The sequence below is a fragment of the Zonotrichia leucophrys genome, chromosome 28, assembly GCF_028769735.1.
Source record: "Zonotrichia leucophrys gambelii isolate GWCS_2022_RI chromosome 28, RI_Zleu_2.0, whole genome shotgun sequence".
Lineage (NCBI taxonomy): Eukaryota > Metazoa > Chordata > Aves > Passeriformes > Passerellidae > Zonotrichia > Zonotrichia leucophrys.
In genome coordinates, this window is record NC_088197.1 from 5204102 (window position 1) to 5342328 (window position 138227).

General features: G+C 52.5%; 6 protein-coding genes and 1 non-coding gene across 13 annotated transcripts; 3 read left to right on the forward strand and 4 right to left on the reverse strand.

The window, feature by feature from the left end:
* Positions 1-10220: 10220 nt before the first annotated feature.
* On the reverse strand, positions 10221-28679 carry PIAS4 (protein inhibitor of activated STAT 4). 2 transcript variants are annotated; one of them, XM_064734244.1, is made up of 11 exons: positions 28575-28679; positions 24600-25029; positions 18526-18610; positions 17206-17247; positions 16828-16918; positions 16421-16549; positions 16232-16337; positions 13593-13666; positions 13013-13173; positions 11300-11430; positions 10221-10865 (listed from the first exon to the last, which is right to left on the reverse strand). In XM_064734244.1, the coding sequence occupies exons 1-11, from the start codon at positions 28599-28601 to the stop codon at positions 10660-10662; spliced, it is 1482 nt and encodes a 493-aa protein (XP_064590314.1). In that variant the 5' UTR covers positions 28602-28679; the 3' UTR covers positions 10221-10659. The 2 variants fall into 2 exon arrangements, with proteins under 2 accessions (XP_064590314.1, XP_064590315.1); XM_064734245.1 differs by lacking the exon at positions 28575-28679 and adding an exon at positions 28238-28380.
* Positions 28680-30810: 2131 nt separating this feature from the next.
* EEF2 (eukaryotic translation elongation factor 2) lies at positions 30811-40904 on the forward strand. Its single transcript, XM_064734045.1, has 15 exons — positions 30811-30935; positions 31548-31762; positions 32441-32622; positions 32718-32929; positions 33547-33725; positions 33999-34104; positions 34347-34460; positions 34614-34752; positions 35332-35527; positions 35669-35927; positions 36129-36236; positions 36935-37288; positions 38632-38814; positions 39464-39596; positions 40267-40904. The coding sequence occupies exons 1-15, from the start codon at positions 30933-30935 to the stop codon at positions 40458-40460; spliced, it is 2577 nt and encodes an 858-aa protein (XP_064590115.1). The 5' UTR covers positions 30811-30932; the 3' UTR covers positions 40461-40904.
* LOC135459024 (small nucleolar RNA SNORD37) lies at positions 34161-34229 on the forward strand. Its single transcript, XR_010442959.1, has one exon. It is a non-coding gene; the product is annotated as a small nucleolar RNA SNORD37 (small nucleolar RNA).
* Positions 40905-41102: 198 nt separating the features above from the next.
* Positions 41103-49577, forward strand: DAPK3 (death associated protein kinase 3). Of its 2 annotated transcripts, none has more exons than XM_064734377.1 (9): positions 41103-41161; positions 42355-42498; positions 44889-45249; positions 46863-46992; positions 47139-47187; positions 47330-47356; positions 47455-47607; positions 48801-48846; positions 48972-49577. In XM_064734377.1, exons 2-9 carry the CDS (start codon positions 42437-42439, stop codon positions 49512-49514), a joined length of 1371 nt encoding a protein of 456 aa, XP_064590447.1. In that variant the 5' UTR covers positions 41103-41161; positions 42355-42436; the 3' UTR covers positions 49515-49577. The 2 variants fall into 2 exon arrangements, with proteins under 2 accessions (XP_064590447.1, XP_064590448.1); XM_064734378.1 differs by having other exon boundaries at positions 41122-41191.
* A 5300-nt stretch (positions 49578-54877) lies between these two features.
* On the reverse strand, positions 54878-61310 carry NMRK2 (nicotinamide riboside kinase 2). Its single transcript, XM_064734160.1, has 8 exons — positions 61010-61310; positions 59387-59477; positions 58220-58268; positions 57829-58000; positions 56963-57034; positions 55867-55973; positions 55394-55479; positions 54878-55305 (listed from the first exon to the last, which is right to left on the reverse strand). The coding sequence occupies exons 1-7, from the start codon at positions 61033-61035 to the stop codon at positions 55394-55396; spliced, it is 603 nt and encodes a 200-aa protein (XP_064590230.1). The 5' UTR covers positions 61036-61310; the 3' UTR covers positions 54878-55305.
* A 13487-nt stretch (positions 61311-74797) lies between these two features.
* On the reverse strand, positions 74798-94159 carry ATCAY (ATCAY kinesin light chain interacting caytaxin). 3 transcript variants are annotated; one of them, XM_064734136.1, is made up of 13 exons: positions 93664-94159; positions 92304-92427; positions 87175-87239; positions 86086-86307; positions 84979-85164; positions 84418-84520; positions 82727-82858; positions 81917-82003; positions 80367-80465; positions 80114-80149; positions 79952-79987; positions 77206-77241; positions 74798-76493 (listed from the first exon to the last, which is right to left on the reverse strand). In XM_064734136.1, the coding sequence occupies exons 2-13, from the start codon at positions 92378-92380 to the stop codon at positions 76484-76486; spliced, it is 1089 nt and encodes a 362-aa protein (XP_064590206.1). In that variant the 5' UTR covers positions 92381-92427; positions 93664-94159; the 3' UTR covers positions 74798-76483. The 3 variants fall into 3 exon arrangements, with proteins under 3 accessions (XP_064590206.1, XP_064590207.1, XP_064590209.1); XM_064734137.1 differs by lacking the exon at positions 92304-92427 and having other exon boundaries at positions 93664-94158; XM_064734139.1 differs by lacking the exons at positions 92304-92427; positions 93664-94159 and adding an exon at positions 88907-89664.
* Positions 94160-109986: 15827 nt separating this feature from the next.
* On the reverse strand, positions 109987-129484 carry NRTN (neurturin). Of its 3 annotated transcripts, none has more exons than XM_064734144.1 (3): positions 129298-129484; positions 114716-114977; positions 109987-113243 (listed from the first exon to the last, which is right to left on the reverse strand). In XM_064734144.1, the coding sequence occupies exons 2-3, from the start codon at positions 114948-114950 to the stop codon at positions 112795-112797; spliced, it is 684 nt and encodes a 227-aa protein (XP_064590214.1). In that variant the 5' UTR covers positions 114951-114977; positions 129298-129484; the 3' UTR covers positions 109987-112794. The 3 variants fall into 3 exon arrangements, with proteins under 3 accessions (XP_064590214.1, XP_064590212.1, XP_064590213.1); XM_064734142.1 differs by lacking the exon at positions 129298-129484 and adding an exon at positions 119914-120224 and having other exon boundaries at positions 114716-114886; XM_064734143.1 differs by lacking the exon at positions 129298-129484 and adding an exon at positions 119914-120032.
* Between the last annotated feature and the right edge of the window lie 8743 nt (positions 129485-138227).

A 138227-nucleotide genomic window follows, 5' to 3' on the forward strand; every position in this document is an offset into this window, starting at 1 on the left:
GAAGGGAGAAATAAAAGAGGGAAAATAAAGAAAAGAAAGGGGGGGAGAAGGAAAAATGAGGAATGAAAGAAGGAAAAAAAGGGGGTGGAAAATGAGAAAAGAAGGAATAAATTGGGGAGGGCAAGGGGAGAAAAATAGGGAAAGGAAGAAGGAAAAAAGGAAAAATGCAAAGGAAAAAGAGCACAAAGGAGGAGGAGGAGCAGACTCAGGATTCCCCCAGCCACGTCCCCCCCACTGGCAACACTTTAGCACAAGGTGAAGTTTGCACTAAAAATCAATTTTAAAAAATCAAAAAATAATAAAAAAAAAAGCTCCAAATCCCCCAGGATTGTCCCTGTCCCGTTGCCTTAAATTCCCACCCCAAAATCCCCCCCCGTAGCTCAGCATCCAGATTTTTGTCTTTATTCTGATTCATTTAAATTTCATTTGAGTTGTTTATTATTATTATTTTATTTTTTTTTCGTTTTTTTTTGAATCCAGGTTGGGATGAAAGTGTTGCCAAAGAAAGTGCTGAGTTACGGTGGGAAGAGAGAGAGAGGAATAATAATCAAAGTTATTCTCAATAATAATAATAATAATAATAAAGGATGAAATAATAAAATTCGGATCGAAGCCAAGCAGGGGCAAAGGGGAAATAGGGAGGAAAAAAAAAAAAGATTTGTTGATTTTAAATTAAGAAATTTGTGTGTCCCCCCCTTTCCTTCCCCCATCCCACCTCCCCCATGGGGGTCAGCCCAATTTTGGGGGGTTAATCTGAATTTTGGGGGTCTCAGCCCCATTTTGGGGGATAAATTTGGGATTTTGGGGTCTCAGCCCCATTTTGGGGGATAAATTTGGATTTTGGGGTCTCAGCCCCATTTTGGGGGATAAATTTGGGATTTTGGGGTCTCAGCCCCATTTTGGAGGATTAATCTGAATTTTGGGGTCTCAGCCCCATTTTGGGGGATAAATTTGGATTTTGGGGTCTCAGCCCCATTTTGGGGGTTAATTTGGGTTTTGGGGTCTCAGCCCCATTTTGGGGGATAAATTTGGATTTTGGGGTCTCAGCCCCATTTTGGGGGATAAATTTGGGTTTTGGGGTCTCAGCCCCATTTTGGGGTCTCAGCCCCATTTTGGGGGATAAATTTGGATTTTGGGGGCTCAGCCCCATTTTGGGGGTTAATCTGAATTTTGGGGGCTCAGCCCAGGTTCAATCCTGGCTTTGGGTTTTGGGGTGCCCAGGGTGGGGCTGCACCGCAAAAAGGTCTGGAAGGGCCAAATTTGGGATTTTTTCCCCCAAAATGGGCTGGAAGGGCCAAATTTGGGATTTTTTTCCCCCAAAATGGGCTGGGAAGGGCCAAATTTGGGATTTTTTCCCCCAAAATGGGCTGGGAAGGGCCAAATTTGGGATTTTTTCCCCCAAAATGGGCTCTGGGGGGGGGTCCTGCCCCCCCAAACTGAACAGGAGGGTTCCAATTCTCATTTAATTCTCATTTAATTCTCATTTAATTCTCATTTCCACAGGAAAGGGCTGATTCCCCCTCCCCACCCCAAAATTCTCCTTCATCCTCCCCCTTTAGGGCCCCCCAACCCTTTAGAGCCTCCCCAGCCCCAATCCCCCCCCCAAATTAAATAATTTAATAATAAATCAAGACAAAACCCCCTGAATTTCTCTCTCTAAAAATTTTCTAATTTTTTTCATTCACGACAACAAAAAAAAAATTTAATTTCAATCAAGAGAAACAAAAAAGAGCAAAACAGGATGGAAATTTTGGGGCGGGGAGGGGGCAAAAATGCTGCATTAAATTGTGTTTTATATAATAAAAATGATCTATATCTATCTTTATATATATATATATATATATATATATACACAGCAAGAGCTGAAATGTCCCCAGGGACGGGGGGGACACCGAGCTCGGCCCGGGGACCCCAAAGGATGCTCGAGGTGGGGCCACTTTATTATAAATATTAATTTTATTTTCATTTTTTTTTCCCTTTTTTTTTGGTTTTTTTTTTTTGGTTTTTTTTTTCTGCGTCTTTCTATATAATCTATTAAAGAGATTCTTTATCTTCAAGCACTCGCAAAGGTTGCAGCGGTTTTTATGTGTTTTTTCCAATTTTTTTTTTGGTTTATTTTGGTGAGGATTTTCTTAAGGGTGGGGTGGGGGGGGAGGAAAAGGAGCGAGGAAAGGAAGAGAGAAAGAGAGAGAAATATAAAGAAATATATGAAAAAAAATAAAATAAATAAATAAAGCACAGAAAAGACATTCCATAGATTGTAACTTTGATAGTTCTTTATAAAGTGGGGGGGGGAGATGAGGAAAAAAAAAAATAAAAACTATGACAAAAAACGACAAAAAAAAAAAATTTAAAATAATAAAAATTGCACTTTGGGGGGGGCTTTAAAATAAAAAAAAAAAAAAAGAGAGAAATAAACTATATATTAAAAATACACCTGGAGCCCATTGGATTTCTTGGGGGAGGAGAGGATGGAGGGCACTGGCTCTTTTTGGGGTGGCCCCATTAATTTTTGGGGGGAATTTTAATGATTTTTAGGGTTTTTTGGAGTGGGATTTTAATGATTTTGAGGGTTTTTTTGAGTGGGATTTTAATGATTTTGAGGGTTTTTTTGAGTGGTATTTTAATGATTTTGAGGAGTTTTTTTGGGTGGGATTTTAATGATTTTGGGGGATTTTTTGGGGTGGGATTTTAATGATTTTGAGGGATTTTTTGAGTGGGATTTTCATGATTTTAAGGGGGTTTTTTGAGTGGGATTTTAACGATTTTTGAGGGGTTTTTGGGTGGGATTTTAATGATTTTGAAGGGTTTTTTGGGTGAGATTTTAATGATTTTGAGGGGGTTTTTTTGGGTGGGATTTTAATGATTTTTGAGGGTTTTTTTGAGTGGGATTTTAATGATTTTAAGGGATTTTTTGGGTGGGATTTAAATTATTTTGAGGGTTTTTTTTGAGTGGGATTTTAATGATTTTGGGGAATTTTTTGGGTGAGATTTTAATGATTTTTAGGGTTTTTTGGAGTGGGATTTTAATGATTTTTGAGGGTTTTTTTGAGTGGGATTTTAATGATTTTGAGAGGTTTTTTTTGGGTGGGATTTTCATGATTTTGAGGGATTTTTTGAGTGGGATTTAAATGATTTTAAGGGTTTTTTTGGGTGGGATTTTAATGATTTTGAGGGTTTTTTTTGAGTGGGATTTTAATGATTTTGAGGGGTTTTTTTGGGTGGGATTTAAATGATTTTGAGGGTTTTTTTTGAGTGGGATTTTAATGATTTTGAGGGGTTTTTTGGGTGGGATTTTAATGATTTTGAGGGATTTTTTGAGTGGGATTTTAATGATTTTTGAGGGATTTTTTGGGTGGGATTTTAATGATTTTGAGGGTTTTTTTGAGTGGGATTTTAATGATTTTGAGGGTTTTTTTGAGTGGGATTTTAATGATTTTGAGGGATTTTTTGAGTGGGATTTTAATGATTTTGAGGGGTTTTTTTGGGTGGGATTTTAATGATTTTGAGGGATTTTTTGGGTGGGATTTTAATGATTTTGAGGGGTTTTTTTGGGTGGGATTTTAATGATTTTTAGGGATTTTTTGAGTGGGATTTTAATGATTTTGAGGGGTTTTTTTGCTGATTTTGGGGAGCAGAGCAGGGACTGGGGGTTCCCTGGGGTTTTGGGGGTCCAGGGCTATGGATGGGGAGAATTTTGGGGAGATTTCCTCTATTTTGGGGGGAATTTCCTCCATTTTGGAGATGTCCAGGGCTGCTTAGGGTATTTTTGAGGGGGAGCTCCCCCTGTTTTGGAATTTTCCAGGATTCTGGGGGTTATTTTGGGGTTATTTCCCCTATTTTGGGAGCTCCAGAATTGTAGGGTTTTTTTTTTGGGGGGGGGGCAGGGCCTTCCCATATTTTGGGGTCTCCAGAATTTGGAGTGGATTTTTGGGGGGGATGTTCCCCTCATTTTGGGGGTGTGGGGAGGGGATTGTCCCAGATTGAGATGGGGCTCAAGGTGTGGCCGTGCCTCAGTTTCCCCAAATGGAACAAAGCCCCCCCTCAATTACAGAATAACACCAAAGGGGGGGTCCCACCCACCCCACCCCCCCCCAGTCTGCCCAGTGCCCCCCCCCCCCAGCACCCCCAGCCCCATTAAGCCCCTCAGGGGGGGCTGGGGACCCTTAATCGCGTTTGGGGACAGATGGCCGCGGTTTAAGGAGCCTCAGGGGACACGTTTGGGGTGTCCCCCCCCTCCCCAAAGCCCCCCCGACCCCATGGGGCCACCATTGCAGTGCACAGGTGATCCCACACACCCCAAAAATCCCACAAAAATGCCCCAAAACGCCCCAAATTCTGATGTGGCCGCGGGGGGCAGGAGCAGCCCGGCCCCCCCAGAGGGCACGGCCGAGGGGAGGGGATTAATTTGTGTCATAATCTGCCTTGTTCGGGGCTTTGGGGCTTTATCCCGGGATTTATGGCCGAGTCGTCTTTCTTAGCGAGACGCCCTAATGCCACTTAACACCTGGGAGCCGCGATTTTCATTAGGGGCGTCAGGGACAATTAGTACGGGAATAATTAGGGCAGGAGCAGCCGCTGCAGGGTTTAAGCCCCATATGTGCCTGAGTGTGCAGGGGGGGGGGGATTGGGGGACCCCCGGTTTGGGGGTGTCCAGGGGGGTTTGAGGGGGGAACAGCCCAAATTTGGGCCGTGCCTCAGTTTCCCTCCATGGGAAAGGTCTGGTAGGTAGAGAAGGCAAAGGGTCCCCAGTGGGGAGACAGTGGTGCCATCCTGGGGTGTCCTGTGGGGTGACAGCATGGAGGGGACACGGGATGGGGATGTGGTGACATCCTGGTGACACAGGGGACACACACAGGGATGACCTTGGGGTGGCAGGGAAGGAGGGGACACGGGATGGGGACATGGAGACCCCAGGAATGAGCGCCATCCTGGGGCACTGGGGACAGGGGACACACACAGGGGTGACCCAGGGAAGGAGGGGACACCTGGAGCAGGTGCCACACGCAGAGCTGTCCCCAGGGGTGTCACAGGAAGGGGCCCCGGGGCAGGACGGGCACGGAGCCCCGGGGCAGCGCTGGCAGCCGCCCCCAGCCCCAGCGCGGCCGCTCGGGCAGGGGGCACCGGGGGGCACCGGGGGGGCCCGGGGGGCAGCAGGGGCAGCAGCAGCCGAGGCCGTACAGGGCGTAGGGGTGGAAGTAGCCGACGTTCACCCTGCCAGGGGAGACAGTGGGGTCAGTGCTGAGACACAAACCCATCCTTGGGGTCCCCAGAGCTCCCCGGGCCCCTCAGAGCCCGCCGGAGCCCCTCAGACCCCCAGAGCCCCCAGAGCCCCTCAGAGCCCCTGGGCCCCCAGAGCCCCTCAGAGCCCCAGAGCCTCCAGAGCCCCTCAGAGCCCTCAGAATCCCCTGGGCCTTCCAAGCCCCCAGAGCTCCCTGGGCCCCTCAGAGCTCCCAGAGCCCCTCAGAGCCCCTGGGCCTTCTGAATCCCCTGGGCCCCTCAGAGCACCCCAAACGCCCAGAGACCGCCAGGCCCCTCAGAGCCCTCAGAACCCCCTGGAGCCCCCCAAACCCCCAGAGCCCCCTGGGCTCCTCAGAGCCCCCAGAAGCCCAGAGCTCCCCAGGCCCCCAGAGACCCCTGGGCCCCTCAGGCCCCCAGAGCTCCCCAGGCCCCCAGAGCCCCCCAGAGCCCCCAGAGCCCCCTGGGCCCCTCAGGCCCCCAGAGCCCCCCGGCTCCCTGACCTGCGGACGCGGCGCCGGGCCCGCCGCCGGTGGTAGTCGCCCTTGGCGAAGTCCTCCAGGTTGGCCGGGTGGATGGCCCAGAAATGGCCTTTGCCGTTGTCGCTGCGGCCGGCCTTGACGAAGCACTCGTTAAGGGACAGGTTGTGGCGGACGCTGTTGCGCCAGCTCTTCTCCTGGGTGCAGAGGGGTCAGTCAGGGTTGGAAGGGTCAGCCAGGCCCACAGGGGTCACTCGGGCCCGTAGGGGTCAGTCGGGCAGCACAGAGGGGTCACTCAGGCCCTGAGGGCTCAGTCAGACCCATAGGGGTCACTCAGGCCGAGTCCCCGGCCTCTCCTCAGCCCTGTAGAAGCCGGCCCGGGCTCGGCCAGCGGCCCCGGTGCTCTCCCGGAGGATCGGGGGCAGCCGACACCGGCAGGCTCCGGAACGAGCCCGGAGGCACCGGCCTGGGCAGGGCCGAGCTCTGGGCACCCCCGATGGATCTCCCGAGGATCGGGCCCAGCGGAGCCGGCTCAGCTCCCCAGTCCCCACCGCTCACCCCAAACCCTGGAAATCGGGGAAAATCCCAGAAAACGCTCCCGGCCCCACAACGCTCACCTTGTTCTTGAAGTAGGGGTAGTTATCCATGATCCACTGGTAGATGTCGGACAGCAGCAGCTTCTTCTCGGGGGACGAGAGGATGGCGGTGGAGATGAGGGCGATGTAGGACTGGGCCGGTTTGTCCGCGGGCTCCGGCGGGGCGCGGGGGGCGCCCGGGGGGCTCGGCCCGGGGGGCTCCGGGCTGGGGGCGGCCCCGGTGCCCCGGCCCGACAGGAGGTACTCGATGGTGAAGGAGGCTCCGGGCGGGCGCCGGGGCGCAGCTGCCGCGTCCCCAGCCGTGTCCCCCGTGTCCCCCATGGTGCAGGTGCTGCCGGCGAGTGCCGGCGCTCATGGCCCGGTAATTAGTGCAGATTACAGGGTTTGCTAATTGTGTTTTCACAAACGCGCTGCCCCCAAAGCGGGCTGTTTATCTGGCAAAGCCCCGGCTTTAACGGGATTTGGGCCCTTAAGCCTCATAAATAAAATGATTAATCCGCTGGAGGTGGAGGAATTCAAAGTGGCACCGAGGAGGTGCCCGGGGGTCCGGCTGCCCCCCAAAACCCGGGGGAGAAGGTGGAGAGGGTGAGGGTTGAACCAGAACCATCCAGGCTCCGTTTGGGGTGATCCTGGAGATCCTGGGATGGCCAGGGAAATGCTGGGGTTGCCCCAGGAGCCTCCTGCCATGCATGGAAAGCCCCAGGTCTCATTTTGGGGTGAGCTGGGAGTGATGCTGGGGACCCTCGGAGAGCTCAGGAGATCCTGGGAAGCTCCTGGTGAGCCCAGGAAGGTTGGGGAGGCCCTGTGGGAAGATTTTCCCTGTAAAGATCCTGGGGATGTTGGGTGAGATCCTTGGGATGCCCTGGGAGAAGATCCTGGAGACCCTGGGATGAGAAATCCCAACAAGCCGACACAGAATTAAATGTAAATCTTTCATTTTATTTAACAAACACTATAATTTGAAGAATGTGTACTGAGGGAAAGAAAAATAATTTTCTTTTTTTTTTGTTTTTTTTTTTTTTTTTTTCTCTTCTCTTTACAAAACAAAGAAGAAAAAAAAACAGGATATAAGAAAAAAAAAAAACAAAAACACAACATATGTACAGGAAGAGCTGGCCAACTCCAACAGAAAGCACTAAAACAAGCATGGTGTTTCCAAACAGTTGCTTGGCCTGGAAAATGTAAAAGCAATTAAATTAGAATAAAAAATATTAGGAAAACAACTGGACTCTAAAGCTACTGTGCAGCCAGGGCCGCGAGCGCAGAACTTTGCACAGTAAAATTAATCTGGGAGCTCTACCCGGGTTTTTGTCAGTTGTTTTCATCCCCCTTTTCCCACCCCCACCCCCGTTTCAACCTGAAAACATATTGCTTACAGCCAGGGAAGAGAAGGAAAGCAAAGCCTGGGGCCGAGGGTGCCGGGTCCCTGTGGGAGAGGGAGCAGGAGCTGCCCCGGCTCCCCCTGCCAGGCCTGGGCAAAGGAAAGGGGGGTTTGAGCCCCAGCCCTTCCCCATCCTGCAGCCAAACCCAGCCGGGCAGGAGGGCAGAATCCCCCTCCCACAGGGGCTCAGGGACCCCCACCCCGCTGGGAGATGGGGGCTGGGGAGAGGAGCCCCCTCCTCACTGTGGAGAGGGGTCTTTGCTTTTGGGCAATGAGGATTTAGGGCAGCTCTGGCCGGACCTCGGGGGCTTTTCCCTCCGGGTGGGATTGGGCACGTGTGGAACTCTCTGGAGTGAGGGGGAAGGGCTGGGAAAGGCACCAAGACCCCCCCTCTCTGTGCCCCCCTGGCTGCTGGGGTGAGGGATGGAGGCTTTGGGGAAGGATAAAGGGAGGGTTTGGGGTACCCTGAGGGGAGGATGGAGGGAGGATGGAGGATTTGGGGTGCCCAGAGCTGGGGAAGGATAAAGGGAGGATTTGGGGTACCCTGAAGGGAGGGATAAAGGGAGGATGGAGGATTTGGGGTACCCCGAGGGGAGGATGGAAGGTTTGGGGTACCCTGAGGGGAGATAAAGGGAGGATGGAGGGTTTGGTACCTGAGGGGAGATAAAGGACAGGAGATTTGGGTACCCTGGGGGATAGGTGAGGATGGAGGTTTGGGGTAACCTGAGGTTTGGGGATAAAGGAGGATGGAGGTTTGGGGTCCCAAGGGGAAAGGATGGAAGGTTTGGGGTACCCGAGGGGGAGGATGGAAGGTTTGGGGTACCCTGAGGGGAGGATGGAAGGTTTGGGGTACCCCGAGGGGAGGATGGAGGATTTGGGGTACCCCGAGGGGAGATAAAGGGAGGATGGAGGGTTTGGGGTACCCTGAGGGGAGGATGGAGGGTTTGGGGTACCCTGAGGGGAGATAAAGGGAGGATGGAAGGTTTGGGGTACCTGAAGGGAGGATGGAAGGTTTGGGGTACCTGAAGGGAGGGATAAAGGGAGGATGGAAGGTTTGGGGTACCCGAGGGGAGATAAGGAAGGATAAGGTTTGGGGTACCCTGAGGGGAGGATGGAGGGTTTGGGGTACCCCGAGGGGAGATAAAGGAAGGATAAAGGGTTTGGGGTACCCCGAGGGGAGGATGGAAGGTTTGGGGTACCCCGAGGGGAGATAAAGGAGGATAAAGGGTTTGGGGTCTGGCAGTGCCCAGCAATACCAAGCCCCTCGGGGGTCTCAGGGCACACGGCCCCTGCTCCTCACCCAGCCCGGGGCAGCCCCAGCTCCCTGAGGGCTCTCCCGAGCTCCAGGGGGAAAAGCCAGCGAGGTCCAGAGCAAACCAGAGCCGGGAGGAGCCCGCGGGAACAGCAGAGCTGGCGCAGAGGCCGGGACAGAAACTCTCCAAGACAAAGTCAAAAAGGTGACGCTTCGCAAACTCAAAAGCAACAACGTTTTGCCACCAAAGAGCACAGGAGGAGCTTTGGCTCTGCGGCCAAAGGCTGGGACAGAGAAGTGGAGGGGCCGGAGCGGCGGCAGCGCCCGGGCCCCGCCCTCGCACCGCCCGCGACGGGCTCGGGACTCAAAGAAACCTGAATTGGAGTTACCGAGGTAGTTGGCTAAAAACTGAGATTCCCCCACCCGGCATCTTCTGCAAGGACCCCCCTGCCCTGCAACTGCTCATGGTGCCAGGTGTGCCCAGGCCTGGGGGTGGCCTGCAGGTCACTGTCCCCATCCCCAGGCCTGGGGGTGTCCCTGCAGGTCAGTGGGGGTGTCCCTGCAGGTCAGTGGGGGTGTCCCTGCAGGTCACAGCCACTGTCCCCAGGCCTGGGGGTGTCCCTGCAGGTCACTGTCCCCAGGCCTGGGGGTGTCCCTGCAGGTCACTGTCCCCATCCCTGGGTCTGGGGGTGTCCCTGCAGGTCAGTGGGGGTGTCCCTGCAGGTCACTGTCCCCACCCCGGGTCTGGGGGTGTCCCTGCAGGTCACTGTCCCCATCCCTGGGTCTGGGGGTGTCCCTGCAGGTCACTGTCCCCATCCCCGGGTCTGGGGCTGTCCCTGCAGGTCACGGCCGCCGCCTCCAGAACCAACCTCAACGAAAAGGGAATGCGCAGCCCTTGTCAGTCTTCAAAAACACCAAAGTTATTGCACTTCAAAAATACAACAGATCTGTGGTTCGAGCCCCCCCCCCTCCCACCCCCCGCCCCCCCCATGGCTTCTGCTCAACTAAAACGAGTCACTACTGCACAAACCTCTACACTTCCCTTGGGATTAGGTCAAAATTCCAAACGTGTCTCTTTACATGAGGTGCAGAGCTGCTGGAGCTCCGAGCTAGACCAGTGCCACTGCCAAGCGGGCATCTCCCCCCTGGCACCCCATGCCCCCAGTCCCACCCCTACAAACCCCCCTCTATCCTCTCTGGGCCATCCAACCCCCCCAGAGCCCTCCCCGCTCCCCCCTCCCGCCCCGCCCCGGACTCACACGTCCAGCAAAACCTTTAGATTAATTAAGGAATGATTAATTAACAAGAGGATCAAACTGCACACGGCTTTGGAGATGCAGGGTGGGTGTCCTGGAGGTGTGCAGGGAGCTCCCCCGATCCCGGGATCCAGGTGAGGGAGGATCCTGCCTGGCTTAAGACACTTTCTTTACTTCAGGCTCCAGTTCAGGGTCAGGCTCTGAGTGGGGTCGTTTTCCAACCAAGAAGCAGCTCAATGACTTTTGTTTTTTGTTTTGTTTGTGTCGTTTTTTGTTTTTTTTTTTTTTTTTTTTTCTTTTTTTCTCTCGTTTTAATGATTAATTTGGAATAGGAAAGTCACAGGAGATGAGGGAGGGAGGGAGATGAGGTGGGAGAGGACGTTCTCCCCCTCCTCCAGTTTAATAAGCACCAGAGTATTCAAGTCTGTCCGTTGGGAATTCCGAGCCGTGGCTGCAGTCAGCAGGCAGAGACTAAACCTTTCTCATAAGAGCAGCGTCGTTTGGGCTGGGGTCCCTCATCATCATCATCCTCCTCCTCATCCTCCTCCTCGTCCTCCTCCGAGGATGAGCTGTCCAGTGTTAAATCCACAACATCCGCCGGGGCTTTGCCGTTCTCGCCGGTGCCGTTGGCCGTGGCCAGGAGCCCGTTCACCTCCGAGGAACCTGGCACCAGGAGGAGGAGGAGGAGCTGAAACCAGCCCTGGCCAGCTCAGGGAGGGATCCAGCACCCCTGGCTGCTCAAGGGACAAGGGAAGGCTGCAGGGAGAGCTCAGAGCCTAAAGGGGCTGCAGGAGAGCTGGAGAGGGACTGGGGACAAGGCATGGAGGGACAGGACACAGGGAAGAGGGAATATTGGGGAGAAATTCCTCCTTGTGATGCCCTGGCACAGGTGCCCAGAGCAGCTGTGGCTGCCCCTGGATCCCTGGCAGTGCCCAAGGCCAGCCTGGACAGCGCTTGGGCAGTAGAAGGTGCAACCTGGGACCATGGAAGGTGTCCCTGCCATAGCAGGGGTGGCACTGGATGGTCCTGCAGGTCCCCTCCAACCCCAGCCATGCTGGAATTGTGTGATTTCCCCCAGGGTTTCCAGCCCTGCTCACCTAGAACCAGGATGGGACACTGGGGGCTGCAGCTCCGCTCCTTCTCGGCTCGGATGGGGCACCAGGAGCCATCCACCAGGTACTCGATCTCATCTGCATCTTCACATTCTGTCAGGATCTTGGACAGGAGCCTGCAGAGGGGACACAGGAGCTGTCACAGCCCTGGCAATCAGCAGGGTGTGTGCAGTGACCAAAGGAACCTGCTGCTGAGAGCCTTGGAGCCACGGACTTTATTCCCCATAAAACCAGTGCAGGTTCTGACTGTGCAAATCCATCCCAGCCCTTCCTGTCCATGCACCCAAATCATCAACTACCAGCTTAATTAGCTGCAATTAAAGACAGCTTTGCCTCTTCACCCAGGCTCCCAGGCACTGCTTCCAGGCAGGCCCTGCTGCCCCATCCCATGGGACATTCCCAGCAAGGCTTTAGCAAAAGGTGAGAGATCCTTTGGCATTGGGAACTCAGCAATCCAACCAGCAGCACTTCCCTTCCTTCCTAGTTTTATTTCCCAAATCTCCACAAGAGCCACCAGAACAACATTCCTGCATCAGGAACACCATGAAAATCCACCTGGAATGAGGTGTATTTTGTATTTCTCTGATTGCAGAGAAACTGGGCACTTGCTTCATTCCCTGTGTCCCAGCGTTTGCCTGGGATGTTTATTTGGAAATCCCTCCTGGACTTGAGCACTTCCCTTCAGGAGGAAGGAGAACTCTTTCCACTAAGAGTTCCAAGGTCAGGAGAACTTTGTGGCACCCCAGTGGGAGTTTCAGCTTTCCCCAGCTCCTGCAGGAATTGCTCCCACAGCCAATCCCATCATTAGCACAGCAACCACCAAACTGCAGCTCCCAAAAAGCTGAACAGGCCCTGAGGATGCCAGACCTGACCGAGCACCTCCCACCCTGCTCGGGAGCCTCGGGCTCTTTCAGCTTCCCTCCCTCACTCCCAGGCAATCTGGGAAGGACTTCACCCAACAGAACTGGCATCAAACCAGCCCTGAGCAGGGACCAAGGTCTGCTGAGCCCTCCCCAGGGCCATCCTGCTGCTCCTGGTGCAGGACACGGGCATGGCTGACCCGTGTGGGTCCCACAGTCCCACCCCTCACAGCTTCCCCTTCATCTCCCCCTGCCAGAGATCTCCAAGAACTGGATTTTCCTGTCAGGGCTGGCCAGGGGACAAAGCAAACAGGTTATCAGTGCTGAGGCTGCTCCAGGCTGCCTGCAAAGCCACAGCTCCTGGATCTGCCCAGGGCCCACACGGCAGCGACGCTGCAGGAGCCCTCGGTGAGGCTGGGACAGACTGGTCTGCTCACTGCCCTGTGCCAGGGCAGCTCAGCCACCCCAAACATCACCCCAAACTCTCCCTGCTCTTGAGGGAACCTGCAGTGGGGGCCAATCACACAGCCATGAGGGTGGAGACCATTTCCCAGCAGGCAGGAACCACGTGTGCTGTTCCACCAGCCCTGGTCAGTCTACAGAAGGCTCCCAGCATTTGGGGGCACAAAGGTGCTCCCAAACTCACCCCAAAAATGCTGCACCACAAGCCTGTTACCCCCCAGCACATTCCCACTTGCTCTAACACACCAAAACACTGAAACCAGAATATTATCCAGCAGCAGAATAAACTTTGAACAGTTTCAAAGTGAACTTCAACCAAGAGCTGGATGCTGCACCCAGCGGGGAAGGGCAAAGGGCAGAGAGGTGCAAAGCTCACCCATCAATGATGAGCTGGTCGTAGGGGGCAGGTTTGTCACACACAGGGCACATCCATGTGGGCTTTTTCTCATTCATCTGTAGGTAGAAGACGGCATCAAAGCACTGCAGGTGTGCACAGGTCTCGGCCCGGCACGGCACCGACAGGCGCATCTTCACCAGCTGTGGGGGCAGAGAGCAGAGCATCAGCCAGGACAGCGGGGAGGAACCCCAGATCCCCTCAGCAGGAAAAACATTTCATTTGGGAGTTGGTAAAGCTGCTCTGGGAGTATGGATTGGGTTCTTGACAAAAGCAGGCTAAAACAGAGCTGGAGCTGTTTGGTTCTGGATTAAACTGGGAGAGCTGGAGAGAGACTGGGGACACAGGATGGAGGGACAGGACACAGGGAGGGGTTCCCCACACCCTAGAGGGGATATTGGGAAGGTGCTGAGGCCCTGGCACAGAGTGGATCCCTGGCAGTGCCCAAGGCCAGGCTGGAGCAGCCTGGCACAGTGGGAGGTGTCCCTCTCTGTGTCACTGCATGGTTTAAGCTCCCTTCCAAGCCAAACCCCAAGCGCAGGAGGAGCCTGCAGGGTCTCACCGGACAGATGAGGGACACTCGGACCCCGGTGGTGGCGATTTCACTGTCAGGGTCCAGGCGTAGCTTCTCCTTCACTGCAGGGAGAGCAGAGGACACAGCATTGAACCAAAGGCAGCCTCAGCAGGACTGTGCAGCACAGGGGGAGCAGCTCAGCCAGCCCTGGGCTGTGTGTGGGGAGCACTTTCCCTGTCAGGCAGGGAATGTACCCTCTGGTACCTGGGGTTTAAGTTCCCTCCAGAGCAACCCCAAGCAGGGGAATAGTGTCTCACCACAAGGGACACGGACCCGGGGGGATAGTCAGCAGCTACTCTCTTCCTGCGACAAAACAGCATTACCAAAGGCAGCCTCCAGACTGTGGGCCCGGGGGAGCAGCTCAGCCAGCCCTGGGCTGTGTGTGGGGAGCACTTTCCCTGTCAGGCAGGGAATGAACACATGGACCTGGGGTTAATTCCCTCCTGAGCAGCAGCATTTGGGGAAATGTCTCCCCACAAGTGAGCAATCAGAGAGGGAAAGCACATCCCATCCTTCTGCCATCAGGTTATCAAGCCTCCTCCCAGCACTGCTGGGCTGCCACTCCTTGCCCTCACCACTGGCACCTCCCTTATTCCAGAACGTTCCACAGGAAGCACAAGCAGGCCCAGAGGTAGCCAGGCAGACAGCTCAGAGCGAGGCAGCCATGCAAGACCGGGCACAGCAGCCATCCAGCACAGGTCTGGCAAGAATCAGCCGTCAGCAAAGGAGGAATCCTGCCCCTGCTGCTGCAGCCTGAAAGCAAAACCCAGAGGAGCAGCAGGGAAATCAAAGCAAGCAGCAGATGGGCAGGTCCCACGTGTGCAGGTCCCACACCAAGGTGCAAAAATCAACAAAACCAGCTTTGAACTGCTCCCCAAGTCCTGAGGAGGAGCTGCTGCTCCCACTGCTGTCTGCAACTGCCTCTGACACTTCCATCACCGTTTTTCTTTGGAGCAAGTCAAGCATTTCTTTTGACCTTTTCAGATCATAACAAGATGTCTCCAGACAATGAGGCTGCATGCAGCTCCGCAACACCCAGCTTTAATTAGAGAGTGACTTCTCAGATGTGAAATTCCCAGGAGATTACAAGATTTGGGCTTGTTTTCCTCACATTAGGAGCCTTTTCATCCAAGCTTAATTTTTTATGAAGTTCTTTGTAAGAGCTCTCTCTGTGCATCAATTACTGGGAGACCTGGGAAGGAGAATTTTCTAGGATCTCCAGATCAGGATTTTGGATCCAAAGCCGTGATCTGTTCTCAGACACTGTTCCTGTATTAAGTTCTGCAGAATTTTATGCAAAGCAAGATGAGTCAGCAGTGAGATGTGACTGAAGCCAAAGGGCAGCTTCAGTGACAGAGAATTATTTGCAGAGCAGACCAGAGCTAGAAAAGCAAAGTTTAGGATCTCCTCAGGCTGGCCAGTTTGGGATATCCAAACAACTTCCAAGCATGAAAACATGAAGGAGCTGAAGTAAGACACTGCTCTTATTTGGTTTTCTCTAAAGTCACCAAATACAACTGATCCTGCCTGAAATGCAGGTGCCTGCAGGCTGGACACACCTGGAGCCATCACCTTCCCTGGGAGCTGCCACCCACCCCCAAGGCTGGCAGGCTGAGGAAGCTCAGCCTGGAGAAGAGAAGGTTGAGTGGAGACCTCCCAGAACATTCCAGTCCCTGGAGGGGCTCCAGGGATGCTGGAAAGGGGCTCTGCATTGGGAGCTGTACTGACAGCACAAGGGGGAATGGCTTGAAGAGAGGAAATTGGGGTTAAGATGTGCAGGAGAAATTCCTCCCTGTGGGCAGGCCCTGGCACAGGTGCCCAGAGCAGCCCCTGGATCCCTGGCAGTGCCCAGGGCCAGGCTGGACACTGGGGACAGTGGGAGTGTCCCTGCCATGGCAGGGGTGGCACTGGATGAGCTTTAAGGTCCTTCCAACCCAAACTATGCTGGGATTCCCTGGCATTTCTTGTCCTTGGGAGGAGTTCTCCAGGATCTGGGCAGTTTTAAAGACCATCAGGATCACGGGGTCAGCTCTCCCACGCAGAATGAAACAGTGAGAAGGTTTTGTCCAGCAACATGAGAAACTGGGGATCTTCCACACTCATGAGCTCCAAGTCAGAGTCCACCTTGGAAAAGCACCTTCCCCTCATTTCCAGTAATTTTTACATGAGCCTCATACCAGGAGGATTTACCTGAGTGGTTTGGGATAAGCATCTCTGGGGACCATCTCTTCTCTGAAGCTCTCAAGGCAAATCAAAGTGCTGCTGGTGACATCCCAGTGCCACCCCAAGGAGTGCCAGGGCCTGGGGCAGCAGGACATTGTCACCAGGATCCCTCGCTCCAGCAATGTCCTTTGGGAATCCCGAGGTCAGTGCTGCTCAGACTGACTCAGCTGAAGGCATGAAGCCCTTCCAGTGACACCGACAGCGGCACAAATCCTACATCCACCTACAGGGAGAGCCACCAGAACCACGGCTTTGGGGTGACCTCCCACGGCTCACACACAGCTCTGCAAGTCTGTTCAGATAAAAAGTGGGGGTTTACACAGCTGGAGGGGAGCACGGGTGTGCAAGGTGGTGGTTGCTCCCCAGCAGGCTGCAGACAGGCAGGCCCCTCCTCAGCCACTCACCCAGCGCTTTGCAGAGCTCCGGGTGCTTGATGCCGATGGTTTTCAACCTCTGCAGCAGCTCTGCTGAGGTCATCTGCCGCACCAGGTACAGCCCCACCGAGTAGCTCTGGGGAGACAGAGGGAGGAGAGGATGAGGAGGCTGCTCTGCAGGGCTGCCTGGGCGGCCCTGGGCGCTCCCTGGGCTCTCACCTTGCCGTAGTTGCCCCAGGTGACCGTGATGCGGTTGGTGGCCGCTGACAGGTACATGAGGTGGGTGAGGTTGATGGGCCTGCAGGGCCTCTTGGGTTCCACCCCGGGTTTGTTTGAGGGGTAGTAGCCCTAGAGCAGGAAGATGAAATAATAGTTATTATTTTACTCAAGGTACATTTGTTGATCAGCTCCATTAAAGTGCACTCTCAGGGATGGGGGGAAGGAGCTGAGTACAGCTGCAGCACAATTAAACAGCATCGAGCCTTTATACAGAACAGCTCGTTAACAACATGGCTAATCCATGAAAAAATTAGCTTTAACCTCAGCAGTGCACTTCTATAGTGTGGCAGAGCCATTTCCTTCCCCACTCCCCGAATCTCCCCCAGCTTTCCCTCGGCAGCGCTCACCGGCACGGAGCAGTAGCTGTGGTTCACCTTGACGGCGATGTTGGGAGGGTACTGATCCTCCTGGGGGGAACTGGTGTCTGTGTAGCAGATTCTGGGCAGAAACAACACATCCCATAATATCCCACCACTCTGCACAGCCCCATCCCAATCCCATCCCAATCCCATCCCAATCCCAACCCACGCTCCCTCAGCAGAGCCCATCCAGGGGCGACTCTGCTGTTTCTGCTCCAGGTTCAAAAGTGGAATTTAAGAGGCCCAAGAACAAAAAGTTCATTGGAAATTCTCTCTGGAGCCATGAAATCCATGTTGGAACTTGCTGGAACATTCCCTCCTCCCCTGCTCTGCCCCTGATGTTCAATGAGCCCAGCCCAGACCTACCTGAGCACCACCTGAACCGATTTCACGCCAGGTTGCAACTCCCTGATAAATGAAAGAACAGAAAACTTCAAATTAATTATGTAAAAAAAAAATCCCCACCCCCAAAAGAATCACCCAAAGCAGCTGCCAGACTCAAGAACTTCAGTTGTTCCTAATTTTTTTAAATAGAACTTCAAAAAATTACCTCCCAGAACTTTATTTAAATTGTACAATTCCCCTTGCAAATATCAGTGGTTCTGTAATTATTATTTTTTTTTTCCTGATGCACCAACTCACAGCTTTTCTCTGGGTTTTTAAAACTGCTCAGGAGCCTTCTGGTGATTTGTGAGAATTTATAAAAACTGGGTTTTAAGGTCAGGTTTACCTGACTGTGTTCAAGACTCTCTGTGTTTAATTATTCAGCTGAAGCTGCTCATGCAAACCAAGGGACTGAATATTAAGGCCCCACTGTGAATATTGCAGCCTCCATCAGGGGCTGTTCCTGACAGGATTTTAACTGCAATCAGGAAAGAAAAGGAAGACACAACAAGGATGTTTTACCAGGAGGCAAAATAACCAAGATATTCTTCCTCCAGCTCTTTAATTGATGAGAAAGACGAATAGTCAAAGGTTTTGTTAATTTGGAGAATTCTTGCATAAGGAGTCAGCTAGAAACCTCGTGCACTGCCACTCTGAGGGACCTTGTTGCCTCAAAGTTCATACATTCTGCACGGGCACCAACTGGCATCAGGACATCAGTGCACTTGACAACTGGATCAGGACATCGGGCACTTGACATGTGATCTGGACATTCAGTGCACCTGGACCAAATGGATATTTGGCACTCATGCCCTGGCACACCTGGTTCAGCGAGTGCTCTTCTGCTCTGTGCTTCCACTCCTGGAAATTGTTCCTCAGAATCCAGTTTGATTACATCTGACAGAGGTCAGGGTAAATCCTGATCCCAGCTGGTTCCTCCCCACCAAGGAAGTTCCTTTCAGATGCAAAGAGCTGCACACTCTGCCTTCTGAACCCGGCCCCAGGAAAGGCTGCACACACTCACAGCAGCAGCTCAGCAGAGAATTCAGCTCATCCAGGAGCTCATCCCCATTTTCCTGCCCAAATGCACCATTCCAGAGGGAGATTAGAGCAGCACAAGTGCAACTTAAGGAGCTGCATGGGGAATTTGCAGCTCCCACTGCCCCCAGAGCTTTTGCTGTACACGAGGAGCAGCCTGGTGTCCTCACCCAGAGAACAAAAGCTTCCCCAGCAGGGAGCACTGGGAGTGATGGAATGGTGCAGCTGCATTTTCTGCAGCTGTTAATGCCCAGTGAGGAGTACCTGGAATTTCTGATCAGCTCCACTTGTCTTGGTGTTAACGCAAAAATGCACGGGCTTTCCTGAAGCTTCTCATTATTCTGTGGGACTGAGGAGGGAAGAAAAGAGCGTCCATCAAACTGAGACCACGAGGTGATTGCTATGCTCTGTTTGTCTCCAAGTCTTGTTTTCTCCCACACCCCAGAACTGCAGTTTTCACCTGTTTTGGTAATTCTGCTTTGATTAAAGCTTTGCTCATTTATTCTCACTGTTCAGTGATCAGCACAGGCTTTGGATTTGATTTTTCTCCTTTTTAAATTATTTTTTCAAGAGCCATCAGCTCAGCACATCAGTGGTGTCACAGTGTGACCACATCCTCAAGAAGCCCAAGAGGAGACCTGAGCCTGACCCAAAAGCCCAAAACCAACCCAGCCAGAGCAGGAGGCTTCTGGAAAAGAAAGAAAACAAGCCCAGCAACACAAACGATTAGCTCAGATAATGAAAAAGCAACACAAAAAGCAGCTGGAAGAGACAAAACACGACTTCAAACCCCCTGACCTTGAGGGTGGGACAGCAGCTCACCCTCAGAGGGGCTGGAGAGAGCCCAGCATGAACTGGGGCCTTCTGCACACTGAGAATTTGAACATCAAATTTAATGCATTTAATGTGGGGAAGATGAAGTTTGAGACCTGGGAAACTTTTGGTGCAAGCTGTGCTTCAACCCAAACACGTTTTATATTTTTATTTTCAGTTTTGTGTCTCTAAGCAAAGTTCAGAGCCTGAGCTGCTGAAAGGCACGGGAGGAACACAAAGAGGAAGTGCTAAAACAGCTTTTTAAAAATCATTTAGCAGGAATTGGGTGTTTTGCTTTGTCTCACTTCCATTGCATGGTTACTCAAAGCCACCAGGAGTTCAGAAGGAGGAAAATGCACTTTTGTATGAAAAAGAGGAGATGAAGGAAGGATAAAACCTCAGCAGCTCTTGGAAGACCTGGTGACAACTTGAGTCACTCCAGGTGCTTCCCCTCTGGTCCCTTTTCTGCTTTAAAAATGCAAATGGAACCTACAAAAATACATTTCAGAAGTAAGAATTAAGATATCTTTGTGGAACTTTCTGTTTAATTCCAGTTTCCGCCCAAATATCTCCTGACAAAAACAACCAGCAGAAAGTAAAACATTTCACGAGGTATTTTCAGCAAAGTGATGACTGACAAGGACAACAACAAAAAGTAATTTTAACGTTTCTGATTAAGAAACTGCCAACAAACTGAGCCCTGCTGATTGTTCAGCCACACAAAGACAAAGCAAAGCTGATTAGGAAAAGCGAGAAGCTGCTCACGGTTTGTTTTGCATTTTTGTCAGCTCGCTCTTTATACAGAAACCAAACTGCTGCTGGAATGGAAACCCAGAATGGGAGGTGCAGCCTGCTCAGGTGGGAGAGCTGAAGCTCCCAGGCTGCACAGAAAGCCAGGCAGGGAAATCAGGGAGAGCCCTGCAGGGCCTGCCTGGCCCAGGGGAGCAGGGCCCAGGCTGCGATTAATGAGCAGGGCAGGGACATCCAGCGGCACCTGGAACCAAATGGGATAATCTGGGGACATTCAGTGGCACCTGGAACCAAATGGGATAATCTGGGGACATCCAGTGGCACCTGGAACCAAACCTGAGAATCTGGGGACATTCAGCGGCACCTGGAACCAAATGGGATAACCTGGGGACATCCAGTGGCACCTTGGAACCAAATCTGGTGATTAGGGGACATCCAGTGGCACCCTGGCAATCAGGGGACATCCAGTGGCACCCTGGAACTAAATGTGATAATCTGGGGACATTCAGTGGCACCTGGAACCAAATCTGGTGATCAGGGGACATTCAGTGGCACCTGGAACCAAACCTGGCAATCAGGGGACATTCAGTGGCACCTGGAACCAAACCTGAGAACCAGGGGACATTCAGTGGCACCCTGGAACCAAATGGGATAATCTGGGGACATCCAGCGGCACCTGGAACCAAACCTGGTGATCTGGGGACATTCAGTGGCACCCTGGCACCAAACCTGGCAATCAGGGACATTCAGTGGCACCTTGGACCAAACCTGGTGATCAGGGACATTCAGTGGCACTTTGGAACCAAATGTGATAATCTGGGGACATTCAGTGGCACCTGGAACCAAACCTGATAATCAGGGACATTCAGTGGCACCTTGGACCAAACCTGTGACCAGGGGACATTCAGTGGCACCTGGAACCAAATGGGATAACCTGGGGACATCCAGTGGCACCCTGGTGATCAGGGGACATTCAGTGGCACCTTGGAAACAAACCTGGTGATCAGGGAACATTCAGTGGCACCTGGAACCAAACCTGGGAATGAGGGGACATCCAGGGGCACCTGGAACCAAATGTGATAATCTGGGGACATTCAGTGGCACCCTGGAACCAAATGTGATAATCTGGGGACATTCAGTGGCACCTTGGAACCAAATGTGATAATCTGGGGACATTCAGTGGCACCTGGAACCAAACCTGAGAACCAGGGGACATTCAGTGGCACCTTGGAACAAACCTGGTGATCAGGGGACATTCAGTGGCTCCCTGGAACCAAACCTGAGAATCTGGGGATATTCAGTGGCACCCTGGAACCAAATGTGATAATCTGGGGACATTCAGTGGCACCTTGGAAACAAACCTGGTGATCAGGGAACATTCAGTGGCACCTGGAACCAAATGTGATAACCTGGGGACATCCAGTGGCACCTGGAACCAAACCTGGCGATCAGGGGACATTCAGTGGCACCCTGGTGATCTGGGGACATTCAGTGGCACCCTGGTACCAAACCTGAGAACCAGGGGACATTCAGTGGCACCTTGGAACAAACCTGGTGATCAGGGGACATTCAGTGGCTCCCTGGAACCAAACCTGAGAATCTGGGGATATTCAGTGGCACCCTGGAACCAAATGTGATAACCTGGGGACATCCAGTGGCACCTGGAACCAAACCTGGTGATCAGGGGACATTCAGTGGCACCTGGAACCAAATGTGAGAATCTGGGGACATTCAGTGGCACCTGGAACCAAATGGGATAATCTGGGGACATTCAGTGGCACCTGGAACCAAATGTGATAACCTGGGGACATTCAGTGGCACCTTGGAACCAAATGTGATAATCTGGGGACATTCAGTGGCACCTGGAACCAAACCTGGGGGATCAGGGGACATCCAATGGCACCTTGGGACCAAATGTGATAATCTGGGGACATCCAGTGGCACCTTGGAACAAACCTGGTGATCAAGGAACATCCAGTGGCACCTTGGAACCAAACCTGAGAATCTGGGGACATTCAGTGGCACCTGGTACCAAACCTGGTGATCGGGGGACATACAGTGGCACCTGGAACCAAATGTGATAATCTGGGGACATCCAGTGGCACCTGGAACAAACCTGAGAACCAGGGGACATTCAGTGGCACCTTGGAACCAAATGTGATAATCTGGGGACATTCAGTGGCACCTTGGAACCAAATGTGATAATCTGGGGACATTCAGTGGCACCCTGGCAATCTGGGGACTTTCAGTGGCACCTGGAACCAAATGGGATAATCTGGGGACATTCAGTGGCACCTGGAACCAAATGGGATAATCTGGGGACATTCAGTGGCACCTGGAACCAAACCTGGTGATCTGGGGACATTCAGTGGCACCCTGGCAATCAGGGGACATTCAGTGGCACCCTGGAACTAAATGTGATAATCTGGGGACATCCAGTGGCACCTGGAACCAAACCTGGCGATCAGGGGACATTCAGTGGCACCCTGGTGATCTGGGGACATTCAGTGGCACCCTGGTACCAAACCTGGTGATCAGGGGACATTCAGTGGCACCTGGCACCAAACCTGGTATTCCCAGCGAGTGCATCTTCTGCCCCTGGGTGCTTCCACCTCCTGGAAATTTGTTTTCCTTCAGAATCCCAGATTGGAATTGCTGCCTAACACACATTTAACACCGAGCAAACCATTCCCCACACAATTATCAGGTTTGAGCTTGACTCTGTCACCACTCAGCTGCTTTGTCACAGCATTAACGCCTTCAAACGAAGAAGAAATTATATAAAATCTGACTAATTAGACCTTTATCTTTTTGTTTCTGCACAATCAAATCTTTATCTATTTTTTCCCCAAGCCACAACAAATATATTTTCAGCAAAGCCAGACCAGCTCAAGTTGTAGAATCATTGGTGGAGAATTCTGACATTACCACACGAATTTGTGAGACACTCAGCAGAACTCAACTTCTCTGGACACGCTGAATTTGCCACCAGAACATTCTATTTACCATCAGTTAACAACATTCTTTGTTTCTCCAAATTCAATAATGAAAAATCAGTCTCCACATCCCAAATTAAATAATGAGAAATCAGTCTCCACATCCCAAATTACATAATGAGAAATCAGTCTCCACATCCCAAATTACATAATGAGAAATCAGTCTCCACATCCCAAATTAAATAATGAGAAATCAGTTTCCACACCCCAGGGAAAAAGCTCTTCCAGTTTTACTGGTTACCCCTCAAAACACACAGCACCACACACAAATAACTGTGACAAGCACACAAAATAAAGGTCAAAAATACAGTTTGAAGTGTTGCCACCCTCCTTTACCCATAGGATGCCTCAGGTCAGGGGTTTTTAGTGCTGGAAACATTCCAGCATTAGTGTGGAATATGGCTCCACAGGCCACAGGAAGCAAACAAGGTGGGATTCCAAAGTGAGCACGTTCCAGGTCTGAGGAAAATCCCAGGGTTTGGATTGGGAAGGACCTGAAGGATCCTCCCCATGCCAGCCCACAGGCCCCAGGCTGGCCTTGGGCACTGCCAGGGCAGCCACAGCCTCCCCTGCCCACCCTCACAGGGAGGAACTGCTCCCCAATATCCCAGCTCAATCTTTCCTCTTTTAGTTTGGAACCATTCCCCCTTTCCCAGCACTCTGTAAAAAGCTGCTCGCCCTCTTTTATCAACCTTTAAGCCCAGAGATCAACATTTCTCTGTAAATTCTGAGTATGTGGGGAGAGAGAGGGGGGAAAGAGAAGAGAGAGAGAGAGAAAGAGGAAAAGGGGGGAAAGAAAAGGAAAGAGAAAGAGGAGAAAGATGAAGGGGGAAGAAAGAAGAGAAAGGGGGGAAGGAAAGAGAAAGAGGAAAGGAGAAGAAGAGAAGGGGGAAAGAGAAAGAAGAAGAAAGGGGAAGAAGAGAGAGAGAAAAGGGGGAAAAGAGAAGACAGAGAAAAGGGGGGAAAGAGAAGACAGAGAAAAGGGGGGAAAAGAGAAGACAGAGAAAAGGGGGAAAAAGAAAAGAAAGAGAAAAGGGGGGAAAGACAAGACAGAGAAAAGGGGGGAAAGAGAAGACAGAGAAAAGGGGGAAAAGAGAAGACAGAGAAAAGGGGGGAAAGAGAAGACAGAGAAAAGGGGGAAAAGAAAAGAGAGAAAAGGGGGGAAAGAGAAGACAGAGAAAAGGGGGAAAAAGAAAAGAAAGAGAAAAGGGGGAAAGACAGAGAAAAGGGGGGAAAAGAGAAGACAGAAAAGGGGGGAAAGAAGAGAAAAGGAAAGGGACAAGAAAAGGGGGGAAAAGAGAAGACAGAGAAAGGAAAAGAAAAGAAAGAAAAGGGGAAAGAAGAGAAAAGAAAAGAAAGAGAGAAAAGGGGGGAAAAGAGAGAAAGAAAAGGGGGGAAAAGAGGAAGAGAAAGGGGAAAAGAAAGAAGAGAAAAGGGGAAAGACAGAGAAAAGGGGGAAAGAGGACAGAAAAGGGGGAAAAGAGAAGACAAGAAAAGGGGGAAAAGAGAAGACAGAAAAAGGGGGAAAAGAAGAGAAGAAAAAAAGAGAAGAAAAGGGGGGAAAAGAGAGAAAGCAGGGAAAAAGAGAGAGAAAGCAGGGAAAGAGAAAGAGAAGGAAGGAGAGAAGGCTCCCACCACCCCATCCATCAGCCTCTCCTGCCACAAAACTTTAGAAACTCCTTAAAAACACAACTTATTCATCAACTTTATTCAACTTCTACCTCACTTATCACCTTTATTCAACTTACACCCTATTCACCAACACCCCCCCAGACTCACCTAACTCTGTGGGCTTCAACAGCTCGTCCAGCGTGGTATAAAAGGGCAGCTTGACCAAGCGAACCTCGGGCTTGGCCACTTTGGGGGGCAACCTGCCCAGTCCGTTCAGGTATTTGCCGTAGAGGGCAGGGTAGTCGATGCTGGCGGCGGGCAGGCTGCGGGCCACGGCGCCGCCGCGCTCGTACGAGGAGTGCAGCGGCAGCGCCTCGGCACGGGGCGGCGCCGGCGGCGGCGGAGCCACCTCCGAGCCCTTCTTGTTGTAGCGAGTCTCGTAGAGCTCCTTGATCTTCTTGAACACCTCGGGGCTGCAGTCAAACTGGACCAGCTGCAAAGCTCGGGTCACTAGTTCGTGTTTTAGTCCGCTTTTACTCCTGCCAACAAAACCCAGCAACATCTGAAGATCTGAGACTCGGAAACTCATCACCATGTTCTGGGGGATAAAAAATTAAAAGATGTTCTCATAGTTATAAAAGGCAAAGGTTTAGTTGTCACTTTAGAACTACAAGGCAAGATATTTAAAATTTCCCCCTCAAAGAAAGACCCCAAACGTGTCTGAACCCGCTGCTGTCGCCTGGTTTTGGTGCCCATTTCTTGGTTGAACACAGAGATCACCCACGGATGGACAAAACCACAAGCACAGGCACCAAATGACTCCAAAATCACTTGGATAGGGGCTAAGCATCCTCAGGACAGCTCAGCTCAAAGGCCTAAAGCAGAGAAGAGCTCACGGACTCCTGCAGCAGCCTGAGCATCCAGAATTCCCAGAGAAATGTGGAAAACTTCATCCCAAATGGTGCCAGGGCAAGGCACAGGGAGGAAATCAAAATAACACAAACTGGGGCCACCAATCCTGGATTTCTGGATGGGAAAAGCCCTCCAGGATCCTCCCTACATCCACAGGATCTTTAAAAGCCCCCACGTGTTGTGGAGTGTGATTACTGAAGGGAGCAGTGTGTTCCCAGGAGAACAATGCTGAGATCCCAGCCTTGCAATTATCAAATTCAGTGTCTGATAAGCAGCAAAACCCAGCTCAGGGCTGGAACCGTCAGCAAAGGCCACAAGGCAAGTTCCCATCAGGAACCAGGAATTCTTCCACAGCTCCAGGCTGGCATTTCAGATCCCCAAACAGCCTGAAAATTGCAAAGAAGCAGCTAATAAAGTCCATGGGCTGGAAAATTCAAATAAACTCCACACATATTCACTCCACATCCTTCCTGTTTGTGGGGAAATTCAACAAGAAACCCCACAAAAAAAAAAAAAAAAATCCAGCAGATCTTCCCCAACCTCTACCCAACTCTTGAATCAATAATTAAAAAGAAAGCATAAAAGATAATCTAACAGTCTTATAATTTCCTGGAATAAAGCAGCTACAGATTTTTTATTTCTTTTTTAATTAAGAAATCTACAACTGTTTCCAGAAACATTTCACAGCCACTTTTGGATGTGTGGGAATTAGATGAGAGAGAAAAATGCCATTTGATTTTCTCCTTTTCCCTCACATATGTCATTTCATCTGAAACCCCAAAAGCTGTTATGTCACTGTCTGCAGTTAGAACTTTGGGAGTCGTGATGAGTCCCAAAATATCCCTGATGAGGGGAAAAAAGACTGATGACTAAAGAGGAGAGAAAAGATGTTTAATTGCCAGAAAGTCAGAATTTCAGAGGCCTGCATTCATGGTGCTGCTCCAGCACACACCACCTGTGAAATCCTGGAGAAATCTACTTTGTGCCTCACTTTTGTTCAACTCAAAAATAGAATCGGGATCATTAAGGGTGGAAAAGACCTCCAAGATCATCAAGTCTGATGAAATCCCACCAGGATCATTAAAGTGTGCTAGGAAATGGAGAGAACCTTGCTGTCCCCGAGGGATTCGGGGATAAAAGGTGCATTTGGAAAGATAAATTCATCAAGACACAGCAGCAGGAGGTGCCAGGGCATCCCAGGAGCTCCCTGTGGGAATTGCTCCTGGAGCCTCACCCAGGACTCTCGGCCTGCAAAGCGGAGCTGGAGCCCAGAATTTCCATTTTGAACAGGAATTACAGAGGCGAATGAGATTCCGTGCGAGCAAACACAACAATCAATGCGCCCTCAGAATCGGACGCTAAGCCCACACCGGGCCACGCTGCGAGCCACGGGGCACACGGAGTCGACACCCCGGCAGGGGTTGCCCCGAGCCCCACACCGGGACGGCTCTGAGCCCCCACACCGGGCACCCGGCTCCCCACACCGGGCACGCCCCGGCCTCCCACACCGGGCACGGCTCGAGCCCCACACCGGGCACGGCCCCGCCCGCCACCCACACCGGGCACGGCCCCGAGCCCCCCACACCGGGCACGCCTGAGCCCCCACACGGGCACCGAGCCACCGGGCACGGCCCCGGCGCCACCACACCGGGCACCAGCCCCACACCGGGCACGGCTCTGAGCCCCACACCACCGGGCCAACCGGGCACGGCCTGGCCCACACCGGGCACGGCATGCCCACACACGGGCACGGTCCCGGGCCCCACACCCCGGGGCACGGCTCTGAGCCCACACCGGGCACGGCTGAGCCTACACCGGGCACGGCCCCGGGCACGGCTCTGAGCCCACACCGGGCACGGCTCTGAGCCCACACCGGGCACGGCTGAGCCCACACCGGGCACGGCCCCGAGCCCCCCACACCGGGCACGGCTCTGAGCCCACACCGGGCACGGCTCCGAGCCCCCCACGCCCGAGCAGGCACGGCTGAGCCCACACCGGGCACGGCTCCGAGCCCCACACAGCACCGGGCACGGCTCGAGCCCAACACCGGGCCCCGAGCCCAACCCCGGGCCCGGCCCACGGCACCCCGAGCCCCACACACCGGGCACGGCCCCGGCCCCCACACCGGGCACGGCTCCGGGCCCCCCACACAGGGCACGGCTCTGAGCCCCCCACACCGGGCACGGCCCCGAGCCCACACCGGGCACGGCCCTGAGCCCCACACACCGGGCACGGCCCCGAGCCCCACACCGGGCACGGCCCCGAGCCCCACACCGGGCACGGCTCCGAGCCCCACACCGGGCACGGCTCTGAGCCCACACCGGGCACGGCCCCGAGCCCCACACCGGGCACGGCCCCGGGCCCCCCACACCGGGCACGGCTCCGAGCCCCCCACACCGGGCACGGCCCCAGGCCCCCCAGGGACGGCACAGACCCCACCGGGGACGGCTCCGGGCCCCCAAAGCCTCTGCGGCCACCGCGGTGCTCGGGGAGCGCTCCGGGACCGCACGGGCAGGGCAGAGCCCCCCAAAACTCCGCTCCCGCCATGACGGCCATGCAGCCCCATCCCCGCCGAGGGGCTGCTCGGGGAGCGCTGCCCGGGAACACTCCAGGGAACACTCCAGGGAACCCTTCCAGAGAACGCTCCCCGGCCACTGCCGTTGCTCCGTAACCGCCCTCAGCACCGGCTGCCCCCGGCCGCTGCCCCGGCTCCCTCAGAACCGGGATCCCGAGGGGACCGGGAAAGCTCCCGGTGCTTCCCGCGGCACGAAGCGCCTTGGAAACACAACTCCGAGCGTGGATTCGCTTCACCCATCCCAGAGGAGCCCTGCGGCCGCCTCCAGCCCCGGCAGTGCCGGTCCCAGCGGTGCCCCGAGCCCCGGACAGCTCCGCACCGAGCGCTCAGCCCCGGGAGGGCAGCGGGACCGGCCCGGGGGGCGCGGGCGCAGCAACAGCGCTCCTGGATCCCGGCAGTGAGCGGGGCAGGCCCGCGGCGGGGGCAGCCCCGAGGAGGGCGGGCAGCACCACGGCCCGGTTCGGCCCCGGGAGGTCCGGCGGGGGCTGCGGCCCTGAGGCCGGGGCGGGGCAGTCTCTGAGGTAAAAAGGCGAGGGGAAGGCCCCAGAGTGCCGCCCCCGCGGTTCGCAGCGCCGCCTCCCGCCTTCCCTCCGCGCCGGGAGCCGCCCGGTGCCTGCCGGGCCCCGCGGGCGGGGCGGCGGCGCCGCTTCCCTCACCTTCGCCTCCACCAGCTCCGCCGCCATCTTGGGCCTCCAGCGTCCACCGCGCCGGCCGCCGCCGCCGCCGGGTCACGTGACGCCCTCGCGCCGGCGGGAGGGCGGGGCCGCGCCGCCAGCGCCGCCCAATCGGCGCGCGCGCTCCTCGCTCCCCGGCCACGCCCAGCGAACCACGCCCTGCCAGGCCACGCCTCCCCGGGAGTCTTAAAGGGGCCGCGCTCCGCTAAACCGGGGGAACGGCGGCGGGAGCGGGGCTGGGAGCGGTGGACGCTGGGATGGAGGCGGCCCCGCAGGCACTGCGGGAGGGGGTGGGCAGGCGGTAGGGGGCTGCCCCCAAGATGGCGGCAGGTGGGTGCCCCAGGGTACGACAAGGCCCGGTGGGCCCGGCCCGAGGTTCCGCTCTCCTCCCCGGTGAGGAGAGAAGGGGATGGGGAAAGGTCCTGGTGCTACGGTTACCGGGGAAGGGAGGGCAGGGCAGGGGACTCTCCTGGCCAAAATTTGCTCCATGGCAGACACGTCCCAGAGACCCCTGAGCCTTCCTTCTCCCTTCCCCAGTAAGTGTTTGTGCCCCTTTCTGCAGCTTAACCCAGCGCTAATTAACAATACCTTCCATATAATAATAATAGTAAATACTATCAATAATAATATTATTAATAATAATAACAATAATAATTATATATATGTATATTATACTTGGCATCTTTTTCCCAATAGGCAGCTGCAGTCTCTGCTCTGAGACAGGGACAGGAGCCCAGGAACATCTGGAGCTGTGCCAGGGGTTTGGGATGGAGCTCAGGGAAAGGTTCTGCCTCTGAGGGTGCTGGGCACTGCCCAGGTTCCCCAGGGAATGGGCACATTCCCACCCTGTCAGAGCTCCAGGAGCCTTTGGGACATGCTCTGGGACAGGGTGGGGTTGTTGGGGTGTCTGTGCAGGGCCAGGAGTTGGACTGGACGATTTCAGGGTAACTGCAGTGTTTGGGGTGAATTGCTGCACTGGGTGAGGTTTTCCAGCACTTTCCTCTCCGTGCCATCGACCCCACATACTAATTAAAGAAAAACGCAATTAACAGTTTCTCAGGAAGAGCAGGATGTTAATCAGGTTTCCCAGTTTTCCCTTCTAGGCTGGCAAAAGCCAGGGTCGGTGCTAAAACCCACCAGATTGCTATGGAAACCCCAAAGGCCGATAATTCATCCTGTCACGGTGGCAGAGCCGGGCCCAAAGCCATCCTGGGTGTCCCTCCCTGGCCGTCCTGCCTGTCCCTGCCTCCCATGGGCAGCCTGGGGCTGTGCTGGGGGCTTGGGAGCTGCCGGAGACAGAATTGGGACTGTCCAGCCTGGAGAGGAGCAGCTTTGGGGTGAGCTCATTGTGGCCTCCAGGACCTGGAGGGACCCAACAAGAAACACAGAGAGAGACGAGGGACTGAGGGACAGCACACAGGGAACGGCTTCCACTGCCAGGGGACAGGGCCGGATGGGATATTGGGATGGAATTCCTGGCTGGGATGGAATTCACGGAGCAGCTGTGGGCACCCCTGGATCCCTGGCAGTGCCCAAGGCCAGGCTGGAGCCCCCTGGGATGGTGGAACATCCCTGCCATGGCACTGGCTGTTCCTCCGTGTCCCTTCCGACCCAAACCATTCACTCCGTGATTCCTGCCGGCTCTAAGGCGGATGAGGGCGCACAGGGATGGTTTGGAGCCCGGGCCCTGAGCTCCGTTCCAGCCCGGTGTCCCCGGGCCCGGTGGGGGCTCCGGCCGGTGCTGCCCCCGCGCTCCTCCCCGCCCGCAGGGGGCGCTGCAGCACCGGCCCGCCCCGAGCATGCGCACTGCGGGCATCCTGCGGGACAGGGGCGGGGCGGGCCGGACCGGACCCGACCCACCGGAGCCCGGGACCGCTGCCTGCCACCGGACTCGGCCGTACCGCCTTCTGCTAGTGCCGAGCCCCCGTGCCCGGCTCTGAGGGCGGCCTCACCGACCCCGGTGCCCTGGGCCGGTTCTTCACCCCTCCCGCTGCCGGTGTGACTTTCAACCCGCTGCAGCCCGGGCGGGGCGGGGCTGTCCCTGCCGGTCGCTGTTCCCCCGGTGTCGCCTCGCTGCGGTCCCGGTGCAGGCGCGGGGACACTCACGTGGTGCCGGCGAGGCGGAACAGCCTCCCGACCATAGAGTCCGCGCGATAGAGCGGCGCGGCCGCGCACGCGCTCTGCGCAGGCCCCGCCCCTCGGCGGCGCCGCCCTATAAGAGGGCTCCGGCTGACGTCAGCGCTCTCTTCCGCCCGCTCTGCGCTCGCCAGCGAGACAGGGCCGAGCCGCCGCCATTGCCGTGACCCCCCCGCCCCGCAGCATCCGCCGCCATCCGCCACCATGGTGAGCCCCCACCGCCCCCCGCCGCTCCCGGCGGGATCAGCGGCCGCCGCGCTTCCCGTATCGCTGCGGATGGCGATTCCGCGAGCGCCCCGGGTCACACGGTGGCGGCTGCGGCCTGTGCTGCCGGACTGGGCCGCAGCTGCGGGGCGAGGGTGGGGCGGTGAGGGGAGGCCGGTCCGGGCGGCCGTGACACCCCCGGAGCCGGCAGGAGCCGCCGGTGTCGGTGCCGGGGCTGCCGTTGGCCCGCGGGGCTCGGGAGCGGCCGCGCTGATGTGGCAGCGCGGTGGCGGCGCCGGGGACGGGGCGCTGCGGTGCCGGTCGTGCCTTATGTAACGCTGCGGTCTGGGCTGTCACCGGCACCCGCACCGGCCCGGGCTCGGCTTTGGGGGCGATTTGTGCCCCGTACCCGCTGACACCGCGGCTTGAGGGACACGGGCTGGGAGGGGTTGGTGCCGCAGCCCCGCTGCGGTGCCCTTGCAGCGGGTTGTGTTGTCAGCCAGGCAGAGGTGGTGTCACCGCGGTTATGGCAGGTATTTATGGGCGATTCGGCTTCCTTGGAATCGCCAAAGCTGGTTTTGTACACGCTGAGTCCCCCTTCTCCCCTCCCTCAAGGTGAACTTCACAGTAGACCAGATACGGGCCATCATGGACAAAAAGGCCAACATCAGGAACATGTCCGTGATCGCCCACGTGGACCACGGCAAGTCCACGCTGACGGATTCCCTGGTGTGCAAGGCCGGGATCATCGCCTCGGCTCGGGCCGGCGAGACCCGATTCACCGACACCCGCAAGGACGAGCAGGAGCGGTGCATCACCATCAAATCCACGTGAGTGCCCTCCCTCGGGCTCCTGCTGCTCCCTGGGCTGGGCTCCTCCAGGAAGTGGAAGAAAACTTGGTCTAGTCCAGAAGTTCATCTCTGCTCATGAGGGTCTTGAATGGTGGAGCAAACTTGTGCTCAGTCATTGAGCAGTTTTTTGCTGGGTGCTGGGGAAGCAGGAGCTTCATCCTCCCAGTTGAGCACCAAGATTGTTGGATGAACTGTGGATGCAGTGTGGAGACCCTTAGGAGCACATCTGGGGATGTTCCTGGTGGCTGTGCTGCCACAGGCAGTGTGAGGACTCTGGGGCTGGAAAAGGGTTTGGATTAGTAAGAAAACCTGAAATCCATGATTTGGGAATGGAACCCTTTATGGGTGCTGGAGGACTGCAGGGAGTTGGAGGAGGTTGGGATTCTGGAGGATGTTGTGGTTTAGGAAGGACAGGTTGTAGCCTGTGCTCCTGTTATCTCACACCCTGACCTCCCTGGAATACACTTCAGGAAATCCTGGAGCCCAGCATTCAGGTGGGAAAAGATCTCCAAGGTCACCAACTCCATCCCTGTCGAGCAGAGCAGAGCACTGGGTGCCACCTCCAGTGGTGGCAGCAGTTTGTGTGGGGCAAAACACTTCTAAACTTCAGAGAAGAACAACACAGATCATCATTTTAATGATTTCTTTTTCTTTCAGAGCCATTTCTCTCTTCTATGAGCTCTCTGAGAACGACTTGGCCTTCATCAAGCAGAGCAAGGATGGTTCTGGTTTCTTGATCAACCTCATTGACTCCCCTGGGCACGTGGACTTCTCCTCAGAGGTCACTGCAGCTCTGCGAGTCACTGACGGTGCCCTGGTCGTCGTGGACTGTGTCTCTGGTGAGGTTTCCTGCAGCTGGAGAGGATTTTGGGGGATTTGTGCTGGGATTTGGAGCTGGGGATAGCTCAGTGCTGACTGCTGCTGTGTTTGGCAGGCGTGTGCGTGCAGACAGAGACCGTGCTGCGTCAGGCCATCGCCGAGAGGATCAAGCCCGTGCTGATGATGAACAAGATGGACAGAGCGCTGCTGGAGCTGCAGCTGGAGCCAGAGGAGCTGTACCAGACCTTCCAGCGCATCGTGGAGAACGTCAACGTCATCATCTCCACCTACGGAGAGGGAGAGAGCGGCCCCATGGGCAACATCATGGTGAGGGAGGCTCTGAGCATGGGAGGGAGCAGCTCCCTCCTCAGGGAGAGTTCCCTGTCCCAGGTGGAGAATGGGGCATTGTGAGGGTGCCTCAACTCCAAGGCTTGGGGCTCCTGCTGGCTCCCCTCCCAAATTTCCTGTTCAAGGCCTGAGCAAATAAAGGCTGGGATTGATGCCCAGAGCAGCTGTGGCTGCCCAGTCCCTAAAGAGTCCAAGGCCAGGCTGGATGGGGCTTGGAGCACCCTGGGATCATGGAAGGTGTCCATCCCCATGGCAGGGGTGGAATGGAATGGTCTTAATGGTGCCTTCCCACCTTAATGTTCCTGGGAAGGGAGCAGGGCTGTGGGTGACGGGTTCTGAGGACAAGCTGGAGGTGTCCAAACCTTGCTGCTCCTCCTGGGAAGAATGGGAATCCTGCCTGCCTGTGAACCTGAGCACACACCTGCTGGGAGTGGAGGAAAACCAACCCAGCTCTGTGGTGCAAAGCTAAACTGGTGCCTGTCCCAGCCCTCAGAGTGGGACAGAACTATTCACAATCTCAGTGTCCCATTTTGTGCTGGGCTGTTTTGGGGTGGGCTGAGCTGCTCCCCTGACCCAGCTCTGCTGTTCCCCCTCAGATTGACCCGGTGCTCGGGACCGTGGGCTTCGGCTCGGGCCTGCACGGCTGGGCCTTCACCCTGAAGCAGTTTGCTGAGATGTACGTGGCAAAGTTTGCTGCCAAGGGAGATGCCCAGCTCAGCCCAGCTGAGCGTGCCAAGAAGGTCGAGGACATGATGAAGAAGCTGTGGGGAGACAGGTGAGGAGGGGATGGGGGTGATTGAATTCCAGATCAGCTCTGCATGGCTGCAGCCTGGCACTGCAGAGGGTGGGTAAAGGGGCAGGGCGTGGTTGTGCCTGGTCTAACAGGAGTTAATTACATTTGGGTGAGTGCTGGAAGGCTGAAGGAGGGGGAAGGCAGGAAATGGCTCTTCCTCAGCAGCCCTGGGCTCTGCCCTGAGCAGGCAGGACAAGCTGTGAGTCTGGAGCTGACCTGAGCATGGACAATTGTCTGATTTCCTTCTCCCTGCAGGTACTTTGACCCTGCTACTGGCAAATTCAGCAAATCTGCCACCAGCCCTGATGGAAAGAAACTGCCCAGGACCTTCTGCCAGCTCATCCTTGACCCCATCTTCAAGGTGAGTTCCTCAGGTTCCTCCTTGGCCGGCACCTCCTGCTCTGCGCTTCTCTTCCGTGCGTGATGATGGAAAATTTCTTCACTTTGACCTGACGTGTTTGATTGAAGAAATTCAGCTGTCTGACACACCTGGGGGCACAAGGGCTGTGTCTCCTGGGGGCAGGCTGGGTGCTGAGGAGGAGCAGGAGTTCTCTGCAGCTGCTCCAGGCTGGGTCAGTGCTCCAATGGCTGCTCTTGTCACAGGTTTTTGATGCAATCATGAACTTCAAGAAGGAAGAGGCTGCTAAACTGATTGAGAAACTGGACATCAAGCTGGACAGTGAGGACAAGGACAAGGAGGGCAAACCCCTGCTGAAGGTGAGGCTGGTTTGAGTTCTCTGGGGAGCAGCTGAGCAGTTGTGCTGCTCCAGCTGTGTCAACATCAACCTACTTGGGAGATTGGGAGGTGGGAAAGGAGGAGGAGGTGAACCATGTTGGGAACCCTCTGACTGGGTGCTGCTGCTCTGCCAGGCCGTGATGAGGCGGTGGCTGCCAGCTGGAGATGCCCTGCTGCAGATGATCACCATCCACCTGCCTTCCCCCGTCACAGCCCAGAAGTATCGCTGCGAGCTGCTCTACGAGGGCCCCCCTGACGATGAGGCTGCCATAGGTAGGATGGGAGTAGAGCTGCTTTCAGCTCTAGCACACCTCTAACCAGCTTGTTCTCCCTGTGCACAGCTCAGGAGTGTCTGGGATTGAGTCTGTATCTTTTCTAGCATGGCTCAAACAGTTTAGTGGCTCACAGCTCGGTTCTAGAGCACTGAGCTGGTTTAGTAATCTCAGTAGCCAGAGGATCTATCTAAACCTAGATTTGTTGAAGACATTCCTTGGTGATGTGATCTTCCATGAAATCTCAGAATAGATTGGGTTGGAAGAGATCTTGGAGGTCAGCCCCATCTCCTGCCATGGCAGGGACACCTCCCACTGTCCCAGGCTGCTCCCAGCCCCATCCAGCCTGGCCTTGGGCACTTCCAGGGATCCAGGAGCAGCTACATCCTTCCAGGGAACAATCCCTTCCCAGTATCCCATTTATCTCTGCCCTCTGGTAGTAGGAAGCCATTCTCCATTTCCTCTTGTCCAGACAAAAGCCCTTGGGCTGGGACAGTGGGTGCAGGTCTTGAGTTGGGGTTTGGGCTGGGTACCAGATCCTCAATTCCTCTGGGCTAAGCTGGTCTCTCTCACCTTGCAGGCATTAAGAACTGTGACCCCAAAGGCCCCCTGATGATGTACATCTCCAAAATGGTGCCAACCTCTGACAAGGGACGATTCTACGCTTTTGGCCGTGTCTTCTCTGGTCTCGTCTCTACTGGCTTGAAAGTCAGAATCATGGGACCAAACTACACCCCTGGCAAGAAGGAGGATCTGTACCTGAAGCCAATTCAAAGGTGGGTCCTGGCTGGGGTGCTGAGGGGTTCTGGTGCTGTCTCAGGTCTCTTCTCGTGTCTGAGGCCTGTCAAGGTGCTTGGCTATGGGCTGAGTGGGATCTCCTCCCCTTCCCAACCTCACTAAGCCACCTTTCCCTTCAGGACCATTCTCATGATGGGCCGCTACGTGGAGCCCATCGAGGACGTGCCTTGTGGAAACATCGTGGGGCTGGTTGGTGTGGACCAGTTCCTGGTGAAGACTGGAACCATCACCACCTTCGAGCACGCCCACAACATGAGGGTGATGAAGTTCAGCGTCAGCCCCGTGGTGCGCGTGGCCGTGGAGGCCAAGAACCCGGCCGACCTGCCCAAGCTGGTGGAGGGGCTGAAGCGCCTGGCCAAGTCTGACCCCATGGTGCAGGTGAGTGGGTAATGCAGGCATGGATCTAAGGATGCTGCCTCCACTCCTGGGAAAGCATTGAGTTGGGTGTTGGTCCCTGGCTTGGTGCTGTGACACCACCAGATTGGTGGGGAGAACATCTAGAGGTCAAAAACAAAAACCACAGAGAGTTGCTGGTGTTTGTGGCTGTGGCTCATTCTGAGCTTCCCCTGCTGTTGCCAGTGCATCATTGAGGAGTCTGGGGAGCACATCATCGCTGGCGCTGGGGAGCTGCACCTGGAGATCTGCCTGAAGGACCTGGAGGAGGACCACGCCTGCATCCCCATTAAGGTAGAGAGGCTGAGTGCTGGCTGAGCTCAGGGTTGGGGGTGTGGGATCTCAGGATCTGAGTCCTGAGGTGCCGAGCCACCGAGAGCACCCTTGGGGGGCTCGGGAGTCCTGGAATGTTCCAGAAGTGTCTGGTGGCTGGACTTTGATCCTACACAGGAGACGACACCTGTATGAGGACAGGAGGATTCCACGGGGTGAATGGTGAAGGGATTGGTTAATTAGAGGGTGAGACACAGGGTTTAGGATTTCTGTACAGGGGGGTTTAGAGAAGTAAGATGGAGGAATTGGGGCGTGTCCTGTCCTTCTTCTTCTTCTTCTTCTCCTCCATCTTCTGTGGTGATGGTGGCACTTTGGGATTGGTTATTACTGAAAGTGCACCGGGCAATAAGAATAAATGGTATTGGGGAAAAATGATAAATATTGTACACGTAACTATGGGTATAAAGATAGGTGACTGTCCGGAGGGGGGAAGTGTGCTCATGGCTGGCTGCTGAGCAGAGCTCTGTCGGGCTGAAAGAAAATCTTTTAGATAAACAATTAATAAACATAAAAACCGAAAGAAGAACTGAAGCCTCTTCTCGTCCTTCGATACGCGGCTGCCCCAAGGCCACCCCGGGCCTTTCCAGGCCCTCCAAACAGCCGAAAACCCGACAGGGGGTTTGTCCAGCTGTGGTGCCTCACACCCTCCTGTCCCGCAGAAATCGGATCCCGTGGTGTCGTACCGCGAGACGGTGAGCGAGGAGTCCAACGTGATGTGCCTTTCCAAGTCCCCCAACAAACACAACCGGCTGTACATGAAGGCGCGGCCCTTCCCCGACGGGCTGGCCGAGGACATCGACAAGGGCGAGGTGTCGGCGCGCCAGGAGCTGAAGCAGCGGGCGCGGTACCTGGCCGAGAAATACGAGTGGGACGTCACCGAGGCCAGGAAGATCTGGTGCTTCGGGCCCGACGGCACCGGCCCCAACATCCTCACCGACATCACCAAGGGAGTGCAGTACCTCAACGAGATCAAGGACAGCGTGGTGGCCGGCTTCCAGTGGGCCACCAAGGAGGTGAGCGCTGCTGGCTTGGTCTGGGTGGCATCCAGGGTTCAACACATCCTTACTTTTGTAATGCTTCTCATGGAGCAAAATGTAATATCTGAACAGACCAGTGAATAACACAGCTGGCTTCGTGAGGAAAGGTGCTCTGAGGGTATTGGCTTTATCTAGCAATTATTTTAAGGATTAGACAGGACTGCAAGGTAAATTGACAAACTGGCAACAGCAACAGGAAGGATTCATTTTCCTGTTTACCATTCAGTTTCAGTCTGAGGGAAATTTCAGGTCAGCAACCTCTGTGACATTACTGAGACCAAAAAACCCATTTCCCTTGGCCAAATACTTGGGTTTCAGCACCATAAATGTGTGACAGCTCTTGTGGCTTCCACCTCAGTGCTGATCATGAGGATGCTGCAGTGCTGGCACAGGGCTGGGAGCTGGTGCCCCTTAAGTTGGGAAAGATCTCTCAGAGTCCAACCTTTGTAGGTTTGAAGGTTCATCCCTCAGCAGGGAGATCAGGTGACTCCTGGGTGGGCTTGCTGCTCAAGGAGCTGCTTCCTACAAAGGTTTGAAGGTTCATCCCTCACCATGGAGGTCAGGTGGCTCCTGGGTGGGCTTGCTGCTCAAGTGCGCGGGGGCGTCCACGGCCCTGGAATCCGGCTGTCTGGTGAGGGGTGAGGGCCAGGGCCCCTGTGCATCAGAAAGCAGCCTCTCTCAGCATCTTGGCCTCGGGCTGAGCTGGGGGATAGCTCGGAGCAGCGCGGTGTGAGACGAATTAGGAGGCGACCACTTGCTGGGGGTAAACTGTCGGTTTATTGCAGAAGGACCAACAAGGAGAGGAAACACCCAGCAAATGGCCCTGAACAAGGGGCAGGAGAGGGTTTTAAGGGAAAAGGGGGGAAGAAGGCAGGGAAACCCGGCTAACCAATAGAAATACATATTTGGAGGTACGAAACATAACTGATATACCAAAGTAACTAACTGTTATAAATCATAGGAGGGGCTCCGGGGCTACAGCCAACCATAACTCCCAGAGAAAAGAAAATTCTCGAAACCTGGGAGGAGAAAAGGAGTGATTGACTGAGCCCAAGGAGGAAACAACTTTTACTTTATAAGAGAAACCAAGGGAGGAGCAGTTTCATTTTTATAGCAACTTAACTGGCAGGGTAGCAGCAGGAAGTCTTGGGAAAGGGAGAAACCATTTAATACAGAAAATGGGGGGAGCAAACTAACAAACTTAAGAACACACTACAGCACTCAAGGAGCTGCTTCCACAGAGCCCCTGTGAGCCAGGGCAGCAGTGCCCACATGGCTGTGCCCCAGGTGGTGATGTTGCCCCCGTTGTGCCCTGGCAGGGGGTGCTGTGTGAGGAGAACATGCGCGCCGTGCGTTTCGACGTGCACGACGTGACCCTGCACGCCGACGCCATCCACCGCGGCGGCGGCCAGATCATCCCCACGGCGCGGCGCTGCCTCTACGCGTGCGTGCTGACCGCCCAGCCCCGCCTCATGGAGCCCATCTACCTGGTGGAGATCCAGGTGAGCAGCCCTAGGGGGATATCTACCAATATCACAGGTGGGATGTGCCTCGGCTTGGCTGGCCCTTGGTGCACTGTGGTGTTTGACCCCACAGACACTTTTGGCTGGTTGGGTGCTGTAATGGGCACTTGGAGACAAGTGCAGGCTTTCAGGAGCTCTGGTGGTGGTGGGATGGAGCCTCCTCCATGGAGGTTCTGCTCCTCAGGTTTCCCTCTGTGGAGAAGCTTTAAGGGGATGGTGAAGGAAAGGAGTCAGTTCTGATGGAGGGTTTGGATCCAGAGCTTTATTCTGGCCTCTGAATGCAGCACCAGCTCCACAGAACTCCCTGAGCCTGTGGTTTTTGTTCCTTTAAGCCCCAGGAGAGGGGCAGGGAGCCACCAAGCAGGGACAGGAGGGGAGGGACAAAGGGACAAAGGACACCTGGATGGCCCAGTGCCCCCCAGGGATAGAGGGCATCCTTTGAATCTGCCCATCCCTTCTGGAATTCCAGGACTGACAGCACTGGGAGGGGTCAGGGTGGGGAATGGAGATGTGACTGACAAACCTGGGAGGGAATTTTCAGGGGAGGGACCCAAGTTCTGAGGTAAACCCTGAAATCACAACACAACCCAGCAGCTGGGTGCAGTCCTGACCCTGGTCTCTCGTGCAGTGCCCGGAGCAGGTGGTGGGAGGCATCTATGGAGTGCTGAACAGGAAACGTGGCCACGTGTTTGAGGAGACCCAGGTGGCCGGGACCCCCATGTTCGTGGTCAAGGCCTACCTGCCTGTCAACGAGTCCTTCGGTGAGTGCTGGGGCCAGGCTGGGAGGGACAGCCCTGGCAGGGCCTCAGGAGATCCTTGGGCTGAGCTGTTCACCCAGCACTGAGCCACAGCCACACACATGGGGACACCAGCACTGCTTGACCATCCTTCTGGGGAAAAAGCTTTCCTAGAAATCTCCAACCCTCCCTTGGTACGGCTTGGGGGTGTTCCCTCTCATCCTGTCACTTGTTGTTCGGGAGAAGAGACCAAGGCTGCAGAACATTCTGGGTTGGAAGGGACATTTCAATGTCTTCAGTGCCACCCCTGCCATGGGCAGGGACACCTTCCACTGTCCCTGGCCTTGGACATTTCCAGGGATCCAAGGGCAGCCACAGCTGCTCTGGGAATTCCATCCCAACCCTTCCCAGCATCCCATCTATCCCTGCCCACTGGCAGTGGGAATCCATTCCCCATGTCCTGTCCTTCCATATGTTTGTCCAAAGTCCCTCTCCAGTTTTAGGCATTGGAATGGTCTCTAAGTTCTTCCTGGAGCCTTTTTTCCATTCCCACCTCCCATTGGTTGGGATCTCAGGAGGCTTTTGAGAGCTGCTCTGGGTTCCTCCAAGGGCAGGAGGAAAGATCTCTCCATGGACGCAACATTGAACTGCAACCACTCCTGTCCCAGCTCACCTTTTCTCTTGTCCCTCGCAGGTTTCACAGCAGATCTGAGGTCCAACACGGGTGGCCAGGCCTTCCCCCAGTGTGTCTTTGACCACTGGCAGATCCTGCCCGGGGACCCCTTCGACAGCGCCACCAGACCAGCCCAGGTGGTGGCCGAGACCCGCAAGCGCAAAGGGCTCAAGGAAGGAATCCCTGCCCTCGACAACTTCCTGGACAAACTCTAATGACACTCATGGAACTCTGGGAGAGCAGGAAAAATTTAATTAATTAGCGTTATCACCCATGCCGCCAGGGGCTAGACGCCTGTGACCACCATCTTGTTAATTAAATGGGTTTCATAGCGATTTTGAGAACTTCAAATGAGGAAAACAAACAAAAAGAAAAAAAAAAGCCTTATAGGTTTCTGTGTTGCACATGACTCATCTTTGCCATTGTAACTAAAACATTTCCACTAGATCTGCCCAATTCTGTATTTATTTGACTCAAAAAAAAAAAAAATACTGCTGCAGAATGGCCTGGAAGGGAGTGGGGCGTGCTTAAAGAGGACAAGGAAAATGGGGGGAAAGAGAGAGGGGGTGAGGATGCCTTATCTGCAGCCTGACTGTCCGTCGTGCCCATCGCCGCCTGTATTAGTGCCACTGGAATTAATAAAATTGGATAAATGGTGACGAAAAGTGAATTTTTTGGGGTTTTTAAGGGTGAGGGTGGCGCCCTCTGGTGGGAGTGAAGGGGTGGTGCCACCTTGGCCACGCCCACCCGCGAGCGGCGGGGCGGGGCCTCTGGCGGGGAGTGGGTGGGGCTTGGATGAATGGGGTGCTGCGATGTGGGCGGGGCTTCATGCGGGGGTGGGCGTGGTTGGTGTAGGAGGGGGCGGGGCCTGCTGTGCTGGAATGTGGCGGCGGCGACGCGGGCGGCGGCGGCCCAGGTTGGGAACGGGGGCCGGTGCTGATGAGGGGTCCGTGAGGGGCCGTGTGGGGCCGGGAGGGGCTGTGCGGGTGCGAGAGGGGTGATGGACGGAGGCTGCGTGGCGTGGGGAGCGAGGGATGGCGCGGGGAGCGGTGCGCGGGGATTGTGAGGCCTGTGGGGTGGGGTGGGGAAGGGAAGGGAGGAATGAGGGGGCTGTGGGTGTGGGGCTGTGGGGCTGGGAGGGGCTGCGGGTCGGGAAAGGGGTGGAGAGGGATTGGGGGGCCTGTGGGATGGGGAGGGGCGGTGTGGGAGCGGGTTGGGAGGGGCTGGAAAAGGAGGGGCAGGGATTGGGATGGGGAGGGATTGGGGGGCCGTGGGTGTGAGGAGGGGCTGTGGGACTGGAAAAGCAGGGGTAGGGATTGGGATGGGGAGGGACTGGGGGCTGTGGGTGTGAGAGGGGCTCTGGGGGAGCTGGGGAGGGGAGGGGCTGTGGGGCAGGAAAGGGATGTGCAGGGATTGGGAGCTGAGTGGGTCTGGGGGCTGTGGGGCAGGGAGGGTCAGTGGAGGGGAAATGGGCCAGGAAAGGGATGAGGATTGGGTGGACAGCGGGTGTGGGGCCTGTGGAGCAGGGAGAGGCTGGGATCCCCTTCCCTTCTCTATCCCCGGGGTTTTGGGGTGTGGTGAGACCGGGGAATGAGCCCGTGGTTCTGCCGCCCGGCCCGGGGCTGTGCATCCCCCGGGATCCCTGTGCTGGGTGTCGGTGTGAGCTCCGGGACACAGCCCCCCTATTCCCGGTGCTGTGTGAGCTCCAGGACTCAGCCCCCCTATTCCCGGTGCTGATCCCTGGGTGCTGTGTGAGCTCCCGGACTCAGCCCCCCTATTCCCGGTGCTGTGTGAGCTCCGGGACTCAGCCCCCCTGTTCCCGGTGCTGTGTGAGTTCCCGGACTCAGCCCCCCTATTCCCGGTGCTGATCCCTGGGTGTCGGTGTGAGCTCCCGGGACTCAGCCCCCCTATTCCCGGTGCTGATCCCTGGGTGCTGTGTGAGCTCCCGGACTCAGCCCCCCTATTCCCGGTGCTGTGTGAGCTCCGGGACTCAGCCCCCCTATTCCCGGTGCTGATCCCTGGGTGCTGTGTGAGCTCCGGGACTCAGCCCCCCTATTCCCGGTGCTGTGTGAGCTCCGGGACACAGCCCCCCTATTCCCGGTGCCACAGGTGCTGATCCCCGGCTGCTCCCGCTCCTGACACCCAGCGCTGGCAGCGGCGGGGCGGCTCCCGCTCCCAAGGCCCCGCAGCCATGTCCACCTTCCGCCAGGAGAGCGTGGAGGATTTCTATGAGATGGGAGAGGAGCTGGGCAGGTGAGGCTCATCCCGCTGCCTTCTCGGGGGTCTCCATGGCTGCAGCCCTGCCGGGAGCTCCGCTGGATCCTCCTGCTGGGTCCCCGCGCTGTCCCTGTGTCCCTCTGCAGGCAGCAGGGCCGGGGCTGGGCACAGTCAGGCATCTCTGGCAGATGGAGATTTTTTTAAAAGCGTTAATTAACATTGTTCCCGGTGCAGCTCCGGTCCGGGGCTGGCGGCTTCCGGCTCTCCTCGCCTGGCCCCGCGCCTGTGGGAGGGATCCAGGGTGACTCAGAGCCCGCAGATGGGATTTAATCAGCCGGGATGCAGAGGCGGCTGGCTCGGGATCCTGCAGCGCTGCCTCGGCCGTGGCCCCTCCTCGGGCACTGGGGCAGCAAAAGCGTTCTGGGTCACTTAAGTGGGGTTTTTTCAAAGCAGAGGAACTTGCAGGAGTTGCTGCAGGTTCTTTGGCCTCTCTGTGGCTGGGGTTGTTTGTGAGCCATGGGGAGGGATGTGGTGGCCATGGCTGGACCCACTCTGCACCCCAGGGCTGTGCGTGTCCCTGGCCACCATCCTGGGCTGTGTAAAGGTATAAAAGGAGACTCCCTTGCCATGATTCAGGGATGGATAAAGAAGTCTCCCTGGCTATAATCCAGAGATGTATAAAGGAGTTTCCCTGGCCATGATTCAGGGATGGATAAAGGTGTAAAGGAATCTTGCTGGCCATGATTCAGGGATGTATAAAGGAGTCTCCCTGACCATAATCCAGGGATGTTTAAAGGTATAAAGGTGTTTTGCTGGCCATGATCCAGGGATGTATAAAGGTGTAAAGAAGTCTCTCTGACCATGATTCAGGAATGGATAAAGGTATAAAGGAGACTCCCTTGCCATGATTCAGGGATGGATAAAGGAATCTCCCTGGCCATGATTCAGGGATGGATAAAGGTGTCTCCCTGGCCATGATTCAGGGATGGATAAAGGTATAAAGGAGACTCCCTTGCCATGATTCAGGGATGGATAAAGGAATCTCCCTGGCCATGATTCAGGGATGGATAAAGGAGTCTCCCTGACCATAATCCAGGGATGTTTAAAGGTATAAAGGTGTCTCCCTGGTCATGATTCAGGAATGTACAAAGGTGTAAAGGAGTCTCAGGTCCAGGTGCAGTCTCTCTGGTTTCAGGCATTTTCCCTCCACCTGCCTCCTCCATCAGGGCTTTGGGGTCTCCCAGGATCGCTGGGCTCTGGGGTTTGCTCCTGGGGGCTCCTGGCAAGGAAGGGAGGGCAGGTGGGGGCATCTCCAGCAGCACCTGAAGAGCCCAGGGAGGATTGGCAGCTGCCACATTCCTGGCAGGAATTTGCCACAGCTCGGGAGCGGGTGGGTATTGGAATATGAATCCCAATATAACCAGTTAGATGGTGCCTAGGCCAGTTCTGACCCTCGCTGCTGGGCCAAAGGCAGCACTGTGGTGTTTTACCCCAGAGATACCTTGGCTGCTGGAGAGTGCAGCGGGGCACAAGACAGGACTCCTTTCTCCTCAGGAGAGAGCTTCTGGCGATGGTGGAGAGAAAGGGAGTGGATTCTGCTAGAAGGTTGCCAGATGTTTATTCCATGGGTACAGAGATGTCTGCACCGGGCCACTGCTGCTAACAGAATGAGGCCGCATGGTCTCATTAACATTTTAAGCTCAGGGCAGGGGAAGGGGAGGGGACAGGTGAGCCACCAACCAGGTGAAGGGGCAGGGTCTCAAAGGACTAGGGACACCTATCACACGACGCCTTGCTGGTATGTTAGCCTGATTGACAGGGTATTGGAATATGAATCCCAATATAACCAGTTAGATTGTTCCTGGGTCAGCGTGACCCTCGCTGCTGGGCCAAAGGCAGCACTGTGGTGTTTTACCCCAGAGATACCTTGGCTGAGAGTGCAGCGGGGCACAGACGCAAGTCCAGGCTTGTCAGGACTCCGTTTACCTCAGGAGAGAGAGCTTCTGGCGATGGTGAAGAGAAGGAAGGAGAGGATTCTGCTGGAGGGTTATATCCAGATGTTTATTCCATGGGTACAGAGGTCTGCACCGGGACAATTCCTCCAACAGAATGGAGGCCGCATGGTGTCATTAACATTTTAAGCTCAGGGCAGGGGAAGGGGAGGGGACAGGTGAGCCACCAACCAGGTGAAGGGGCAGGGTCTCAAAGGACTAGGGACACCTATCACACGACGCCTTGCTGGTATGTTAGCCTGACTGACAGGGCACACTCAGCGAGGGGCGAGGGGGAAGGGAGAAGGTAAAACAGGACATTGCAACACACCGCAACAGGTGGGCATCCCCAGATCCCAGCTCAGGGCACTCCTGGGATGGAACCCTCACCCTGCAGTGCCCGGGCAGGACGTGCTGAGCTCCCTGTCCCCGCAGCGGGCAGTTCGCCATCGTCAGGAAGTGCCGCGAGAGGAAGACGGGGCTGGAGTACGCGGCCAAGTTCATCAAGAAGCGGCGGCTGTCGTCCAGCCGCCGGGGCGTGAGCCGCGAGGAGATCGAGCGCGAGGTGGACATCCTGCGCGAGATCCAGCACCCCAACATCATCACCCTGCACGACATCTTCGAGAACAAGACCGACGTGGTGCTCATCCTGGAGCTGGTGTCCGGCGGGGAGCTCTTCGACTTCCTGGCCGAGAAGGAGTCGCTGACGGAGGAGGAGGCCACGCAGTTCCTCAAGCAGATCCTGGACGGGGTGCACTACCTGCACTCCAAGCGCATCGCCCACTTCGACCTCAAGGTGAGCTCTGGGAGCTGCAGGCACGCCCTGGGAGCAGGGATGAGCCCCAGGTGGGCTCTGGGAGCTGCAGACACCCTGTGTTCAGCACTGGGAGCTGCAGACACTCTGTGTTCAGCACTGGGAGCAGGGATGAGCCCCAGGTGGGCTCTGGGAGCTGCAGACACTCTGTGTTCAGCTCTGGGAGCAGGGATGAGCCCCAGGGGAGCTGCAGACACTCTGTGTTCAGCACTGGGAGCTGCAGACACTCTGTGTTCAGCACTGGGAGCAGGGATGATCCTCAGGTGGGCACTGGGAGCTGCAGACACCACTCTGGGAGCAGGGATGGGCCCCAGGTGAGCTCCAGGAGCTGCAGACACCCTGTGTTCAGCACTGGGAGCAGGGATGAGCCCTCAGGTGGGCTCTGGGAGCTGCAGACACCCTGTGTTCAGCTTTGGGAGCAGGGATGAGCCCCCAGGTGAGCTCTGGGAGCTGTAGACACTCTGTATTCAGCACTGGGAGCAGGGATGATCCTCAGGTGGGCACTGGGAGCTGCAGACACCCTGTGTCTGCGTGCAGGGAGCAGGGATGAGCTCCAGGATTCAGCACTGGGAGCTGAATGAGCCTCCAGCTGAATGAGCCTCCAGGTGAGCTCTGGGAGCTGCAGACACTCTGTGTTCAGCACTGGGAGCAGGGATGAGCCCCAAGTGAGCTCCAGGAGCTGCAGACACCACTCTGGGAGCAGGGATGAGCTCCAGGTGAGCTCTGGGAACTTTCAAGACACTGTGTTCAGCACTGGGAGCAGGGATGAGCCCCAAGTGAGCTCCAGGAGCTGCAGGCACGCCCTGGGAGCAGGGATGAGCCTCCAGGTGGGCACTGGGAGCTGCAGACACTCTGTGTTCAGCACTGGGAGCAGGGATGAGCCCCAGGTGGGCTCTGGGAGCTGCAGACACCCTGTGTCTGGGTGCAGGGAGCAGGGATGAGCTCCAGGATTCAGCACTGGGAGCTGAATGAGCCTCCAGCTGAATGAGCCTCCAGGTGAGCTCTGGGAACTTCAGACACTGTGTTCAGCTCTGGGAGCTGCAGACACCCTGTGTTCAGCACTGGGAGCAGGGATGAGCCCCCAGATGGGGTCTGGAAATCAGTGAGGGTCAGTGCACTCCTGCAGAGCAGTGGGGCTGGTGCTTGGGATCTCATCCTCTCCTCTGGTTCTTGGGATCTCTCCCAGTTTGAGGCACATCCTCTCCTCTGGTGTTTGAGATTTCCCTCAGTTTGAGGCACTCATCCTCTCCTCTGGTGTTTGAGATTTCCCTCAGTTTGAGGCACTCATCCTCTCCTCTGGTGTTTGAGATTTCCCTCAGTTTGAGGCACTCATCCTCTCCTCTGGTGTTTGAGATTTCCCTCAGTTTGAGGCACTCATCCTCTCCTCTGGTTCTTGGGATCTCTCCCAATTTGACACATTCATCCTCTCCTCTGATGTTTGGGATCTCTCACAGCTTGAGGCACTCATCCTTCCACTCTGGTGTTTGGGATCTCTCCCAATTTGAGGCACTCATCCTGTCCTCTGGAATGAGGAGCCCAGGGCAGCTCCCCCAGGCTGCTGTGTGGGCACAGCCCCAGCCCCTCTCCCCCCACAGCCAGAGAACATCATGCTGCTGGACAAGAACGTGCCAAACCCTCGCATCAAACTCATCGACTTCGGCATCGCCCACAAGATCGAGGCTGGCAACGAGTTCAAGAATATCTTTGGGACCCCAGAGTTTGTAGGTGAGCGTTCCTGGGGGCTCCTTGGGGTACTGAAAGCTTTGGATTAACCCTGGAGAGACACCCAGCCCTGTGGTGCTGCTGCCAGGATGTGTCCATGGGGCTTCCTTCCCCCACAATAAATCCATTTTTCCTTTTTCCTCCTAAAGCCCCAGAAATTGTGAACTACGAGCCCCTGGGGTTGGAGGCTGATATGTGGTGAGTGATTCCCCTCCTGAACCCCTTCCATGGCTCCAGCAGCCAAACCCCTGGTGCCAAAAGCTCTGTGGGATTTCATCCTCCTCTGTGGGACTTCATCCTCCTCTGTGGGACTTCATCCTCCTCTCCCTCTCTCTTCCAGGAGCATCGGGGTCATCACCTACATCCTGTGAGTATGAGGCAGCTCTGGAGGGGACAGGGCTGCAGGATGAGCCCCCTCCTCGGGCTGGAGCCTTTTTGGGGTGTCCCAACCCACTCTCTCCTCAGGCTGAGCGGAGCCTCCCCGTTCCTGGGGGAGACAAAGCAGGAGACGCTGACCAACATCTCTGCTGTCAACTACGACTTCGATGAGGAATATTTCAGCAACACCAGCGAGCTGGCCAAGGACTTCATCCGCCGCCTGCTGGTCAAGGACCCCAAGTGAGGGACAGGGAGCAGAGCTGGGGAGGGGACAGTCCCCAGTGTGGGGCAGGGACAGAGCTGGGGTGTCTGGGAGAGGGGACAGTCCCCAGTGAGGGACAGGAGCAGAGCTGGGGTGTCTCTGGGAGAGGGGACAGTCCCCAGTGAGGGACAGGAGCAGAGCTGGGGTGTCTGGGAGAGGGGACAGTCCCAAGTGAGGGACAGGAGCAGAGCTGGGTGTGTCTGGGAGAGGGGACAGTCCCCCAATATGGGACAGGAGCAGAGCTGGGGTGTCTCTGGAGAGGGGACAGTCCCCCAATATGGGACAGGAACAGAGCTGGGTGTTGCACTGGGAGAGGGGACAGTCCCCAGTGAGGGACAGGAGCAGAACTGTGGTGTCTCTGGGAGAGGGGACAGTCCCTAATGAGGGACAGGAGCAGAGCTGGGGTCTCAGGGGGAGAGGGGACAGTCCCCAGTGTGGGACAGGGACAGAGCTGGGGTGTCTGGGAGAGGGGACAGTCCCCAGTGAGGGACAGGAGCAGAGCTGGGGTGTCTCTGGGAGAGGGGACAGTCCCCAGTGAGGGACAGGAGCAGAGCTGGGGTCTCTGGGAGAGGGGACAGTCCCCAGTATGGGGACAGGGACAGAGCTGGGGTCTCTGGGAGAGGGACAGTCCCCAGTGTGGGACAGAGCAGAGCTGGGGTGTCATCTGGGAGAGGGGACAGTCCCCAGTGTGGGACAGGAGCAGAGCTGGGGTCTCTGGGGGAGGGGACAGTCCCCAGTGTGGGAGAGGGGACAGTCCCCAGGGGTGGGAGAGGGGACAGTCCCCAGTGAGGGACAGGAGCAGAGCTGGTGTCTCTGGGAGAGGGGACAGTCCCCCCTGCCCACCCTGCTGTGCACAGGCAGCTCCCTCTCTCCAGGGTGGGGTGAATTCTGGGATCATCCCAAGGGTGCAGGAGCTCCACTGGGGTTTGGGAGGGTTTGAGCTGGGCCCCCAGGGCTCCGGGTTTGGGAAGGAGCAGTGGGGACAGGAGGCTCCCACATCATCCTCTGCCTGTTTCTCTTGGGAGGCAGTTTGAGGGGTTGGGGGCTGGATGCAGCTCCTGCCTGGGGTGCTCTGAGTGCATCCAGGCTCAATCACAGGATCCAAGCTGCTTTTGCAGGGCTGTAACAGGGAGAGAGGAGATCCCTGATCGCAGCCTTGCTGTGCTTGCAGGAAGCGAATGACCATCGCCCAGAGCCTGGAGCACCCTTGGATTAAGGTGAGAAGTCAAAGAATCGGCATTTTTGGTGCCTGACCCCCCCGAGGCCGGGGCTGTGCTGCTCCCCCAGCCCTGTGGGGGCCGGTTTGGTGTCACTGCTGCAGCCACCGCTGTCCCCGCCGCAGGTGATCAAGAGGAGGAACGTGCGCAACGAGGACAGCGGCAAGAAGCCCGAGCGGCGCCGGCTGAAGACCACGCGCCTCAAGGAGTACACCATCAAATCCCACTCCAGCATGCCCCCCAACAACACCTACATCAACTTCGAGCGCTTCTCCAAGGTCATGGAGGAGGTGGCTGCGGCCGAGGAGAGCCTCCGAGAGCTGGGGAGGAACAAGAAGTCCTTCCAGGAGGACATCGAGGCGCTGCTGTCCATCTACGAGGAGAAGGAGTCGTGGTACAAAGAGGAGAACGAGAGCATCAGCCAGGACCTGCGGCAGATCCGGCAGGAGCTGCACAAGACGGAGGCGCTGAAGAAGCAGGCGCAGGAGGAGACCAGGAGCGTGGTGCAGGCGGCCAACGGGCTCAAGCGGCGCTACCGCAAGCTGGAGAACCACTACGAGGCCCTGGCCAAGCAGGTGGCGTCGGAGATGAAGTTTGTGCAGGAGCTGGTGTGGTCCATCGAGAGGGAGAAGCTGCAGAGCAGCGAGGGCGACGGCAGCATCCGCTAACCCTGCTCAGCCCCGGGGCTGCGCTGCTCCCCGGTGCCCCTGCTCCTTCCTGGGGCTGGGGCTGCTCCCGGTGCCCCTGCTCACCCCTGGGTGCTCCTCGGTGTCCCTGCTCACCCCTTGGGGCTGGGGCTGCTCCCGGTGCCCCTGCTCACCCCTGGGTGCTCCTCAATGTCCCTGCTCACCCCTGGGGGCTGCACTGCTCCCCACTCCCCCTGCTCATTCCTTGGGGCTGGGGCTCCTTCTCGGTGCCCCTGCTCACCCCATGGTGCCCCTGCTCACCCCTGGGTGCTCCTCAGTGTCCCTGCTCACCCCTGGGGCTGGGCTGCTCCCCACTCCCCTGCTCACCCCTGGGTGCTCCTCAGTGTCCCTGCTCACCCCTGGGGGCTGCACTGCTCCCCACTCCCCCTGCTCATTCCTTGGGGCTGGGGCTCCTTCCCGGTGCCCTTGCTCACCCCTGGGTGCTCCTCAGTGTCCCTGTTCACCCCTGGGTGCTCCTCAATGTCCCTGCTCACCCCTCGGTGCCCCTGCTCACCCTGGCAGTGCCCCCAGCCCGGTGTGCAGGGGGGTTTGTGCCTCCCTGGAGCCCCCTCCTCAGGGGCTGGGGCTGTGCCACCCCAGGGCTTCCCACGGGCCTGGCTCCTGTCCCTGCCCTCCCCAGGGTGTTTGTCCCCTCCTGTCACCCAGATCCCGGCCTGCCCCGGTGCCCCAGGGTGGGGTTGGTGGGCAGAGCTCCCCTCTGCCCTGCAGCAGCAGCAGCAGCAGCAGCAGCCACGCACGGGCTGGGACCAAGGACTGATCCCTGCGTGGCCTCACGCTCCGCAGCCCCCCTGCTCCCCACATTCCCCCCAGGCTGCTGCACCCCCTGTCCCAGCCCTGGCTCCCCCTTTTCCCACAATAAAGGTTTCTGTCTAGTGGGGTGGCTGCCTCAGCTCCTGCCGTGGAGGGACAGGGCTTGGGAGGAAGATCAGGATGTGCCCTGTGGTGATAACTCCCCCACTGTGCTCCCATCCCAGAGGGAATTCCTTAATTTGGGGGGAAAATGCTTTTTTTTCCTTGTGAAACCCAGTGCTGGTGGGTGAGCTCGCTGTGGGCATGGAGGGAGGTCTGGGGGTGCTTTGTGGGGTGTTCCCAGGCTGGGGGAGCCCTCAGCTCCTCTTGCCTGAGATCCCTCACTCCTGGGGACAGGGGGAGCCAGGTCCCAAAGCGTTCTCACGTTCCAGAGAACACCAGGGCAGGGAGCACGGTCCCCATTTCCCAGAGCAGGGAGCACGGTTCCCATTTACCAGAACAGGGAGCACGGTTCCCGTTTACCAGAACAGGGAGCACGGTTCCCGTTTACCAGAGCAGGGAGCACGGTTCCCGTTTACCAGAACAGGGAGCACGGTTCCCGTTTACCAGAACAGGGAGCACGGTTCCCGTTTATCAGAGCACGGTTCCCGTTTACCAGAGCAGGGAGCACGGTTCCCGTTTATCAGAACAGGGAGCACGGTTCCCGTTTACCAGAACAGGGAGCACGGTTCCCGTTTACCAGAGCAGGGAGCACGGTTCCCGTTCACCAGAACAGGGAGCACGGTTCCCGTTTACCAGAACAGGGAGCACGGTTCCCGTTTATCAGAACAGGGAGCACGGTTCCCGTTTACCAGAACAGGGAGCACGGTTCCCGTTTACCAGAGCAGGGAGCACGGTTCCCGTTTATCAGAACAGGGAGCACGGTTCCCGTTTACCAGAGCAGGGAGCACGGTTCCCGTTTACCAGAACAGGGAGCACGGTTCCCGTTTCCCAGAACAGGGAGCACGGTTCCCGTTTATCAGAACAGGGAGCACGGTTCCCCATTTACCATAGCAGGGAGCACGGTTCCCGTTCACCAGAACAGGGAGCACGGTTCCCGTTTACCAGAGCAGGGAGCACGGTTCCCGTTTATCAGAACAGGGAGCACGGTTCCCATTTACCAGAACAGGGAGCACGGTTCCCGTTTGCCAGAACAAGGAGCACGGTTCCCCCTTTCCCAGAGCAGGGAGCACGGTTCCCGTTCACCAGAACAGGGAGCACGGTTCCCGTTTACCAGAGCAGGGAGCACGGTCCCCGTTTATCAGAGCAGGGAGCACGGTTCCCTTTTACCAGAGCAGGGAGCACGGTTCCCGTTTATCAGAACAGGGAGCACGGTTCCCGTTCACCAGAACAGGGAGCACGGTTCCCGTTTGTCAGAGCACGGTTCCCGTTTACCAGAACAGGGAGCACGGTTCCCGTTTCCCAGAGCAGGGAGCACGGTTCCCCGTTTACCAGAGCAGGGAGCACGGTTCCCGTTTACCCGGGCAGGGAGCACATTTCCCCATTTACCAGAGCAGGGAGCACGGTTCCCCGTTTACCAGAACAGGGAGCACGGTTCCCGTTTACCAGAGCACGGTTCCCGTTTACCAGAACAGGGAGCACGGTTCCCGTTTCCCAGAACAGGGAGCACGGTTCCCAGGGCAGGGAGCACGGTTCCCGTTCACCAGAGCAGGGAGCACGGTTCCCGTTTATCAGAACAGGGAGCACGGTTCCCGTTTACCAGAGCAGGGAGCACGGTTCCCGTTTACCAGAACAGGGAGCACGGTTCCCAGAGCAGGGAGCACGGTTCCCGTTTATCAGAACAGGGAGCACGGTTCCCCATTTACCAGAACAGGGAGCACGGTTCCCGTTTACCAGGGCAGGGAGCACGGTTCCCGTTTATCAGAACAGGGAGCACGGTTCCCCGTTTATCAGAGCAGGGAGCACGGTTACCCCGTTTTCCCCGTGTTCCCCGGGAGCACCGCGGGTTTCCCGCCTGCCCGCGGCCCCCGTTCACCAGGATGCAGCAGAATTTGATCCGGGGAATCACCAGCCAAATGCCAAATGCCAGAGCATGGCAGGCGTTCCCTGGCTGGCCAGGGCGGCTTCACCTCCAGCTCAGCGCCAGCCGCAGGGGATTTGCTCCATTTAGGGTTTGTCACTGTTTTGTGTCTCCCTGGGGATCCGGGGGGCTGTGCCCCCTGTCCCTGTCCCTGCTGACGTCCCAGCAGGTGCAGCTTTCACCCCCGTGCACGGGACACTGTGATCATTTCATCTGCCTGCTGTTCCCTGCCAAGGCTCTTGGCTGCCAGGGGAGGTGACCGGGGCTGTCCCAGTGTCCAGCAGGGCCACCAGCCCTGGCCACGTGAGTGAGGGGACACCTGGGGGCTCGGGGTGCCCACCCAGGCCCTGTTTGCAGGGGCAGTGGGTGAAAGGATGGATGGAAATCCCATAGCCCCGGCTGTTGCCGGGCTGGGCAAAGGGCACATAGTGAGAAACATTTCCTGCATTCTCCTCCTGCCCAGGCTTTGGGTTTCACACTCCCAAAAGGCTCCTGGAAGTCACCAGGTCATTCACCCCGGCCCCGGAGCAGCAGGGGGATCTCACTCACGTGGATGCAGGGAATGACACCAGAACAGCTCGAAAAAAGCAGAGTTTGGGGGGTGATTCATGATGGCACAAATCTGCTCATCCCGCAGGAACGGGCTGTGCTGCCCTGGGGGCTCCATTGCTGACCTTCCCAGGATGTTCTGGGAACCACCCCCCCGTGATGTTTCCCCTCTGTGCACAAACACCAAAATTCCTTTTTTAGGCTCCCATTTCTGCTTCCCAGAGTTTGGCAGGAGATGGGAGCGAGGGCTTTTCCCTTATAAGTCTTCACAAACCCCAAACGCTTCTGTGCACTCAAACCAACGGGTGCAGGCACAGGAAAACCCCCCTGGGCTGTGCTGAGCTCTGGGCAGGGCTCCCTGCTCTGGTGTGTTCTCAAGTTTGTTCGTTTGCTCTCCCATTTTCTGTATTAAATGGTTTCTTCCTTTCCCAGGACCCTGTCAGTTAGGTTGCTATGGAAATGAAACTGCTCCTCCCTTGGTTTCTCTTATAAAGTGAAAGTTGTTTCCTCCTTGGGCTCAGTCAATCACTCCTTTTCTCCTCCCAGGTTTCGAGAATTTTCTTTTCTCTGGGAGGTATGGTTGGCTGTAGCCCCGGAGCCCCTCCTATGATTTATAACAGTTGGTTACTTTGGTATATCAGTTATGTTTGGTACCTCCAAATATGTATTTCTCAGGGTGGCAGCAGTGTCCCTGCCTGGGGACAGTGCCATCGCTGTGCCATCGTGTCCCCACATCCCTGCCTGGCACAACTGGGAAACCATCGGGGTGGGATGAGCACAAGGAGAGGGGTCTGGCTCCACTCGGGCTGCTGAAAGCCCCCCTTGGTGGGTTTTTGGGTTATTAACTAAAATTAAATTAATTAATTAAAAGCAGCTGCTTTTCCAGAGCAGTTTTTAATTCAGGCCCTAAAATCTTGTATGGGCGGGCTCCACACACGTTCAGGGATGGCACTGCCTGGCACTGCCCTCTCTCAATCTGAAATCTGGATGCTGTTTTAAGTTTAATACCTGAAATGGTTCCTAGGGAAGCACAGTTCTCATTTCTCTTCAGGGATGGCACTGCCCTCTCTCAATCTGAAATCTGTTTTAAGTTTAACACCTGAAATGGTTTAGGGAAGCACAGTTCTCATTTCTCTTCAGGGATGGCACTGCCCTCTCTCAATCTGAAATCTGTTTTAAGTTTAATACCTGAAATGGTTCCTAAGGAAGCCCAGTTCTCATTTCTCTTCAGGGATGGCACTGCCCTCTCTCAGTCTGAAATCTGGATGCTGGTTTACCTTTAACACCTGAAATGGTTTAGGGAAGCACAGTTCTCATTTCTCTTCAGGGATGGCACTGCCCTCTCTCAGGCTGAAATCTGGATGCTGTTTCACCTTTAATGCCTGAAATGGTTCCTAAGGAAGCACAGTTCTCATTTCTCTTCACGGATGGCACTGCCCTCTCTCAATCTGAAATCTGTTTTACCTTTAACACCTGAAATGGTTCCTAAGGAAGCACAGTTCTCATTTCTCTTCAGGGATGGCACTGCCCTCTCAGGCTGAAATCTGTTTTAAGTTTAACACCTGAAATGGTTCATAAGGAAGCACAGTTCTCATTTCTCTTCAGGGATGGCACTGCCCTCTCTCAATCTGAAATCTGGATGCTGTTTTATCTTTAATGCCTGAAATGGTTTAGGGAAGCACAGTTCTCATTTCTCTTCACAGATGGCACTGCCCTCTCTCAATCTGAAATCTGGATGCTGGTTCACCTTTAACACCTGTAATGGTTTAGGGAAGCACAGTTCTCATTTCTCACTCCCTCAGAAATCCCCCACTTCACCTCATGGTTTAAATTCACAAACGGAGCCATTCCCACCTGGCTGGGCCATGTGAGCACCCAAAGCCAGGCAGTGACACGAGGAAGGAGCTTTGAGGATTTGCAAACACCCAGGAAAAAGGGGCTGCTGTTGTGTTTTGGGTGAGCTCCACACCCATTTTATTGCAGTGATTATCCATTGAGTGATGAATTAAATCAGGACCTCAGAAGGAGACTGAAGTGGATTTTTAGTGAGTTGGTGATGTTACAAACAAGCCTTGCACGAAGCCTTTCTGTCTGCAGCAGCTCTCTTTGTTTTCCCAGCACAGCTCTACTTGCTCTGCTATAAAAATGCCGTTTCCAGCTTCTCTGTAAGCCAGCAGAATATAAAATAATTAAAAAATAAACCCCACCCAGGCCGTCCTGTCCATGCGGTGGGAATAAGTTATCCTCAGTTTTCAATTATATACAGAAGGGATTTGCCAAAGGGCAGAGGGAGAGGAGTTCACACAAATTCCCACTCCCACTTCCAAGTATTATTTACATCGCTGTACACGGATTTTCAGGGTCCTCCCAACCCTGCAAAGGAGAAGGGAAGAAGGGTGAGCCCCAAGCTGTGAAATTCCCTCAACAATCCCTCACCCTCCACCCTCTGGATTTTAATTACCTAGGAGCAATTTAGGAGCTTGTTGTGAATATCTTCAAACACTTGGTTGTAGAGTTCATCCCTGGACTTCAGGCCATCTAAATAAACTGGGAGAGAAAAGGGGGAGTCAGGCTGGGCTTTCCAGCAGGATAAGGTTTTGGGAAATTAGTTTTTAAGTATTTCATATTTTATTGACCCAAAGGACAACTTGGAAAAACAGACCCATCCTGAAAATACAATGGCCTGTGAAATCCTTATCCATTATAAATCCCTTCTTCTGCTTTTGGACTTTTTTGTCCCCTCTGAGTCTTTAAGGGTACATTGCAAAGGGAATAAGTTCTTAGCTCTAAAACTGCCAGCATTTTTCCAAAGCAGGCCAGGATTACAACTTGGCAGTAAAAATATCCCCCTGCATCATCCCAGTGGAATGAAATCAGCCAATTCCTTAAATCCCAGTGCCAGCAGTGAAGGATTTGTGTTTGGGGAACACTCACCCACATCCACCCCCGAGTCCTCCATCTCCTTCCTGTGTTTGAGGTACATGGGCCACACGTGGCCGTCGAACAGGCCCGGGGGGTCGGGCACCGTGTAATTCCGTGTACTGCAATGAATAACATGGAGAAGGGATTAATTTATTCAGGGAGGGGGCCTGGGTGCAGCTGGGAAAAGAAATTCTGATGGAAAGGGCTGTGAGGGATCAGCACAGGCAGTGCTGGATGCCCATGGCTGTGTTTGGGCACCTGGGGACTGGTCAGTGGTGAAGGGTTCATGGCTGGGCTCCGTCCAAGGTCCTCTCCAAGCCCAGCTTCCATTCCAAGCTGACCACACCCAACTCCCTTCCGCTCCAATTTCCCACTCTCATCCAGCTCATGGCACCAACACATCCCAGAACTGTGAATGTCCATCCCTGGCAGTGCCCAAGGCCAGCCTGGGGTGGTGGGAGGTGTCCCTGCCATGGCAGGGCTGGCATCAGATGATCTTTAAGGTCCTTCCAACCCCAGCCCCTCCATGATTCCATCAGATGGCCTTTAAGGACCTTCAAGGACCTTCCAACCCCTCCATGATTCCATGGGATGACCTTTAAGGACCTTCAAGGACCTTCCAACCCCTCCATGAATCCATGAGATGACCTCTAAGGACCTTCAAGGACATTCCAACCCCAATCCCTCCATGATTCCATCAGATGGCCTTTAAGGACCTTCAAGGACCTTCCAACCCCTCCATGATTCCATGGGATGACCTTTAAGGACCTTCAAGGACCTTCCAACCCCAATCCCTCCATGATTCCATGGGATGACCTTTAAGGACCTTCCAACCCCTCCATGACTCCATGAGATGACCTTTAAGGACCTTCCAACCCCTCCATGATTTCATGACATGACCTCTAAGGACCTTCCAACCCCAACCCCTCCATGGACTCCATGAGATCACCTTTAAGGACCTTCCAACCCCAGCCCCTCCATGACTCCATGAGATCACCTTTAAGGACCTTCAAGGACGTTCCAACCCCAGCCCCTCACGCCCCCATGGCCAAGGGCAGTGTGAAGGACAGGAGGGCAGGGCTGGGTGCCCACCCAGCGATGTTCTCACCTCCTCCTCCTCTTGCACTCGTCGTAGGGCACGGCCAGGTAGTAGCGAAGGTCAAAGAGCTCGATCAGAGGTCTGGGGAGGGGACAGGGACAGAAGGTGGAGATGTCACTTGTAATGACAGCAAAAAGCATGAAACCAGCCCAGACACCACCGAAATCTCCCTGCCCCTATGGGGTTTGTGTCTGTTGAAGACAAGCCAAGGGTTTGTTAACTCAGAACCATGGAGAGTTTCTTTCTGAAGGTCAGAATGGCCCAAGCAGGGACTTTTCCCACCCAAACACCCCCACTGGTCCTGAGGGGGATCCTGTGGAGGATCAGGCTGGGAACCCTGGCTCTTCCTACATCATTCCAAAATCAGCAAAATCTGGGACAGGGCAACTCCTCAGCTCACGTTCATGGAAGTGCCCAAGGCCAGGCTGGATGGGCTTTAAGGTCCCTTCCAAACCCTTTTGGGATTCCATGGTTCTCCACAAACACCCAGAGCTGCCTCTGCCCCACCTGCTCCTCTCCCTGAGCTCAGTGCAGTCAGTGTTAAACAAGCACAGCAGAGAGCTGCTCCTGAATCCCAGCAGAGATTCCAGCCAGGGAATGGATTATTGCCTTGCTCTTGGGGGGATGAGGGGAAACCTGCAAAAATCCTGCTCTGAAACTCCCCTGGAGTTCAAGGCTGTGCCCTAAATCAGAACTTAAATTCACCTCACTTCTACACTTAGGAGTTAATTTTACATTTTTCAGCAGGAAACTCTCCGGGGTGAGAATTCAGAACAAGGCAGGAAGGGGAAATTAGTAAAAAGGAGTTTTTAGCTCTGGCACGAGGGATTTAAGGATCTTCCCTGGCAAACCACGAAGAGTTCTCCAAACCTTACTTGTAATTATAAAGCAGGAAGCCTTCAATGACCAATATATGGATATGTTGGGAGGCTGGCTCTCTAGAGCCAGGTGTGACATTCACCCCGTGCGAGCGGGCAAACTTCACTGGGTTCTCAATCCAGGCCCGCACTGTGCTCACCAGGGCCTCCATGTCCAGGGAATCCAACACTGCTCAGGAGAAAGGGGTGGGTGGGAAAAAGGGACACCATCAAACACCATCACACACCACGGGCTCCAAAGTATAGAATAGATTGAGCTCGGTAAAGTTACAATTACAGAAATTTACTGTTAAAGCTTTTAATAACAAAAAAAAAAAAAAAAAAAAAAAAAGAAATACTTAGGAAAAGAATATACATTACTGCATCCTATAGGGAACACTGCTCTTACCATCCCACTGCTTAAAGCCGTCTTCCCCGACTTCTATTTGATCTTGTGGCTGAAATATAGTGAGCAATAAAACATTGCTGCAACCTCAGCGGGATCAGTTCCCTCCGATGCCATCGGCACCTGGCACCACTGCCACACAACCACCCCTGGCACTGCCAGCCACAGCCCCAGCTGGGCCTGCAGGGACAGCCACAGCCCCAGCCTGCCCCAGCCCCAACTGGGAGGTTCCCTTGGCTCACTCAAACCACTCCGGATAAAGATTTTTATGTCAGTTGGTGAAATACTACAGGGTGTTGTGTTTGTAAATCACACAGGAGTTTTAAAGTGCTGGTACAGTTAAATAAGTGTTAGAATGTATGGTTTTTTAAAGAGTAGGTATTTGAACTCCTCTGCTAAAAATGCAGGTGGGTATAGCAGCACTTTGGTTGCTCAGTTACTGCTTTCCTCACGTTGGCATTCACTCAAAAAAGACGCAGATTTTTATGGAAAATCAAACAGAATGCCTCCCCCAAGGGCTCCTAAGTGATCAAATCTGTGCAGCACAGACTGAGCACACCATGCTGGGGCTGGAGCAATTCATGTTTTGGGGATGACCCACAAGTGCTCCAAGTCCATCCCTGCATCTCTTGGACTTCCACAGGTGGTGGGGTCCAGGGATGTCCTCATTCCCATGAATGTGCAGGGTTTAGGAACACTCTGCACTCCCAGGCAGAAGGCAGTGAAAGTCTTCTGCATTAATCTCTGTGATATTTTAATTGGGTTCTGGTACAGAACTATAAAAGCTCCCCCATAAACCCCCTTTCCATATTTAAACCAGCAGAGAGGTGCTTAAGTCCTAAAGCACAATTAACCAGTCTCATTCTTAATTTAATAAAATAACATGGGAAATCCCAACATGGAGAAAATCATTCATGCAGAGCACAGTAAATAACCTCTGCCTGAATTCAGTACTAAATTTAAATCTGTTGTTAACATTTAAAGGCTCCTGTGGCATTTATAAAGGTCAGGAACTCCCCACCTGCCCAGTCATTTAAAAATCAAGTATATATATATATATATATATATGTATAAAAACCCCCACAGAACCAGAAAGGTTGTGACTTCAAAGCTGTCAAAACTGACTTGCCCTGCATGTACAATTAACACTGCAAGGAAGAGGAGACTCACCTTGAAGAAATCATCCTGATGGACCACGCAGCAGTTGGGCAGCGCCTTGACGAGCCTGTTGGTCAAGGTGGTTTTGCCACCATTGGTGACCCTGCAGGGAGCGGGGCGAGACAGAGGTGGAAGAATCGCATTAGAATCGGTCTGGGAGCCCCGGAGACCCGCGGCGGGACAGACACCGCTGAAGGAGCCGAGCCCTGAGGGATCCGAACCCCGCCCGGCAGCCCCTGAGGGGACCCGGGCACGGACCCTGAGGGAGCCCCTGAGGGGACCCCGGCATTGACCCTCAGGGTCCCCATCCCCTCTCGCGCCCCCCGTTTGAATTTCCCGCCCCTCCCGCGCCGCTCGCCGATTGGCTGCAACTCCAGCCCCGCCTTTTCCCCGGCTGCCGATTGGCTGTGGCCGCCCCTCCCGATCCCGCCCCTTTCCAGCGCTCCGCGCGCGCGCGCGCTCGGCCGCGTGTAACGGCCCCGCCGGTTCCCGCGCGCGCGCAACGGAGGCGCTGAGGGGGAGCGCGCGCGCGCGGGGCCGCCATGGCCGGTCCCTCACAGCCCGGGCTCCTGAGGGGACGGGGCCGCCATGGGCCCGTCCTCCGGGCTCAGGGGCACGCCATGGCCGGTCCCTCACAGCCCGGGCTCCTGAGGGGCGCGGGGCCGCCATGGCCCGTTCCTCTCAGTCACGGGGCCGCCATGGCCGGTCCCTCACAGCCACGGGGCCCACATGGCCGGTCCCTCACAACCGCGGTCCCGCTGCTCAAGATGGAGTGGCCTCCCTGCCCTCACACGCCCCATAAACTGTTTAATATAAAAGCCCTGAATAACTTAACTATTCCTTCTTTTTTTTTTAAACCTGAGGCGGTATAAATCCCTCGGTCGCATGTTATTAATATATTATTCTAATAACCCGTATTACCCTTCACTGTTCCATTTCCGGAACTCCCGCCGCACACTCACACCGTCCCAGCACGAGCCCACCTTAAATCTTGCTTTTTAAAATTAAAATCAATGCCTTTTATACACCACCACCCCATTTTATTAGAAATGGGATTTTCCCCCTCTTCGTCTTTCAGAGAAAATTTTAAAATAATTTTCTTGGTCTATCTGGCCTCTAAATTTACTTGAGTGTTTTTGCCATCTCAGCATCTCTCCTGTTAAAACTATAAAAGGATATATAAAACTGTGGATGAAAGTATCTCTAAAAATATATAAACGTGTACGTATAAAATTTGTATATATAAATATGTATATAACACAAATAAGTATATAAAATGTATATAGATATGTATGAAAGTCTGTATGAAAGGATGTGCTGCTCTCCGTTGAAGCAGCATCCATCCTTTAAATCCTATAAAATATATAAAAGGATATATCAAATAAAAGGACGTCTAAAAGTACATATTAAGATATAAATTAAAGAATATATAAAAGTGGATGTCTTTAAAGTGTGTCTTAAATAGACCCTGCTGTATTTAGGCACCACGAATTAACACTCATGAAGTTGCATCATCTCTCAAACCCTATATCCCGAATATCCTCAAATATCTCAAATCCTATATCCCAGATTAATAACCCCCAAAAATTAAACCAGGAAAACCATAAAATAAGCCAGATTTTAGCCGGGACTTACCCTCCGATGCCTATAATATATTTCATTTCGCCGAGTCGCCTCTTGAGCCGGAATGTGGCGAGGGAGGGAGGGGGGAAAAAAAATAAAATCGGGAAGGCTAAAAGAACTTAAAGCGGAACAAAACCCGCGCTGTACCTTCTCCTTTTTATTCCCCCGGCCCTGCTCTGCCTCCCCGAGCTTTTCATTGAGGAAAAGGCGCTTTTGGGGCGGATTTATAGGGCCGTGTCCCCGCCCCGGAGGAGCCCTGTGACGGTCATGAGCCGAGATGTCACGCTCGGGGCAGGGCCGGCCAAGCCTCAATGTCACTTTTTGGGGGGGTTCAACACTCAATGTCACATTTACGGAGTATTTAACCCCTCAGCGTCACATTTAGGGGGATTTAACCCCTCAGGGTCACTTTTTGTGGGGGTTGAATCACCCAATGTCGCATTTTGGAAGCGTTCAACCCCTCAGTGTCACATTTGGGGGGGGTTCAACCCCTCAAGGTCACTTTTTGTGGGGGTTCAACACTCAATGTCACATTTACGGGGGATTTAACCCCTCAGTGTCACTTTTTGTGGGGATTCAACCCCTCAATGTCACATTTAGGGGGGGTTCACCAAACCCTTCGAGGCACCTCTTCACTGGGGGGAGTTCAACCCTCAAGGTCACATTTTGTGAAGTTTCAATCAATTGTCACATTTAGGGGGATTTAACCCCTCAGTGTCACTTTTTGTGGGGATTCAACCCCTCAATGTCACATTTAGGGGGATTTAACCCCTCAGTGTCACTTTTTGTGGGGTTCAACCCCTCAGTGTCACATTGGGATTTCGTGATTTGGGGGGTTTAACCCAGTCAATACAGTCAACATATTTAATTTAGGGAGTTTTAACCCTCATCCTCAATCATGTCACATTTAGTGGGGTTCAACCCCTCAGTGTTACATTTTAGGGGGTTCACCCTCTCAATGTCACATTTTAAGGGGTTTAACCCCTCAATGTCACATTTTAAGGGAGTTTTAATCCCTCAATGTCACATTTTGAACAGTTTCAACTCAATATTGTCACATTTTGGGGGGTTTAACCCCTCAATGTCACATTTTGAGGGGGTTCAACCCCACAGTGTCACATTTTGGGCAGTTTAAACCCCATAATGGGTCTTCACATTTTGAGGGGGTTTATTAAACCCCATCCATTGGGGTACCCATGTATTTTGACAGTTTCAATCAATACCTTTGGGGAACAATGTCACATTTAGGGTTACAAGGTTTTATTTAAGCCCCAAATTCACATTTTAGGGGGTTACTCCCATGTCTTCTGGCAGTTCAACCCATTCTTAGTTGTACCCTCACATTTTGGGGTTTTCACACCCTCAGTCACTTTGGTGTAACCCCATCAATTTGGGAGGATTTCAGCCAACATTTCAAGCCACACTTTGTGCTGTTCCAACCCTCTAATTCCACATTTTTTTTTGGGAGAAAGAGAGCCTTCAACCCCTTCAAAAATCACATTTTTGTTGGAATTCCACCCCGCAAAGTCCCATTTTGGGGGAATTTCAGCCCACCCTGCAATGTCCCCCTTTCGGGGGGCTCGTGCCACCCCCATGTCACACTCTGGCCCTGCACCTGTCCCTCTCCCTCGCTGGCCCCGTCGCCGTGGTGGCCAAAAATAACTTTTTGGCCAGCTCTTCCTTTTCCTAAATTAGTCATGGGGCAGGTGGAAATGTCACCCTGCCGCCAGTCCGGGGAGCCACAGAGGAAATCATTAAATTGGGATTTTTCCCTTGCTCTCTCCCCTCCTTTATTCCCCAATTCCCCTCCTTTATTCCCCAATTCCCCAAAAATCTGATTATCTCAAACTCATCCAGGGGAAGGAATTTTTCTCCAAACTCCTGGAATAAAAGGAGGAATTACTTTTAAATTTTTTAGCAATTTTTTTTTTTCCTTTTCAGTCCAGCTGTTCAGAGAAAGGAATGTGGAGTGAATCTTCCTGGAATGTCTCTTTACAAGGAGTTTTTGGAGCAGTTTATTTTTTGTAAATAGACACAAATTCCTAAACTATTATCTCTCCAGAGAGCCTCCTCCTCCCCAGTTAACTCACATAAAATAAAGCTTTTTAAGGTAAGTTAACTCTGCACCTTGTGGAACCTGTGCTTTAATTTGAATTATTCCAGATATTTCTTATTTGGGGTTCTCAGAGCAATGTCAGGCTTTCCAACAATATTTTTGAAGTTTATAATGTGCATTTTTAAATAATATCTTGCCTTGTTCTTCCTTGTTATAAAACCACAGTGTGGCAGGATTAAAAGGTCACTGTTAAAAATATTAAAGGTTCCTACAGTGAGCTGTAAAGGGATGGTAAAAAAATCAGTGACACCAAATTTGGGTATTTGGGGTCCTGTTTGACATTTTATCTTGGGGTTTTCAGCTTTTACAGTGTAAAATCCAAATATCCAGGATTCCAAGGGAAGTTTCGGAAGGAAATAAAATATTTATATATATATAATTTTCCTTAAATTATTTTGACACCATGAACTTTTATTCAGACCTGCTCCTGAGCTGTGTTTAAGTTTAAATTTTCTCTTTCAGGCATGAAGAAGGTTTGTGGCTTCAAACCTCCTTTATCTCAGCCCAGCTGTGTCCGTTGAGCTGAAATAAAAATAAAAAATGTTATTTTTCTCTTCAAAGCTGTTTCTGCTCCTCAGCCACCAGGCCAAGGCCAAGTGCTAAAATCAGCTGCTCATGAATAAACATGAACTGCAAATTAGGGAAATTTTAACTGTCAGAGGTCACGATTCTGGAGGTTTTGCAGGGAAGATATTAAAGGCAAGAAAAAAAATCAGGTTTAAGGTAGAACCTGGTGAATTTATGGATGGGAATACAGCAAATGAGCTTTTCCAGTCTTAATTCCAGTGTTCCAATTGTTCTTGTTATGAGGGAAAATATTAATAAAAAATAAATAATATTAATAAATAATAATTATATAACAATACTATTATATAACTATATTACATAATATTATATATAATATCAGATAATATATAACGTTATATATTGTATATTATAATATACAATATATATTATATACCATATTATATGATATGTTATATGTTATATGTTATATATTATATATTATATATTATATATTATATATTATATATTATATATTATATATTATATATTATATATTATATATTATATATTATATATTACATTATACTATATAGTATATCGTATATCGTATATCGTATATAGTATATAATATATAGTATATTCTATATACTATATATGATATACGATATACGATATACGATATATGATATACGATATAATATATAATATATAATATATATAATGATAATGTAATATATTTAATATATTATAATATAATATGGAAATATTATAATAGTATTATTTAATAACATATATTAATCTATAATTTTTATTGTTCCTTGCACTTTCAACATCAATTCCAGCGTAAAATTATAATTCCAGAGAAATCTGGAGCTTGGATTCCTGAGTTTGAACAAACCCAGGGAAGTTGAAATTCCTGCCCTTGCAGGGTCTCCCCACATCACCCCCTCAGCTGCCAAAGGTAAAAAAACCCATAAATTATCCTCAAATTAACTCCTACTCAAATTTTTTATTGCTTTTCTCGCCCATCCCTGAAGCAGGAAGATATCTGGGTCAAGAAACCCAACTCCAGGGATGATTTTACTGCATTTGACCTCATGAGAAGGGAAAAAGAAACCAAGAGGCTCCAAAATTGTGTCAAAGTTCCGAGGGGACACCGGACCCGGCCACCTCTGCTCCAGTTCCCTTTGTGCTGCAGACCTGCTGATCCAAATAGTTCTGGGAGATTCCATCCCACTGGGTGAAATTTGTGTTTTTGAAATTTGTGTTTTTGAAATTTGTGTTTTTGAAATTTGGTCCCAGCTGGGTTTGCCTGCAGGGCCGTGGCTGAGGAATACAGGGGAGGGTTTTACCCTTGGGAAAAAAATAAAGAGATTTTGGCCCAAAGTTGTATCAGAAGAAACAATGAATTTTTTGGTGTATCAAAAGAAACAATGAATTTTTAGTATATCTAAAGAAAACATGGAATTTTTAGTGCTGGATGAAGACAACAATTGGGGTGGGAGCAGCAGGATTGGATTGTTTGGGATCAGGGAATCAGCGCAGTGTCCCATTATCTCCACAAGGAATTTCAACATTTCTGTTTTTCCTGGGAACCGGAGGATTGAAGGACACAGCTGTGGCTGCTCTTGGGGTTTTTTGGAGCTCAAACCCCATTCCTGTCAGTGTAAAACTCATTTCTTCTCATTTAAAACTTCATTTTCCTCACTGTAAAAGCTCTTTTCTCCTCACCGTAAAAGCTCTTTTCTCCTCACTGTAAAAGCTCCTTTTCCTCACTGTAAAATCTCCTTTCCCTCACTGTAAAAGCTCTTTTCTCCTCACTGTAAAAGCTCCTTTTCCTCACTGTAAAAACTCTTTCCTCCTCACTGTAAAAGCTCCTTTTCCTCACTGTAAAATCTCCTTTCCCTCACTGTAAAAGCTCTTTTCTCCTCACTGTAAAAGCTCCTTTCCCTCAGTGTAAAAGCTCCTTTCCCTCAGTGTAAAAGCTCCTTTCCCTCAGTGTAAAAGCTCATTTTTCCTCAGTGTAAAAGCTCATTTTTCCTCAGTGTAAAGGCTCATTTCTCCTCATTTAAAATCTCCCTTCTTCTCAGTGCAAGGCTCATTTCTCCTCATTTAAAAGCTCATTTCTCCTCTCTGAAAAAAACCCTCACTCCTCAGTGTAAAATTCATTTTCCTCAGGATGAAATCTCATTTTTAAACCCTTTTTTTCCCAGCCCCTCGGTGCTCCCCTTTCCCCCAGTTTGTTTTCAGGGGTGATTTTTCTCTGAGCTCACACCCCAGCCACGCTGGGAGCTGGAATTCACCCTCATAGCTGGAATTCCCAAATTCCTGCCTGGCCTGGGAGCTGCTGCTCTATTTGGAGATGCCATTCCAGCTGTCTCCCTTCCTTCCTCCCCAGCAAAACCCATCTGCACCAAACTTCACCCAAACCACCAAAAAAATAAAACAAAAATACGAGTTATGCAAATGGCAATGCTCAGAAAGGCTTTTTTTAGGCCTCTTTTGTGGCGAGCTGCTGGTGGGTCGTCTGAAAGTTCCTTTTTTTGGGGTTTGTTTGTGGCACGGATGTGGTAGTGTGTTGCTAAGTTTCTTGTGTTATTCCCCCAATTTATGTATTGTTCTCCCCTATTATGTGTAAAATGGTTTCGTTCCCCCAGTTTTTCCCGCCACTGCTAGCCTGTCAGCTAAGTTGCTATAGTAACCGCTATTCATAGTTGCCGATATGTAATTGCTCCTCCCCTTGGTTTCCCTTATAAGTGAAAGTTGTTTCCTCCCTGTCCAGTCAATCACTCCCTTCCTCCTCCCAGGTTTCGAGAACCTTCTCCTCTCTGGAGATGGTGGTTGGCTGGGGTCCCAGGACACCTCCTTTACCTTTTGATTATTGGTCTCCATGGAGTGTCAGTTCTGTGAAGTTCATCCCCTCACCTTTCCTGATTGGCTCTGTCTGTACCCACCCCCTTGCTTTATAATCCTGTTTTCACCCCCTATGAAAAAAAAACTTTTTCCCGGATGGTTTCCCGGTGTTTGGATGCGGCATCACCGTCAATAAACCGATGTTTAACCCCCGGGAAATGGTCAGTTCCGTTCCTCCCCTATACCAGCGGTGTGAGCCAGTCCGCAGCCAGCACAGCCCGAGGCCCTCAGGCTCCGAAGGGCGCTGGCCAGGAATTGCAGAGGGGCGTCGGCCTTTCGCCCTCAGCTAGTCGGATTCTAAACTTCGGGCCACGTACGCCCCCCTCTGCACCCCTCCTTTATAATCCTGTTTCACCCCCTATGGAGAAACTTCTTCCCAGTTGGTTTCCCCGTGTTTGGATCCCACAACACCTTCAATAAACCGATGTTTATCCCCCGGGAAATGGTCAGCTCCGTTCCTCCCCTATACCAGCGGTGTGAGCCAGCCCGCAGCCAGCACAGCCCGAGGCCCTCAGGCTCCGAAGGGCGCTGGCCAGGAATTGCAGAGGGGCGTCGGCCTTTCGCCCTCAGCTAGTCGGATTCTAAACTTCGAGCCACGTACGCCCCCTCTGCACCCCTCCTTTATAATCCTGTTTCACCCCCTATGGAGAAACTTCTTCCCAGTTGGTTTCCCCGTGTTTGGATCCCACAACACCTTCAATAAACCGATGTTTATCCCCCGGGAAATGGTCAGCTCCGTTCCTCCCCTATACCAGCGGTGTGAGCCAGTCCGCAGCCAGCACAGCCCGAGGCCCTCAGGCTCCGAAGGGCGCTGGCCAGGAATTGCAGAGGGGCGTCGGCCTTTCGCCCTCAGCTAGTCGGATTCTAAACTTCGGGCCACGTACGCCCCCCTCTGCACCCCTCCTTTATAATCCTGTTTCACCCCCTATGGAGAAACTTCTTCCCAGTTGGTTTCCCCGTGTTTGGATCCCACAACACCTTCAATAAACCGATGTTTATCCCCCGGGAAATGGTCAGCTCCGTTCCTCCCCTATACCAGCGGTGTGAGCCAGTCCGCAGCCAGCACAGCCCGAGGCCCTCAGGCTCCGAAGGGCGCTGGCCAGGAATTGCAGAGGGGCGTCGGCCTTTCGCCCTCAGCTAGTCGGATTCTAAACTTCGGGCCACGTACGCCCCCCTCTGCACCCCTCCTTTATAATCCTGTTTCACCCCCTATGGAGAAACTTCTTCCCAGTTGGTTTCCCCGTGTTTGGATCCCACAACACCTTCAATAAACCGATGTTTATCCCCCGGGAAATGGTCAGCTCCGTTCCTCCCCTATACCAGCGGTGTGAGCCAGTCCGCAGCCAGCACAGCCCGAGGCCCTCAGGCTCCGAAGGGAGCGGGCCAGGAATTGCAGAGGGGCGTCGGCCTTTCGCCCTCAGCTAGTCGGACTCTAAACTTCGAGCCACATACGCTCTCTTCTGCACACGGACGCGTTATCTGCCCGACACTTTACTCATACAAATGCCATTCAGCAGCGAGTCTGAATCAAAGACAGGCAATGTTCCCTCTGGCCGCGTTATTTTTAGAATACTAATGTTTACCGAAAGCTCACGTTAATATTCTTTGTTCAAACCTGGCTAAATTTAGCAGGAAGGAGTTTGATAATCCCCGGAATGATTCCCCCTGGCATTGCTGAGTTCCTGGGCGCCCTTTGTGCCCCAGGACGTGACTCATTTCTGCTGCAGCTTTAATTCACAATTCCAATCCTCCTCTCATCATGAGACGTTGTTGGTGGGATGGGCAAGGTTACACCAAGGTTCCTCCTGCCCGGAGGGGACGTCAGAGGCAAGAAATGGGAATTATCTTCACTTGGGATTGGTGAAGAGGCAAGAAATGGGAATTATTTTCACGAATTATTTTCACTTGGGATTGGTGAAGAGGCAAGAGATGGGAATTATTTTCCCTTGGGATTGGTGAAGAGGCAAGAGATGGGAATTATTTTCCCTTGGGATTGGTGAAGAGGCAAGAGATGGGAATTATTTTCACTTGGGGTTGGTGAAGAGGCAAGAGATGGGAATTATTTTCACGAATTATTTTCCCTTGGGATTGGTGAAGAGGCAAGAAATGGGAATTATTTTCACTTGGGATTGGTGAAGAGGCAAGAGATGGGAATTATTTTCACTTGGGATTGGTGAAGAGGCAAGAAATGGGAATTATTATTTTCACTTGGGATTGGTGAAGAGGCAAGAAATGGGAATTATTTTCACGAATTATTTTCACTTGGGATTGGTGAAGAGGCAAGAGATGGGAATTATTATTTTCACTTGGGGTTGGTGAAGAGGCAAGAAATGGGAATTATCTTCACTTGAGATTGGTGAAGAGGCAAGAAATGGGAATTATTATTTTCACTTGGGATTGGTGAAGAGGCGAGAGATGGGAATTATTTTCACGAATTATTTTCGCTTGGGATTGGTGAAGAGACAAGAAATGGGAATTATCTTCACTTGGGATTGGTGAAGAGGCAAGAAATGGGAATTATTATTTTCACTTGGGATTGGTGAAGAGGCAAGAGATGGGAATTATTTTCACTTGGGATTGGTGAAGAGACAAGAAATGGGAATTATTTTCCCTTGGGATTGGTGAAGAGACAAGAAATGGGAATTATTTTCACGAATTATTTTCACTTGGGGTTGGTGAAGAGACAAGAAATGGGAATTATTATTTTCACTTGGGATTGGTGAAGAGACAAGAAATGGGAATTATTTTCCCTTGGGATTGGTGAAGAGGCAAGAAATGGGAATTATTTTCCCTTGGGATTGGTGAAGAGGCAGGAGATGGGAATTATTGTTTTCCTTTGGGATTGGTGAAGAGGCAAGAGATGGGAATTATTTTCACTTGGGGTTGGTGAAGAGGCAAGAGATGGGAATTATTTTCATGAATTATTTTCACTTGGGGTTGGTGAAGAGGCGAGAGATGGGAATTATTTTCATGAATTATTTTCACTTGGGATTGGTGAAGAGGCAAGAAATGGGAATTATTATTTTCCCTTGGGATTGGTGAAGAGGCAAGAGATGGGAATTATTTTCACGAATTATTTTCACTTGGGATTGGTGAAGAGGCAAGAAATGGGAATTATTTTCGCTTGGGATTGGTGAAGAGGCAAGAAATGGGAATTATTTTCACTTGGGATTGGTGAAGAGGCAAGAAATGGGAATTATTTTCACGAATTATTATTTTCACTTGGGATTGGTGAAGAGGCAAGAAATGGGAATTATTTTCTCTTGGGATTGGTGAAGAGACAAGAAATGGGAATTATTTTCCCTTGGGATTGGTGAAGAGACAAGAAATGGGAATTATTTTCACTTGGGATTGGTGAAGAGGCAAGAGATGGGAATAACTGGGGTGTCACTGCTTTGGGGACTGGGATCAGCCTGGAATAACCGGGCTGTCAGAGCCGAATTAAAATTCCAAGTTTTTGGTGTTTGGTTTTTTTTTTTTTTTTTTTAATTCCACACAGGGCCCAATTTAAATCCCAAGTTTTTGATTTTTTTTTTTTTTTTAATTCCACCCAGGGACAAATTGCTTCCCCCAATCCCACCTCTCCCTGCCCTCCCTGTGTCCTGTCCCTCCATCCCAAATCCCAAATCCCAAATCCCAAATTTGGGACCTAACCCTAACCCAAATCCCAAATCCCAAATCCCAAATCCCAAATCCCAAATTTGGGACCTAACCCTAACCCAAATCCCAAATCCCAAATCCCAAATCCCAAATCCCAAATTTGGGACCTAACCCTAACCCAAATCCCAAATCCCAAATCCCAAATTTGGGACCTAACCCTAACCCAAATCCCAAATCCCAAATTCCAAATCCCAAATTCCAAATCCCAAATCCCAAATTTGGGACCTAACCCTAACCCAAATCCCAAATCCCAAATCCCAAATCCCAAATTTGGGACCTAACCCTAACCCAAATCCCAAATCCCAAATTTGGGACCTAACCCTAACCCAAATCCCAAATCCCAAATCCCAAATTCCAAATCCCAAATCCCAAATTTGGGACCTAACCCTAACCCAAATCCCAAATCCCAAATCCCAAATTCCAAATCCCAAATTCCAAATCCCAAATCCCAAATTTGGGACCTAACCCTAACCCAAATCCCAAATCCCTCTCCTGGAGCCCCTTCAGGCCCTGGAAAGCCTGAAGAATAGAATTTTTCTATAGAAAAGGCTTTTCTATAGAAATTAAAAAAAAAAAAAAAACAAAAACAGAGGATGAGCAGAAAAATAAAAAGATATTGATCCTGATGGGATTTTGGTTTTTATGGAAAAAAATAAAATCAGAGCAAAAAATCTGCTTGATACAAATTTCCAGCACAAGTGTAGCCCTAATTTATAATTAATTTCAATTAATATGCATTTCCTGAAAGAATTCACAGCATGACTACAGCAATGCTTGTTAGAGGATTAGATTTGTATATATTCCTATTTCCAGTTCATTAATTATGTTAATTGTTTGTCTAAACCCACTCACATTAGGCATCTCACGGTAAATAGTTGGGTTTTAAATATTAAATAATATTAACTATAATATTAAAAATAAAAAAGGGGTTCTTGGGGTTTGGGTATTTTTCCATTTAAGTGGCTTTGGGTTGATTTTGGTGTGTTTGGGTTTATAATTCTCAATTTCCAGTCGTGGTATTAATTGGATTATAAAAATAAATATAAAAATAATGTGAGATTAAACAACTTGAGACAAGCACAAGGTCCTGTGCAGGTTGGGAGAAACCCAAGGAAAGGAATTTTTTCCATGGCTCTTTTTGGGAAAGAATCCTCCAGAACAGGAGTTATTTTAGTAAAATAATTGGAATTTTGCAGCGTCAGAATTTCCTTTGAATGCCTTTCTTCAAAGGGAACAACATCCAAACAACGAATTTCCCTCATATTTTCCACATGAAGCCAAATCCTAAATAAAATCTACTTGACAGAATCTTGTGGCTGAAGGATTAGTCTCATTTTAATAGAATATCCACAGAATTTATGGAATAATACAAAGCAAAACTCAGGGTACAGATGAAGAGTCTGCTAGCACAAACCACCTAAATTACAACCACTGCAGAAAATGACATTTCACACGTTTGTACAGGTGGGGTTGGGCTGGAAAGGAACAAAATAAAAATAAAAATAAAATTAAACCCCTGGGATTGTGGTTTATTGTCCTTTACCAAAACCTGCTGAGTTTCTGGCTGTCAGGAAGGAAGGAAAGAAGGAAATAGAAAAGACAAAAATGTGCTTTTTGTGGGTTTTTTTGTCCCTTTCTCCTGCCCCAGCCCTTCCTTGACTCCTGGTTTTTGAAACCCTCTAAAAAAGAGGATTTTTTTCGCCTTTAAAACCTTTTTTTCTGCACCTCGGTGGGGAATAAAGATGGAAAAATAACCATGAGGGAATCTCTAAACATCCATTGACATTTACACAGCACTGGACAGAAAGGATTGGGGTGAATTCCTGCCCTGGAATCCAGCTTTGGTTCCTTCCTTGTGAGCCACAACAAAAACTCATGGCCAGCCCCAATTCTGGGTGGAAAAAGCAGAAAATTTGGAATTTCTGGAGCTGAGGATAAATCCTCCAGGAGAGGGGAAAGGGAATTCCTGCTCTGCACAGGAAGAAATTGGATTTTTCAGGCTGATGTGGAGCGAACTGAGGTCCTGCCATGAAACACAACATCGAGTAAAAACCACCGGGATTTGGTGAATTTGGGCATAAAAAAGAACTTTTTCCTGCAGCTAAAACGCGACTTCCCATGGGAGAAAAATCTCAGGAAAAGTCAAATCAGGCCAGAAAGTGCTCAATGCAATCCAGGGAATTGAGAAATGAAGATCTGGGTCCTGCAGGGCTGATTTCTGAGGCAGGAACAGCAATATTGCTCAAGGGATGAGTTCATTTCATTTTCTCCTTTAAACATATTTATATATTTATAGACGGGTCAAAGTCCCACTGGAAATGCATTTCCACCAGCAGCAGTGCAGATTCCTCCCCATCCAGCTGAGATTTGTCACTCCACCTTTGGGACAGGGACATTCTCTCATTTTATTTTTGGTGTTTTTGTCCAAAAATTTGGAGGTTTTTTTGCTTTGCAATCAACTGGTTGAAATAAGTTAATGATAATAAATTTTTTTTTGCTGCTATAAAATGCACTTTTGGCAGTTCTAATTGATGGGGGTGCAGGTTCTTCTCTGTGTTAAAAGACATAAAAACTTTATCCATCCATCCATCCATCCATCCATCCATGAACATAAACTTTACATGCTTATAAAGCTGTGAAAAATCAAAATCTAATGCACAGAACTCGGAGTGCTCCATCACAAAGTGCACTTTTGGAAACAGAACAAAACCAAAAATCTCTTCCAAGAAGTTAAAAATTGATTTTTTTTGTATGGAAACGAGTGCCCACGTCCATCTCATGAAGGGAAATTGGGGATCTGTCCTTTTCCTTCCCTTGCTCTGAAGGAATTACTTGGAAAAAGGTGAAGTTTCATTGTCAGATCTGCTCATTCTGTATTTTTTCTTTTTTCCCTGAAAGTGCAGACAGAGTGGTTTTGGGCAGGGATAAATAAAAAACAACAAAAAAGCAAATTCCATCCTGGTGTGGATCCCTCCTGAAAGGAGATTGGGATTCCTCATCTCCCACATCCATCTCTTCCATCCCAGCAGGATTTTTGAACGTTTTCTGATGCACAAAATCTTCCTAGAGCTGGATTTTGACCCCATCACTCAACATTTTATCCATTTTATTGTTGAATAATCTCAAACTTCCCCTGCAGTGCCAGCGTGGGTCACGCTCTGGGTGGAAAATTGATGAATTTCTCTCTAAATCCATAAAAACAAAGTGGAAAAAAAAGAAAAGGAAAATCACCTTGAAGTGTTCTCAGTGCTGTGCCAGCCTCCGGTCCATGAGGAGCTTTGTGATTGCTCATGGTGGGAACTGAAATTGGATTAATCAGCAAAGTCCTTCCTCCACTCTGGGACAGAGGCACCGGGAGGGAATTTGGGGATTTGGGGATTTGGGAATTTGGAAATTTGGGAATTTGGGGATTTGGGGATTTGGGGATTTGGAAATTTGGGAATTTGTGGATTTGGGGATTGGGGAATTTGGGGATTTGGGAATTTGGGAATTTGGGGATTTGGAAATTTGGGAATTTGGGGATTTGGGGATTTGGAGATTTGGGAATTTGGGGATTTGGGAATTTGGGGATTTGGAGATTTGGGGATTTGGAAATTTGGGAATTTGGAGATTTGGGGATTTGGGGATTCGGGAATTTGGAAATTTGGGGATTTGGGAATTTGGAAATTTGGGGATTTGGGATTTTTGGGATTGGGGATTTGGGAATTTGGCAATTTGGGATTTGGGGATTATGAGTGATTTGGGATTTGGGAATTTGGGAATTTGTGGATTTGGGGATTGGGGGATTTGGGGATTTGGAAATTTGGGAATTTGGGAATTTGGGGATTTGGGGATTTGGGGATTTGGAAATTTGGGAATTTGGGAATTTGGGGATTTGGGAATTTGGAAATTTGGGAATTTGGGGATTTGGGAATTTGGAGATTTGGGAATTTGGGGATTTTGGGATTTGGAGATTTGGGAATTTGGGAATTTGGAAATTTGGGAATTTGGGGATTTGGAGATTTGGGGATTTGGGGATTTGGGGATTTGGAGATTTGGGAATTTGTGGATTTGGGGATTGGGGAATTTGGGGATTTGGGAATTTGGAGATTTGGGGATTTGGGGATTTGGGAATTTGGAGATTTGGGGATTTGGGGATTTGGGGATTGGGGGATTTGGAGATTTGGGGATTTGGGGATTTGGGAATTTGGGAATTTGGGGATTTGGGAATTTGGGAATTTGGGGATTTGGGGATTTGGGGATTTGGGGATTTGGGGATTTGGGAATTTGGAAATTTGGGGATTTGGGAATTTGGAGATTTGGAAATTTGGGGATTTGGGAATTTGTGGATTTGGGGATTTGGAAATTTGGCAATTTGGGATTCCTGGCTGCTCCTTCTGCCTCCAGACAGAGCTGGGGACAGCAGGGAGGAGCCACCTGGAACAAACCCGAGCTCCACCAACACCTGCTGGGCTCCTCTTGCCTCGAATTTTACAGAATTCCTCATAAAATCCCATTGGTTTGGGCTGGAAAGGACCTTAAATCCCATCCAGCGCCACCCTGCCATGATCCCAGCCCCTTCCAGCTTGGAATATTTTGTCAATAATTGGTTCATAATGATCGTGTTCTGATGGAATGTGGAATTTTATTTTTCTTTTCCATCTTCAGCCTCTGGGCTGGCGCAGTGGGCGCAGAGCTCTGCTCTCCATCCCTGGAGGAGAACGTCTCAAATGAGAATTAAGGTCAAAAAAGTCATTTTGGTGCTTCCTTGGGGCACCCAAGGGGAGGAAGGGGCTCACCCAGCGTGGTTTTGTTCACTGAAAGGAGGAGAAAAGGAGCTTTGTGTGTCCAGGGGAGCCATCCCCACCTCCAGGAGAAATCCAGAATTCTCCTTGAAACCATGAGAAGGGAATTCTTCATCTGGAGAAGGAAGGGGGCGGTGAAGAAATGAGGGAATTCTTCATCTGGAGAAGGAAAGGGGCGGTGAAGAAATGAGGGAATTCTTCATCTGCAGGTGTTTGAGAGGGGTTTTAGCTGATGGTGGGATCAGGAAAACCTGAAATGATTTGGAGGGACCTGAAATCCCATCCAGGGACAGCTCCCACTGTCCCAGCCTGGCCTTGGACATTCCCAGGACCCTGCAAGCTGCCTCTGCCTCTGAAATCAGGAATTTCCAATAATTTTAAATGTTTCTCCATTTCCTTCCCCCCTTCCTTTGCTCACAGAACCCTCACGAGTCCCAATCCCGAATCCCAAGAGTCCAAGTCCCACCTGCACCCCTGGGCTCCTGCACCCTCCGTGGGGCCATCCCAGGCTGGAATTTGGAATTTTGTGTGGAATTTAATGTGCTGGAGGAGCATTTCCCTCCCTCAGGGAACCTCCCAACACTTCAGCAGCGTCAGCAGAGAGTGATTGTCCAGTGGAGACCAAAACAGGGCCTGGAGAATTTCCTTATCCTGGAAAACTCCTTCCAAACCCCTTTTTTTTGGGGTGTGTATCCTGGAAAACTCCTTCCAAACCCCTTTTTTTTGGGGTGTGTATCCTGGAAAACTCCTTCCAAACCCCTTTTTTTTGGGGTGTGTATCCTGGAAAACTCCTTCCAAATCCCATTTTTTTGGGGTGTGTGCCCTCAGGAGAAGGTTCTGTGGGATCCCTGCAGAGTGCCTCATGCTCCTGGATGGGATAAATCAAGAAAAAAACAGGAAAAACCAGGAAAAACCATGAGATTTCCTGCTGGCAATGAGTTCCAGAGGAACGGTGGGAGCTGGCAGTGCTGCACTCGGAATCTTCTGGAAGAAAGATGGAGAAAGGAGGGGAAGGCTCTCGCCATTGCCTGCGTGGTTGTTCTCAGCTTTTGGGGTGTCCTGGAGGAGCCTGGGGTGCTCCGTGCTGGCCAGCAGCGAGTGAAGGGAAGGTTTTATCACCGAAACCAAAATAAATTCTCTCTCTGGGCTGGAGATTCACGGGCTGGAGGATGCTCTTGACTTACTCCAAGGATACACAGTGAGTATCTGCGCTGTGCAAAGCTCTCCACAGACCATTCCCTAAACACACCAGAACCTGGGCTGTAAAGTGCTGCTCTTGCTTCGTTTTCTGAGGGGGGGGTTTGTTTGGTTTTTGTTCTTCTTTTTCTTTTCTATTTTTTTTTTAAAAAAAAGGAAAGTGATTCCCAAGAGGTGAAAGGGCGTTGGAGGCAGAGGAGGCAGCTCCAGGATTCACAGGGCTTGGGGAAGGTGGTGGCAAACTCTTGTCCCCAGAGGTCCTTGAGGTGGTGACTGCAGGCTCTGCTCCATCCTCGGTGCTGCTCCCACTCAGGACATGCTGCAAAAACAGACAGGAGGCATCTTCAGGCAAAAACTGAGGTAAAAAATGTGATTATTGTCATGACATCGACAAAACAATGAGTGAATTTGGGTGAAATGGTTGCTGGTGACACTGATGGTGCCAGTGTTGGCTTTCATGGGCATGGGGGACAAAGGGGCACCAGGCTGGGGGACCCTGGGTCACAGGAGGCATCTTCAGGCACAAATTGAGGTTAAAAATGTGATTATTGTCATGATATCGACAAAACAATGAGTGAATTTGGGTGAAATGGTTGCTGATGGTGCCAGTCTTGGCTTTCATGGGCACGGGGGACAAAGGGGCACCAGGCTGGGGGACCCTGGATCACAGGAGGCATCTTCAGGCACAAATTGAGGTAAAAAATGTGATTATTGTCATGACATCGACAAAAAAAATGAGTGAATTTGGGTGAAATGGTTGCTGATGGTGCCAGTCTTGGCTTTGGTGGGCATGGGGGACAAAGTGGCACCAGGCTGGGGGACCCTGGATCACAGGAGGCGTTTTCAGGCACAAACTGAGGGTAAAAATGTGATTATTGTCATGATATCGACAAAAAAAATGAGTGAATTTGGGTGAAATGGTTGCTGATGGTGCCAGTGTTGGCTTTGGTGGGCACGGGGGACAAAGGGGCACCAGGCTGGGGGACCCTGGGTCACAAATGGCACAGGGTGGGCACGCCAAGAGCTCAAACCTGGACTCCTGATCCTCTGCTGGGGGCACGGGCATGCTGCAAAGAGAAAAGAAAAATAAACACATCTCCAGCGCATGACGCATAATAAATAAATGAACAATAATAAAAAAAATTTAAATAATAAATAATAATAAAAATAATAAATAATAAATGATAAATAATGATAAAAATAAATAATAAATAATAAATAATAAATAATAAATAATAAATAATAAATAATAAATAAATCTCCAGCACATTGCAAATAATAAATAACAAATAATAAATAAAAAAAATATAAAAATAAAAAATCCTAAAAAATAAATAGTAAAAATCTTAAATAATAAATAATAAATAATAATAAATAAATAATAAATCTCCAGCACATTGCAAATAATAAATAACAAATAACAAATAATAAATAATATAAAAATAAAAATCCTAAAAAATAAATAATAAAAAATAAAAATATAAAAATAAAAATCCTAAAAAATAAATAGTAAAATTCTTAAATAATAAATAATAAATAATAAATAAATAAATAATAAATCTCCAGCACATTGCAAATAATAAATAACAAATAACAAATAAAAAATAACAAATAACAAATTACGAATAACAAATAATAAATAATATAAAAATAAAAATCCTAAAAAATAAATAATAAAAATCCTAAATAATAAATAATAAATAATAAATAATAAATAATAAATAATAAAAATATAAAAATAAAAAATCCTAAAAAATAAATAGTAAAAATCTTAAATAATAAATAATAAATAATAAATAATAATAAATAAATAATAAATCTCCAGCACATTGCAAATAATAAATAACAAATAACAAATAACAAATAACAAATAACAAATAACAAATAATAAATAATATAAAAATAAAAATCCTAAAAAATAAATAATAAAAATCCTAAATAATAAATAATAAAAATATAAAAATAAAAAATCCTAAAAAATAAATAGTAAAAATCTTAAATAATAAATAATAAATAATAAATAATAAATAATAATTAATAAATAATAAATCTCCAGCACATTGCAAATAATAAATAACAAATAACAAATAACAAATAACAAATAACAAATAACAAATAATATAAAAATAAAAATCCTAAATAATAAATAATAAAAAAATAAAAATAAAAATCCTAAAAAATAAATAGTAAAATTCTTAAATAATAAATAATAAATAATAAATAATAAATAATAAATAATAAATAATCTCCATCACAAACCAATATCCCCCTCTCTGCCCTGAGCCCCAGGAATATTTCAGCCTCATCCAGGGCATCTTTCCCTGTTCCCCTCAGGAATTAGAATAAGAAGAGAGGCTGGATCTGCCCAGGACCAGAGCCACGTTATCCTGGTGAAGGATTTTATCTTCCAAACCCCTCCAGAATTTCCCTTCCCTGCAGATCCAGCCTTTATCAGCTCCTGAACACTCTGGGAATGGGCTGGTGGATCCCAGGGGGGCTCCCAAGCTGGGGGGCTGCTCCCATGGCCAGAGACCCTTCAAGGGAAGGGGAAATCAGGGAAAAGGGGAAATCAAAAGAAAGGGTAAATCAGATAAATTTAATCAGATTTAAATTATTAAATCAGATAAAGGAAGGGTAAATCAGAGGGGAGGGTAAATCAGAGAGGAGAAATCAGAGGGAAGAGTAAATAAGAAGGAAGGGGAAATCAGAGGAATGGGTAAATCAGAAGGGTAAATCAGAGGAGGAGATAAATCAGAGGGGAGGGTAAATCAGAGGAGAGGAGAAATCAGAAGGGTAAATCAGAGGGGAGAAATCAGAGGGAAGAGTAAATAAGAAGGAAGGGTAAATCAGAGAAAAGGGTAAATCAGAGGAATGGGTAAATCAAAAGAAAGGGTAAATCAGAGAGGAGAAATCAGAGGGAAGGGGAAATCAGAAGGGTAAATCAGAGGAGGAGATAAATCAGAGGGGAGGGTAAATCAGAGGAGAGGAGAAATCAGGGAAAAGGGTAAATCAAAAGAAAGGGTAAATCAGATAAATTTAATCAGATTTAAATTATTAAATCAGATAAAGGAAGGGTAAATCAGAGAGGAGAAATCAGAGGAGGAGATAAATCAGAGGGGAGGGTAAATCAGAGGAGAGGAGAAATCAGAAGGGTAAATCAGAGAAAAGGGTAAATCAGAGGAATGGGTAAATCAAAAGAAAGGGTAAATCAGAGAGGAGAAATCAGAGGGAAGAGTAAATAAGAAGGAAGGGGAAATCAGAGGAATGGGTAAATCAGAGGAATGGGTAAATCAGAGGAATGGGTAAATCAGAAGGGTAAATCAGAGAAAAGGGTAAATCAGAGGAATGGGTAAATCAGAGGGGAGGGTAAATCAGAGGAGAGGAGAAATCAGAAGGGTAAATCAGAGGGGAGAAATCAGAGGGAAGAGTAAATAAGAAGGAAGGGGAAATCAGAGGAAAGGGTAAATCAAAAGAAAGGGTAAATCAGAGGAAAGGGTAAATCAGAGAGGAGAAATCAGAGGAGGAGATAAATCAGAGGGGAGGGTAAATCAGAGGAGAGGAGAAATCAGGGAAAAGGGTAAATCAAAAGAAAGGGTAAATCAGATAAATTTAATCAGATTTAAATTATTAAATCAGATAAAGGAAGGGTAAATCAGAGAGGAGAAATCAGAGGAGGAGATAAATCAGAGGGGAGAGTAAATCAGAGGGGAGGGTAAATCAGAAGGGTAAATCAGAGGAATGGGTAAATCAGAGGAAAGGGTAAATCAGAGTCCTTACCTTTCCCTCTCAGCCATGTCTTGTTTCTCCTCTGCCCTGTAAGCACAAATCCCCTTGGGAATCCATCCCCAGTGGGAAGGAGGAGCCCCCAGTGCCTTCCTGGGCTGATGGATGAGCCCTGGAGAGGAGCCACTCATCCATCCCTCCCCAAATCCCTCTCACCTTTCTTTCCTGGCCTTGATCCTCTCTTCTTCATATCTGCAACAGAGACAAAACTCCTTTAGCTGCTGCTGTTCCCTTTTAGCCCCATTTTTTGGTGTTTGCTGAGGGGCAGAAGCTCTGAGCCACAGTCTGGGGCCATTCCTTGGCTGGGGCCAGCTTTGCCCAGGCTCTGGGCAGGTTTGCCCTCTCCCCATCCATGGATTTGGGCTCAGGACCCCCGGCTGTCCCCCCCCAGAGCCCCCCTGGCACTCACTGCAGGACACACTCCGGGATCTGCACGTGCTCCATGGGGATGAGCTGCTCCAGCTCCTCCAGGCTGTGCACGTACTGGATCTTGTTGATGAACTTCACACTGGCAGGGAGAGACACAGACAGAGGCGCTGCCACCCCAGGGGCTCCAAAAACACCTCTGCAGGTGGCACTGGGGGGTCTGAGGGGTGCAGGACAAGGGGCAGCTCCACCCTGGTCACCCCTGGCTGAGGGTGAGCTTGAAATGTGATTTGTGGGATTAAAACACAGGGAATGGCTGGGGCTGGGCCAGGAGTGGGATGGAGATCAGGGAAAGGTTCAGGGGTTTGGGATGGAGATCAGGAAAAGGTTCTGGGATGGAGGTCAGGGAAAGGTTCAGGGATTTGGGAGGGAAATCAGAGAAAGGTTCTGGGATTTGGGATGGAGATCAGGGAAAGGTTCAGGGATTGGGAGGAAATCAGAGGAAGGTTCAGAGGTTTGGGATGGAGATCAGGGAAAGGTTCTGGGATGGAGATCAGGAAAAGGTTCTGGCTTTGGGATGGAGATCAGGGAAAGATTCTGGCTTTGGGATGGAGATCAGGGAAAGGTTCTGGGTTTGGATGGAGATCAAGGAAAGGTTCAGGGATGGAGATCAGGGAAAGGTTCTGGGATGGACATGAGGAAAGGTTCAGGGATTTGGATGGAGATGAGGAAAGGCTCATGGATTTGGGATGGAGATCAGGGAAAGGTTCTGGGGTTGGGATGAGATCAGGGAAGGTGCTGGGGATCAGGAAAGGTTCTGGCTTTGGGATGGAGATCAGGGAAAGATTCTGGGATTGGGATGGAGATTGGGGAAAGGTTCAGGGATTTGGATGGAGATTGAGGAAAGGTTCATGGATTTGAGATGGAGATCAGGGAAAGGTTCTGGGGTTTGGGATGGAGATCAGGGAAAGATTCTGGGATGGAGGTCAGGGAAAGGTTCAGGGGTTTGGGAGGGAAATCAGAGAAAGGTTCTGGGATTTGGGATGGAGATCAGGGAAAGGTGCTGGAGATCAGGAAAAGGTTCTGGCTTTGGGATGGAGATCAGGGAAAGATTCTGGGATTTGGGATGGAGATTGGGGAAAGGTTCTGGGGTTTGGGATGGAGATGAGGGAAAGGTTCAGGGATGGAGATCAGGGAAAGGTTCTGGGATGGACATGAGGAAAGGTTCAGAGATTTGGGATGGAGATTGAGGAAAGGCTCATGGATTTGAGATGGAGATCAGGGAAACGTTCTGGGGTTTGGGATGGAGATCAGGGAAAGGTTCAGGGGTTTGGGATGGAGATCAGGGACAGGTTCTTCCCCCTGAGGGTGGTGAGCGCTGAATTCCCCAGGGAATGGCCCCATCCCAGCCCTGCCAGAGCTCCAGGAGCCTTTGGACACCTTGGGACTGTTGGTTGGGGTTGTTGGGTGCCTGTGCAGGGCCAGGGGCTGGGCTGGATGATCCCTGTGGACCCCTCAAACCGAGGCTGCTCCATCACTCTGTGATTCCACACTCCCACCCCACACCTGCTGAGCCGGGGGCTCCTTGCCCACCTGATGAAGGGCCTGGAGATGGCCAGGACAGTCCTGATGAACCACGAGGGGTGCACGATGATCAGGGCCTTGAGGTTCTTCCTCAGCCTGGGGACAGGTCAGGGGACAGAGTCACATCCCAGGGACGTTTCCTGAGCTGCCCTGTGCTGTGCTGGGCTCCAGCAGGGGCTGCCCAGGTTAAACCCTTGGGAAGCTCATCCCAGCTCTGCTCTGGAAATCTCATTATAAATTAAAATACTCCTGGACAGGGCTGGGAGCAGCCTGGGGTGGTGGGAGCTGTCCCTGCCCAAGGGGAGGGCACTGTGGTGATTTCTGAGGTCCATTCCAGCACCTGGCAGGTGTAAGGAATGTGGGACTGGATCAGACTCATTCCTGTTGGGGAACAGCTGTGGCAGACAACTTTTATGAAAAATCCTTTCCTTTCCTTAGGATTTTTCTTCCTGAAAAGCTGAGAGGCCTCAGGAACAAAATGGAAACAATGGTTATCTGCTGCTGTGGGATGCAACAGGTGCATTTGTGATTGGTCTCATGTGGTTGTTTCTAATTAATGGCCAATCACAGTCAGCTGGCTTGGACTCTGTCCAAGTTATTAATTCAATTTTTTTTTCTATTCTTAGCTAGCCTTCTGATGAGAACCTTTTCTTCTATTCTTTTAGTATAGATTTAATGTAATATATATCATAAAATAATAAATCAAGCCTTTTGAAACACAGAGTCAGATCCTCGTCTCTTCCCTCAACCTGTGAACACCAGGGCTCACAAGCAGCCTCTGATTTTCCTCTGGAGAGGCCCCAGGAGCAGGTTCCTCACCTTCTGTCGATCATCTGGTAGCACTTCTTGAGCCAGCCCAGGCCTGGCATCCTCCGGCGCGGCGTGGCCCCGTTCAGGTACACGATCATGTAATCCTCAGCCACCAGCAGCTCCAGGCTGCTGATCACATACCTGCCGGGGGGCACCGAGAGGAGCCCGGTGAGACCCCAAAAACACCCTCGAGATTTCTGCAAGTGCCCCCTGTGCCACCCTGGAACAGCTCCAGAGCCTCTCTTGGCAGGGCTGGGAGCAGCTTTGGTGGCCTGGGTGTCCCTCAGGGGGTCAGAACTTTGTGCCCTGCTCAGCAGGGACTGTCCCAGCCTGGGTACAATGAGTCCATCCTGGCCATAATTCCTGCAATATTTGAATTCTTGGCCTTGTTGGACTCGGAACTGTGCCCATTGTGCCACCAATGTCCCACCACTGTCCCACCAATATCCCACCAATGTCCCACCAGTGTCCCACCAACGTCCCACCAATGTCCCACCAACGTCCCACCAATGTCCCACCAGTGTCCCACCAATGTCCCACCAATGTCCCACCAACGTCCCACCAGTGTCCCACCAGTGTCCCACCAATGTCCCACCAACGTCCCACCAGTGTCCCACCAGTGTCCCACCAATGTCCCACCAATGTCCCACCAATGTCCCACCAATGTCCCACCAACGTCCCACCAATGTCCCACCAGTGTCCCACCAATGTCCCACCAACGTCCCACCAACGTCCCACCAGTGTCCCACCAATGTCCCACCAATGTCCCACCAACGTCCCACCAATGTCCCACCAACGTCCCACCAGTGTCCCACCAGTGTCCCACCAATGTCCCACCAACGTCCCACCAATGTCCCACCAATGTCCCACCAATGTCCCACCAACGTCCCACCAATGTCCCACCAACGTCCCACCAGTGTCCCACCAGTGTCCCACCAACGTCCCACCAATGTCCCACCAGTGTCCCACCAACATCTCACCAATGTCCCACCAATGTCCCACCAATGTCCCACCAGTGTCCCACCAGTGTCCCACCAATGTCCCACCAACGTCCCACCAGTGTCCCAGCACTCCCTGGCAAGGCTGGGCTTGCACCCAGCCTGCTCCCAGCTGAAATTCCAGGGAAGCTGCTGTGTGCAAACCCAGAGCACCAGGAATATTCCTCTGTCTGCTCTGGGGTGCCCTGACCCTCAGGGCAGCGCTGTCTTTGACCCTCATCCATGGAGAAAATTTCCCAAACTTCAAAATATAATCCACAAAAGTGTGAAATGGATTATAGACGGTGGTGTAGGTGGATCACTTGGTGAGAAATTGAGGTTTTGGGGTTTTTAGTGTGTTGTGGATGGGAGCAAGATGGAGGGCACAGGGTGTTGTCCTGGGTTTCTTCTTCTTGGGTTTGGGTGGCATTTTGTCATTGGGTGGAAAAATCCACATTGGGATCAGTTATTGGGTTAAAAGGGAAAATAATCTCGGTGTCAGCTCTTAATTGGATGGTTTAGTCTTAAAATCTCTTGTACCAAGAGATTGTTGGCCATTTTGTGCCTTGCTGCCCAACTCACGGTACAGAGACTGTTTCACTGCTAAGAAATAACAAACACCTGAGCCCAAACACCAATTCCTGTCTCAAGTTCCTTCAATCCCAACCCAGACAAACCCACAAGCAGAGCTCCCCCAGGCTGCTGTCCCTCCCGGGCACTCACAGGAAGAGGTTCTCCATGATGTAGTGATAATCTGCCAGGTTGCTGTCGGGGAGGTAGCAGGCAGCAAAGACGATGATGGCGTTCAGACCTTCTCCGTAGTATCCTGCCCAAAAAAACCACCAAAGTGACACTTTCCAGGGAAAAACGGGACAGCTGAGGGGAAAACAGCGCTGAAATTTGGCCCTGGGGTGGTTTTTGTGTCTCTGCTCAGCTCCAGGTGAGCGTTTCTCTCTTCAGATATTTTCCACTGTGAGATTTCCTCCTGGGTTTGGGGTTCAGAGAATGGATTTTGGGTTTTTAAAGCTGGATTGCCCCTTGGCTTTGCTTGGATTTTGGAAACAAACCTGACTGCACATGTGTGGCCCCTGGAGCATCCCAGGGACTGGCACAATCCCTCCAGATGATAATTCTACAATCGCTAAACGTTTTTAGCTACATCTGAGCGCTTCGGTGCTTCTCTACCAAAAAACGCCAAATTTTCCCCCCCAAACAGAGCCCAGCCAGCCTTGGTGGGACAGACAGAGGGACAGAGGGACAGAGGGACAGAGGGGTTGGGCTCACCTCCGTGCGTCACCACCCTCATGTAGGGTTTGATCATCTGCAGGTCGATCCTGTGCTCCTGCTCGCCGATGATGACGGTTCTCCAGAGGCGCCCGTTGGTGGCACTGCCATCCTCGGTGCCCCCGTCCCCAAACAGGTCCGCGCTGTCCCCTGGCATGTTCTTGGCCGTGGCCACCGGGGTGTCATCTGGGAAAGGCACAAAGGGCTCTTGCCTTGAGGAGGAATTGGGGAGAGCTTTGGGAACGCCGGTTCCCAATGGGGCTCCCAAAAAATTCACTTTCTTGTCAACCCAGGACGCTCAGGGATGATGCTCTGATGGGGTTTCACCTTGATCTGGGCCAATTTATTCATTATTTTTATTTTTGGCCCAATTTATTCATCATTTTTATTTTATTTAATCATGAATATATTCATAATTTTATTTTACTAACACACAGTTGCAATAACTTCGAAAAATGATGCTGTATAAATTGGCCTAACCATTCAGAAGAGGGTACAGTCCTACAGGTTTTAACCTTGCTCTGCTGCCCAAATATTATAGAAATAACTTTAAAATCTCCCTCTGCTTATCAGAGGGAGATTTTAAAGTTATTTCTACCATATAATATAAATTGGGCCAATTTATTTATAATTTTTATTTTTGGGCCAATTTATTATATTAATTTAAATTTATTTATAATTTATAACAATAAATTTAAATCTAAACAAACACCCTTTAACACCTGGAGGCTAAACAAACCAGCCAACCCTGAAATGCTCAGCCAGAACCAGGGTTGTTCAGCCTTGACCTTCCGGCCCAATTTATTCATTATTTTTATTTATTTTGGGGCCGATTTATTAATCATTTAAATTTTATTTTATTATGAATATATCCATAATTTTATTTTACTAACACACAGTCGTAATAACTTTGAAAAATGATGTTTTTTGACCTTCCCATTCCAGCTCGTTGCCTCCAGCCTTGACCTGGGCCAATTTATTCATTATTTTTATTTATTTTGGGGCCGATTTATTAATCATTTAAATTTTATTTTATTATGAATATATCCATAATTTTATTTTACTAACACACAGTCGTAATAACTTTGAAAAATGATGTTTTTTGACCTTCCCATTCCAGCTCGTTGCCGTTGCCCAGGAACTCGAGGGAATCTGTCTCGTCAGGGGTCTCAATGTCGTCCACGTTGATGTCCAGGTCGTCTGGGGTGTCCAGGAAATCGTCAGAGAGGATGGAGCCCTCGCTCTGGTCCAGGGAAATGTTGATCTCGGGTGCCACCAGGGTCTTCCTCTTCCGATGGGCCCCGTTGAAGTTCAGGGTGTTGGGGGGAGCTGGAGTTCAGAGGAAAACAGAATTGGCAGGGTGTGTGGGGTTTGGGCAGTGCTGTGTGATCTCACAAGGTAAAACAACCCTTAGATTTGGGGCTTTAGTGCACAGTAATACATAGAAACCAAGGTAGAAAATGTTGGGTAGGTTAATTGTCATTTTTACACTTTCTTCTTCCTTCTTCTTCAGTTTTCTCTAATTATGTCTGTGCTGCAGGTTTCCAGTAATCATAATTGAGTTAGAAGCATAAATAATAGAGATATCAACTATAAATATAAATAATAGAGATATCAACTATAAATATAAATAATATAGATATCAACTGTTATAAATATATATCTATATAATATAGATATCAACTGTATATAAATAATATAGATATCAATCATTAAAGAATTAAGACTTAAATAGCCTTGGATAAACCCCATTTTAGCTCACTTTCTCAACATGTTAGAGAGAGCTCACATCTCGTAATTTTGCAATAAATAAAGATAATATTGAAGTCTCACTCTGGAGTGAGATTTCATAAAGGTCTCCTGAGGTTTATTCCTCCTGGCCTTAGAACAAGAAAGAGCCTGGCATTCCAACACATTCTGGAGGCACAGAGCAAGGCATCCTCAAGGATAATTCCTGCTGGAACATGGAGCTGGAGCCCTCAGGGTGCTGGGTGCCACTGGGAGGCACTGGGATGGGAATGCCCACACCCCTGAGATCCCAATTTCCTCCCCCAAATCCTCAGGATGGATGAACAACTTCAAATCCCTGCTGGTTCCCTCTCCCACGTGAGAATTTTTATTTTTTTTTGTGGTGGAGAATCCAAGGTTTTCTCCCTGCCTGGCAGCTCCCCTGGGCTTGCAGAATTTGGTACTTACAGGACGTGGTCTCGTCCTCCGTGGGGCTCCCCAGAGACTCCATCCCTGTCTCTTCTGGGAGAGGCCTGCAGGACAAAAGCACAGCAGAGAGCAGGGGAAATTTAGGGGAAAATCATCCTGAGGGAATGGAGGCAGCAGGGAAAAACCCAACCCCAGCTCTGCCCCTTCATTGTCACCCTGAGGGTCTGGGCTTCCCTCCTGGCTGCTCTGCAATCCCCACTGACCTCCTGACCATCCCAAGGGGTGAAAAATCCAGCAGGGAACAAATGCTGGCCTTGGCAGCGTTCTCCTTCCCTGTGTTCTGCTCCGAGGGGCAGCGCCAGGCCCTGGGGCTCCTCATTAGGGCAGCCCCTAATTAGGGCACCCCGGGGCTGTGTCCCCATTCCCGGGCAGGGCTCTGGGATGGACACAGCACACAGGCAGCGATGTTTTCACCCCAATCCATCACAGCTTTACCCACAACCTCCTTCCCCAGGAGCTCCTTGGTGCTGGCTCTGTTTGGGACCCACGACCCCAAATTGTCACCTCAGTTCCCCCTGGGTCACTCCCAGCCCCTGCTGGGGGTTGGAATTGGGTTCAATCCATGCTAAAATCCAGGCATCAGCATCCAGCCCCTATTTTGGGGCCGCCCCTCCTTTCCTGGGGTTTGCAGCCTCTCCTGCTCAGCTCCTGCGCCCTCCCAGCTCAAATCTGGGCCCCTCCAGCTGGAGGCATCAACGGATTGGAAAGTTTTCCTTGCTAAAATCAACGCCCAGGGCACGGCTGGCACCCCTGGGCAGCTGCTGGAGCTGCTGCTGCCCCGATCTGGGTGGGAAAAGTGGGAATTTGGGTCTGAACTCTGCCCAGGAACCTTTGCTGTGCCTGAGCCTCACCCTGGGTGATTTTCCCCTCAGTTGGAGCTGGGATTTGTTCTGCCCCCTGGAATTATCTGTGTTTGACATTTCCTCACCAAACCCCACCAACTCCACCAGTCCATGCTCTCAAATCTCTGTTTAAAACCCCACTTTCCCCTGGCCAGGGAGGAGCTGCAAAATCCCTGGGACAGGGAAAGGGGAGGATGGGGATGGGGATGATGATGATGATGAGGATGGGGATGAGGAGGATGAGGATGAGGATGAGGATGGGGATGAGGATGAGGATGGGGATGGGGATGAGTGTGATGGATGAGGATGAGGATGGGAATGAGGAGTATGAGGATGGGGATGGGGATGAGGATGAGGATGAGGATGGGGATGAGGATGAGGATGAGGATGAGGATGAGGATGAGGATGATGAGGATGAGGATGATGAGCCTGAGCAGAGTCGCTGTCCAGCAGCCCGACGGCCCTGCCACACAGCAAAGGAGGGAGGTGACAGCGGGGACAGGATCCAGCCCAGCTCTGTCCCAGCTCCTTTCCATGACACCGCGGCCACCAGGCAAATTAAACCCCATCAATATGCAGATTAAGGGCTAATCCCCGGCTGCCGGTCACTGCATATTCATGAGGGCTCAGCCCCCCATCAAAGGCACGTGCAGGACCCTCCGGAGCTGAAGGAAAAACCCCCCGAGCCCCCCTCGGCTCCCCCTGCCCGTGCCCACCCGGGCCTGGCGCGGTTTGTCCCGGGATTTGGCGCCTGGCACGGTTTGGTGACACAGCATCCAGATGGGGAGGAGAAGGGAGGGGAGCTGAGTACGTGCTGCTCACACCGAGCTCGGCTCGGGCGGGCCGAGGGCAGGAAAAGCCGCGCTCACCTTCCCCGAGGCTGCTGCGGGGCGATCGCTGCCTCCTCCCGCGGCTCCTCCTGCCTCCAAAGCCCCCGGGACAAATTCGGGGAGAGCCGGGGCTCTGCTCGGGGCCCTGGGCCAGCCCCGGCCCGCAGGGACAGAGCGGGACCGCGGGATGAGGGAGGGATGCAGGAAAAGATCCAGGAATGGATGCAGGGAGGGATGAGGGGAGGGATGCAGGGATGGATGCAGGGAAGAGATGCAGAATTAGATGCAGGATTAGATGCAGGGAATAGATCCAAGAATGGATGCAGGAATGGATCCAGGAATAGATGCAGGAATGAATGCAGTGATGGATGCAGGGAATAGATTCAGGGTTAGATCCAGGAATGGATGCAGTGATGGATCCAGGAATGCATACAGGACAGTTGCAGCGATGGATGCAAGGGTAGATGCAGGAATAGATCCAGGAATAGATGCAAGAACGGATGCAGGGATGGATGCAGCGATGGATGCAGGAAGGGATGCAGGAAGGGATGCAGGAAGGGATGCAGGAGTGAGCATGCTCCCGCTCCGCGCCGCCCGCGTCTCGGTCACGGCATCCCCGCCCCGGGCCGCCCGAGCCGGGCCGGGATCGGAGCCGGGGCAGCACCGAGGATCGCCCGCTCCGCTCCCGGCTCCTCCTCGGAGCAGCTGCCGCGGTTCGGCCTCCCAGAAACGCCGCGAATGTCGGCCCCGGCCCTCAAGCAGCGCCTGGATTCTGTTTTTCTGTTTTCTCGGCCCAGATCTCTGTCTAGGATGTGGCTTTTCTTTTCTTTTCCTTTTTTTTTTTTTTCGGGGCAAGACTGGCTAATGGCAGGCAGGCAAAAATAGCTCTGCAGCAAATCAGCTGCTGGAGAGCGGCTGTCCCACATGCAGCAGCTCCTGCCCTATTATTGCAACGCTTCCAGCGGGGAAGCGGCTGGAAAAGGACAATTTATTTATTTTCATTGCCGGTAGAACCCAGCTGGCTTTCCCTGCTTTGCCTGGGGCTGTTTGGGCTCTGTCTCGCGTCGTTCCTGCTCAATCCCTCCGGAGGAGGCTCCTCCCAGGGCTCCGGCCTCATCCCTCCCCTCTCCCATCCCTCTGCCTTTCCCGGGGTTCATTCCCAGGGCGTTTTCCCGGGTTTGGGGGTGCCGGGAGCTTTCCAGGAGGGATTTCCATGGAATGCTGGGCCTGGAGTTTGCTGCTGCATGGGCAGAGTGGGACTGGTGGTGCCTGGGCTGTTCCCGAGGTGCCCCAGAGCCAGAGCAGCTTTATCCCGGGTATTTTAGGGAGCTCTGGGATGATCTTTTCCTTCCTACACCTTCATTTCCTGTCTCTGTTCTCTGAGCAGCCTGGTCTGCTGGAAGGAATCCCCACTTTGGGAGGGAGAGGAGTTTTAAGGCAGCTTCCAACCCAAACCATCCCACGATTCCTGTCCCTCCATCCATCCATCCATCCATCCATCCATCCATCCATCCATCCATCCATCCATCCATCCCATCCATCCATCCATCCATCATCCATCCCATCCATCCATCACCATCCATCATCCATCCATCCATCATCCATCATCATCCACCCATCATCCATCATCCATCCATCCATCCATCCTCATCCATCCATCCATCCATCCATCATCCATCCATCCATCCATCCATCCATCCCATCCATCCATCATCCATCATCCATCCATCATCCATCCATCCATCCATCATCATTCCCCATCCATCCATCCATCCATCCATCCATCCATCCATCCATCCATCCCATCCATCCATCCATCCATCCATCATCATCCATCCATCATCCATCCATCCATCCATCCATCCATCCATCCATCATCCATCCATTCCCCATCCATCCATCCATCCATCATCCATCCATCCATCCCTCCATCCATTCCCCATCCATCCATTCCCCATCCATCCATCCATCCATCCATCCATCCATCCATCCATCCATCCCTTTCTTTCCCACACTTCTCTCTCCTTTCCCTCCATTAAACCCCGGGGCTGGCAGGGATCCAGCAGCTCTCAGAGGGAATTTTATCCTCTCTGGGGCTGGGGAGGAGGGAAGGACAAACGCCGTGCTGTGGGCTGCAGCACAGAGGGGCTCACAGGGCCCGCAGCTGGGGCTGCCAGGAACAGAGCCAGGCTCATCCCGGGGGAACAGGAGCCCCTTTCTCTGTGCCTGGCATTGCTGGGGCTCTGAGCCTGCAGCTGCAGGGGCTGGGCCAGCCCTGAGAGCCCCCGGGCACCTGCGGGGGCTCCAGATCCAAGAATGGGCAGCGTTGGAAGGGAGCTGAGAAATCCCCTCAGTGTCACTCCTGCTGCCCAGGCAGGGCCACCTGGAGCAGGGGAATCCACACCTGGTGGGATTGGGATGTCTGGAGAGGGAGAATCCACACCTGGTGGGTTTGGGATCAGGGGAATCCACACCCAGTGGGTTTGGGATGTCTGGAGAAGGAAAATCCACACCCGGTGGGTTTGGGATCAGGGGAATCCACACCCGGTGGGTTTGGGATGTCCCTGAGAGGGAGAATCCACACCCGGTGGGTTTGGGATCAGGGGAATCCAGACCCGGTGGGTTTGAGATGTCCATGAGAGGGAGAATCCCAAATCCAGTGGGTTTGGGATGTCCCTGGAATGTCCATGGAGAGGGAGAATCCACAGCCGGTGGGTTTGGGATGTCTGGAAAGGGAGAATTCACACCCAGTGGATTTGGGATGTCCCTGGAGCACGGGAATCCACACCCGATGGGTTTGGGATGTCTGGAGAAGGAAAATCCACACCCGGTGGGTTTGGGATGTCCCTGGAATGCCCCCAGAGAGGGAGAATCCAGCCCTGCCCCGGCAGCCTGGGAGTGGGAACGAGCTGGGAATGGGGGTGGGAATGTGCTGGGGATTCAGGCACTCGGGGATGGGTTCTGGGATGGGCTTGGCACCCCTGTGCAGCTGCTGGAGCCCATCTGGAGGTGGATGGTGCCACTTTGGCACCTCCTGTCAGCCCCACAGGGCTGGCACCCATTGGATGCAGGGATCCTGGCACAGCAGCGCTGCTGTGTTTGGGATTCCGCTGGGTTCAGAGCCTGGGAAGGAGCCCATAAATCCATAAATGCACTCCCACGTGCATCCATCTCTCTGTGGATCCCTCTATCCATCCCAATCTCCCTGTGCCCCACACCCAGCTCCTTCCCATGCCTACCCAGAGATGCCAAAAACATCCCCAGATTTTTGATGCGCTCAGAGCAGCCCCAAAAATTCTGAGCCCCTGTTGGAGTTCAGGCTCCTGTTGCCTCTGAGGCCTTGGCATGGACCCTCCCACTCTGATGGTCTCTCACAGGGTAAAAAAAAATAATTAAAATGATTCTGGTTTTGTTTTGTTTGTTTTGGGGAACACACCTGGGGAAGTCCTCGTCCTGCCACTCCTCCTTCACATCCACGTTCTCCATCCTCAGCGTGGCCTCCGTGGTGCCCATGGCTCTCGGGGGGCTGGAGCCAGCAGATCCCCCAGGAGGGGCTCAGGCTGCAGAGGGGAGGCACAGAGGTTGGCATGGATGGGGCACCCACGCCCCTTGGGAGGGCAGGGTGAGAGGGGATTGGTTGGGAAAAGCAGAAATTCTGCACTCTGGGCACGTTTTGGGGCACAAGCAGGAGGTGAGGGTCGGGTGTGGGTTGGTTTGGGCCCCAGCTGCTCCCCCTGACACCCACAGGGTTCCCATTCTTGTGTCTCATCCAGCACCAATCTGCTCCTCAACCCCTCTGTGCTGAGGGAGAGGAGATGAGGGGAGGCTGAGCTGCCCTGGGCTGCCCTGGGGCATTCCCAGACTGGCATTCCAGATTGGCATTCCCAGGATTGGCATTCCCAGATTGGCATTCCCAGATTGGCATTTAAGGATTGGCATTCCCAGATTGACATTCCCAGATTGGCATTCCAGATTGACATTCCCAGGATTGGCATTCCCAGATTGGCATTCCCAGATTGACATTCCCAGATTGGCATTTAAGGATTGGCATTCCCAGATTGACATTCCCAGGATTGGCATTCCAGATTGGCATTCCAGACTGGCATTCCTAGATTGGCACCCCAGGATTGACATTCCAGGATTGGCATTTCTGGGATTGGCATTCCCAGATTGACATTGCCAGGACTGGCATTCCAGGATTGGCATTCCTGGGATTGGCACTCCCAGGACTGGCACTCCCAGATCGGCATTCCAGGATTGGCATTCCAAGATTGCCATTCCCAGATTGGCATTCCCAGGACTGGCATTCCCCGACTGGCACTCCCAGATTGGCATCCCCAGATCGACATTCCAGGACTGGCATTCCAGGATTGACATTCCCAGGACTGACACTCCCAGACTGGCATTCCCAGATTGCCATTCCCATACCGACATTCCCAGATCGACATTCCCAGATTGGCATTCCAGGCTGGCATTCCCGCCCATCCCAGCGAGCCCCTGGCCCTGTCTGGCTCCATCCCTGCCCTTCCCTACCCCAGACACCTCCAGGCTCTGGAAAATCCCGATTTCCTCCCCCTGGCCGGCGGCAGCTGCTCCGTGCCAGCCCCGCGGGCATCATGGAGGGACCGAGGGAGGAGGAGGGAAGGAGAAAAGAAGGAGAAAAGGAGAAGGGAAGGAGAAATCCCGGCTGGAGGCGGCGGCAGCAGCATCCATCCATCCATCCATCCATCCATCCATCCATCCATCCATCCATCCATCCATCCATCCATCCATCCATCCATCCGCCCCGTACTCACCGCTGCCGCTGCTCAGAGGGGAACAAAGGCGAGCCCGAGCCTTCCTCCCCGCCAGCTCCGCATTCCTCCTCCCGCTGGACGCGGCTCAGCAGGTGCGGCCCGCGGATGGCGGCGGGGATGAGGAGGATGAGGATGGAGCAGCGTGCGGATGCATCCAGGTCGGTTTTCCCCGCAGCAGCCGCTGCTCTGCGGTTCGGCTCGGAAATAGGGACGGGCTCAGGGCGTTATTGCTGCTCCTCCATGGCTGCTGCTGCTCCCCCGAACGCCTCCGCGGGATTTCCTGGTGGATTTTGGGATGCGGTGATGGCTTTTGGGATTCGGTGATGGTTTTTTTGGGATTTGGTGAGATTTTGGTGATGGTTTTTGGGAATTTCGCGATGGTTTTGGGGATTTCCTGACGGGTTTTGGGATTTGCTGATGGTTTTTGGGATTCGGTGATGGTTTTCCGCCCGCAGCTGGCGGAGCCTGCGCTCCCCTAAATCAGCGAATTAATTCCCTGCTCTGCAGGAGGGGAGGGACAGCCCCGGAGCCCTCCCCGTGCCAGCGCCGCCCCAATCGGCTGCCAGGCTCCGAACCCGTGCCCGGCTGGGCGGGTGGAGCTGCCAGCGCTGGCACAGGGGGTGCCAGGGGGCAGGGCTGCTCCTGCAGGAGGGCACCGAGGGGTCTGCGGGGCATCTCTGAGAAGGGGAAAGTGCCCTGGGATGTGGGGTTTGGGTGCATAATGCCCTGAGAAAAATACCCTGGGATGTGGGGTTTGGGATTTGGGGGCATCATTCCCTGAGAAAAATACCCTGGGATGTGGGGTTTGGGGGCATCATTCCCTGAGAAAAATACCCTGGGATGTGGGGTTTGGGATTTGGGGGCATCATTCCCTGAGAAAAATACCCTGGGATGTGGGGTTTGGGTTTTGGGGGCATCATTCCCTGAGAAAAATACCCTGGGATGTGGGGTTTGGGATTTGGGGGCATCATTCCCTGAGAAAAATGCCCTGGGATGTGGGGTTTGGGATTTGGGGGCATCATTCCCTGAGAAAAATGCCCTGGGATGTGGGGTTTGGGATTTGGGGGCATCATTCCCTGAGAAAAATGCCCTGGGATGTGGGGTTTGGGATTTGGGGGCATCATTCCCTGAGAAAAATACCCTGGGATTTGGGGGCATCATTTCCTGAGAAAAATACCCTGGGATGTGGGGTTTGGGATTTGGGGGCATCATTCCCTGCTGTAGCTCCATCTCTGCCATGGATCCCTCCCTGCCATAGCTCCATCCCTGTGGGTCCCTCCTTTCCACGGATCCATCCCTTCCATGGATCCCTCCTTGTGGATCCCTCCTTGTGGATCCCTCCTTGTGGATCCCTCCTTTCCACAGATCCATCCCTTCCATGGATCCCTCCCTCCCGTGGATCCCTCCCTGTGGATCCCTCCTTTCCACGGATCCCTCCCTTCCATGGATCCTTCATTGTGGATCCCTCCCTGTGGATCCCTCCCTGTGGATTTCTCCTTTCCATGGATCCCTCCCTCCCATGGATCCCTCCCTGTGGATCCCTCCTTGTGGATCCCTCCCTTCCATGGATCCTTCCTTGTGGATCCCTCCCTGTGGATTTCTCCTTTCCCTGGATCCTTCCCCGGATCCCTCCCAGCCATGCACAGCTCGGACCTGCAGAGGTCCCCGCGCACCAGGAGATGGAGGCACGGAAAGAATTCCAGCGGGATTTTCTCCAAAGGAAAAGCAGGAATTGTGAATTTACCCAAAACCTGAGTCTGGGAATTCCTCCCCAGCCAGGAATTCCTCCCCAATATCCCACCCAGCCCTGCCCTCCGGGCCCTGTCCCTCCATCCCGCATCCCAAATCCCTCCCCAGCTCTCCTGGAGCCCTTTGGGACCTGGGAGGTTCCTGTTGAACCTCAAGATCTTCCTTGGGCTCTCTCCTCCAGGTTCTCCAGGTCAGGAGTTGATTCTCACCAAGGATGGAAACTCCACAACTGCCCTGCCCAATCTGCTTCAGCGTTTGGCCACCCTTAAATGAATATAAAATATAAAATTTAAAATAAAAAATTTTAAAAATTAAAAGATAAAACATATATTTTAAAATCAAAATATGAAAATATACAAATTAAAATATAAAAATATAAAAATTTAAAAAATATATTTTAAAAAATTAAAGCATATAATATAAATAATTTAAATTATTATATAATAATAAATAATCAAACAATATATAATATATGTTATTTCATTATATATTTAATATTTAATTATTAATGTATTTAATTATTATACATTTAATATATAATTAAATGATATACAATATAAAATATAAAATTTCAAAAATAAAATACAAACTATAAAATGAAAAAAATAAAATATAGAATATATATGTTTAAAAATTAAAATATAAATTACCAAATTTTTAAAATTAAAATATAAAATTAAAAAAAAAAAGGTAATATTTGTCCTGTCTTTAAAGGGAATTTCTGGGTCTCCACTCCTCCACTGGCCTCTTGTCCACACACTGGGCACCTCTGGGAAGAGTCTGGCTCCAATCACTGGGAGCTTGGCGAGCTGAAATCAGGATGAAACATTTGTTGTGGGGAAAATAAAAGTTATTTTGGGTCCTTTGAAATTATTTACAACTTGAAGCAAAACCAAAAGGAGTATTTTGGGGATGAAAAGCTGCAGCTTTGTTTGAGATATGCTTGAAATTAAACGCTTTGCCTTTTATTGAGCTGTGGCATTTCCCAGTTGAGATCTGCCTGCCTTTAATTAAGAAAAGCAGGGGACCACAAGAGCCTTCAAAGATGCATTTGCAAGCCCAGCAATGTTTTATTTTGGGGAGAACAAGATGTTTTCACTGACTCCACTTAAGGAAATAAAAACAAAACCAAACCTGTTTTGCTGGGACAAATGGGAAGGTTTCATTCTGGCTTGACCTAAGGAGGGAAAACCTTGCATTTCCTAATTTTCTAATGGAATCTCTAAAGGCCAGAGCAGCTGTTTGCAGAGTCCAGGCTTTGAGAAATCCCTGGGAGTGTCCAAGGCCAGGCTGGATGGGTTTGGGGCCTGAGGAGGAGGAGGCCTCCTCCCATAGGAACCACCCTTGGGTGAAGTTTTGGGGTGAAAATTGACTCTGGAGACACAAAGCAGTGGGTGGGGGTTACTTGACCCCCCAATTTAGGTTTGAAATCTCAAATCAGGCCCCCGAAAGCACCTGGGAGGGATTCTGGCCCTGCCCCAGGGCTGGTGTTTATTCCAAGGGAAAGCACTCGTGATCAGGGGGCACCAGGGCCTGACCTGCTCCGGGCCTTGTTTACATCTCACAGGAGCCAAACCTCGCCCCAGCCCCGGTGATCAGCACCAAATCCTCCCTTCCCCGGCCCCCTGAGCCTCCCTGGGCACGAGAACACGGGAAAGGCACAACCAGAGCTGCTCTGGGCCCTGCTGGATGGGTCGGTGTCCAGGTGAGAGGATCCTGGTGCTGCCACCCCTGCTCAGGATGCAGCGTTTGGGAGTTCCTGGTGTGTTGGGGAAGATGAAACAAGAAAGCCTTATAAATGTGATTGCCTGGCAAAAGATTTGGAGAATATGGAAACTGTAAGTGAGATTGAAATGAAGGCAAGCTTTGAGATCCCTCAGTGACTGAACAACTGGAAAACAATGGTGCAGCTGACTGAAGGTGATCCCCTTTTGATGGAACAACACCCTCTGCCTGCAGACAGGCCCAAGGGTCAGAGCAGAGCCCACTCTGAGCTGTGGGTGGTGTGAAATCCTCAGAGCCATCAAATCATGCCATTGTTAGGTTGGAAAATCCCTCTGAGGTCATGGAGCCCAACCACCAACGCAGCACTGCCAAGGCCGCCATTAAACCGTGTCCCCAAGTGCCACATCCACGTTTTTGGAACATTCCAGGGATGGGGACTCCACCACCACCACCCTTTGGGTGAAAATCTTCTTCCCAACATCCAATTTCATGTGGAAATTTTCCCTCATACCCCATCTCCTGGAATTACACAATCCTTCCACCCAAAACCAGGCGGTGCAAAGTGGATCCTGTCCCTTGAGGAGCTGCTTTTGTGGTTTATTATCTGCTCATAAACATTTATCCCTGCTGCCTGGGCTGATAAGTCCTGCCCCAAGCAGGGAAGGACATTCCTGCCCTTGGGATGCCCAGGCAGGTGGCACGGGCTGCCCTTGGCATTGATGTTAATTGAAGGGTTAATGAGGGCTCTGCTCTGCCTCCCTGCTCCCTGATTAATTCCAGCCAGGTGTCCACGGTTCAGGCCCTAAAAACAACAACTGCAGCAGAGTCTGCGAGCACTTAGGCAGGCCTCAGGCTGCAATTCCAAGTATGGATAAATATTTGCACCTCCGAGGCTGGGAGACACCTTGGAGATAGGGAGGGGATGGCTGGGGGGGCTTTTCCAAGGGAAAAGATGGATTTGCTGGGGAGCAGTGCTGGAATCCTTGTGCAGCCCTGCCTGGGTGGTCCTGGGGAGGATCCTGAGGTTTTGGGGGCTGCAAAATCCTCCTGAGGAATCCAAACAAGCTCCCACTGAGTTTTGGCCTCACAGCTCCCATGGCTGCCCCCAGGGATGGACAGACACGGGAGAGTGAGGAGGAGAAATGCAGAATGTGCACAGGGAATGTGCAAAGCTCCTTGTTTGGGGCAGGCTGTGGGGAAAAGCAGAAAATCCATTTAATTCTGGGAGCTCCCTTCCCACCCCGGTGAGCTCTCAGGTTCTCTCTGTGCCTGAAATGCTCCAGAGGTTTCCAGCTCTGACTTTCACATCTGTCAGTGAATTTCTGCCTTTCAGCAGCCTGTGATGAGTGCCAGCATGACAGAAAAATTGTGTTTGCCTTCAGCCCAGGGCAATCCACGTTCTCCAGCCTCCTTCATGCCTGGGAAACCCAAGGAATTCAGTTACCTGCTCTTCTCCACCTCTTCTCATAGAACCAGGCTGGAAAAGACCTCTAAGATCACCCAATCCAACAATCCAATGGCCCTGCTGGTGCTCCACTGACCATTTTTTATTTTTAAAATATTTTTAACCTTTTTTTTCTGTGTTTAGGTCTGAAAATCTCATGGGGTCCTGCAGCCCTGACCCTCATCTCGCTCTGGCCAGCAGCAGCAAAACTAAAACCCAGCCCAGGGTTGTGATTCACTGGATTCGGGGATGCCTGGGCTGCAGAATTCTGATTATTTGGGTAAATAAAGAGCCTCACAAGAGGGCTCTTCCCTCTGGAGTGTGATGGAGCTGTTCTGCCCCTCTGGGGAGTCTGTGCTGTATTAAAACCCTCGTAACAACTTCACAGGAGTTTCCACATTCAAGTGATCATAATAATGCTCATAAAGCACACTCCAGAGTGAAGTACTTATGAATTATTTGACTTAAAGTAGGGGGGAAATAAAAAAAAATTAAAGAAAAAAAAAAGAAGAAGAAGAAAAGAGCTGGGCTGAATTAATAGCTCTGGGAGAACCATAAATTGAGAGGAATCATATTGCAGAGGGTAATTTTGTGTGTGCAATAAAAGCAACGTTTATGGCTCCGCTGCCTAAATTCGGTTGGGATGTTTTTTTTGAAGCAAAGAGCTTTGAAATAACTTCTAATTTTTCTCCTTTCATTTTTTTATATTGCCTGGAAGAGAAACACCAGGCCCGGCTGTGTCAGGCGTGGAGAGAAGGACCAGGTGGGAGCTGGGATTTTGGGCTGGAGCAGGTGAGGAGGGAGAGGAGGGAGAGCAGAGGAAGCTCCGGGCCCTGGGGAGATGCCCAGAGCCCATTTGGGGGTTTGGGGGCAACGTGGCTCCCATTCCCTGCTAATAAATAGAATAAATAAATTGGGACAATGAATAATGGGTGTCCCAATCACACCCTGCAGAAAGGCAGAGGGCTGGGAGGTTCCTCTGCCTCCTTTCCCAGCTTCAGGGAATGTTTTCAGGTATGGAAAAGGAACACCTGGGGCAGGTTGGGCTCATCCCAGCTCCCTTCGACTTGGATCAGAAAGAGGGAAAAGGATTGGGGAGGGAAAAGGATTTGGGAAGGAAAATGATTTGGGAGGGAAAAGGATTGGGGAGGGAAAAGGATTTGGGAAGGAAAATGATTTGGGAGGGAAAAGGATTGGGAAAGAAAAGGATTGGGGAGGGCAAAGGATTTGGATCTGCCTGTCACTATAGGACACAAAATAACACACTGCCCCTGTCAAGGTAAAAAAGAGACTTTTAATTTCTGACTCCAACATTTATAGATTTCCCAAAGTGACAGTGAGTTGGAGGGTGACAGTGCCACCTCTGCAATGGACAAACCAACAGTTCGTCAAATTTTTCCTCCTCCATAAAAGAATGCAAAACAATGAGTTATTTACAAAAAGTGTGTGAGGAAGTTTGCTACAAGAATGTAAACACCAGAAGGCTTGGAAAAATCTTAAAAAATCAGGGTGACAATCTGCCCTTTAGCAAACGGGGACAAAATTTCTACCACATCCCTAAAAAGTGCTCAGGAGTGATGGGGAAGGATTTCCAGCCCCGAGGAAGAGGAAGGGGAGCGTGGAGCTGGTTTGGGATGAGGCTCTGGGTATTGTGGGGATGGATCTGCTCAGAGCAGCCACTGCTGCACCTTCCCCGAGTCCCTGCAGCTGGGGAGGGCCTGGATCTGCCAGGAAACCGCTCTGATTCAGGCAGCAGGAATGCAGACACCATCCCTCCTGCTTTTGGGGTTTGGTTGGTTTTCTTTTTAATTTTTTTGCTCCTTTCCTACATACCAGCATCAGGCAGAGCAACCCAAAGCGAAGCCCCAGCTCGTAAATCGTCAGCGCTGCCAGGACCTGCAGGGATTTCTCCCCCCTGTCAAACCCAGGCAGCAAATCCCTCCCAACAGGTTTTTAATGGGGGAAATGGAGATTTTGACAGTTCCCTATGGGATATCTGCTCCAGGGAGCCCCTGGGAGCTGGGATGGTCCCACCTGGGAGCACCCACATGGAGCCAGCAGGGATTTGGGATTATATATTATATATTATATATTATATATTATATATTATATATTATATATTATATATTATATATATATAATATTATATTATACATATATATAATATATATAATATATTATATATTATATATTATATATATATATATTATATATTATTTTATATATATGTATAATACAAAATGCATAATATAAAACACATTATATAATATATAATATATAAATAATATTATATATAATATATTATTATACATATTATATTTTATATGTTACATGTTATATGTTACATATCACGTATTATATATTACATATTATATATTACATTTTATATTATATATTATATATTATATATTATATATTATATATTATATATTATATATTATATATTATATATTATATATTATATATTATATATTATATATTATATAATATATAATATAATAATATATAATCTTATGAGCTCCCTCGGGGCTGGGCAAGGCTGCTGGGGTTTTGCCCCATTCCCCACTCAGGTGTCACAGGCAGGGAGTGAGTAAGGGCTGAGGAGAAGCCACAGGAATTCCCAGCAAACCGCTGGAATGAACCAGCTGCGGGTGGAGGCACCTCGGTCTCCTCGCTGTGAAATGTTCAGGGCAAAAATTCAGCACCTAAAGTGGAGATTTTTCCTTGTGGGCTGGAGGATTCCCAGAAATATCAATGCAGGAACAAGAATATCATCGTCATCATCATCATCATCATCATGGAATCTCCCGGGCTGGAAGGGATCCAGAGGGATCCAGGTGGCTCCTCATGTTTAGTGGGAGTGGGGACACAATCGTGGGCTGGGTTTGATCCTGCAGGACTTTTCCAACCCTAATGATCCCATGATCCTGTGATTTTCAATTCTCACCAGGCCCTGGTTCCAGGAACCAGATTAAAGACGAAACCAGATTAAAGATGAAGCCAAATTAAAAATGGAACCAGATTAAACATGAAACCAAATTAAAGATAAAGCCAAATTAAACATGAAACCAAATTAAACATGAAGCCAGATTAAACATGAAACCAAATTAAAAATGAAACTAAATTAAACACAAAACCAAATTAAACATGAAACCAGATTAAACCTTGCACTGAAGATGTGAAGTTGGGATAACACAAAGCTGGACCTCCCAGGCTGGGATCCTCATTAACGGCCTCATTAATGAGAGGAACCAAAAATTAACACCAGGCAAGCTGATTTCTCCTGGCTGCTGCTGGATAAAGCTCAGCTTGGGGGACTTTTTAACCTTCAACCAGACATTTCCATGTCTGGCTTGAATTACTCCTCCACAGGCTGTCATTAGAGAATAAAAGGAGCAGGTAATTTTAACATTTTTGAACAATTGCCCAGATTAATTTTTTTTTTTTTTGTTTTTAAGAAGAAACCTCTGTGAGCATTCGTGGCCGCAGAGAGGAGGCAGGGGCTGGAATGCTTTGATTTATGGTGGGGCTGGGGATGCCCGGGCAGGAGCAGCTCCTTGGACAGCGGCCACACGAGCCAGGCTTGAAAGCTCCGCCGAAATCTTTGTGGTCAGAGGCTTCCAGCGCTGCTCTGATCCCTTCTGATTATCAAACAGGGCCCGAATTCCTTCCCGATGACACGGAGCAGGGGGAGAAGGCAGCTGATGGATGTGGCTGAGGGTCCTTGGGTGTTTGGGGAGGGAGGAATCCCGTGCTGAGGTGACTCATGGAGATGTTGTTTTATTTCATTCTCGCTGCGGACGTGGCCATTGAGCCACAGGATCCCAGAATGGCTTGGGAGGGATCTTGAATTTCATCTCTTTCCACCCCATGGACAGGGACACCCTCCACTACCCCGGGCTGCTCCAGGCTCCATCCAGGCTGGCCTTGGAGGCATTTTTAAGGGCTGAAACAACTTCCTCAGCCATGACACATTTTATAGAGTAGCTGCATCCCCCAAACTGGAAGAGAAAACCCCAAACAGCAGCACAGTGTGAAGCCAGGGCTGTTTGGGCCTCTCTCTTTTACATCTTCCATCATTCCTATTCCAGGAGGGAATAAAGTGGGAAATGAGACACATCACAAGCTGTGCTCTGCTCTGAATTCCCCAAACCTTTACAAACCAGGAAAATCAGGAAAATCCGACCCCTCCAGGAGCTCAGCCATGGGGGGAGGCGGCAGGAGAAGCATCTTGAGCTCGTTTGGGGAGTGCAGAGCAGCAGGAGAAGGGCTGGGAGATCCCTGTGCTGGGTTCAGGGGGGCAGAGACCCCTGGGTGGGGTGAACGGGGCTGGGGAGGGGTCCTGGGGAAGGGGGGCTTATAATATAATATATAATATATAATATATAATATATAATATATAATATATAATATATAATATATAATATATAATATATATAATATAAAATATAATATATAATATATACATATAACATATAACATAATATATAGTATAATACATTAATATTATATATAACAATATATAATTAATAATATACAGTATATAGTATATAATATATAACATAATATATAATATATACATTAATATAATTGATTTATTTATAAACTATTTATATTTATTTTTTATTTAATAACTAGATATATATGAAATATTACTATTGTTGTCTTTTTTGAAAAATCTTTTTGTCAGGATTTTTTTTTTTGCTTGGGAAGCTGAGAAGCCTCAGAGAAAAAGGAAAAGAATATTATATTATTTTATTTGGTTTTTTTTATTGTTTTGGAATGTGGTTTGGAGATTGTTTATGTAACATGTGAACATTTTAACTTTATGACTAATTAATTACTGTCTAGCTCTGGAAGCAGTCACGAGTTTTTCATTAGTATTTTGTTAAACCTTTTGTAGGTATCTTTTTTCTATTCTTTAGTGTAGTTTTAGTATAGTATTCTTTTATATAATATAAATACATGGAATAATAAATTTAAAAATAAATATATAAATAATAATAAAAATCAATAATAAAATATTAATTAATAATAATTTATAATAAAAATAATTTTATAATATAATATAAAATAATAATTAATTTAAAAAATAAAATAATAAAATTAATATATAAATAATAGTAATTTAAAATAATAATAAAATAAACAAAATAATAATAAAAATTTTAATATATAAATAATAATTTAAAAATTAAAAATAAATTATATTTCTAAGGGCGTAAAGTCAAATTCTTAAAAAGGACCTTAAATCTCATCCAGTCCCATCCCATGGGACACCTCCCAGCAGAGCAGGCTCTGGCTGCTGCTCTCGTTTCCCTGGGTCCCTCTCCAGGCTCAGAGCAGGAGTTTGGGGTTGTGCCAGCCCTGCAAGGAGCTGCCCTGAATCAAATCTCCGGGCAGACAGGCCCTGGTGGGGTTTGCAAAACACTGAGCACCTTCTTGGCAGAGCTGCAGTAAATAAGAGTGAGTACAAAAAAAAAAAAAAAAATATATATATTAAAAAATATTGGCTCGCTCTCCTGGGAAAGGAGGAGCTCCTGGCCCAGCTCATTCCCAGCCCTGTGGAAAAGGGCTCAGCGCTGGACTGAGGGGGGAAAAAAATCCTGAATTTGATGAAGTTTGATGGATGAAGTAAGGGAAAAACAGCTCAGAGGGGAGGATGGGCCCAGAGGGAGTTTCTGTGCACTCCTGGATGTGTCACTGCCCACCCCCCATCTGGAGCTCATTGGGGGCAGCTGCTGCAGGGACAGGGCTGGGATCCAGCTGGGATCCTGCAGGAACGGGGCCTGGTTTGGGCTGGGAGCTGGGGTCACACCCGGGGTGCTGCCGGATGGAACCGCGGCCTGGGGACAGGAGATGGGCTCTGGGCCCCTTGGGGCTCAGGGGGCTCTGTGGAACCACGGCCTGGGGACAGGAGATGGGCCACAGGCTCATTGGGGCTCAGGGGGCTCCATGGAACCACAGCCTGGGGACAGGAGATGGACCCCAGGCTCATTGGGGCTCAGGGTGCTCCATGGAACCATGGCCTGGGGACAGGAGATGGGCTCTGGGCCCCTTGGGGCTCAGGGGCTCCATGGAACCACGGCCTGGGGACAGGAGATGGGCCCCAGGCTCATTGGGGGTCCTCTGCAGCTCAGGGGCTCCATGGAACCACAGCCTGGGGACAGGAGATGGACCCCAGCCTCCTTGGGGCTCGGGGGCTCCATGGAACCACGGCCTGGGGACAGGAGATGGGCTCTGGGCCCCTTGGGGCTCCTCACCAGCTAAGGGGGTTCCATGGAACCACGGCCTGGGGACAGGAGATGGGCCCCAGGCTCATTGGGGCTCAGGGGGCTCCATGGAACCACGGCCTGGGGACAGGAGATGGGCCACAGGCTCCTTGGGGCTCAGGGGGCTCCATGGAACCACGGCCTGGGGACAGGAGATGGGCCCCAGACTCATTGGGGCTCAGGGGGCTCCACGGAACCATGGCCTGGGGACAGGAGATGGGCTCTGGGCCTCATTGGGGTCCTCTGCAGCTCAGGGGCTCCATGGAACCACAGCCTGGGGACAGGAGATGGACCCCAGGCTCATTGGGGCTCGGGGGTTCCATGGAACCACGGCCTGGGGACAGGAGATGGGCCCCAGCCTCATTGGGGCTCAGGGGGCTCCATGGAACCACGGCCTGGGGACAGGAGATGGACCCCAGGCTCCTCGGGGCTCCTCTGCAGCTCAGGGGGCTCCATGGAGTGCAAAAATGAGGTGGCCACCATGGGCTTTTAGGGCTACTCACTGCCGCCAGAGCTGAGCCTCAACCCTTCAAACCCCAAGGCCAACTCTGGTTTTACCCCTTCTCAGCCACTTTTTGGTTGGGGTTTTTGTTTTGGTGAAGACCCAGGGCAGACAAGTGACAAATCACCCTTAATCCACCTGAGCTGTTGAATCTCCTGGTAATCCGTGCTCCCCTCCAGGAGCCCCTCGTGGCTCCATCAATCAGCTCCTGGGTGTCCATCCCTGCTCTGGGAAACCTCCCACAGCTTCCCTGTGAGCCCTCACAGGGGTCAGGGCACTGAGTAAACTGCTGGCAAGGGCAGCTCCTCGTATTTATGTGCAAACCCATTAGCTGGGAATATTTTATCTCCCTCCTCCAGGTTGGGAGCAGAGGCTGGGGGCGATGGGAGGGTTCTGGAGCTGCCTCTGAAATGCCCAGGTTTGCCCTCCGTGCTTGTGGTTGTGTTATCCAGCACGTTCTTCATGCCATGGAGTGAGAAAAGTGGGTGCTGAAGGTGTTCAGAGAGGAAAAAAGGAGCTGAGAGCTTTTCCTGATGGATTTTAAAGCCAAAAATTGGTTCCAAACCAACCTAGCTGATGGGTTTCAGCCAGCTGGTCCCTCTGGGGACTGGGGAGGTGGTGGAGTCACCATCCCTGGATAAAGCCTGGATGTGGCACTGGGTGCCAGGCTTTGGTTGAGATGTTGGGGCTGGGTTGGACTCAGTGATCTTTAGGTCTCTTTTAATCTGGTGATTCTGTGAATTCTGTGAATTTGGGAGAATTTTGGGAATTCCTGGGGACTGGGGAGGTGGTGGAGTCACCATCCCTGGATGTATTTAAAAACAGACTGGATGTGGCACTGGGTGCCAGGGTTTGGTTGAGCTGTTGAGGCTGGGTTGGACTCGATGATTTTAAAGATCTCTTCCAATTTGGTCATTCTGTGAATTCTGTGGATTCTATGATTTCTGTGATTTCTGTGCATTCTGTGCATTCTGTGATCTCATCCCTCGCTCCTCCCCGAGCTCACCTGGCCAGAGCTCAGCATCCGTGGGGTGAGGAAGGGCAGGAACCAGGAAGCTGCCCCAAAACACAGAGTTATTTGTCCTGAGCCCTGAGGATTAGTGAGAGCATTCACCAAAAGACAATAACTGCTCCTGCCAGCCCTGCCAAGCCCATCGCCCCAACGGGCCCTTTGTTTCCAGACTCACCCTCAGGACTGAGCCATCCCTTCCCTCACTCTCCACCACTTCCCCGTGCTTGTCGTTTGTTTAATTTGTGTTAATTAACCCTGCTGAGCTCGGGTTCCTCGTGGTCTTGGTTTTAAGGGTACAAAAGTTGAATTTTCTTCCTGCCTGAGGTTTCTCCTCTGCTGCTCCCTCTGCCACTTGAGGCTTCCCCTGGCGCTGGAAATTAAAATCTTTAGGACATTTGTAGTGGGGAAAGGACAGGGAATTTCTCAAGGATGGGATTTTAAGGCAGAATGTTGAGAAACTCTGGTTCCTTCTCATGGCCAGGTGAGACCTCAGGACGGCCAGGTCAGCTCAGGGTGAGCAAACCTTGAGTCACAACCCCATCCCTCATGCCATGGGGTATTTTTGTTCCCAAAAAATGAGTGTTCCCAAACAAATGAGTGCTCCCAAGCCTGCAGGAGACACCTGGGCACAGGTGAGCCCACAGGAGGCCTGGAATGGAAGATCTTCCACGCCGTGTTGGAATTTGCAACTCCTGCCCACCCAAACCACCTCAAACCTGCCCCAAAACTCTCTCTGTGACTTTAATTCCAGACCAACCATCCGTGCTTACAGCTGGAGCTAATTAAGGCTGGTAATTACACACACAGGCTGGTTTACATCCCAGCCAAGCTCAATGCAGGATCATCCACTGTGGCCATGGCAAAGAACCAACCTGTCCCCGTCCCTGTCCCCATCCCTGTCCCTGTCCCTGTCCCTGTCCCCCTGTGATCCTCGAGGCCTCCTCACCTGTCCTGGAGGAGTTTGGGGTGGGATTTTGGGGAAAATCCTCCCCTGGGAGGGTGGGGAATCTCTGGCTGCTCCATTAGTACGGAGGAGCTGCTTTGAAATATTCGATGAGGTCACCAATGGAAAGAGAAGGAAACACCCATGACACGTTGGAATAATATGTATAATATAAAATTACAGTATATATAATATAAAATTTGTCACTTACACTGTGGAAGCTGACAACACACCCCTCATTTCCCAGGAATCACACCCAAAACCATCCCTCATCCCAACTCTTCCCAACTTCCTTTTTTTCCCCCGCTGTTTTTCATCCTAAATTTCTTTTTATTCTATTTTTTATTTTGTGCTTTTGGAGGGGTCAGATTTTCCAATCAGCCCCTTCCCATTGGATCATTAAACTTTAATTTCTCCATTTTTAATGTTTATTTATTTGATTCTGGACGGGCTGGCAGCGGGATTTGGGTTTTCCTTGGTGTTTCTGGAGCGTGCACACGCCGTGCACGAGCACGGGGGAGATTTATGGCTCTCCAAAGATTCTTCCTAAAATATTTACAAAGTGGAGTTTGACTCGGGAATGTTTGACTCGGCCATGGCTGTCAGGCCTCTGGGTGGCATGAGGGGGGAATATAAACAGACCTTTTTTTCCATTCCCAAAAAAAAATCCTATAAACCTTTTATCCGTTTTTTTTTCCCCCCTCTCCCATTGTTCTCCATTTTCCGGTGCCAGGTTTGAGCCTATTTTGGAGTGAAAATCAAAATAAATTCTGTTTTGCTGGACAGACTGGGCTAGGACTGGTGGTGTTAAAGGACAGAGATTATTTCCTTTCCCTTTCTCTTTTCCTTCCCATTTCATGTGATTTCCTCAGAATTTTCACATTTTTGAGCCAACCCAGTTAGAAGCTCTTTTCCCAGAAGGGCCAAAGCTGATTATTTCTGGGTCTTTCCCCCCAAAAACCCAGATTCCCCTTTTCTTTGGCCATGGTGGGGACTGACCATCACTCAACCATTGGGATGGAGGAGAAATCCATAAAATTCCTTCACTTTATTCCCACTTTGCCACGAGGATGGAACAGATCACACCCGAGTTCAGGTTTGTTTAAAAAAAATAATATCAAACAGCTTTTTATTTCATTTTATTTTACCTTATTTTATTCCCCCCCCCCTCAAGGTTCAGGATAAATGGTACAAATGTAATAAATGTAAACTGCACTTGGCACCGTCGGGGTCAATAAATAACATAAAAAAGGGAGCGAGCGTGGGAGGCGTTTGGGAGGCGGCGCTTTGGGATCTAAATAAATAACATAAGTTACTTCCAATAAATAGCAGTATCCAAAATACAGATGCATTGCATCCACTTCTGCAGCCGGGCACGGGCCCGGCCATTCCGGAGGGGAACAGCAAAATCCGGATGGTGCCGGCGGTGCTGGAACAGGAATCCCTTCTCCCCCTTCCCCCTTTTCTACCTTTTTTTATTCCTTTTTCTCCTTTTTTTTATTCCCCTTTTTTTTTTCATTTTTTCTCTTTTTTATTTTTCCCTTTTTTCTCCCTTTCCCCCTCTTTAATTTCCTTTTTTTCTCCTTTTTCCTCTTTTTCCCCCTTTTCTCCCCTTTTTCCCTTTTCCCTTTTTCCCCTTTCTCTTCACCCTCATTCTCCTTCTTTTCTTTTTAATTCCTTTTTGCCTTTCCCCCTTTTTCCTTTATTATTTTTCCTTTTTGCCCCTTTTCTCTTTTCTCTTTCCCTTTTTACCTTCTCTTCTTTCCCCCATTTCCACCTTTTAATTTTAATTCCTCTTTTCCCTTCCTTCCCTTTTTTCCTTTTTTTAACTTTTTTCCCTTTTTTCCTTTTATTCATTTTTCTCCCTTTTCCCTTTTTTTCTCCTTTATCTTTTTTTCCCTCTTTTTCTTTTTTCTCCTCCCCCCCTTTTTCTTTTCTCCCTTTTTTCCTTTCCCCCTTTTTTCTTTTTTCTCCTCCCCCCTTTTTTCTTTTCTCCCTTTTTTCCTTTCACCCTTTTTTTCTTTTTTCTCCCCCCCCTTTTTCCTCCTTTTTCTTTTATTTCCTTTTCTCCCCCTTTCTCTCGTGCCTCCCCTTTGAGGCCACGCTTTGTTTAGCCCAGAAGGAAAACACGTGGCAGCCCCGTTCCCAATTTACCATCTGAGGCTCTGAATCCCACCAAAACATCGTTTCTCTTGATAAACTGGGAAAATCCTTTATCCCAGCAGGATCCTGGAGCTGTTTAAACCCAGAACATTCCCTCTGCCAGCGCTTCCATCGAGTGGAAACGACAATGAAATTTCCCCAATTTCCCCCAATTTGGATCCCAAATTGGACCCTGGGAGTGAACGAGATCCCGAGGGATTTATGGGATTTGTGGGTCTGATCCCAAAATCAGCGTGTCCTGATGGAAAACCCACTGGAAATCCCAGAACTGGGCTGGGAGAGCACAACCCTGGGGTTTTGCGCTGTCACAACCACCAGGATCAATTTAAACATCTCCAAACCTCCTGCTCCTCCAACCCTGCAGCCCCAGACAGGCAAAAACCCAACCCCAAAATCCCCCCAACAGCTGTTGCACGCTGGTTATTATTGTTATTATTAACATTAATATTAACCAGCACATGGGATGCTGAGGAAGGAGCCAGATGAGATTCTGCTGAGGCTTTGAGGAGGGAATTTTCCACTTTTTTTTTTCTTTTTTTTTTTTTGCATTGTAGACATTCTTCCGGGCTGCTCCAGCTCCTATTACAGCAGAGGGGGCTGGAGAAATGGAAAGCATTAGGGAAACCTCAGCCTTTCTATTGGAACCACATTTCCAGGGCCGGCTGGCAGCGGGATGGCACCGGGACAGCTGGAGGAGCTCCATGAGGAGGAGGAGGAGCCCTGAAGAAGGCATGGAAGCAGAACCCATCCTTTTGGCCGCACCACGATGGCCCAGCTCTCCCCATCGGGGAGTTTTGTGGCTGTAAATCCCAGCTGTTCCCAAAAAAAAAAACCCAGCAGGAGCAGTGGGAGGCAGATGGGGAACATCCCCTGCGCACGGGCTGGAGCTGCGCTGCCAGCAGGGGGAAATTAAAAACAAAAAAAAAATACAAAAAAAAATGATGGATTGGAGCTATTCCTGCTGGGTTTAACACACCATTGCGTTGAGTCAGGTTTTCCTCCTGGTTTTGGGGGCTCCAAGCTGGATTTGCAGTGGGAATGGGGGATTTTGGGAGATGTCCCTTGTCCCCTCATCCTCCTGATGCTCCCACCACCACCCTGGCAAGAGGAGGGTCCCTTGGGCATGGTGCCCACCATCAAGGCACCCTAAATCCCTGGATTTTGCCAAAAACTGTCCCCAAACCAGGGTGCAAACGCTGAGCAGAGGCAGCTCCTGCTCCAAACCCTCCTCTGCAGCACCAGGTCCTGCTCTGCTTCCCCACCACCTTCCCTGCCTTCCCTGCCCTGCTTCCATTCCTTTTTCCTTACTGCAACAAAACTAATTTTAGTTTTATAGCAGCGAGAGCTGGAAAGCACCCAAGCCCTTGAGAGGACAGTTCTTATTATTATTATCATTATTATTATTAGATTTGGGTGCTTTTTTTTTTCCTTAAACTCGAGTGAGCCGCTTATCCACAGCTCCTGCTGCCCATCTGCCATTCCCATCCTCCAGCTGATTCTTTTGGGCCGCTTTTCCCATTTCCAGCCAAAACCAGGCCTGCAAACTCACACCTTGGTTGGGGAGCTGCACCTGGATTGTGGAGTTTATCCACTCTCAGTTCCCATTTCCTGGGTGCAGGTTTTGCACCCTATACCTACAGCTGCCTCCTGCCTTTCCCAAAATCCAGGGAAAACTCCGTGTTACAGACTCCAGGCTGCCTTCCCGGGCTGCCAGCCCTGCTGAGGGATGGTGTTTATATTCCTCCACTACACCCTGGCTCCGCTCAGCCAAGAGCTGCCTTTGGATAAAAAGGAAGGGAATAAAATAATCCCCACCAGGCTGGGCCTGTGTGGAGGTCGGGAGTGTGGCTGGTCCAACACGAGATGCTGCTCCCCATCCCATCCCAAGGGATGCCACCCTGCTCCCCCAATGCTGCAGAAGCATCCCTGAGCTGGGATCACCACCAGCAGCCCTCGTCCTGCTCGGGATGAAGGCACAAGGGATTTTTCCCCCCTTTGGTCCGGAGAGAGGAGCCAGGACAGGGGGGGTGGCACACGGAGTGTTTTCCCTCACGTTGGTTAATGCCCAGGACATGACACCAATATTCTCCTTCTGTTTATGATTTGCCTTTTCTGGGAAGGGAGCCAAGGGGAGAAAACCCATCAATCCCAGGCAACAGCTCGAGCCTGCCCAGGGAATGTGAGAGCCTGCGGGCTCATTTATTTCCCCGCAGAGTAAACAGCAGTGACACTGCTGTAAATGTGAGCAGAGCCAAAGCCAGGCCTGAGTCCCCTCTCCTGCAGGATCCCAGCCCCGAGCAGAGCACGGGGGATGCTCCCAGGAGAGCTGGGGGGATTTGGGGAGATGCCAAACCAGGTTTGCTCCTGGCCATGCCACCGAGTGCCACAGCTCTGCTGGTGGCCCTGTGAGGTTCTGTCACTTCCCTGGTGGTGGCTGGGCTCTGGCCCAGCTGCCCGTGGCAGGGGCACAGGAGGTTAATCCAGTTACTTCAGATTATCCCGAGTTGTAAGAAGAAAAGCCCCAGGGCTGCAGGAGTGAGACGATGGCAAAAGGGGCACAGGCCAGAGGGAGTCAGAGCCACACACAAATCACTCTCAGCGTTTCCGTGTCCCCAAACACCGGGATCTGGGGCGGCTGGACCTCCCCCAGCAGCTCAGGGGGGTCACAAAACCCCAAAGCTGCAGAGAGAAAGACTCAGCTCCCACCCTGGGGCAGCACAGGGCACCTGATGCACCTCGAACCTGTAACGCACCCTAAAACACAACCCAGGTGTGCAGCACGCCCCAAAACACACCCGGAGTGTGCAGCACACCCCAAAACACACCTTGAGTGTGCAGCACACCCTTAAACACACCCCAGGTGTGCAGCACACCCTGTCCAGTACCACACAGCACCGGCACTGCTCACAACACCCCCTGCACGTGCCACACCCCTGTGCCACACCCCTGTGCCACACCCTGACACAGAACCCCCTGGCATCTGTGTGTGTCCCTCATGCCAGAGACACCTGCGCTGCACCACCCCTGTGCAGGTAACGTAGCCTGTGACACGTGTGACACATGTGGAACCTGTGACACCTGTGACACGCAGTGCAGCCCGTGCACGCCGAGGGCACGTCGCACACCCACTGTCACCTCAGCAGGCACCTCTGGGCCACCAACAGAGGGGACAACAGCCTCCAGCCGCCGTCACCACTCCAGCCACCCCGCCATGGCGGCAGCCACGTCTCTAGTCCGGTGACGGTGACACCGAGGGACGCACCAGCGGCTCAGTCTCTCCTCCTGCGGCCGCCCCGGCCTCCATCGCGGCCGTCCCCCGTGTCACACGCAGCCGCACTCCTTGGCCGACAGCTCGTTGACGGTGTAGTAGCGGTTGTAGGCGTCCAGGAAGGAGACGTCGTCGTCGTAGGCCAGCGGCCTGCAGCAGGGCCGCGCGCGGATCTTCTCCTTCCGGATCTTTCTGCGGCTCCTCATGCTCTTGAGGGAGAGGTCGTAGCTGCGCACGGCGGCCTCGCAGGTGCCGCTGCAGTAGCGGAACAGCACGGTCTCGTCCGACTCGTAGCCCAGGCCCAGCTCGCTGACGCTGACCTCGAGCTCGCGCAGCTCGCAGGGTTTGTGGCGGGCGCGGGCGCGCTTGCGGCGGCCGCCGGCGCGGGGGAACAGCGGCAGCTCGTGCCCGCCCGAGTTCACGGCCTGGCGGTAGCGCTCCACCAGCGCCGACAGCAGCTGGCGCATCTCGCCCTCCGTGTAGCTCTCCAGCAAGGCGCTGTCTGCAGGAGGAGGGGACACGGTTAGAGGGTGGCCTCATGGAGGGTGGGGTGGGTCAGGGTGGCCTGAGGTGGGAGATCCTCCATGGTGAGGGTCTGGGGGTCCTCCGGGATGGAGGGGCCTTGGGGTGGGTGGAAGACCTCAGGGTGGAGATTCCCTGAGGTGGGTGGATAACCTCAAAATGGAGATTCCCTCAGGATGGAGATTCCCTCAGGATGGAGATTCCCTGGGGTGGGTGGATAACCTCAAAATGGAGATTCCCTCAGGATAGAGATTCCCTCAGGATGGAGATTCCCTGGGGTGGGTGGATAACCTCAAAATGGAGATTCCCTCAGGACGGAAATTCCCTCAGGATGTAGATTCCCTGAGGTGGGTGGATAACCTCAAAATGGAGATTCCCTCACGATGGAGATTCCCCGGGGTAGGTGGACACCCTCCAGGATGGAGGTGCCTTAGGGTGGGTGGATAACCTCAGGATGGAGATTCCCTCAAGGTGGAGATTCCCTCAGGATGGAGACTCTCTGGGGTTGGTAAACATCCTCCAGGAAAAAGGTTCCTTGGGGGTACATGACTCCCAGGATGGAGATTCCCATGGTGGGTTAACATCCTCCTGGATGGAGGCCACCTGAGATGGGACATCCTCCATGGCTGAGGATCTCAGGATTCTCCAAGATGGAGGTGCCTTAAGGTGGATGGATGATCCCCAGGATGGAAAAACCCTGAGGTGGGAGGGCATCCCCAGAATGAAAATCCCCTGGAGTGGGTTCCCTAGGATGGAGGTCCCTTGGGGCAGGTGGATTTGGGGAGAAGCCCCAATAAATTTCCTATTTGCACTGTTTCACTGTGGTCTGGGACCCCCAAAAGCCCCTGAGAGCCCAGGGCCAGCACCAACACACAAACTGTGCCCAGCATTGCTGGCCCATCCCTCTGTCCCAGCCCTAAACCCAGGGTTATTCCAGCTCAGCTCTGCAGGAGGCACAGGAAAGGCAGAGGAAAGCGTGATCTGACAGCTTGTCATCGATTTCCAGATTTCCACCCAAAAAAAGCAGTTCCTCTGGTTTGGAATCAAAACAAACACGTGGGGATTTCCAGCCCTCAGGGAGCACCGAGGGGTGAGCAGGGGGAGCTGCTGCCGTGCCCTCATCTTCAGCTCCTGTTTGACATTTTCCATTTGTAAAGAATAGCACGGAACATTAAAAAAATTACCAAAAAAGAACCATTCGGAAGGGAATAAAAGCAGCTTCTTTTCTTTGCAGGAACTGAGCTGTTTGAGTTCCCCTCTGTGGAGAGCTGCTGTGCTCACACCAAAGTTTGGTACCTAGTGCCTCCTGCTCGCCCCAAATTCTTGTTTAAACCCTCCTAAAGGGGATGTTGGGATGCAGGGGAGGGCAGGGAGTGACCCCAGAGGGATTTGAGGGGTCTGTGGGGCCGGGATGGGGGGACAGTGACCCCAGGCTGGAGGAGCAGAGCTTACACTGGGCCAGCAGAGAGCCGTGGCGTTGCAGCGCCCGTGGGGATCTCCGCAGCGAGGAAGAGGAGGAGGAGGAGGAGGAAGAAGAAGAGGAAGAGGAGGAATCCCGTGAGGAAGACGGCGAGGAAGGCAAGGGGCTGAGTTCCCGGCTTCCGTTGAACATGTCTCTACAAACTAAAATGGATAACATGGAACTGAGGAGCATCGATGCAATGGCTGCAAACTTCCATACCTTCATCTTAGAGCAAGTCAGAACATTGAAACTCTGCAAAACAGGCAAAACAAACATCCTTAATGTGTGCCCCCAGCCCCCAGAGCCCCTCACCTCCCTCCCTCCCTCACGTCAGGATGGGGGATCCTTCCCCTGGGACCCCCTTGGCTCCAGCTCCTCCCTTCCCAACACCAGCACGGTGCTGAGATGGGAAACTGAGGCACGAGGGGCCTGGGCTGGGAGAATGGCCATGGAAAAGGTGCCTTGGGGACAAGGTGGCAATGGGGACGAGGTGGCACCAATGGGGATGAGGTGGCACCAGCGGGGATGAGGTGGAACCAATAGGGATGAGGTGGCACCAGTAGGGCCAAGGTGGCACCAATGGGGATGAGGTGGCACCAATGGGGATGAGGTGGCACCAATAGGGCCAAGGTGGCACCAGTGGGGACAAGGTGGCACCAATAGGGCCAAGGTGGCACCAATGGGGATGAGGTGGAACCAATAGGGATGAGGTGGCACCAATGGGGATGAGGTGGCACCAATAGGGCCAAGGTGGCACCAGTGGGGACAATGGGGATCACACAACCTCCATCACCCAGGGGGGCTCAGCCCCTTTGTCCTGCTCTGGGCCGGAGCAGGGCTGTGACACTCGATCCCCCCACCTGAGAAAGGGCTTCTGGCTTCTTGCAGCCCCATAAAACTTTAGGAGAGCGGTTCCAGGCTTTGCTGCACGTCCCATAAAACAGCAGCCTCCCATTCCAGCAATCCTGGCCCCCACCCACTCGCCTGTGACCTTTCGAAAGACTCAAATCCCGGCTCCAAAGTGCAAAACAATAACAACAAAGTTATTCCAGGCTTTGCTGTTGGTTTCTTTTTGCTCTAAAAAGCCCCAGAGCAGCCCCGTCCAACCTGGCCTTGGACACTTCCAGGGATGACGGCGTTTCCACTTGTTTTTCCTGATAAATCAAAATCCAGCAGATGTTTTTTACCCAAAAAAAGTGGAGTGTTTGGGGTTCTCTGGTGCCCCTCACTTTTCACACTCTCACTTTTTCCCATCCCTCTCGTTTTTCAACACCACTCCCAGTTTTTCCAGCAGACTCTTGGGATTTGTTCCCGATATCCACAGACTCCTTAAAGCTCACAGAGGGAGAAAAGTGAATTTATTATTTTTTTTTCCCTAAATCCTCCTTGCTGAAGGGTTGAAAGAAGGAGATGCCAAAACTTTCAGTGCTGATGCTTCAAAGCAGAGGACCCAAAAGACATTATATTCTAAGTGTGCCATAAATTTTCCGTCGATTCATGTTTCCGGGCATTGATTCATTATTTTCCAGAGCCCAGCCTCAAGAATGGATGGAGCCACGGTGTGGCCGAAGGATTTTTGGCAGCACAAAGCGCTTGGAAAGACAGAGGCCTTGATGGGACATCAGAGAGAGCTTCCACCTGCCACACACTGTTTATTTGAGTGCCTTACATGGGAGCCAAGCTGCTTTGAAATCCCGGCTCCTCATGACTCATCCCACAGGAATTAAACAATTTCCATGGGCAGCAGCTCCAGAGGCTGCTCCTCCAGCAGCAGCTCCGGCTCAACGCCTGGTCCTGCTCACAGGATGGGGCTGGGCTGTCCTGGAGAGGATGAGGGTGGTGGAGGGACAGACTGTTCCCAAGACGGCCTCAGATCTTCCCCAAAACTGCCTCAGATTTTCCCCAAAAACCCCCTCAGACCATAAGAGAAACAGCCTCAGATTTTCCCCAAAATCTTCTTCAGATTGTCCCTAAAGTTCTTCAGATTTTACCCCAAAGCTTCCTCAGATTGTCCTCAAAACTCCTCCAGATTTTATCCCAAAACTTCCTTACACTGTCTTCAAAACTCCTCCAGATTTTCCCAAAACTCCTCAGACCATAAGAGAAACAGCCTCAGATTTTCCCCAAAATCTTCTTCAGATTGTCCCTAAAGTTCTTCAGATTTTACCCCAAAGCTTCCTTACACTGTCTTCAAAACTCCTCCAGATTTTCCCAAAAAACTTCCTCACACTGTCCCCAAAACTCCTTCAGCTTTTACCCCAAAACAGCCTCAGATTTTCCCCAAGATCTTCTTCAGATTGTCCCTAAAGTTCTTCAGATTTTACCCCAAAGCTTCCTCAGATTGTCCTCAAAACTCCTCCAGATTTTCCCCCAAACTTCTCCACACCATTCCAAAATTGCATCAGATCTCCCCCAAAATTTACCACAATCTCCCAAAATACTTTCTTGGGGATTGAGCTGTGAGGGCTGGAGCCAAAATGCCAAAACTGACCCCAAAACAGGGAGATTGAAAGGGGAAAAAAGCCCCAAACTCTGATCTGGGATGGACCTATTGGATTTTCCTGCTCTTTTGACAGCAAGTGGTGCACAAAGGAGGGGAAATGTCCCTGTCCCCATCTCCAGCTCTGCTCTCAGCTCATCCCTGCTCCTCCTCCTCCTCCCCCTGCAGCTCTCCCCGGTCCCCCTGAGCAGAGCCAGAGCGCAGTGTGGGACACATGGTTCTGCTTTGCCTCGGTGAAATCCAGCCCAGCAGCTCCAGAGCTCTGCCCCAGCTCCCCCCAGAGCCCCCCAAAGGGCCGACCACAAAGCAGGCACAGCCCCAGCCCTGGGATGGAGCCATGCTGCTCTGGGGAGGGGCTGGGGGAGCCCAGGGAGGGAAATGGGGTGGGGGAGAGGGAAATGGGGAGGGGGAGAGGGAAATGGGGTGGGGGAGAGGGAGATGGGGTGGGGGAGAGGGAAATGGGGTGGGGGAGAGGGAAATGGGGTGGGGGAGAGGGAGATGGGGTGTTGGAGAAGGAGATGGGATGGAGGAGAGGAAAATGAGATGGTGGAGAGGGAAATGGGGTGGGGGAAAGGGAAATGGGATGAGCGAGAGGAAAATGGGACAGAGGAGAAGGAGATGAGGTGGAGGAGAGGAAAATGGAATGGTGGAGAGGAAAATGGGAGGGTGGAGAGGAAGAGGAGATGGTGGAGAAGGAGGTTGGGATGGGGAGAGGAAAATGGGATGAGGGAGAGGAAAATGGGAGTGTGGAGAGGGAGGTGGGGTGGGGGAGAGGAAAATGGGGTGGAGGAGAGGGAAATGAGATGAGGAAGAGGGAAATGGGACAGAGGAGAAGGAAATGGAAGGCTAGAGAGGAAGATGGGATGGAGAAGAGTGAAGTGGGATGGTGTAGAGGAAAATGGAAGGGTGGAGAGGGAGATGGGACAGAGGAGAAGGAGATGGGGTGGAGGAGAGGGAGGTGGGATGGTGGATGGTGTGGGGCAGGAGCAGCTCCAGCCCTCCCAGAGCCCCAGGCTGAGCAGCCAAGCCCTCGTTCCCACGCTGCCATGACATTTACGTTCGGTCTGAATTACGGCGGGTTTGGTTTACATCTCTCCAAACAGCTGCAGAGCAACAAACCCAACCTCAACACGGTGGGAATAATAAGGAAGAGCCTCCCCTGCCGAGCCTGTGGGACGGGGATGGATGGGCCAGGGCACCCCGTGGTGCCGGGAGCGGTGCCGGGGTGGTGGCCACGGCCAAGTCGTGGTTGGAGGAGGAAGCCTGGGGAGATTCCACCCAACAGAGCAGCTCTTGCTGTGGCCACATCCACATTCCCACCATTCCGTGGAGTCACGGAGTCCCAGACTGGTTTGGGTTGTGTAAGGGACCTTAAAGCCCATCCAGTGGCACCCCTGTGGTGGGCAGGGACACCTTCCACACCTTCCACACCTTCCACACCTTCCTCACCTTCCTCACCTTCCACACCTTCCACACCTTCCACACCTTCCTCACTTTCCACACCTTCCACACCTTCCTCACCTTCCTCACCTTCCTCACCTTCCACACCTTCCTCAACTCTCACCTTCCTCACTTCCACACTTCCTCACTTCTCACTTCCACACTTCCTCACCTTCCACACCTTCCACACCTTCCACACCTTCCTCACCTTCCACACCTTCCACACCTTCCACACCTTCCACACCTTCCACACCTTCCACACTTTCCACACCTTCCTCACCTTCCTCACCTTCCTCACCTTCCTCACCTTCCTCACCTTCCTCACCTTCCACACCTTCCTCACCTTCCTCACCTTCCACACCTTCCTCACCTTCCACACCTTCCTCACCTTCCTCACCTTCCACACCTTCCTCATCCTCACTTTCACACCTTCACACCTTCTCACCTTCCTCACCTTCCTCACCTTCCTCACCTTCCACCCTTCCACAGCTTCTCACCTTCCTACCTTCCTCATTTCACACTTTCCACATTTCCTCACCTTCCTCACCTTCCTCACCTTCCACACCTTCCTCACCTTCCTCACCTTCCTCACCTTCCACACCTTCCACACCTTCCTCACCTTCCTCACCTTCCACACCTTCCACACCTTCCACAACTTCCACACTTTCCACTCTCCCAGGCTGTTCCAAATCCCACCCAAATCAGTTTGAAATTTTCCCTCATTTTGGATTTGGCAGAGCCAAACCAGCTCAAAGGAGGAGGCACCAGGACACTGCCCCATCCATTTCCACATCCCACACCCCAAAGGGCATCACCTTTGCTTACGGGACCCCCAGAGCCCCCCAGCACAGCCAGACCCCGCAGTGGGGAGGAGATGCCCCAACCCAAATTCCCAAATCCCAACAGTTCCTGTTGGAACAGAACAAATCCTGCCATAGAGGGCTCCGGGAGCTTTTCCATGAGGGAAAGCAGCACAGGGGAGGAAAATCCCAATTTGTGCCAGGGCCCAGGGACACCTTGAGCCATCCCTGCATGGCATCCTGTGCCCGAGCTCAGCCGGCTTGCACGGGGAGAAGCCAAATCCCCCAGGATGGAAATCCTGACAGGAGCACAGCTCTGATGGCCCCAAAACAGAGACCCCGCAGCCACGACCCCCCTGTGTCCCCCCACCCCCAGGAGCTGCCCCCAGACCCATTTTGGGGCTGGATTCGTGCAGGCAATCCCCGGGGCGGTGCTGCCCGGTCTCACCGCGTCCCGCGGGGTCCCCGTTCCCTCCATCCGCCCCGGCGCTGGGAGCCGCCGGCCCGCGGGGATGGATCCATGCCCTGGGAAGCTGCGGAGGAGCCGCCTTTGATTCCTTCCCCGGAGGTCTCGCGTGGGCTTTCATGTCATTAATTAGCGGGATCCGCAGAGCGGGGCCGAGCGCGGGGGTTTCCACCCCGGCCGGGACCAGTTCAGCCCCAGTTCAGCCCCAGTTCAGCCCAGGCTGGGCTCGGCCCGTCCCTGCAAGGGCAGATAATGATGCTGCACGCCCCGGCTTCCCGCGGCTCCCCCTCCATGCCGCCGCAGGCTGGGAATGCAGCTGCAATATAAATCAGCAGCGAATAAAAGCGGGGTTTGATGCAGCGCAGCCCCTGCAGTGTCACCCAGCCCGGCCCGGGGACACCTGGGGGTGTCTGTGCGGGGCCCGGGGGGACACCTGGCCGGGATGCGCCCCCCGACACGGCCCAGCCCTGACACACATCATCAAACCCCGCACATTTCGGGGAGATTTGCTCTTTTTGCAGCTAAAAAGCAGCCAAGAATCGTTGTGGGGTGGGTGTGTTCCCAGTTTGTGCTGCTCCCAGTTTGCCTCCCAGTTTGCGTTCCCAGTTTGTGCTCCCAGTTTGTGTTCCCAGTCTGTGTTGCAGTTTGTGTTCCCAGTTTGTGTTTCCAGCCCAGTGTTCCCAGTTTGTGCTGCTCCCAGGTTGCTCTCCATTTGTGTCCAGCCCAGTGTCCAGTTTGTGTTCCCAGTTTGTGCTGCTCCAGTTGCGCTCCGTCTGTGTTCAGTTGTGCTCCCAGTCTGTGTTCCAGTTTGTGCTCCCAGTCTGTGTTCCCATTTTGTGTTTCCAGCCCAGTGTTCCCAGTTTGTGTTCCCAGTTTGTGCTGCTCCCATGTTCCCAGTTTCTGTTCCAGTTTGTGTTCCCAGTTTGCGCTCCCAGTCTGTGTTCCAGTTTGTGTTTCCAGCCCAGTGTTCCCAGTTTGTGTTCCCAGTTTGTGCTGCTCCCAGTTTGCGCTCCCAGTCTGTGTTCCATTCGTGTTTGTGTTCCCAGTTTGCGCTCCCAGTCTGTGTTCCAGTTTGCGCTCCCAGCCCAGTGTTCCCAGTTTGTGTTCCCAGTTTGTGCTGCTCCCAGGTTGCTCTCCCAGTCCGTGTTCCAGTTTGCGCTCCCAGCCCAGTGTCCCCATTGACCCCTCAAGGTGTCGCAGCCCTGCCAAGGTCACCGCGGCTGCAGCAAAACCCAAACCCCTCCCTAAGCCGATTCCGTCAGGTCTAAGCAGCAGCAAGAGCCGCCCTTCTCGGGAAGAGGTGAGTAATTAGAGATTAATTACTGATAAAATCCTTCAGGGTATTGCCCGAGGGCTGCAGCGGGAGCAGAGCCTGGTTCCAGGTGAATAACACCGAAACCGAGCGGGGATGTCTGCAGGAAAACTCCCCACAGACAGATCCCCTCTGCTGAAGGGCAGAGAAAATCAAATTACATCGCTTGAAATCCCACCAAAACCAGCATGGTTTATGTGGCCACGGAGGAAATCAGGGATAACACCGGCCAAGCACCCCCGGCCGCTGCTGGGCGCCTTTGGGTGCTGCTGTGCCAATCTTTGCACGCCTGGTGCTGCTTTTCCAGCCCGAATTTTCCCTCTCGTGCCAAAACCTGGACTCTAAATGTCAATTATTTTTGGATGAGGAGCGACGCCCCCCCCCTCCCCGGAATTAATAAACCTCCCGATGCCAAAAAGGGGCGGTTTGTCAGAGGAAACTAATTACTGTGGCTTGTTTGAACAATCCCAGTGCCTCGGGAAAGAGGGTTAAAAGCTTAAATTTTGGCAGCGAGACGGAGCCCAGGCCCCAGATGTGCTTTGCTCTAGGCCCGTTTCGACACCGCTGGTATCTGAGAGCTGCCACGGCTGCGCTGGGGGCAAAAATCTCCTTTTTTCCAAGAAAGGAAAAGCCCTCGGTGGGATCAGGGAGGGAGGAACAGGCCACAGGCAGGAGGGGTCACCTCCCACAGCACAGCTTGGCTGGTTTGTAGGGTTTCCTCCGCTGTGGGTTCCCCAAATCCCTTGGGGGGTCATGGTGCCTCAGTTTCCCCCTTGGAAAAACACCTTGAAGGTGTGAATTCCTGATTTTCCTGGGGTTCCACCTAGGAAATATCCAGGTATTGATTCCTGATTTTCCCAGGGTTCCACCTAGGAAATATCCAGGTATTGATTCCTGATTTTCCCAGGGTTCCACCTAGGAAATATCCAGGTATTGATTCCTGATTTTCCCAGGGTTCTACCTAGTAAATATCCAGGTATTCATTCCTGATTTTCCCAGGGTTCCACCTAGGAAATATCCAGGTATTGATTCCTGATTTTCCCAGGGTTCTACCTAGTAAATATCCAGGTATTCATTCCTGATTTTCCCAGGGTTCTGTCTGGGAAATATCCAGGTATTGATTTCTGATTTTCCCAGGGTTCCACCTAGGAAATATCCAGGTATTGATTCCTGATTTTCCCAGGGTTCCACCTAGGAAATATCCAGGTATTGATTCCTGATTTTCCCAGGGTTCTGTCTGGGAAATATCCAGGTATTCATTCCTGATTTTCCCAGGGTTCCACCTAGGAAATATCCAGGTATTCATTCCTGATTTTCCCGGTGTTCCAACAGGGAAATATCCAGGTATTGATTCCTGATTTTCCCAGAGTTCCAACAGGGAAATATCCAGGTATTAATTCCTGATTTTCTTGGGGTTCCACCTAGTTAATATCCAGGTATTAATTCCTGATTTTCCCAAGGTCCCACCTCTGCCTTTTCCTCAGGTGCGCTGAGACATTGTGCATCCCAATCCCTCCAGCTGCCACCTGAACAATTCCCATTCTCATCCCTGGGGAATCAGACCTAGAACTCCTGCAGGATGCAGGGCTGGGATGGGGGATCAGCATCCATTCCCTCGGGACCCGCATCCCCCCGGGATCCGCATCCATCCCCTCGGGATCCGCATCCATCCCCTCGGGATCCGCCTCCATCCCCTCGGGATCCGCACCCACAGCATCCCCAGCACCCTCCGAGCAGGCAGCCCCGGTGATGCCGATGCCCAGCCGGGATTTCCCCCCGTTTTCCCCTCTCTTCTCCCGCATTCCCGGCCGCACAGATTCCCCCCGGCTCCTCCCGGGGATTAGAGCGCTTTGCCGAGGGCACCGAGCCCCGAGCGGGGTTTGCAAATCCAATTTGCGCTAAAGCCTCGCCGCGAGGTTTGGCCCGGGATCCCGTCAGGATTTACTGTCCGACCCCAGCCAACACATTGAAGCACTTAGAGCTGCTGCAGAGGAGGAATTCCGGCCGGGACGGCAGCGGCAGCGAGCTGGGAACGCGGATTGCAGCCAGGGGCAATGCAGAGCTGCGAGATGCTCGGGGGTGTTGCGAAAATTAACCCGCAAACACCAGAGGTTTCTGTCCGAAAAGGAGACAGAGGAGTCCTTTGACTTTATTGGAATAAAGGGAGAGGCCGTGGGGCATTCTCCCGGATCTCTCGAATTTTTGGATGCAGCCTCCCTTTTTATCCCAATTTCTGCATTTCCCTTCTCTCTTTCCCCATTTCTGAGGTACTTGTGAGGTACTGACTCCCCAATACACCTGATACCAGAGATTTCCCTCTAATGTATAACCCTACCTTTTCATTTTTAATTCTTACTGAATTTAGGGGATTTTCCCCATTTCTGAGGTACTTGGGAGGCACAGACTCCCCAATACACCTGATACCAGAGATTCCCCTCTAATGTATAACCTTCCCTTTTATTTTTTAATTCTTACAGAATTGAAGAGCTTTTCTTCCCCATTGCTTCTTCCATCTTTCAATGTCTAATTTCATTTATCAGCAAACCCCAAAGTTCACTTGTAAAAGCAAATATCTTTTTCCATTCACCAATCAGTGGAATCCTTCCCATTGTCTCTTTTATCTCCCAGTGCTGGTTTTATCTCACAGCTTGTCTGTAAAGACAAATCCCCCATTCCTCCCAGGGGAAATGGGGCTGGAGGCGATGGGGAGAGCTGGAGGGTCCCCAAAGGGCAGCAGGTTGGGTCAGGTGGATCTTTGCATGTGGAGATGGTGACAGCAGGGACAGGGACACGAGCCTGAGCCCTCCTGTCACTGCAGGAAAACCTGCTGAGATCCCTCAGGTGTCACCCTGATTTTTTAAGGTTTTCTGAGCCTCCTGGTGTTTACATTCTTGTGGCGAACTTCCTCACACACTTCATGTAAATAACTCATTGTTCTGCATTCTTTTATGGAGGAGGAGAAATTTGATGGGCTGTTGGTTTGCCCAGTGGCATTGCAGAGGTGGCACTGCCACCCTCCAATCCACTGTCACTTTGGGAAATCCATAAATGTTGGAGTCAGCAAAATAAAGGTCCCTTTTTTTTTACCTCAGAAAGAGCAGCGAGTTCACATTGCGTTGTTTTGTGTCCTAAGGAAATCCCAAGGAATTTGGGGTGCAGATGCATCTCGGTGCAAGAATGGGCAGGGAAAGGAGTGGGGTCAACATCTCCTGTGCCAAGGCCAATAGCGGCACTCAGGGATGAGAGGTTTTCCACTGGGAAGAGCCAGACGGTTTCCTAAAATGCAGAATTTTCCCTCTGCTCCCACCCTGGATATCGGTGTGGGGGGAGAGCTGTGGCCTCTCTGCCCTTCCCACCCCTCCTGGCCTCTCCCATGGCTCCAGATTGGCATCGTTGCTCCTGCTGCCGCAAAAGCACCGATTACAACTGGAACCCAGCCACCAAATCCTGCCCACACTGCCACCGGCAGCCAGGGGCGGGGCAGGTGACACAGACAGGGACAATCTGCACCTTTTCCTGCCCCTTTCCCACCTTTGCCAGAGCAGAGGCTGCTCAGAGCAACGAGAAATTCAGGAAGGCGCTGTCGGGAGATGATGGCGCGGCCAAAGGACTCCAGCAAAACGTGGATTGGGGCATTTGCCTGTCCCTGCCCGTGGGAATGGGGCTGGCAGCTGCTCCTGCTGCAGCTCCTGTGCTGGTGGGCAGGGACAGAAAAGTGAAGTTTCAGAAATTCAAAGATTGGCTGCCCAGAGCAGCTGGGGCTGCCCCGTCCATGGAAGTGCCCAAGGGTTTGGAAGAGCCTGGGACAGTGGGATCCCTGCCCGAGATCCTTTCCAGCCCAAACCATTCCATGACTCCATGTCCTGCTCCTGGAGACAGGAGGGGACCAAATCCTCCATCTCCTCCCCATCCCTCCTCTGTCAGGGCGATCCCACCAAGGATGCTCTGCCATGCTCAGAGGGTTCACCCCACCCAAATCCTGCCTGCAGCCTTCCAGCCTCTCCTTTCCCTCCCTAAACTCCTCCAGGACACCAAACAGGAGGGGTTTTGCCCCAGTTCAGGGTGATGCTGTCAGTGCCCAGCTCAGCAGAGCTCTGCTCCTCCCTCATCCTCCCCCAGCGCTGGCACCGTCCCTTCCCAGACTGCTCCGAGGAGCTGCTAAGCCTCAAAAATGTGCTTTTAATGAGCCAACACCACTTAATGAAGAGAGCGGCTGCCCTGTTAAAGCAGGGACCAGCCCTTCCTCCGGGGAGGACGGCATGGGTGTTCCCAGCTGGGACATTGGCACTGAAGGTGCCGTGGGTTCACACCCGAGGTTTGGGCTGGCCTTGGTGCCCCCTGTGCTGCACGAGGACGCGGCCTTGGGAAGGCAGCAGAGAGGGAAAAACCCAAGGAAAACCAGAAAAAGCCAATCCAGAACCTCTCTGGGAGCGTTCCCTGCCTGTTCCTCCCAGCACAGCTTGGGGAACACAATAACTGGGATGGAGCCTGCAGGGATTTGGGGTTTTGGTTTGCAGACCCTGCTCTGCTCCAGGGCAGCAGGACTGGGGGGGTCTATCCTGTGTCACGGTGCCCTCAGCCTCCAGATGCCATCAGCAAATCCCACAGCCCTGGCGGGAGTGACAACAGCAGCAGTAAACACACCCCGGGCTCCCAGGCAGCTCCTTGAGCCAAAACCAACATTTCTAAAGGCAAAAAGGCCTCCACAAGCCATGGGTTTGGGCAGTTCTGCATTGCTGCCATCACCAGCAAGGCCCAGACACGGCAATCATGGAGCAAAGTTGGTTTTCTCACTGGGAAGGACCAAGGCTGGCTTTACAAGAACTTCTAAACCAGGCCAGGATTTAATTAAGGGACTCCCCAAAGGCTGGAGCCACAAAGGCAGGACCCTGCTCCTGAATCAGCTCCATCCTCAGGAGAGCTCCAGGATGGGTTCATCACCCTGCCCAAGCACCACTGCTGCCTGTGCTGCTGAAAAAGCTGCTGAGACAGAGCAAAATGCAAAAAAAAAAAAAGAAAAGCAAAATGCAAAAAAAAGAAAAGCAAAATGCAGCTCCTGCTTTGGATTATTGCAGCTGGGGAGCGATGCCGCAGGAGCAGCTTCCCCTCCTGGGACACCCCCGACCCTCAGAGCCGCCCTGCCTCCCTGCCCTGCTCCTGGAGCTGCTCAAAGGGAGCCTCTGCTGCAGGAAATCAAATGAGATGTGGTTCCATGCAGATGGAAACAGCCCAGGGAGCAGCACTGATGTGAGTGGCATCGCCTGCGAGGCTCTGAGCGACAGCGGGAGGAGGAAACGCTTTTTGGAGAACACCACGGTGGCAAAGGGATTGTTTCAATTTAGCTCTGGGATGCTGGGCTGCAAAGTGAGCCAGCGTTGGGTTTTGTGAGGGAGAGGAGATGGGGATGGAGCTGTTTGTGGTGTTTCCCTCCCCACGGCTCCGCTCCAACGCTGCAGCGCGCCTGGCACAGCCAGGAGGGAGCTGCTCGTCCTCTTCTCCAAATTTCACGGGGAATTGCTACTCCAGACTGGCCAAGTCCCAGAAAAATCAGAGTTGGGTGGGATTTCTCCATCCCAAGCTATTAATGGTAGGGCTGGAGTAGTGGCTCACCTTGACCAAGGGACCAGGCCACCCCATGGTTGAGCTCCAGGGATGGCAAGGGATGCCAGTGAAACAAACCCACAGCAGTGAAAAAATCCCACACCAGTACAAAAAACCTACACCAGTAAAAAAACCCTACACCAGTAAAACAAACCCACACCAGTAAAACAAACCCACACCAGTAAAATAACCTCACACCAGTAAAATAACCTCACACCAGTAAAACAAACCCACACCAGTAAAATAACCTCACACCAGTAAAATAACCTCACACCAGTGAAACAAACCAATACTAGTGAAACAAACCCATACCAGTAAAACTAACCTACACCAGTAAAACAACCCCACACCAGTAAAAAAACCCCACACCAGTAAAATAACCTCACACCAGTGAAACAAACCAATACTAGTGAAACAAACCCATACCAGTAAAACTAACCTACACCAGTAAAACAAACCCACACCAGTAAAATAACCTCACACCAGTAAAATAACCCCACACCAGTAAACAAACCCACACCAGTAAAAAAATCCCACACCAGTGAAACAAGCCCACAGCAGTGAAACAAACACACACCAGTAAAAAACCCCAACACCAGTAAAACAAGCCCACACCAGCAAAGCCCTCAGCAGCCCTGTCCTACCTCACCTCCCGATGGGAACCCACCCAGGGCCCCCTCCCCTCAGCATCTCCCTCGCCCTGCTGGGTGCCCTGAGCTGCTCCATGGGCAGGGTGGCATCGAGAGGCAGCTGCCAGCTCTCTGTGCCCCCCAAAGGCACCGCTGTGAGGGCATGGCCTGGCTCAGCACGGCAGGGTGGGGAGAGAACAGGGCTCTGAATGCCACCCACCCTGTGCTGCATGGGGACAGCCAAGGTGACACCTGCTCTGGCCACACTGGGCTGTGTTTGGGGCTCATGGGAGGTTCCCTGACCTCAAAAAGGGGATGTTCCCAACCTTACATCCACCCCTGCAGACCCCAAAGGTGCAAACCGACCCCACCGCTCATCCTGGAGCCCCCACAGCCCGCACAGCCCAAGGGGGCTCCAGGAGGGAGGTGCCCGAGCCCGATGTGACTCACGGCAGTGCCATGAGAGGGCACCCAGTGCCACCAGCGCCGGGCCCAGCACCCGGCACGGGCACCAGGGCTGCCCACCCCTGTCCCTGCGTGTCCCCCGGGCTGTGCCACAGCAAACCCGAGCAGCTCCTTTTATTTCCAGCCCGTCCACGAGGCCTGGAAGGCGCCGGGCTCTGCCCTTGCTGTGGCTCTGCCCGGTGCCCATCCTGCCGGGATGTGCCACAGCTCCCGTGCCCCTTCCTGCGGGCCAGAGCCGGCCCTCGGACACCCAGCCCTGGTTGAAATCCCGGGCTGCAGGGACAGGAGCGTCCAATCCTCCCCCAGCCCCGGAGCTGCAGGGACGGAGGCGCAGGACGAGCCCGAGCCCGGCGGTGACACCGAGGGCGTTCACACCGGGACGCGGAGCAGAGCCGGGTGCAGCGCCTGCAGCAGCCGCAGCGGGCGGATTTGGGTCGGAACCAAAGGGGAAAAGGCAAATCCAACAGTTCTCACACCCCAAAATTCGGCACAGAGCCGCCCCTTCCCTGCTCGGTGTCTCTGCCCTGTGCCTAAAGCCAGGAGCAGCCACGAGCACCAGAGGATGAATTTGGGATCCACCGGGATCCTGCCTTTGGATCCGGGATCTCAGCACATCCAGGACTCCCTCGGCGCCTCCAGCAGGCACCAGCCCCTTCTCCCGCCGGGATAAACCGTGCCCTTCACGCAGCGCGGATCGCGGATCGGCTCCCGGAGCGAGGATGGGATTTAAATCAGCGCTGGCTACAAGCTACCATATATGTGCAATAAAGACACCCGAGGTCTGCCTTGTTTTGTTAAAGCCTTGGGAGAGACGGCGGCGAGAGGGGGAAATTCCGTCCCTGGAGGATGGGGGGGATTCACCCCCAGCCCCAGCCGGGCTCCGGGCACGGTCAGCGCTGCGGCGCGGCCGGGCCGGGGGAAGGTGACGATGCCGGCTGGAGATCCTTCCGTTCCTTAAACTAATATTTAGACAGGACCCATCTCCTCCCTCCCGCGCTGCCGGAGCCGTCCCGCGCCGTGTTTGTGTTCCTGCGTGGCGGGACGGGCTCCAAGAATGCAGCAAAGTCCGCGGCGGCCGCACAGGCGGCCCCGACCCCGCCACGGCGCTCGGTCCCCCCGCTCCCCCATCCCCGGGGCAGCCCCAAGGCTCCGGTTCTGCCCCGTTCGGCGGCGGCAGCATCCGACCCGCGGGGGCTCGGCGGGGAATAAACAGCGGGGAAGCCCCGGGGTTGAGACCGGGGGAAGGACGCTTCACCGGGACCCCCGGGGCCGCCCCCGGTGCGGCGGGGCAGGAGCGTCCCGGGCCGGGCAGGTGCCCGGGGCCGGCGCTGCCGAGCCGGGGCCGCCCGCGGCGCTTACCTGGCCGCCGGTGCCGGTGCCGGTGCGCAGCGCTCAGCGGCCGCTCCGTGCCGGGCCCGGGGCACGCGTGGGGCCGGGGGTCGCCATGGGCGAGCGGCGCGGGGCTGGCGCGGGTCTGGCGCGGGTCTGGCTCGGCTGGAGCGCGGCGGGGGGGCTCGGCCAGCGCCTCCTCCCGCGCCGGGGGGCGGGTTTGGAGCCGGCCGGTTCCCCCGCCCCGCCCGCTCCCGAGCCGGGCTGCGCTCGCTGCCGCGGCCGCTGCCGGTGCCCGTCTCGCCCCGGTGCCTCCCGGTGCGGCTGCTGCCCGCGCCCCGCAGCCACACGAGTCCGCGGCTCCCCCGGAGGAGGCACCGGCTGCTTCTCGCAGCGGAGCCGACGGGGCCGCCCCGCCCCGCCCCGGTCCCTCCCGGTGCCGCCCCGGTCCCTCCCGGTGCCGGTCCCGCCCCGCCCGGCTCAGCCAGGCGCGCCGACCCTGCCCCGGTGCTGCCAGCCCCGAGCCCCGGTTCTGCCCACGGCATCGCCCCGGTTCGCCACCCTCGCACCCCTCGGCGCTGCCCCTGCACCCGGTGCCCGCCGCTGGCAGGGACCGGACCGGGCGCGGTGCCCAAACCTCCCCTCGCTGCGGCACCGAACGCCCCCGGCCATGGGCGCATCCCTCCCTCGTTAACTGGGGGCATTTTGGAGCCGGTCTGGGCAGGGCACGGCGGGGCCGTCAGCAGCTTTCGGGCACAGTCACGGCTGGGTTTCCATCGGGGCTTTCCCCACCCAGGATCGGGGCAGGATCGGGGCACGATCCCCGCTTGGCACGGGACAGGCTGGAGGTCGGTGCCAGCTGCTGAGTGCCTGGGAGATGAGCAGCGATTTTGTACTTTCTGTGTGAGCCCCAAATGGCCTGGTTGGATTGATGAAATCATTTCCAGCCTAAGCTGGACAAGCCCTCTCAGCTCATCAGGTTCAGCCGTTCCTCCACCCCTGTCCCCAGGGGCCTCTCCTGCGCATCCCTGACATCCCCCCGTGGTCACTCCGCCATGGACAACCCTTCCAGTGAGGAAATGGCCTTTAAGGCCCCTTCCCACCCAACCTCCCGAGCCAAACCGTTCCAGGATTCCATGAGAAGTGCTGAGGAGAGGCAGGAGACAAGGAGGTTCCTCGAGCTGCTGATCCTGCAGCATCTCCCGCGGCTTTGGCTCCTCTCCTCGCTCTCCCACCTGGGAATCAGGAATGTGAGTGCTGGAGAGACCCCAAAAAAGGCAAATCCAGCTTAGAGAGGGGCGCAGGTGCCCCTTGGAGTAAAGGGCACATTTCCAGAGGCTGCTCCTGGCACTGGGATGCTCAGGGAGCCAATGGCTGTAGGAAACAGAGGGATCAGAGTTTAGAGATGAGAGACTTAACGCTCCCTCAGCTCCTGGCTCCCTCCTTCTCCCATCTCCCCGCTGTTTGTTTTTGCAAGTATTAATACGCTGGGACTGTTTCCTTTAGCACATGTCGGGGCTGCAGGGGTTCAGCGAGGGCTCTGGGATCTGGGTGACCTTGGCCCATCGGGACACCTTCCCAGGAGTGCTCCAAGGAGCCAGAGCTGCTCCAGGCCTGGCAGGAGCCAGAGACCCCCGGCCTGGGCTGCAGGGAGCTGCTGGTGGCATGGGCAGCTGTGGCTCTGCTCTCTGGCCTCACCTGGACATGTCCAGCTGTTCTGGGACAGCACCGCAGGACCCCCTCCTGCTCCACAGCCCTCGGGAGGCAGCGGCTGTCCTGCCAAAACCCCCGGTAGCTGCTAAACAAACAACTTAATGCAAAGCAGCCCCTGCAGAGAAGGAGCGAACGTGCCCAAGGAAGCGCCGGAGCCATTACGGAGCCGCAGCGGAGGCAGCACAGCCTGGTACAATTTGCGACTTTTGTTTTAATTAAGGTTTTGCTAATGACGTGTGTAACACGGCTGGTGGTAGGCAGCTTCCATCCATCCATCCATCCATCCATCCATCCATCCCCTGGTGTTTGCTCCGAGTGTCAGCCTGCCTGCCGCTCACGGTGGGATTGTCCTGGCTCCTGTGGGATCTGGGGAATATTCCAATATTCCATGATCCCCACACCTCACCCTGCTGTCTCTAGCTGGGTTGGTACCTAAATCACACAACCCAGAGTGTAACTGGGAGCCTCTGGCCGGCGGAGGAGGTTTGGGAGCCTCTCCTGTTTGGCTTGGCTGCCTCTCCTTGACCAGCCGAGCCTCCCTTGATCCGCTGGGATTGAGAGCGTCTCCAGGCTGATCCTGGACATTCCCCTTGGCTCTCCCCGAGTTTGCTGCTCTCAGACGCTGTGCAGGGACAAATCGGGCTGGTTCCTCGTGCAGCATCATGAAAAAGCCCCAAGGAACCCCAAGGAGCCCCAAGGAGCCCCAAGGAGCCCTGGGTTCCCACATCCCTATGTGCTCCAGCATGGTGACACCCAAAGCGAGGGGATCGGACACAGGATCCAGAGGGGATGCTGTGAACCACTGGAATGGGTCCAGAGGGGATGTTGTGAACCACTGGAATGGAGTGGGAAATTGGAAGCAGGCAGAAAAGCCGTGGTACAGAATGTCACACACCAAACCCACGAGGAACAAGTGCCTGTAAACACCGAGGGGGGAAATCTAAGCAATTAAGTCATTTGAAATGTCAAATAGCCCGTGGACCCCACATTTGGACATGACAGATGAACAAAAACACAGACATTAAAAATTCCTGAAAACTAACAAAGGAACTATGATTAATTTCCCTCTGTTCCAGGGCAATCGCATTATGTACACACAAAGGAGTCATAAAAATTCCAGCATGACGGAACCAAATCCTCCCAGAGCTCCACAGATAAAACACAACCACACTGGAGGGAGCTGGGGTGGCCCAGGGAAGGAGCTGGGGTGGCTCCCACACTTTTATCCCTTTGGATAAAAGGCCTTTCCCAAGGGATGCAGCCAAGAGGTGGCACCTGCTGAAAGTGCTGCTGGACATGGGACAAATCCTCCTTGGTGACAGCAGCAGGTCCCTGCAAGGAGCCACACTTTGGATGAGCTGGGCTTTGTAAAATCCCAAGGAATTTGGGATACAGATGCATCTCGGCGCAAGAATGGGCAGGGAAAGGAGTGGGGTCAGCATCTCCTGTGCCAAGGCCAATTTCAAACCGCTGTTGGGTCCCAAGTGTCGGAACTGAGCATTTAGGAAAGAGAGAAAATGAAGGGATAAAGTCAAATCCTTGCTGCCTTGAGAGGCAGGCGGCTTCCTTCAGTTGAGAGGGAGATATTCCAAACCAAAACCACAAAGCAAATATCATTAGAGGAGGCCGCAGTGCTGCTCGGTGACTTGTTCATCGGCTTTTTGTGGGATGTTTTTCATCAAATCCGGCTGTGGAGTCTGCAAAGTTAATTAAGGAGGGGGCTGAGCGGTGCCAGGGGCTGAGGGGGGTTTAGGGCTGTGAATGAGGAGAAAAATCCCCTGAGAGCAGCAAAGCCCAAGCCAAGCTTTGCAGGGACAGGCTGGGATGGGGTCCCAGCATCCCAACATCCATCCCAGCACGGCCGGGATCGCTGCATCCCAAGCAATCAGATCCCAAATTCATCCCTGCTGGAAATGCAGCTCATCATTCACTCCCAATCCCATCCCTGCTGGAAATGCAGCTCATCATTCACTCCCTGCCCTCTGCTCGGCAGCCCCGAGCCCTGACCCAGCCGTGGGGACTCATTCCCACATCCTAATGGGCCGTGAAACGCCCGGGACACCCGGAGCCCTGGCTGGGAAAAGCTGGAGAGTAAAAATAAAATAAAATAAAATAAATATGTGGGGATTGTGGCGAAATGGTGCGAAATAGCGAGAAAGGAAAGAGAGGTGTGAGACAGGGCAAGGCCTTGTGTCCCCAGGGCTCTGCCATGTGTCCCCAAGGCTCTGCCTTGTGTCCCCAGGCTGTCCCCATGCCCTCAAAGCACTGCCATGTGTCCCCAGGGCACTGCCGTGTGTCCCCAAGGCATTGTCATCTGTTCCCATGGCTCGGCCATGTGTCCCCAGGGCTCTGTCATGTGTCCCCAGGCTGTGCCCATGTCCCCATGGCTCTGTGTGTGTCCCCAAGGCATTGCCGTGTGTCCCCAGGGCTCTGCCATGTGTCCCCAGGACATTGCTGTGTGTCCCCAGGCTGTACCCAAGGCATTGCCGTGTGTCCCCAAGGCTCTGCCGTGTGTCCCTGCACTGTCCCCATGTCCCTATGGCTCTGCCATGTGTCCCTAGGGCATTGTCATGTGTCCCCAGGGCTTTGCTGTGTGTCCCCTCACTGTCCCCATGTCCCTATGGCTCTGCCGTGTGTCCCCAGGGCACTGCCATGTGTCCCCAGGGCATTGTCATCTGTCCCCAGGGCTTTGCCATGTGTCCCCTCACTGTCCCCATGTCCTCATGTCTCTGCCATGTGTCCCCAGGGCTCTGCCATGTGTCCCCAGGCTGTCCCCATGTCCCCATGTCTCAGCCATGTATCCCCAAGGCACTGTCGTGTGTCCTCAGGACATTACTGTGTGTCCCCAGGCTGTCCCCATGGCACTGCCACGTGTCCCCACACTGTCCCCATGTCCCCAAGGCATTGCCATGTGTCCCCAAGGCACTGCTGTGTGTCCCCACTCTGTCCCCGTGTCCCCGCTGGCCTGGCAGGTGACAGCAGCAGCCCTGCCTCGCTCTGTCCCGTTCCCAGCCCCGATTTCCCAGCCAGGACAGGCGTGCCGGGCCGGGCTGGGCCGGGCCGGGCCGGGCCAGAGCCATGGCAACGCTTACACAGAGCATCAACACAAACCAGCTCAGAATGACTCCGTCCTTGGAGGCTCTGGGCCATAAAAGATTTTTTAACATATTTTTGGTGGATACTGAAGAGGAGCAAAGGGGAGACCCTGCTCCAGCCCAGGGCAGGGATATCCAGACCAGCACAAACCCATGGATGTCCCATTCCTGTCCTTGAGCTGCCTCACCCCCTCAGCAGGACCTTGGATCCAGCCTGGGTAGGTGGAGAGGGACACCTTGGATTAATCCTATTTTTTATTTGGCGTACCTCTTGAAAAAATAATTTTATTTTCCCAAATCCAGCAATATCCAAAAAACTTTTCTCTCTATTTTTTTTCCTTTGATAATGGAAAAATTCAGCTCGGAGGCAGCTTCCAGAGCTGGATGGGAAATCCTCCACCTTCCTCGCAGCAAAGACAACCCTCCCGCCTCGCCTCTCAGCAGGGACTCAATTACACAGATGAGGCTGACCCAGCTAAAAGAAGAGTTTGACACAAAATTGGGAACCTGCCAGAAAAAATCCTTAATTGAAAGTGGTTCCTGCAGTGGGGTCTGAGCACGGCGACCCCTCCCCTGTCACTGTGAGTTACGAGCACTCTCCATCCCATTTTTATGATTCCCTTTTCCTCCAGCCCTGGGCACGCTCTGGGATGCAGGAGAGCCGTGGCTCTGCCTTTTTCCAGATCCTTCTCTTTCCTTGGAGCCACTCTCTGGATTATGAACAGATTAAAAGTTCAAGCTCTAATAAACCGAGTCCCCAAAAGCAAAGTTTAGGCAGGGGAACAGATGGGATTTCCAGGATCGTGGTGTCCTGCACCTTCCCCGTGTGTCCCTGCCCTGATGGGATGTTTGGGAGGGTGGGGACACGGAGATTTTGGGGGCACAAAAGCCACGGGGGGCTCAGAGAGGTGAGGCAGGCACAGAAGTGCTGCCACATCTCATTTCTTCCTCTGTCACCTGAGCTCGACCATCGGGCAGTCCCCAAAATGGAAACTGGGGGATTTTCACCAGGGCTGTGCTCTGGAGCTGCCTGTGCAGCATCCTGCCCCCAAAATTAAAATTGGGGGATTTTGCCCAGGGTTGTGCCCCGGAGCTGTCACAGCCCCTGTGCCACATCCTGCCCTCACCATTGCCATCCCCTAAAATGAAAATTGGGGAATTTTGCCCAGGGTTGTGCCCCGGAGCTGTCACAGCCCCTGTGCCACATCCTGCCCTCACCATTGCCATCCCCTAAAATGAAAATCCACGGGGATTTTGCCCAGGGTTGTGCCCCAGAGCTGTCACAACCCCTGTGCCACATCCTGCCCTCACCATTGGGCAGCTCCCAAAATGAAAATTGGGGAATTTTGCCCAGGGTTGTGCCCCGGAGCTGTCACAGCCCCTGGCATCTCCTCAGCTCCTTTCACACCTCCCCTCAGGGCACTCAGGTCACGCACCAGATGTTCCCCATCAGCAGCAGATCCGAGGAGGTTTCACACCGGATTTCAGCAGCCAAATTTCCTTTATTTTCTGCGGCCAGCGATGCTGGTTGCTGGAGCAGGGTCTGGCTGGGGAAGGGATGAGCGCTGCTGCTCCAGGAGTGGGATGCAGAGCAGAGCCTGCCTTCCTCAGGCCTTTCCCAAAATAACTGCCTCTGTTATGGAGCTGAATAACCCCCAGAGCCCCAAACTCCTTCCAAGGCCCATCCTGGCAGGGCTGGGGTGCTCAGAGGGTCACCGGGGCTCTCTGGGTTCCACAGCAATGTCCCAGCTGCACCCGGGCTCCTTTTGGGACAGGAGCAATCCTTGTTCTGCCTCCCCCAGGATCTGCTCTCCCAGCCTCATCCCCGTGCTGCAAGAGGGACAGGATGGATCTGAGACCCACAGGCACACCCAGGGGAGAAGAATTTCAGGGAATATCCTGGGGATTGGTGCCATTGCTCCTGGCAAGGCAATGGGAGCGCCCAGCCCAGGAGCTCTGCTCTCTCCTCCCTCTCCATCACATTCCAGGCAGGTAAAATCCCTCCAAAATGTGGCTATCCCACATTATGGAGCCATCCCGTGGAGCTCCAGCTGAAGGTTTGCAGCTGGATCTGCCAGCCCAGCCCGGCTTCCGACGGCTGCCAGCGCCGGGAGAGCCGCTGGGGCTTCACTTCAAAGCTTCACAAAAGCCTCTGCCACGGAAATGGGGATGCCTGGAACTTCCAGATGCCTGGCAGGGCTGCAGATAAAACGTTTGGATCGTTTGGCTGGCTGGGGGTGCGAGGGAAGCGTGGAAAGGATGGGAACAGATGGGAGCATCAGGCCTTGCACGGGGGCAGGTTCTGCACCAAGGAGTGGGAAGGAGCTGGAGAGAAGGACCTGGAGCATCAGCACAGGGGAATCAGGGACATCTTCCACCGTCCCAGGGTGCTCCAAGCCCTTCCAACAGCTCCTTTCCCACGTAAAATCCCAGCGGAGCCTCCTTTGGATGCTGCTGCCCTCGGGGGCACAGCAACGGGCAGCTCCCCGCCAACAGAAACGCAAAACACAACGGAATCCCTCAAATCCCTCTCGGGAGCGCAGCCAAGGCCACCTGCCCGCAGGGCAGCAGCAGCAGGAGCTGTTATCTCTGTTATCTCCCTGCTGAATGCGCCTCTGTTCCCGGCGCTGCCTCCCCTGGGGCCGGCATTGCCAAACATTCCCTGGGCTGGCACTGAAAACATTCCCTGGGCTGGCACTGCCAAACCTCAAACATTCCCTGGGATGGCACTGAAAACATTCCCTGGGCTGGCATTGCCAAACATTCCCTGGGCTGGCACTGAAAACATTCCCTGGGCTGGCATTGCCAAACATTCCCTGGGCTGGCACTGAAAACATTCCCTGGGCTGGCATTGCCAAACCTCAAAAATTCCCTGGGATGGCACTGAAAACATTCCCTGGACTGGCACTGAAAACATTCCCTGGGCTGGCATTGCCAAACCTCAGAAATTCCCTGGGATGGCACTGAAAACATTCCCTGGGCTGGCATTGCCAAACATTCCCTGGGATGGCACTGCCAAACATTCCCTGGGTTGGCATTGCAAACATTCCCTGGGCTGGCACTGCCAACCCTCAAACATTCCCTGGGATGGCACTGAAAACATCCCTGGGCTGGCATTGCCAAACATTCCCTGGGCTGGCATTGCCAAACATTCCCTGGGCTGGCACTGCCAACCCTCAAACATTCCCTGGGCTGGCACTGAAAACATTCCCTGGGCTGGCACTGCCAAACATTCCCTGGGCTGGCACTGAAAACATCCCCTGGGCTGGCACTGCCAAACATTCCCTGGGATAGCACCAGGAGCCAACCCCGGGATTTTGGAGAGGGTCAGCAGGACACGGGAATGGGGTGCACACACTGGGAATGGGGTGCAGAACTCTGGGAATGGGGTGCAGAACAGTGGGAATGGGGTGCACACACCGGGAATGGGGTGCACACACCGGGAATGGGGTGCACACACCGGGAATGGGGTGCAGAATACCTGGAATGGGGTGCACACACAGGTGAGCATCCCAAGGGTCACCTTTGGAGAAGATTCACCCTCTCCATAACGCATTTTAATCCTTTTAACTTGCATTAAAAAGGATCCACCCCGAACAGGGAAAGTGGGTTTTTTTCCATATTTATACCTCAAAAAAAAGAGAGGGATTTGAGATCCAGCCTTTTCTACCCTGCTGTTCTGGCATCCACCTCCCTCTCCTGCCCGAGCCCTGCACACCAACTCCCCAGCCAATAAATCCTCCTCCTCATTAAACATCGCGGGTCTCAATTAATTAAATGAGCACAACAACCACAGTCCCTTCAGCAATTAGAGAAGTGGCTGAGTAATTAGATGGAATGTTAATTCAATTTCCAGGAGGGGAGGGGGGGAAGAAAAAGAAAGAAAGGGAAAGGAGAAGGAGCAAATGAGATTACGTTTGATGAGAGGGGAATCAAAAGTCACTTAATCACGGGGCAATTAAAGTTCTCCTAATTATACAGCTGGAGAATGAACTCTGGAAGGACAGGAGTGTGCTGGGAATGATCCTCAGCCAGGTGAAAGAGCAGCTGAGCCCGTGTGTGGATGGATTTGTGCAGCACCCAGCCTGGCCTGGCCTGGCCTTTTCCCTTCCTTAGCAATGAGCAGAAGGATTTTGCCTCAGCAGCAGCAGC

Bases quoted from the DNA above. Each gene is read 5' to 3' on its own strand.
- PIAS4 (XM_064734244.1), bottom strand. From the start codon at position 28,601: ATGGCGGCGGAGCTGGTGGAGGCGAAG. The intron at 16,338-16,420 runs GTGAGAGCCCAG...CTGTCTCCCCAG, and splicing joins CCTGGGGCAACTACGGCAAG to AGCTACTCGGTGGGGCTGTA. The intron at 10,866-11,299 runs GTGAGCAGGGCT...TCCTGGTGCCAG, and splicing joins GTGTCCCATCCTGGTTCTAG to GTTCCTCGGAGGTGAACGGG.
- ATCAY (XM_064734136.1), bottom strand. From the start codon at position 92,380: ATGGGCACCACGGAGGCCACGCTGAGGATGGAGAACGTGGATGTGAAG. The intron at 82,859-84,417 runs GTGAGTGCCCGG...GCCCCCCGGCAG, and splicing joins ATCATGGAGAACCTCTTCCT to GTATGTGATCAGCAGCCTGG. The intron at 77,242-79,951 runs GTAAGGACTCTG...TTCTCTTTGCAG, and splicing joins GACATGGCTGAGAGGGAAAG to CATGCCCGTGCCCCCAGCAG.
- DAPK3 (XM_064734377.1), top strand. From the start codon at position 42,437: ATGTCCACCTTCCGCCAGGAGAGCGTGGAGGATTTCTATGAGATGGGA. The intron at 45,250-46,862 runs GTGAGCTCTGGG...CTCCCCCCACAG, and splicing joins TCGCCCACTTCGACCTCAAG to CCAGAGAACATCATGCTGCT. The intron at 48,847-48,971 runs GTGAGAAGTCAA...TCCCCGCCGCAG, and splicing joins TGGAGCACCCTTGGATTAAG to GTGATCAAGAGGAGGAACGT.
- EEF2 (XM_064734045.1), top strand. The intron at 35,528-35,668 runs GTGGGTCCTGGC...CTTTCCCTTCAG, and splicing joins TACCTGAAGCCAATTCAAAG to GACCATTCTCATGATGGGCC. The intron at 35,928-36,128 runs GTGAGTGGGTAA...TGCTGTTGCCAG, and splicing joins AGTCTGACCCCATGGTGCAG to TGCATCATTGAGGAGTCTGG.
- NRTN (XM_064734142.1), bottom strand. From the start codon at position 120,052: ATGAAAGCCCACGCGAGACCTCCGGGGAAGGAATCAAAGGCGGCTCCT. The intron at 114,887-119,913 runs GTGAGACCGGGC...TATCCATTTTAG, and splicing joins CGGGGACCCCGCGGGACGCG to TTTGTAGAGACATGTTCAAC. The intron at 113,244-114,715 runs GTAAGCTCTGCT...CTCCTCCTGCAG, and splicing joins CGGCTCTCTGCTGGCCCAGT to ACAGCGCCTTGCTGGAGAGC.
- NMRK2 (XM_064734160.1), bottom strand. From the start codon at position 61,035: ATGAAATATATTATAGGCATCGGAGG. The intron at 59,478-61,009 runs GTAAGTCCCGGC...CGCTCCCTGCAG, and splicing joins TATATTATAGGCATCGGAGG to GGTCACCAATGGTGGCAAAA. The intron at 58,001-58,219 runs GTAAGAGCAGTG...TCTCCTGAGCAG, and splicing joins CGGCTTTAAGCAGTGGGATG to TGTTGGATTCCCTGGACATG.